Source organism: Spermophilus citellus, assembly GCF_964194105.1.
Source record: "Spermophilus citellus genome assembly, chromosome: 4".
In the NCBI taxonomy this organism is placed as follows: domain Eukaryota; kingdom Metazoa; phylum Chordata; class Mammalia; order Rodentia; family Sciuridae; genus Spermophilus; species Spermophilus citellus.
The window spans coordinates 151490570-151634748 of NC_138185.1; the positions used below are offsets into that span (position 1 = coordinate 151490570).

At 35.9% G+C, this 144179-nt stretch overlaps 1 protein-coding gene across 6 annotated transcripts; it reads left to right on the forward strand.

Moving 5' to 3' along the window:
* Positions 1 to 8685: 8685 nt before the first annotated feature.
* KTN1 (kinectin 1) lies at positions 8686 to 87596 on the forward strand. 6 transcript variants are annotated; one of them, XM_081293097.1, is made up of 43 exons: positions 8686 to 9245; positions 15904 to 16041; positions 17433 to 17603; positions 21782 to 21912; positions 26989 to 27105; positions 28162 to 28302; positions 33098 to 33204; positions 34271 to 34403; positions 35831 to 35918; positions 38225 to 38391; positions 38757 to 38825; positions 40301 to 40338; positions 41023 to 41113; positions 41483 to 41551; positions 41998 to 42035; positions 42187 to 42268; positions 42769 to 42837; positions 47672 to 47706; positions 48141 to 48231; positions 48924 to 48992; positions 49556 to 49593; positions 50262 to 50352; positions 50504 to 50572; positions 51712 to 51749; positions 53105 to 53195; positions 53274 to 53342; positions 53802 to 53839; positions 61098 to 61188; positions 62945 to 63013; positions 64737 to 64774; positions 66670 to 66760; positions 68772 to 68858; positions 72458 to 72547; positions 75567 to 75647; positions 76436 to 76525; positions 77011 to 77103; positions 77899 to 77970; positions 78373 to 78456; positions 78623 to 78706; positions 81146 to 81229; positions 83580 to 83672; positions 84601 to 84721; positions 87086 to 87596. In XM_081293097.1, exons 1-42 carry the CDS (start codon positions 8723 to 8725, stop codon positions 84703 to 84705), a joined length of 4053 nt encoding a protein of 1350 aa, XP_081149223.1. In that variant the 5' UTR covers positions 8686 to 8722; the 3' UTR covers positions 84706 to 84721; positions 87086 to 87596. The 6 variants fall into 6 exon arrangements, with proteins under 6 accessions (XP_081149223.1, XP_081149224.1, XP_081149225.1 ...); XM_081293098.1 differs by having other exon boundaries at positions 48141 to 48204; XM_081293099.1 differs by having other exon boundaries at positions 17511 to 17603.
* Positions 87597 to 144179: the final 56583 nt, after the last annotated feature.

The following is a 144179-nucleotide window of genomic DNA, read 5'->3' on the forward strand; positions in this document are numbered from 1 at the left end:
GTAATATAAGCTCATGGTGGGAAAATGCAAATATTATGAAGGATAAAAGGTTAAAAATTACCAGAAAGAATACTCAGAAATCATCACAGAATTAATGGTTGCTAATTTGTTCTTCCATGAGTTTCCTGTACCTATATGGGCATGACTCTCATGTAAAAGAATTTTGTTTTTTGTATGCTATTATGTAGTTTGATATATGTGTGTGTTTACGTACATACTACACACATACAAACACGTGTGTGTATATATTGTGTCTTATGTGTCATGATATATACACACACATACATACATATAAAATATAAATTTTTTTTTTTTTTTTGAAGCTGAATGTAGTGGTACATTCTTGTAATCTCAGCTACTTGGGAAGCTGAGGCAGGAGGATAGCAAATACAAGGCCAGACTGGGTAACTTAGGAAGAACCTGTCAAAAAATAGAAAGGGCTGGGGACATAGTTAAGTGGTAGAGCACCCTGGTTTCAAAACCCAGTGCTGGAAAAAATATATATTTCAAATATGTACCCATATTATATGTGAAGCTGTATTTCAAGGTTAGTCATTTCCTTAATAGTAGGCCCAAGGATTATAAAGGTGCATTACAAACAGTGAACATAGAGTAAGTAAGTCCCTGTATTTGTGTGATTGTGTCTATGGTATAAACTACCAGGAAAGAAATTTTCTCTGAAGAGGATGCACAGTTTTTGTTTTTATTAAGGCTTTTCCAAATTTCTCTTGTATTGTACTAGTTAATACTCAAACTAAATGATAAAAGCATTATTTTTCATATTCTCTAGCTCATGCTTTTAAATATTTGCCAACCATAGTGAAGAGAGATAAATTTACAAACATGTAATTTTTTATACCTTTATTTTATTTTTATGTGGTGCTAAGGATCATATCCAGTGCCTCATGTGCACCAGGTGTGTGCTCTACCACTGAGCCCCAGCCCTACAAACATGTAATTTTTAAAGATGTCTTTATCGAAGTATAATTGGCATACAACAAACTGTAAATTTTTCATATGTTTGAAGTGTACAGTATGTGTTCTTCTGTGTATACTGGTGAAATGATCATGATCCTCCAGGAACTGAACATATGCATTACCTCCAAAATTTCTGCTTCCTGCCCTTAATAGCTTAAGTGAAAAGAAGGCACATACTGTTTTACTTTGCATATCTTTAATGTTACTGAAGTTGCATTTCTAAAAAAAAAAAAAAAATACAATGAGTATCCTCCCCCCACCAACCTTCTAAATATGTCCTCTCATTCATTTTTCTCAAATTTTAAGTGGTATTTGTAAGTCAAGGCAGCCAGACCTTTACAATTTAAGGAAAAAAAAACTATTTACTTTGTTTACATACTATATATATTAATATTGTTTTACTTTGTAAATATTGTAAAATTACAGGTTTTTTGTGTTTAGTCACTTTATTTTTTTCCCTGTAAGCCTTTATATATCGTTTTCTCATCAGATTTGCCAGTCTTTTTCTTCATGTCTCTGGCTTTTATGTGAAACATAGAAAAGCCTTTTACAAAATAGATTTAAAAAAAATGCCCATGTGTTTTGCTCTGGTTCTTTCATGATTTAACCTTTAAAACCTTGATCCATATATAATTGAGATGTAAGGACTTAATTTCTTTCTAAAATGGCTATCATTTGTGCCACTACTACTAACATTAAATATATATATCTACCTATATTTATTTACCTATTGATTTAAAATGGTATTTTGAAGATATACTGAACTTTTCATACATATTTGGGGTATTTCTGTTGCATTTATTTGGCTGTTCTTGGGCAGTGTTTGTAAACTTTTGTTTCATAAGCAAAGTTTTTTTTTAGTAGCTGCCCTAGGGTCATTTTGGGTTATATTTGACATCCTTGTCTTTGAGGTTGGTAAATTATATTTTAAGTATGATGTCTTTCTGGGGTTTGGCAAGAAAAATAAAACATTTGACTAGTACTTTTCATTGTTAAGTGACCTAAGGTTATGTACCAGTCAAACTTCCTAAGGGACAGTGAATATTTAAATGACAGATTTCAAAGTAGGTATTTTTGTTTTCTAATAAATTTAATTGAGCACAAGTGTCAGTAGTTAGGATGACCTTGTGATAGTAGGATTGAATATAGTTGATAAGATTAGAGAGAAGACCACAGGGAGTCATCTCAGATTTTGGATTAAAAGTATAAAGAACTTGTCTAAAGAGGGTCTTTATGAGATGTTCATCCCTGGTTTTCAAGTATAGGCTGACTGACCATTTATCTGGGTTCAGTCTCTGAGTGTCTAATTGTATTAGATGGTCTTTTCCAACCTAACAATCTTGTAAAAAGAAAAGGTATGTCAAGATCATAGATTTTTAGGGGGAGAAAATATTTCCATACATAGTATAGTAGTTTTATAGTTACATTATTGCTATGAATTTCATGTTCTAATGTTAACTTTTGAATAGTTTTGATGACTTCATGTTTGTCTTTGGAAACCGATTTTGTATATTGATTTGAAAGACTTAAGTATTTAAAAAAATTATTAGAGGCTGGAATGTAGGTTAGTGGTAGAGTGCTTGCCTAGCGGTAGAGTGCTTGCCTAGCATGCTCAAGGCCCTGGGTTCCAACCCCTAGCATTGGGGGTAAAAAAGTTATGAACTGTCCAATTCCTTTTCAGTTTCTTAGAGAAGTTGTTTGAGCTGACTTGCCTATTTTCATATTAAAGGAAAAATGTAAATTCGATTTTAATAGAAATTTCAAGTTTTGTGGCATGAGACCTAATGGAGAAATTAAATTTCATTGTTTACTTCATATGTAGTAGCAGTATTTCAGAATGGATACTGCTGAAATAACTTAGGGGTATATTAATAAGATGTGAGTTATACAAATAACTATGTTACAATTGCACTACATCTTTGAGATTTCATTGTAGTCTGTAAATTTAATTTTAGAAAAGATATTGTAAATGGAGTTCCCATGTATTTGATTTACTAGATTATTTTGTTTTTTGGTTGCTTTGAATCTTTTCTCCTGTTACTTTAAAAGATGATTTTATTGTGCATTCCAGGGAAACTATACTTTTGTCAGAGTAACTGACTTAGGAGGATATGAATTTAGATGAGTTTTTGTATTTTTTTTTTTTTTGGTGATGCTGGGGATTGAACCCAGGGCCTTGTGCATGTGAGGCAAGTACTCTACCAACTGAGCTATGTCCTCAGCCCTGAGTTTTTGTATTTTGATGGCCATTTTAGGAAGTGGTTAGTCTTATTTTTATATTGTGTTGTTCATCTTTTTCTTATTGATTTGTAGGAACAAGTTTGTTTTTTAAAATGCTTACTAAAAATAATATATACTTATAAACATTTAAACATGTAGAACTGTATAAGAGGAATAAATCCGGCTATTTAGCTGTATACTTTTTCATAATTATGTATAGAACTTTATCTGGATGTTTTTATTTGATCTGAATGATTCAAACTTTTCTCTACTGACATGAAATACTCACAATAAATTAAATTTTTGTATGTACTTGCATTTGGTTTCATTTTTGAGTTTTTTTTCTCTTTTATCTTTATCACACTGCAGTATATTGCAGCCTTTCTATTTGTTAAGACGATTTGCTAGCTCATAAAATTCTGCATATGTGCTCTGGAATCATAAAACTAACTGTAGAATGTTACTTGAATTGGAAGAGGAGGGGACCACATCAAAGCTTGTGTTAGTTTTTTTTTTTTTGTTGTTGTTGTTCTGGTTTACAGATAGCAAGTACTTCCCTTCTAAACTAAATCACAAATTTATTTAAGGTAAGCATATGTATTTGTGAACACTGATAAACATTTTGTTCAAATTTTAAAATTTTAAGTGGAGAATACAGATGAAGGACTAGGGATATAGCTCAGTGACAGACTGCATTGATTTGATTTATTCTTTTCAGATATATCTGAACCATTGAAGTCCTTTTAATTGGTCTCTCTGAACCTACTTGTGACCAATTTGTTGGGTTTAAATTTTTTTTTGGTACTGGGGATTGAACTCGGGGACACTCAACCACTGAAACACATCCCCAGTCCTATTTTGTATTTTATTTAGACGGGGTCTCACTGAGTTGCTTAGCCTTGCCATTGCTGAGGCTTTGAACTCACGATCCTCCCGTCTCAGCCTCCAGAGCAGGTGGGATTACAGGCGTGTGCCACCACACCTGGCATATGGATGTTTTAAATTTTAATTGTTTTTTTGTTTGTAGAATCCTAATTCAAATCTACCTAGTCACTTTTTTAAAAAAAATATTTTTTAGTTGTAGATGGACACAATTCCTTTATTTGATTTATTTATTTTTATGTGGTGCTTAGGATCGAACCCAGTGCCTCACACATGCTAGGCAAGTGCTCTACCACTGAGCCACAACTTCATCTCTGCCTAGTCACTTTTAATAGTTTTAGTTCTTTCCTCATTTTTCCAATTCCCTTTTATTTGTGTTGTAACCTGTATTTGTAAATTGCAGTCTCTTAAGTCTTTACAGACTTTAAATCTTTAATTCTTTAGCTTGTTTCTGCTGCCTTTTGCTCATAGTGACTTATCACATGTTCTTTCATTTGAGTCATGGACTCATATCTGCATCATAGTATTTGAAAATCTTGAACTTGGCTTGAGTGAAGATTCCACTAAAGAGGATATGCTTTTGCTTCTCCCTTTTCTTGGGCCCACTTAAATTTTTTGGTTTGGCATTTCCAAGATCATGCAAATAGTTTGGGCTGTAAAGCTATGTAAGAAACCTGTATATTTTAATTTTTAGGGAATGCTGTGGATGAAGGCACAATTGGAACTACAAGCCAAGACTTTTGATGTCCATTTTAGTGTATTGTTATAATGTTATTCACCATTCTTAAAATAATTTACTTTTTTTTAAGGACATATCTGGAGTATATGTAACATGCTTACTTTATTTGATGACTAGTAACTACACAATATTTAATTTTTAAATTTTAGTTTATATTAATAATAAGCAGATTTTTGTGCCTTCAGAGAAGTTTATAAAATTTAACTCGGTGATATCGCTCAGTTTTTGTAAGAGCAAGCATAAGTTATATAGAAGGATGAGTAAATAGAATTTTAAACTTGTTGATTAGCATTCATAGTACATAACTCTGAGATGAGAACTTCAATATTGTTTTGTTGCAGATTAATGCCAGGCTTTGTGCATGCTGGGTAAGTGCTCTACCACTGAGCTACATCTCCAGTCCTTTAATTTAATTTTTTTTTTTTTTGTGTGTGTGTGTGTGTGTGTATGTTTGTTTATTTTTTAATGTGGCGCTGGGGATTGAACTTGGGGCCTAGTGCATGCTGGGCAAGCACTCTACTGTTGAGGTACCCATCCCCAGACCCTCTACATACTATTAATTTATTATCTTTTGAATTCTTTACAGAGAATGCAGTGATGAAAACTCCCATTCTTGTTCTAGAGCAGGGCTTTTAACCTGGGGTTTGTGCATACACTTCTGAGAGTCCAGAAACTTGAAATTAATTATAAATATTAATGAGTACATATGCCTTTCTTTGACAAAGAGGATTGGTATCTTTAAACCATTTCTGGAAGGATTTGTGTCTGAATAAAAAATGAAAAAGACTGATATGAAATGTGGTTTCAGAATAGTTTGGACTTGATTTCTTATGATCCCATGGATATATCAGTCCTGATTGACTTGACAGAGAAATTTTCTTCAACACCATTGGCTGTTTATTACATTCAGATTGGACTCTTTTATGTGTGATTAGGTTAGGGCATCTGATAATATGGGAAAAGCAAATATTGGTGATTTTTGCCAATTCTCAGTTCAAAACATGAACCTCTGCCTGTCTGTGTTATCAACTCAACATACATTTATTGAATAATATACGGTGGACTTAGGGAAAAAAAAAAACTGGGGCCTCTCACCTAGAGCTAAATTAACTTTCTTTTAGCCTCTTTCCCCTTTATTTTTTCATTGCCCTCCACCTTAAATCTTTCCATTTTGCTCCCCACTCACTTCCCGTGTATTTTATTCCTAATCCCCTTTTGCCTCCTCATTGTTGCCTATGGGTATAATGTAAATTTGAAGTATATTAATTGCTTTGTAAAAGCATTTATTCACTTAGCATTCATTTTTATTCACCTTTAGTTATTGAACTTATTATATGTAACATGTTTTGATCATAAAATTTTGAGTTTGGCTTTTTAGTAGAATTGCTTTGAATTGCTTTAGTATTTATAGTTGTAATAGCTGTACTTCGAGTTAATTATGATGCTGGATGTTTTATGTCTCCAGTTTATGTAATGTTGCTATGTATATCTTTATGCTTTTTATTGCAAATACATTTCATTGGATGAAGAATCAGGATTATTGTTTTAAATTAATGGAAACATTGCCTCAATTCTTAATGTTCTGGCATTCTGGTTAGGCTCCTCTAGTTGCAGAATGAAACCCAAGTGAGCTCAAGTGAAAGGGAACTGAATTATATGAAAGGAATCCCATGAAAATCTAAAGACAGGAAACATGATTCCTTGAGTTCTGTGTGGGACCTGGAAAAGGAATCTAGAAAGTCGTCAGAATCTTTGAAGAAAAAATGTTTCAAACTTCTTGGGGTTTTATGTTGTCAGTCTCCCTGAACATTTGCTTCTTTTCCTTTCTATACAGGAAGACATGCTCTGCTTGAACATAAATTCACTTTCTTAAGCCTTAGGTTTGTATAGGACTGTAGCTTGCTTCATCAGGGCTTTCCGATTTTGACTTGACCTCTTCTCTCTCCCCTCCCCGCCACCACCACATCCTAGTCCTATTTCTCTTCTTCCTTCACTACCACCTGCTGTTGCTGCTGCTTCTAAAGCTGTTGCTTCTTCAGGGTTTGTGTCTCCCTTAGCCTCTTTTCATCCCCAAACAAAAATTTTAAATGTGTTCCAACTCATTGGTTTGTCTTCTTTCCCAAACTCTCCCACCAAGTGAACAGGTTTTCTATACTATGGATGCTATGCTTAAAACAAAAGCACCCCCCCCCCCACTCCACCCTAAACCTCTGCTTTTTATAAACAGGCACAGTAAAAGGTGTCTAATAATTTAGAAATAGTTCATGTTAACATGAAGTTATCAGGGAGGAACAATTCTGTGTTAGGTTTCTTTTGCTATGTTGGTGATTCCTTATCCCCTTCAACTTGTTAAAATCTTAGTTGAGGGTTGTATAAATGTTACTTTAAAAATTGCTTAGGAAAATGGGAAATGTTAAATGTCATTTCAGTCATCAAGATTTATAGTGCCTGTTGAACAAACTACTTTATCCTTAGGTTCCATTTTCATCTCTTTGCAGACTTGGGTCATTGCTGGTGAAACTTGAATTAAGCCTTATATTCAATAAACTTAGATTTATTCAACTTAAAAGCATGTTTTCTAGGGTTTAAAATAATTCTTAGGATAAGTGACTCTTCTGCTTAGGTGGAATTGGTTTCTTTTTCTAATCTTGTTTTTAACTTTTAAGACTGATAACTTAAACTTCAAGAATTCTCAGATTTGTACATTAAATATGCAAAAGCTAACTTGCTTTATTCCTAAGCATGTTCTGGGGTTTAATTACATCTGCATTTATACATCTTGACTTTTTCGGTAACATATTTTAGAGGACATAAGAATTCAAGCCACCTTTATGTGGCTTTATATATACTTAAAGGAATATTGAGATTTAGAACCTGAACATTAGTATCATTTTTACGTTGAGATGTAATTTTAGCAAAAACTACTGCTCAGGTCAGGAATATGATATCTATTCAAGGTAGATATGACCAGGTAGTCAGATCATATCTGTTTTCTTTCCTGTAGCTATTTGGTTAATGTAAAATTAGGGCTTATGCACTACCAATGAGGGCCAGCCCTTTTCTTTTTAGCATTTGGGTAGGCTATTGGTGACGAAGTCTTGCTTTTGCAGTATAACTTGTTTTATGCAGTAATGGGTGCCTTGAATTAGGGAAACATTTACTTTGTCATGTATTTTATTGTCAAAGCCACAACCTAACATTTTGATATTATTATAATTCCATATTCTTGATGTATTCCACCACAACATGAGTCTATTAGTAACAGAATAAACAGAATAAAGATGCTAGTAGTTACTGAGTGGTCTTAAATCTACAAATGAAGGTGTGAACTACCTTTATTTTTTTTCCATTAAAAGCAAAATACTTTTAATGAATATCAAGTGTTGGTAATAATTGACACCCTGTCCCCGCTTCACATATACATCATTATACAACAAAAGGAAAAACGATAAATACTAAAACGTATCAAAAGTGGGGCTTACAGTGTAGTACAGTGATAGAGCACATACCTAAGTATAGGAGGCTCTGGGTTGAATCCTTAGTATCACAAACAACCCCTCCCCCAACAAATATAAAATGATATTTGGGAGGAAAAACATTTCAGTTTCCTCCCAGTAGGATCTTTTCACATGGTTAACAAATGCAAGAATGTGCTTTAAATACTCTAAAATTTTTAGGTACCTCACATTTCCTTTTTAGTTTGAATTGTAGTTGGCAGAGTAATCAAGTACATGATTTAAATAACTAACTTGTTTACACTGTTTAGATTTATAGATCAGGTTAGATCTGAAATGCCATTTGAAAGAGCAAGGGTTTTGTAAATTTAATTTTTTATGAGACTGACTGAGGTTGTTTTTGTTTTTGTCCATTTAGGTTTTATAGGTTCACATTAATAAAAGCACCATGGAGTTTTATGAGTCAACATATTTTATTGTCCTTATTCCTTCAATAGTTATTACTGTAATTTTCCTCTTCTTCTGGCTTTTCATGAAAGAAACATTGTATGATGAAGTTCTTGCAAAACAGAAAAGAGAACAAAAGCTTATTCCTACAAAAACAGATAAAAAGAAGGCAGAAAAGAAAAAAAACAAAAAGAAAGAAATCCAGAATGGAAACCTCCATGAATCTGATTCAGAAAGTGTACCTCGAGACTTTAAATTATCTGATGCTTTGGCTGTAGAAGATGAGCAAGTTGTACCTGTTCCATTGAATGTGGTTGAAACTTCAAGTAGTGTTAGGGAAAGAAAAAAGAAGGAAAAGAAACAAAAACCTTTACTTGAAGAGCAAGTCATCAAAGAAAGTGATGTATCAAAGGTGCCTGGCAAAAAAGTAGAACCTGTCCCAGTTACAAAACAACCCACCTTGCCCTCCGAAGCAACTTCCTCAAAGAAGAAACCAGGGCAGAAGAAGTCTAAAAATGGAAGCGGTATTGTAATATATTTAACTTCATTGCATGTTTGTAGTTAGATGAACCCAAGATTATTCTTTTTACTGTGTGTTTGCCTTCATTAACATTAATTGCTATTAGAAATTACTATTGATCATAAAATAACATTTTAAAATTCTTATGGAAAGACCTTTAATGAAAATTTTGTAAATCTGACTTTTTTTTTTTTTTTTTATTAAACCACTAAGGGCTTATAATTATCAGGAGTTAGAAATGTTTACATTTATTTTAACCAACTCTTTGTAATCAGTGTGGTAAGAATTAAGGATGAAAAGATTAGTTTTGATCATATGTTAATTATGTATACATTTATCATATATCTGTTTTATGCTAGGTATTATACTAGGTACTGGGGCTACAGAGGTGAATAGTGCATTTTCCAGGTAGTCACATGCTAGCTGTTAATACAAACATAAATAGGTTATTATAATATAAAAAGTTTATTATGCTAATCTAAGTATGTCTAAACTAATGTAGAAATTCTACGGAAGACAACTTAGAGCAAGTTTTGAAGTTTGAATAAGTGCTAGCTAGGATTTTATTTTATTTTTGGGGCGGGGGGTGGATAGGAAGGGGTAAAATATGGTTATTAATAGGTATGTTCAGTTGTTCATATCCATGGATTCTATATCCTTAGATTCAATCAACTGTGGATTGAAAATATTGGAAAAAAATTGTATCTGTATTGAACACGTACAAACTTTTTTCCTTGCCATAAGAATATTCCCTAAATAATTCAATATTGTAACAATAGTTTATAGCATTTTTATTGTATTAGGTATTCTACATAATCTAGAGAAGATTTAAACTTATATGGGAGAATGTGCATAGGTGATATATTAATACTATGTTGTATTATATAAGGGACTTTAGCTTTTACAGATTTTGGTGTTGGGCAGGGGTTCTTAAACCTATCCCCCAAGGATATCAAGGAATATTGGTTTTATTGGACTTTAAGTATTTGCTTGCTAGCTATGACCAACCATGGTACTAGAGAAATACTATATCTTTTTAGTGAGGGGAGAAGGACATGCAAACCAGTAACAAAATGTGTTTTATAGGGCTGGGGATGTGGCTCAAGCGGTAGCGCGCTCGCCTCGCATGCGTGCTGCCCGGGTTCGATCCTCAGCACCACATACCAACCAAGATGTTGTGTCTGCCGAGAACTAAAAATAAATATTAAAAATTCTCTCTCTCTCTCCTCTCTCACTCTCTCTTTAAAAAAAAAAATGTGTTTTATAAAGGAGATGTATAGAAGAAATACAGAGGCCAAAGCGATTTATGCAGAGGCCAAAGTTACTTATGGGTAGTAGAGGAGGGTTAGTCTTCAGAAAGGAGGCAGTGTTTAGCTGAGTCTTCAGTACTGCAGTCACTTCACTAAGAAATAGTGGGTTTTATATCACATTGGCAGAATTATCATGTGTAAAATCACAGTGTACTGTTGAGCCATGAAATACGAGGTAGGGAACAAAGCTGAAAAGATAGCAGTAACTAGATCATGATGGTTTTTGTATACTGTCCCAGAAGCTGAAACTTTTTAGGGTAGATATTGCTGAAGATTTTTAAGCAGGTTAATTACATGGTCAGATTTATATTTTAGAAAGATCTCTTTGGCAGAGTATGAGGACAGATTTCATGGGGCAGTTATTTGATATGGGCAAACTAATTAAGAGGCTGTACCTTTCCAACATTAATATGTAAGCTGTGATAGAAGAGATAGAAATTAGAGAGGTATACAAAGAAAGAATGATGTGACCAAATACATTATATGTGTTGGCAGATAAAGGAGAAGACAGGATCAAAACTGATATCCAATTCTGAGTTAGCCCAGGGTAGGCAAACTGTAACTGTAGGTTGAATATGGTCCTCTTCCTATTTTGTTGTGGTCTATGAGTCAAGAGTAGTTTTTACATTTTTTTCCTTTTGTGATGCTGGGACTTGAACCCAGGGCCTCATGCGTGTTAGGTAAGTACTCTACCACTGAGCTACCAGTCTTAGGTTTTACATTTTAAATGGTAGGGAAAAAAATCAAAAGAACAGTCAAAAGAGAAATGTAGAAATTATGAGTCAAATACTAGTGTTCAGACAGTTTTGTTTGTTTTTTTGACACAGCCATTCATTCACTTACATACATCTGTGACTAGCTTTCATGCTGTGATGGCAGACTTGAATACTTGTGACAAAATCTGAATGAACTGCTGTAACACCTAAAGTATTTACTATCTGGCCCTTGACAGAAAAAATTTTCCATCCTCTTATGGATACATGGTTATTAGCACTAAGGTAGGGAATATTGGAGACATGGGGTGTGAATGGAAAGGAGAATGCTTTTAGTTTGTGGTTCAAGTGCAAATGTTGGCTAGTAAATGTTGGCGTGTAAGTGAGAGTAAGGCTATACAATACATTCAGAAGGCTTACGCTTGAAGGTAATAGTTGAAGTCATCGCTATAGATAAAATCATCAGGGAAAGTGTTTAAATTGAAGGTATTGAGAAGCAGTTCACAAAGGAGACTGTAAAGGAATATTATGAGTGGAATAATAATTTTGGGTGCTTTAGGAGAGAATTTTTTTTAATTGTAGTAAAATATGTAGAGTATAATGCCTCAGTCTGGCCGGGCACAGAATCACGAGCCACTCAAGCAGGAACAAAACTTTATTTTTGAAAAAGCCGCCAATACTCCTTACGCGCCGGCAAGCCAAAACCGGTCCACCCACACGCCTACCAGAACCGGGGGACCCGGATCTCCCCCGGAATTCCCTCCTACTATCCTTCCCCAACCAATGGGAACTCTCCAGGAGTCCCGTAACATGAGTCCCATAGCAGGCCAAGGTGAACAGCAGGAGTCCAATTTCCATATGAATGTAAATCTTAACATAATCATGTCATCTCAATGGCTAGCTGGCGTCACCTTACAACCGAAAGTGCCATGCATCATATTATTTGCTTGTGGCTCCTAGCATCTGCCCCCTTCTGTTTAATTAAGCAACAGGCAATGTGGCTAGGGACCGTGCCTGTTAGGTATATCCAATTCAACATATGGTTCTTACCAGTCATTGGAAAACTGACCTCTAGGGGTCAGCCTCCTGTCTTAGGTTGATACCACTGCAACTGAATCATACCCGTCACTGACTACTGGTCCAGTATATAGCCATACCTGTGGATAGGCCTATCCACCAGTGGGGGGGTGAGGTTCTTTGCTTCACCTCTGTTGACCCCAAAATTAGACCATCACTAGTAGAAGGGAGGAGGATACAGAAATGCCATGACATCAAGTCAATAGACGGCTCTTTAGGAAAAATTGCATCACTGGTGACACATCAGCAAAGATACGCCAGCACTACCATAATTCGCTGCATCAACAGATAGAGCACAATGCATACAAGTGATACATAGTCCAGGCAAGTTTTGTAAGCAGTTCAAAGTGGAGGAATCTATCAATATATCCATTTCCTCCCAAAATAAATCGACTCAGTGATTGAGCATTACTTGTTGAGTTATTATTCATTGATGTATCAGTTTATACAGTTTGTTGTGATAATTATTGAAGAAGTTGTACTTTGGTTTCATCTTTGTCTTCACCGGCACTGGGATGAAAATAGGGATTGACAATGATGTTAAGAAAAGAGAAAAAAAATGTAACATTTCAACAGGTATTAAGAAAACAATTTTTAGAACAATTTACATTATCCTGAACAGAATTATTAAATATAATGAAAAGGAAAGGTGAAAGTAAACAAACAGATCTGTTAACCTGCTTATTTGTACACATATTAAAACAGTCTTCAACAGCTGTTTACCCAAATTAAATTAAACCATTAAAATCACGTGAATAATAAAAAAAATTTGGGATCCATATTTTATGAGCGCTCCTCATATATGATATAGGGACATACGCACATACAGACATACAACACAACAGAAATGTGCACACGTAACATACAACATATAAGACAATAGTAAAGGCCTTGTAGATTACCTAGGTGAAATCTCCATAGCAATGTTTAAAAACTCCATAGTCAAAAAATAAAACTGATCAGAAAAACATTAATTTATGTCTGTATGAGCTCAAAAATAAAATGGAACTTTATGATGTGGGAAAAGCAATAATAAAATAGATATTGAAAAAAGCATCCTGGTTGATCACTGTCGAAGATGTAAGAATAGCCAAGCTGGAGTTCTGGATATCAGCTGTTATGGATTTGAGTCAAATCATCATCTTTTTCTGTAGAAATTGTTTTGGTTAATCTCTCTGGAATCCAAATCGGCTGCTGTTCCTCCTGTGGAAAAACACAGACAGAGCCCCGACTCCAGACTATCACTGGATCCGGACCTTTCCATTGTCCTATTAGAATATCTTTCCAAAGTACCTTAGGCTTATGTACATTTTTTGGATACAAATGTCTTTCCGCAGCACTAAGTCCTGATGAATCCAAATTTAAAAAGTTTAGAGTAAAAAGGGTTATTTTAAGTTTATCTTTGGGGGATATATACCCCTTTCCAATTCCCTCCTTTTGTTTTAATAAGTACATTTTCATAGTTTGATGAGCTCTTTCAACTATGCCTTGTCCTTGTGGATTGTATGGAATTCCTGTTATGTGAGTAATGCCAAATGATGAGCAAAATTGTTTAAAAGAGGTGGAAGTATAACCAGGACCATTGTCCGTTTTTAACTGTTTTGGAACGCCCACAGTGGCAAAATTTTGTAAGCAATGAGCTATAACATCTTTAGTTTTTTCTCCGGCATGAAGGGAGCCCATCAAAAATCCGGGAGAAGTATCAACTGTAACATGTAAATATTTTAATTTTCCAAATTCTGGCAAGTGTGTGACGTCCATCTGCCAAATATGGTTAGGTATCAGTCCTCTAGGATTGACTCCAAGATTAACTTGTGGTAAAAATGTCACACAATTTTGACATTGTTTTATTATATGTCTGGCTTGTTCTTTAGTTATTTTAAAACGCTTTTGTAAAGTATTAGCATTGACATGGAACCTTTTATGAAAATTTATAGCTTCTTCTATTGTGGAGAAAATATGTATGTCATGTGTAGATTTATCTGCTAGTTCATTGCCCATACTAAGGGCTTCCGGCAATCCTGTATGTGCCCTGATATGTCCTATAAAGAATGGATCTTTTTGGTCCCAGATTAGACTTTGTATAGCGGAAAACAAAGAGAAAACAGTAGAAGAAGGTGAAATCCTACCAGCATCTTCAAGGGATACTATAGCATTAACTACATACTGACTATCAGAAAATAAATTAAATACAGAATCTTTAAACATCATAAAAGCTTGTAATACTGCATTAAGCTCTACCTTTTGAGCTGATTGTTTGGGTACTAAAAATGTAAAAGTTTGATCAGGAGTGACTACTGCTGCTGTACCATTGTTTGACCCATCAGTGAATATATTTGGAGCATTTATGATAGGGGTTTTTCTTGTCATTTTTGGAAAAACTACAGGATGCTTAGACCAAAAAGACAACAAAGGATTAGACCAATTGCCTCAGTCTGGCTGGGCACAGAATCACGAGCCACTCAAGCAGGAACAAAAAGCCGCCAATACTCCTTACGTGCTGGCAAGCCAAAACCGGTCCACCCACGCTCGAGTCTACCGGAACCGGAACTGGGTGACCAGACCTCCCCTGGAATTCCCTCCTACTATCCTTCCCCAACCAATGGGAACTCTCCAGGAGTCCCGTAACATGAGTCCCATAGCAGGCCAAGGTGAACAGCAGGAGTCCAATTTCCATATGAATGTAAATCTTAACATAATTATCTCAATGGTTAGCTGGCATCACCTTACAACCGAAAGTGCCATGCATCATATTATTTGCTTGTGGCTCCTAGCAGTATAAATTCTGCCATTTTAACCATTTTTAAGTTTGCAGTTTTGTAGTGTTAAGTAGATTCACATTTTGTGTAATCACCACCAGTCATCTTCTAGAACTCTTTCTTCTCCATCTGAGGCTCTTTACCCATTTAACACAATTCCTTACTTTGCCCACTCAGGAAGCTACCATTCTACCATCTATGAGTCTTTAGGAAGCTCAGGTTATTGGAAAGTTGTCTTTTTGTGATAGGCTTATTTCACTTAGTATAATGGAAAGGAATTGTAAAAACAGGTGAAGACATTAGAATGAAATGTTAAAGAGTAATCAAAGAAGGACTAACGGTTATTATATGTAGACTATGGCATTTGGGACACTGCGTACTTAAGTTAATCCTTTCATGGAATGGAAGAACTAAAAACCAGGGTGCAATTTGTTGGAAAATGATTGGAAGAAAAAGAAGTATATACTATTTTGTCAATATAAAAGGGAATGGGTGTAGGAGGCTGGAAGTTAGAGTGGTGGTGAAGGATTTTATATTTTAAAATGATAGAGACCTGACTATGCCACAGGCTGTTAGGGAATGGTGATAGAATGGGGTGTACAAGAAGAGGCAAGTACATAAAGAGCTGATGTAGTGTAGTAAAAATGCTGGAATGAAAAAATGGTGAGAGCATTAAAATTGTTATTGCATTTAAGATTTTGGTGGTGAAGCTTTCTAGAAATTATTCATTAATGATTGCATTGTCTGTGACGTGGTCATTGTTTGCTGTGATAAATTTTAAAATTTTTTTCTGTTTGATAAAGATGATCAGGACAAAAAGGTGGAAACTCTCATGGCACCATCAAAAAAGCAAGAAGTATTACCCTTCCATCAAGAGACTAAACAAGAAAGTGGATCAGGAAAGAAGAAGGCTTCATCAAAGAAGCAGAAGATAGACAATGGTAAAAATATGTAGATATATATTTTATAAAGTATGCTAATTCTAGAGAAGTATGTTAGGACAGGGACCCTGAAGACCTCATGCTCTTTATCCCAGTATATCATATGCTATAACAAATGTAATTCTAATACAAGTCTGAAATTCTCTGGCCTCGTGGCTTTGCAATGCTTGGATAGATGGGCCTATTACAAGTTTATGATGAAAAATTTATCTGAAATTTAAAAAGTGAAGTATTTGTAAATGTTCTCATTCTTGGTTTTGAAAAATAATAGCATATAAACTATAGACAAAAAATATTCCTGAAATATTGCTGTTTTTGTACTTTTTAATATCACTTAAGATAATGGTTGAAGACATTTGTTAGTTCTGGCATTACCTTGTGTTGCCTATTTCCTAAACAAAATTTGGTGTATATATGGAAAGCATAAAATTAAAAGTGACAGAGCAATCTTAAGGTTTCTGAAAATTTCAGGGAAAACTTGGCTATTACATGTATATAGATTAAACAACAGGAATGGCCAAATAATATTAGGCTATGGTATCAACTAGTTCTAGAAAATAGTAAATTTGGAATGGAAGAGATGAAATTCTATTTGCATTAGAATTATGACATCTCAAATAACAGGTAAAAGAGAAATTTTACCTAAATATATTGATAAAATTAAACATGATCAATTTTAAATAAAAAAAGGAATTACATGTGCATGAAAGATTTTTTTTTTTCCCCCCAGAGGAAGGAATATAAACATTTCTATCTGGGTGTGGAAATTTGTATCTCTATTAGATGTCAGGCTAAATAATTAAACTCTTATTCCTCACATTAAATAAGAACAAAATAAGGAGGCTTCCTTCCTTCATTTTTAATGTTATTCTGGAAGTTTTGGGCAAGTGTTGTTAAGATGTACTATGGAAATCAGAAATGTAGCTATTAGAATTGAGAAGCTATGTGCAAGGAACAATGACAATGAGTTTTGAACTTAACATGTGAAAGTAATTTAATTAAAATTATCAGTTGGAATAAGAATTCAGTAAATTATTAGCATAAATAAAATTTAGTAGTTTTTCATGAGCACTAATTAAATGAGAATAGGTTCTTATGTTAGAAAAGACAAATGAGAACTAAGAGTGTCTAAGAAATATTAGATACTATTGGAGGTATACTGTCCATTTTAGAATATTTAAGTGGTGTTCTATAAAACAAGACTATTTTATTGTAAGTATATTGATTGATGCAATTAGTGTTTTACTTATGATTTTAAACCAAATTGAGCTAATATTAGAGATTTGAAAACAAATAAGATTTATCATTGGATTTAAGTGTGTTTCCATGTTGTTTAATCATTTTTTTAAAAAACCCAAAATAATTATGATTTTATTGAACTTAAATTACAGTCTTGGTAGATGAACCCCTTATTCATGCAACTACTTATATTCCTTTGATGGATAATGCTAACTCAAATCTTGTGGTAGATAAGAGAGAAGTTATTGATCTGATTAAATCTGACCAAGTAGAAGGAATCCAGAAATCTGGGACAAAAAAGTTGAAGATTGAAACTGACAAAGGTAATATCCACATTGTCAATAATTAGTTACATTGTACTATTATATTTTTGAGTCATCATGGAGTCAAGTTCATATTCTCATAGAATCAGTGCATTGCAAAAGACGAATAGAACTCTTGCAGTAAAAGACCTGTTGGTAGTCTCTAATCTGTCCTTCCCAATGTTGTAGGCCTGGACACTGGAATTTGACTTGCTCAACATTCCACAGCTATTTTGCTATATGGTGACCTATTATTCCTTGCTACTATTACCTTCTGTGAGATATTGAGGCTAATTTATTTATTTCTAAATATTTTGGTTTTAGTTGTGGTTAGACACAATACCTTTATTTTATTTATTTATTTTTATGTGGTGCTGAGGATCAAACTCAGTGCCTCACACATGCTAGTTTAGCGCTCTACCACTGAGCCACAACCCCAGCCCCGAGGCTAATTTATAACTGCCTTTTTTCTTTTTTTCAAATAGATTATTTTTTAGAGCAGTTTTAGGTTCACAGCAAAATTGAGTAGAAAGTAGAGTTTCTATATTCTCCCTTCACTCCACACATGCTCACAACCACTTTTTAAAAGTTGCAGTGTGATTTCAGCAACAGAAAAAGAGGCAACACTTCCAAACTCATTCTATGAGACCAATATCACCCTGATTCCAAAACCAGGCAAAGACACATTAAGAAAAAGAAAACTTCAGACCAGTATCTCTAATGAACATAGGTGCAAAAATTCTGAATAAAATTCTGGCAAGTCAAATACAAAAACATATCAAAAAGATCGTGCACCATGATCAAGTGGGATTCATCCTAGGGATGCAAGGTTGGTTCAACATATGGAAATCAGTAAATGTAATTCATCACATCAGTAGACTCAAAGATAAGAATCATATGATCATCTCAGTAGATGCAGAAAAAGCATTTGACAAAATATAGCACCACTTTATGTTCAAAACACTAGAAAAATTAGGGATAACAGGAACATATATCAACATCATAAAGGCTGTCTATGTTAAGCCTCAGGCCAACATCTGTTTTTCTAAATGGAGAAAAATTGAAGGTATTCCCTCTAAAAACTGGAACAAGACAGGGATGCCCTCTTTCATCACTTCTGTTTAACATTTCTTGAAACACTGGCCAGAGCAATTGAAGAAAGAAATTAAAGGAATACCCATAGGAAAAGAAGAACTCAAATTGGCATTATTTGCTGATGATATGATTCTATAGCTAAAAGACCCTAAAAGTTCGCCAGAAAACTTCTAGAACTAGTAAATGAATTTAGCAAATTAGCAGGATATAAAATCAACACCCATAAATCAAAGGCATTTCTGTATGTCAGTGACAGATCCTCAGAAAGGGAACAAGAAAAACTACCCCATTTACAGTATCTTCCAAAAAAAAAAAAAAAAAAACTTGGGAATCAACGAAAAAGGTGAAAGATCTAGATAATGAAAATTACAGAACTCTCAAGAAAGAAGTCAAAGAAGACCTTAGAAGATGGAAAGGTCTACCTTGCTCTTGGATAGGTAGAATTAAAATTATCAAAATGACCATACTTCAAAAACACTATAGAGATTTAATGCAATTTCGATCAAAATCCCGATGACATTCCTCATAGAAATAAAAAAAGCAATCATGAAATTCATCTGGAAAAATAAGAGACCCAGAATAGCTAAAGCAATCCTTAGCAGGAAGAGTGACGTAGGTGGCATCACTCTACCAGACCTTAAACTGTACTACAGAGCAATAGTAACAAAAACAGCATGGTATTGGCACCAAAACAGACTGATAGACCAATGGTACAGAATAGAGGACACAGAAACCAACCCACAAAATTACAATTATCTTATATTAGACAAAGGTGCCAAGAACATGCATTGGAGAAAAGATAGCCTCTTCAACAAATGGTGCTGGGAAAACTGGAAATCCATATGCAACAAAATAAAATTAATCCCCTCTCTCCCACCATGCACAAAACTCAAAATGGATCAAGGACTTAGGAATAAAACCAGAGACTCTGAGTCTAATAGAAGAAAAAGTAGGTCCTAATCTCGATCATGTGGGGTGAGGCCCCAACTTCCTTAATAAGACTCCTTGGCGTAAGAATTAAAATCAAGAATCAATAAATGGGATAGACTCAAACTAAAAAGTTTCTTCTCAGCAAAAGAAACAATCTGTGAGGTGAATGAGTGCATCCTGGGAGCAGATCTTTACCCCTCACACATCAGATAGAGCACTAATCTTTAGGGTATATAAAGAACTCAAACAGCTAAACACCAAAAAAACAACCCAATCAACAAATGGGCCAAGGACCTGAAGAGAGACTTCTCAGAAGATGATGTACAATCAATCAACAGATACACGAAAAATTGTTCATCATCACTAGCAATTAGAGAAATGCAAATCAAAACCACTCTTAAGATTTCATCTCACTCCAGTCAGAATGGCAGGTATTATGAAGACATACAACAATAAGTGTTGGCGAGGATGTGGGGGAAAAGGTACACTCCTACACTGCTGGTGGGACTGCAAATTGGTGCAGCTAATCTGAAAAGCAATATGGAGATTTCTTGGAAAATTGGGAATGGAACCACCATTTGACCCAGCTATCCCTTTCCTCAGTCTGTACCCAAAAGACTTAAAAACAGCATACTACAAGGACACACCCACATCAATGTTTATAGCAGCACAATTCACAATAGCTAAATTGTGGAACCAACCTAGATGCCCTTCAGTAGATGAATGGATAAAAAAAAAGTGGCATATATACACTGGATGCCCTTCAGTAGATGAATGGATAAAAAATAGTGGCATATATACACAATGGAATATTACTCAGCAATAAAAGAGAATAAAATTATGGCATTTGCAGGTTAATGGATGGGGTTAGAGAAGATAATGCTAATCCATATATTAGCCAATCCCATATAACCAAATGTTGAATGTGTTCCTTGATATCAGGAGGCTGATTCATAGTGGGATAGGGAGAGGGAGCATGGGAGGAATAGACGAACTCTAGATAGGGCAGAGAGGTTGGAGGGGAAGGGAGGGGGCATGGGGTTATAAATGATGGTGGAATGTGATGATCATTGTTATCCAAAGTACATGTATGAAGACATGAATTGGTGTGAATATACTTTGTATGTAACCAGAGATATGAAAAATTGAGCTCTCTGTGTGTAATAAGAATTGTAATTGAAAAAAGATAAAATTATCAAGGAAAGAATAAATTTTACCCTGGAGAACAGAGACAAAACAAGAATTTTGAGGAGTGAGGGTAGAAGTGGAGAACTGGAAAAAAGAAATAAGCATAATTAAAAAGAGTTGCAACCTCCAAGTGAAAAAAAACCAACATAATAGGAGACTAAGGCTAAGGTTTTGTACCATTCTATTGACCCTGATTTATGTTCATCATCTATGTTTAAATACTTAACTGGATAAGAAGAATAATGAATTCAAGTTGCAGATAAACTCTGGAAGTAATCTCTAAAGTATTTTTTTGGGGTAGTACTACAATTGGGTTTAAGAAGATATAGTCAGTTTTCTACATTGTAGGTCATGAAACCATAGTTTTCATTTACCTGAAAAATGAAATTGTTATATAAACATAATTCTGTCACTCAGAAAAGTGATCTTTAATGGTGTTATTAAAAAAAAAAAGAAAAGAAAAAAAGTTGCAGTGTGACTGACATGTTAAAAGCCATTACTCCTTTGGGAGTAATGGGTGGTAGTTTCTTCAAGAAGGGGAAGTTGGTGCCTAACATGGGAGCCCTGGGAGAATTGGGATGGTCAAATAAAGGAGGCATGGATTGTTCTTATGTCAGGATTCCATGTATATATTTGATCTTTGTTGAATCAGATTTTACTTTTATAATTTGGAATTTATTTTCTTAGTATTTTTAATGTTAAATGAAGATATTATGAATATATGTAATATAGATACTAGCGTCTAGTAGATGCTTTAATGATTTTTTAAAAAGGTATGCTATCATTTTAGAGTAAATTCTTAGTTAATGTAATCATTCCATAGTATAGATGATAAAACAACCACTCCACCCCTCTTTTAAGAATTTACTGTTATTTAACGTATAAATTACTTTCTGGGTCAGGAATTTTTGATATTTACCTTTGTTGAAGTTATTACTTTGTCTTCTAAATGCCGATTCCTTGTGTTTTTTTTTTTTTTAATTAAGAAAATGCTGAAGTGAAATTTAAAGATTTTCTTCTGTCATTGAAGACTATGATGTTTTCTGAAGATGAGGCCCTTTGTGTTGTAGACTTGCTGAAAGAAAAGTCTGGTGTGTTACAGGATGCTTTAAAGAAGGTAAGTGTGTTTTTAATTATGGGCACATTTATGAGCAGTAATTTGAAGTTCACTCAGCAATACTTCATCCAGAGCAATTAATTATTTTCTACTTCCATTCTTTTTTTTTTTTTCCATCCACATTTTTTTTTTGTGGTCATGGCGATTGAACCAAGGGCCTGTGCATATGAGGCAAGCACTCTACAAATTGAGCTATATCCCCTGCCCCTCTACTTCCATTCTTAATACCTTAAGCCACATGGTCACATCTAAAACTTTTGGAATATCTTCAGAAATTATTTCATAGATTCATGCTAATCAGTCCACTTATTTAGTAGTATCATCTGATGCTTTGACAAAAAGTCAGTTGCTTAAAATAAGTAAGGTGATTTTAATGGCTTTAAAGTCCTTTGGCACTTGTCTAAGCTTTGCAGTGCTTTGCTCTGTCTAGACATATTAAAGTTAGGGTTAAATGATTTTTGGACAGCATGTATGGAGGGTTTTTGTGATTGAAGAGTGCATTGAAAGAAATCTAGGGGCTTTTGTTATTTGCAGTATGCATGTTTGTGTGTAGGTAATATTTCCCTTCAAAAATAAGTTATTTGCAGTGTAGAATTACTGCTATGGCTGATAATTAAAACCTTATGGAGTTAACATTATTTTTTATAGGTTACACTTATCATAATATTATGGTAAAAATTTTCAAGTGTTAACGTATATGAGATAAGATGATATTAAGATGATAAGTGTCTGGTATTCAATTAAATGATTGACTAAACTCTCTCTGTTCTGAAAACATGTGTTCACACACATGTACACCTTCCCTGCCAGTTTACCTGCTTTAAAACCTTGGTTTAATTTTTTTCTTAAAATAAGGACCACATTTCTTAAAATGTAATCTGAGTCATCACCTCTCTCCTGATTACCTACAGTAGTATACAAATGATGTTTCTGTTTTTCCTTTTAGCCCTCTATTTTTCCCATATAACTGCAAGGTCACCTTTAAGAGGTAAATCAGGTTACTTACTGCTGTAAAAACCCTTTGGTGCTTTTCTCTTTGCACTTAGAGCATAGTCCTACTTACTTAACTACTTTTCTCTGAAGCCTCATCTAATGACATTTTCCCTGTCCCCTCACTGCTCAGTCCATTTTATCTACACAAGATCTTTTTTGCTTCTTCTAGCATACCACATTTTTTGTTTATTCTGTCTTTCCCCCTTCCCCAGTTTCTTCTTGTGCTTAATTCCTCTTTCAAGTCTCCACCTTAATATCATTTTCTCATATAAGCATAACCAGTCTTTGCAGTGTAAATTGTTCTCTCTGTTCTTTGCTCTGATAATTATCTGGATGTTTTTTGTCATAGCTTTAGCAGTCTCTTCATTCTTTCAAGTATCTATTAACAGTGCTTTTTGTAAGTCTCTGGCAATTACAGTATAGCATGCTGGTTAGACCCTCTGCATGTAGTGATAGCAATGGTTCAGAGTAAGCAGGTGTTTGAGGGCAGTCAGTAAATGTGGTAACTCTAGGTGACTTTGACTACAAAAGCCAGATTTTTTTTTTTTTTTTAATGAAGAACTTTCTTGATATTCTTGACTGAAGAATTTGTTCTTTGATATACTGTATTATAATTGGTAAGTACCTATCTGAAGAGTTCTTAGTTATTTGTGGGGATTTGGAAAAGCTTTTAGCAGTAGAAAGCTTCCAGGTTAAGTTATTACATTATTCTCTAGCTGTTTAAAATTAAAAACAGTGCTTTAAGAGTTTCTCTTTTGATTAATGATGTTGCTTGTGACTTATGGGCATAAGAGTAGTTATTTTATTGTCTGAGACAGCTTTGAACTCTAAAGATTGAATGATAAATCAGTCTACCCTTGATTTATATTTTTGGTAGGTCTAGAAAGAAGTTTGTGAAAGTCAGCATTTAATATAGGGAAGGTGTTTTGAAGTGTTCACATTATCTCTCCTTCTTTGGAGCTGTTTGGCCTTAGATTAAAATCTTGCTTGGTTTCTTAGAAGGTGGTTTTGTTCTCTACTGTTCTCTGCTCTTACAGGCCTTCTATATTTGAGAAAGTCTAGGTAAGTTTAATTTCTCCCTTTTCCTATCATGGAAGCTAAGTTGGGTCAGAATTTTTAAGATTTCAGAGTCCTAGAGGTAGATGGATCTTTACACGTAATTGAGAGCAGTTCAGAGCAAAGGGAATGGTAAGGCATAGAACAGACGGAAGTTAGAGGACTTGCAGTGATGAATGTAGAGGCACAGGCATATAACAGATGGAAGTTAGATGTCTTGCAGTGATGAATGTAGGGTTGATGACTGTTTTCTTATTTGGTAATGGAATACATGTGGCAACAGTGGCGTTTGTGAGTAGTTTATAGAGGAAGAGAGAGTTAAGGATTGTGGAATTTTAGAAAGTTGTTAGGCATTCCGTGTGCCATTTAGGTGGACACAATTATTTCATAACTAAGTATCTATTTTTCTGAAGTTGAAGAAAGATTGCAGTGGGAGTGATTTGAAACAATTCACTACTACTAGTTGTACACATGGATGGCGGAAGTGATGAAAGCTGAAGAAGGAACCCTGAGAAACACTGGTGTTTAAAGGGCAAGGGAAGTCACAACAAAGAATACTGAAGAGGAGGAGTGGGAGAAACACTTCTGAGATGGTGGAATCTCAGAAGCTTAGGGAGAATAAGAGAGTTCAGGGTGAGAGTGACAAGCTTTAGAGAAACCAAAGAAGATAAAGATTGAAAAACTGGGTTTGATATCCTTAGGGAAAGTGTTTTCATCTTAGTATTAGACTATGTAACTGACAAATGAATGGGAAAGATGACAGTGTGTCTACTCTTGGTAGCCTTAGATGAGAAGGGAAAAGCAGAGTAAAAACTAGATAGAAGGGTTGCAGAATTGGAGAGAAGATAATATTTATGTGTGACATATGTCCTTGTGTTTATGTTGCAGTACACTTAAATTTTACATGTACAGTGTAGGTTAAGATCCTGGGCTATGGAGTCAAGTTTTCTTGAATTCAAATCTGGACTCTGTCACTTTGGACTTTATGATTTTGGATAAGTTAATGCCTCTATTTCCTCATCTCTAAAATGGTAATGATAATCAGGCTTTTGGAATTAAATGAGGTAATGCACATTAGGTGCTTGTTTCTAGCATATAGTAACTGCTCAAAAATTGTTAATGTGATTACTAGTAAGAAAAATTTGATTATTATTTTCAGCATTGATATTTAATTATACTTGCTTCAATTATATGAATTTTTAACTTTAAACTATTAACAGAGATTTGGCCCCATGCTGTATAACAGAAGGTACTTCTGTATACTAATTTTTCCCTAAAATTCTCTTGTCTTTCCTTCTCAATTTTTGTTAATTATTATAGCATTTCCATTTGTTGGATACTTAATAATGTTTAACATCTACTCTGTGATTATAATTTCCATGCTTTTTTTAGTCTTAATTCTGTAGATAAATGATAGCTAAAAATACCAGTTATTTTGTTATACCTTCTTTGTTCTTCTCTAGATTGGCTAAAATTGTTTTTTCTGGAGTTTCTTTAAAAAGGACTCATGGCAACTGCATATCCCAAATTTTATCAAGTTAAGATGCTTCTTTGTTGTCTTTGTGTTTGAATGATAGTTTGGGTGGGGTATAACATTCCTGGATTTCACTCTTTTGAAAATTTTTAATGGATTTGTTATTTTACTGTTTTCTATATTCATATTTCCAGGTATAGATCTGAGGCTGCCCTGAATTTTGGGATCTTTTCATGTATTTTTGTCAAACTGCACTTGTAAAATAAAAACATTCTTTGGGTAATAAACAGCATTTGTTTATTGGACTTCCTCACTGCTGTGCTGTATAAACATCAGAGGATTCAGTTTCTTTGAATCAGTAATTTTACTATAATATGTATTGGCATGGACCCATCTGTCATTTTTCTCTCCAGTCCAGCTTACCTTTCCAGTCATTAAATTCAAGCCAGCCATTATTACTAGGAAGATTTCTATGTTACTGAAATAACTGAAATCATTTGTGTCAGTTAAGCACATGGTCTCCTTTGCTTGTTTTAGTCCTTTAAAAAAATAAAACACCATATTATCTTTGACCATTAATATTTTCAATGGAATGTCCATTTCTGTTTGTTGTTTTAATTTAATGATTGCTTGGATGTTGTTACTTCCACTGTAAGTTTTACCAGCTTTGTTCCATCTCATTTTGTGATTTTATTCTTTTCTCTGAGCTCCTTTTTGTGAGCTCTGCTCACTAGTACTCCTTTTCCAAGAGAGATGCTCTCCATGGATCTTCTCTCTGTTGGATATTGATAGTTGTGAATAGTAAAAACTAGTTGGTGTTCTCCTTTGAGCTGTATGTACAAATAAGTCCCACTTTCTTCCTAGACACAGACTTTGGGTCTTACTGTAGAGTCACTTTCCATTCTTCCTCACTGGCTGTCAGCTGTCTTTAGTAAAGTTTGTGTGATTTCTTCTTCATTTTTCCTTCTTGAGACTGCCTTATAAGAAAGTTCCTGCCTTGAAACTTTTCGCTTGTTTCTCATGTCAAATGCCCGATTATTGTTTTTAACCTTTCTGGATATGCCTGTTAAATTGAGAGAACTAGGTACCTCAGTAGCCTTGGGCGTATTTAGACTGGGTTGTTAAGCATCTGTGTTTGACCTTCACTATTTTTGTCAGTCTTTCCTGGTGTTATGTTTTGAGATTACAGATGACTGTTTCATTGGTAGTAGATAGCATTTTGTTTTCCTAATCTCTTTTGATCTTCTAGAAAGAAAACGATGGGATATTGCTATTTTTGACTCGAGGTTTAAAACTAGAAGCTCTGTAATTCTTTGTAAAAATTTGTTTCTTCATTGGTACATACCTGCTGAAATGTTGAGGATATATAATGTTACGGTGACTTTTCTGAATTTTATTTTATTACATATATATGTAAATTTTATTTACATATATATGTAATATATAGAGCTCTTTATTGGCTGAAGAACTCTTGATATCACATACTTCATTTTCACATACTTCATCAGTCCATGTTCACTATTACTCATTTTGTATTGATTTCTCAATTGTAGTCAAGTAAAGGAGAATTGGCTGTACTTCTGCATCAGCTCCAGGAAAAGGACAAGTTGCTTGCTGCTATAAAAGAAGATGCTGCTGCTACAAAGGATCGGTGTAAGCAGTTAACCCAGGTGAAGACATTCTTATGTTCAAGGGATATACTTCTTGAATCAGAAGCAATGGAAGGTTTAAAAATTGTCTATACTTCCTGATTTAATTATTTGTGTAATAAATGTATCCCCCCCCCCCCCCAATCTTCTTTTAGAGTTTTGGAAAAGAGGTATCTTCACTCTTTTATGATAAAACCTATAGTTGAATTATTAATTTAAAATAACAGTATTGGATATTCTAGTTTTAGAATAGCAGCAGTATTCTGTTCAGAAGAATGGGAATTTGTTTTAATTCGATCTGACCTAGGTCTATTCTCTGTAAAGGCAAGAAACTTTATCTTTATAAAAATCCAATTTGTGGGGGTAAATATGAAGCTTTTATATAGGTGATTTACTTATGGAGGTGGTTGTGATAAATTTCTATAATTTTTAATCATGTTCTTCAAATTTTAATCTGAGAGGAAAAAGAAAGCAAAACAAACCTTTAAAATTAAATGTAGACTGAGAACAGAATTTAAACTCTAGAGAAAAGTAGATCCTTATCCTTCTGAAGTGCTTGTATCTCCTTCCTAAATGCAAAAGAGTAAATGAGCTTGTTTATGACCCTGTTAACCTAGCTACTTGACAACATCAAAGGAAAGAATGGCCTTATTTGAATGTAAATCCTTAATGTGATTTTTGAAGTAAATAAAAACATGGGTGGGAACACCTGCTTAAATACCAATTTTATAAACAGTGAAATCACCTTTTTAAAATTTGATTTGGAAGGATGATAAAATTCCTGACTCCTATTTCACATTTCTGTTCTACCATATAGACATGCCCTTCTTTCCTCCTCTGGGAGAGAGACTTCTTTTTTAACTGTTGTAGAGCTTGCCCCCCCCCCCCCCCCCCGCCCCGCCCAACTTGGCCTTTTCCTGTATCCTAAAAGAGAACTGGTACTTGCAAATAACTGTTTTTCCTTGTAATCAGATTAGAGTGCAGGAATTATTTTAGATTCATGGTCTTTAAACTTGTTTTCTTTTTGTTATAGTCTTATAATTCCTTTTTAACAATTTCTTTTTTGATTTATTCTAGGAAATGATGACAGAGAAAGAAAGAAGCAACGTAGTTATAGCAAGGATGAAAGATCGGATTGGAACATTAGAAAAGGAACATAATGTATTTCAGAACAAAATGCATGTCAGTTATCAAGAGACTCAACAGATGCAGATGAAGGTATAGTTTCATTCTTTGAAAATAAGATGAGGGGCTGGAGTTGTGACTCAGTAATAGAGCACTTGCCTGGCATATGTGAGGCCCTGGATTTGATCCTCAGCACTGCATATAAATAAGTAAATGAAAAGATCCATTTATAACAACAACAGATGTCTAAAAAAAAAAAATGAGATGAATTGTATGCATTCATTTATTTAGCAAGTTTTTAAGTGCCTTCTATATAAATATGTTGGGCCATCTACGTACAGTGGTTAAACCCACAGTGGTTAAACCCACTGCTTGTCCTTAATTTTCTGAGTGGGACTGGGGAAGGGAGGCTGGAAAAGTAAGCAAATAAATTCACCATGACTAGAGGTAAGCATTATGTACTTTGGAATAATGGAGATGGGAAGTACGAAAGAGGACTGACAGGGTAGGGTTGTTATGTGTGAATCCAGAGTTCCATTACTTGCCAACCCCCAATTCCTGAGGATTGAACTTGGGGCCCTGTGCATGCTAGGCAAAGATTCTACCACTGAGCTATATCCCTAACCCTGTGTTGAATGTTTTGAATCAGTAGGCATCAAAACTGAAACAGGAGTTTTGAGATGGGACTAGATTCCTCACTTGGCCAGTTTCCTTCTGTGTTCTTCTCTTGCAAATTTGAAGAATAAAATCCACAGACAATCATGGAAAGAAAGTAAATGGAGCAGTACTTATTTAAATGAGTAAGAAGAAAGAACTCCCGCCATGGAGGGGGGGGTCTGATAGCAGAAAACCCCATTTTGGGGTGCTAGCATTTATGTAGACTGGGTAGAGTATGGAGCAGAATTTATGCTAAACAGGCATTGCAAACAGCCCCCAAATCATTGATCAAAATCTATGTAAAACAAGCATTGAAAATAGCATCAAGACCTTTGAGTATTGATCCTTCCTATTCTTTCTAGGTTTACCCTCACCTCCCATTTTCCCACCTTTGTTTCCACCTCAGGGACAAAGGAGTTGTTCCTAGTGAGCCTCAAGGTCTGTTACACTTGAAATAGGTCTTGATAGCACCCATTAATATTTCTATGGGTTAGATGTGGTTTCTGCATTTGAACAAGACCTCAGTTGGGGCCAATCATTTCTGATTGCTGACCATTGACTATTCTTATTCTATAGGAGAGTGAAGAAATGAGCACTAGGTACAAGAATTACTGGGTGATATTCTTTGTTCCCATCTCTAGTGGGCTCAGTGGGTCTATTTTGGGGCAGAGAATTGAGCTTTTCAATGAGTGCACTCCAGTGTTTCTAATGCAGATTGTCTAGCCCTAACACTTTGTGAGAAATGTAGTAAGAGTTGTAATTGGGAATGAGGGTTGCAATGAAGAAGCAAAGATCTAAAGATATTAGGCAGGGACACCATCTAAAAGGGCCTCATGTGTCTGAAAGCTGGGGAGCCAGTAGAGGAGTTTAAGCAAGCCAGCAGTATGATCTGTCAGTATTTCTAACATGACTTGGGCAGCATCATGCAGAATAGAACAAGAGGTAGTTAGAAAACTTTTCCTGAAACTCAAGTCAGTGAAAACAAGGCCTGAAATCAGATGTTGACAGTGAGGAGATGAGTTTGAGTAAAACAGAAGTTTGTTAGATGGGGTTTAGTGTTGGAGTGGAGGAGAGAGAGGATAATGAATGATGACTCCCAAAGTTCTGGCATAAGTGACCTTTTGTCTCTTGTGTTAGTCCATACTCTTTGACCTATCTTTTGTCATTTTTCATGAAAGTTTAGTTTTTACCATGTTTTCTTTTCCATATATCATTCATTAGCCTGATTCTAGTTAGGTCTTGATGAGTGAATTAGTCTGTCTTCTACTCTCACCCAACTTACTGATAGACATTGAAGAGCATGATTGGCTCTGCTTGTGAGGTGGCTTAGTTGAATGCTCTGAGCCAGTGACTTTCTGAAATTGTTATTTCCATTTGCTGACTGAGGCTTCAATTCAGAGGGTCTATCTGTTATTAGGAACTGCTTCAGAAAATACTCTAAGTCTGAATTCAAAAGAGAGCTTTATTTCCTGGCCAAGGACTGTCACCTACCCATAGGAGACTGAAGCTCTGTGGGAGAAGAGCAATTTCCTGGCCTGTGTCATGGCAATTTAAGGACAAAAACCACAGCTTAGGGGCTTTTCTCAGTGTCATGCAAGTAAGCCAATCACAGAAACTAAAAAAAGCAGTTAGCTTAACTGTATCTCAGGTCCTAACAAGTGTTAGACAACCATATTGTGAGTTTCAGCTGTTGGGGTGAGTTGGATAATCTATTTCAAAGTCATGTAGACCCATAAATGTACTCAAACCCAGGATGTAGCCCACCACAACCACCACCATATCCTGAGTTGGGTACATTCTGTGGGGTACAAAGTACAGAAAAAACAATTTTTTTTTTTTTAAAAAAAGAAAGCTTTTGTTTCTGTTTCTCAGAAATGGGTCATGCAACAGTTTATATTATTATTTTTTTTATAGAAGGCAGCAAAATGGAGTCTTAGGCCTGTCACAGATCTTGCTTTATAATTGTCTTATGTCACTTAACAAAATCTTATATCTATAATTTATATTTTTTACTAATCTATAATCTATAACTTACACTCTTACTGATTTTATTGATTATTTTACACCACAACATATTCATCCCAGATTTAATATGTCTGAAGTCAAATTCTTGTTTATCAATCAGGTTGGTTTTGTTTTCCAGTTTAAAGCATTATTTTCTTTATGTTTGAATCCTTTGGCTTCTTTTTTCCAGTCTACAAAATTGTCTGAATCTTTTTTCTTTAATATTTATTTTTTAGTTGTAGTTGGACACAATATCTTTATTTTACTTATTTATTTTTATGTGGTGCTGAGGACCGAACCCAGGGCCTCACACATGCTAGGCAAGCACTCTACTGCTGAGCCAGAACCCCAGCCCAATTGTCTGAATCTTAAAGAGACTTTATTTGTGGTACTCTTGTTTTATAAGAACTAAAATCAGCATTCTATAGTGATGTAGATGTACTGGTGTTTATAGCTGTGCAACTCAAAATAGCAAAGTTATGGAACCAGCCCAGGTGCTGGTAAACAGATGAATGGATGAAGAGAATGTGGTTTATATACACAATGGAGTTTTAATCAAGCATAAAAAAGAATGACATAATGGCATTTGCTGGTAAATGGATAGAAGTGGAGAAGATCACACTATGTGAAATAAGCCAGACTCACTATGTCAAGGGCCAAATATTCTCTCTCATTTGTGGAAGCTAGAACAAAATAAGGAGAGGAGGGGAAAAAAAAAGAGGGTTGGGTAAGGGAATCAAATGTGAAAGCATTTGAGGGGGAGGATGGAGGGATGGGAAAAGTGAGAAATGGTGGAATGAAATTGACAAAACTGCTGCATACATATATGAATAAATCACAGTGAATTTTGCTTATACATATATCTATAAAGCACTAATATTAAAAAAATAAATAAATAGAAGGACGACCAGTAGAGCAAGACAATGGAGAAGGGAAGGGAAAGGGGAAGTACTGCGGACAGAAGTGGAACAAATTATATTCAGTGCTTGTATGATTATGTCAGAATGAACTCCAGTAATATGTATAACTATAATAGGCTAATTAAAAAATATTCTTCACTGCTGTCAAAGTTAAAACTGTTTCCCACCAAAATGTCACTGAAAACAAAAATGAGTGAGACTATTGTGAGATTGTTATTGTCTACTGTGTCTAGCTTTTATTTGGTCCACTCTTTTAACTTCCTGTTCCCTATCAGTGAGGTTATCAAAGAACTAATTTTCCTAACCTTAGGTGATCTTTTCTTAATTCCTATTTACTATTTGTTTGAAAGTTAACCAGATATTTGAAGCAGTGTCTTTTATTGAAGGTGGAAGATGTGTAAGCGGTTCATCATTTTTTACTTAATTACTTCTAGAGGTCAGGATATAGATTCCATATAGGTTCTGAAATATATAAATACATACATTAGTTTCTTTTAACCGAATTACTAATAAAATTATCAGCAACTGTTTTTATTAAAGAATATTTTCACACTAAATTAAGACATTCTTATGGGAATATTTGAGTCAATGTTCTTTATCTCCTTACTCTAAAATTCTGAAATTGAAAAATTAGATACCAGAAAAAAGGTACAGTAATGGTTGCCATGGAGAGGGATTATGAGGAGTTATTGGTTAATGGGCATAGAGCTTTGTTTTTAAAGAGTTACAAAGATGAATGGTAGTGATGGTTGCCTGATAGAATGGATATATTTAATACCATTGAACTTTGCATTTGAAATGGTTAAGATATAGTACATTTTATATTTACCACAATAAAAATAAGTAGGGATCAGAATATTTTAGCAAGTAGATTTTTGTGTTATCCAATTATGGCTCAGTTTGTAACAATATTTTTGAATATTCCAGTTTTAAACTTTAGGTTATTAAATATTTAAAAAATATAGCAAATGTAAAATTGACATATTCTAAGAGAGGGCAGGCTTATTTCTATATGAATCCATTGGGTAGGAAAGAATTTTTAAGTCAGTTATTAGTTTTGAACTATGTTTTATTTTGTATTTCAAATATATTAACTAACATCTGCTTGTATTCTTAAATACTATAGCAGCTTCTGCTTTGCATATATCAGTAAGAAATAATAGTTTTTCCTTTAAATATGTTCATTTGAAAAGAATGATTTTGATTTCATTATTGATACATTTTATATTATCATCACAATAGAATATCTTTAAAAAGGAAGCTCTTTTGATGTTTTAAAAAAATCTTAATATGTTTAAAATAATTAGTTTCAGCAAGTTCGTGAGCAGATGGAAGCAGAGATAGCACACTTGAAGCAGGAAAATGGTATACTGAGAGATGCTGTCAGCAACACTACAAACCAACTGGAAAGCAAGTATGTTTCCAAAGGTTTATTTTTAATTAAGTGGTAGAGTGTTTTCTTGGATTGTCAAAAATGTGTGTTTGATAGTAATCAGTTAGACTTTTGTTTTTTACATTTGCTTCTAAAACTGTGTTACTTTTTAAAAAACAATATTCTGCTGTTTGAAGAACTTCAGCTATGTATAAACTTTATGTATTAGATACAGCATAATATGCATTTATGTATATCATGTAAATATATTAATTAAAGTTGTATGTATGATAATTACTACTATCATCAGTGGAATAGCTTACAAATTTATGAGACTGAATTTGTTTTAAATTATCTATTCCATAATACAGTAGTTCTTAAATTTTATTATTCTGAATAGCATCTGGCATGCTAATGAAAAAAGCATATTCTTGAGTTCTACCTCCAAAAGATTTTGATCCAGTGACCCTAAGGTGGAGCTAAAGAATGTGTATGTGAAGGCATATTCTTTATGATAGGATATAGTTGGTTCCAGAGCCATTCTAGCACAATTAGTAGTATGTTTGCACAGATAAGTACTCTGATTGGTTGATTTTTTTTTTTTTTTTTTTTTTTTTTTGGTACCAGGGATTGAACTCAGGGGCACTCAACCACTGAGCCACACCCCCAGACCTATTTTGTATTGTATTTAGAGACAGGGTTTCACTGAGTTGCTAAGTGGCTGAGGCTGGCTTTGAACTTGCAATCCTCCTATCTCAGCCTCCTGAGCCTCTGGGATTACAGGTGTGTGCCACCATGCCTGGCCAGCTGGTTGGTTTTAATAGATTTTCAGAAGACCAGTTTGAGGTGACATTGTCTACTCATGCTCATGGGTTTGTGATTATCCATTTCTCATGATACTTTATAGTGATTTTAGAGTTTGTGTAATTGTTGTTAGAAATATTTAGCTATTCTGTTCAACCAAATTTCATTGTAAGTAGTTACTTGTGTTCCTTGTCATTTGTTTACAAGTAGACTTACTAGTTCAGTAAAACTAATGTAAAATATGTTGTATATTCTTCATGAGTTTATAATAATGGAAGATTCCTAATCCAGTTACTGTTTTCAGGCAGTCTGCAGAACTTAATAAACTGCGCCAGGATTATGCTAGGTTGGTGAATGAGCTGGCTGAGAAGACAGGAAAGCTACAGCAAGAGGAAGTCCAAAAAAAGAACGCAGAGCAAGCCGTTACTCAGTTGAAGGTGATTGATTACCGATTTTATTTATCATTTCATGAATAGTGTGAGTATTTGTTGACCTAAATATGTATATAGGTTTGAAAAATATAGTTTGAGCCTTTATGGGACACATTGTCTAAGTGTTCTGCCTGTACAGAAGCATGTGCCTTCATGAAAGAATTGAATATAGGCTTGAATTTGAAACTAAAGACTGAAGATATAAAAAAGGAAATGAGCTAATTCAGAGGTATTAAAAAGTAAAAATTTATTTTATATTTGGAGTTTAGGGTCTAGATGTGTAAGGAAAAATCAAGTAGTTAAAATTATCTCTAACAGTACTTTTATTTTCTGTTACTTGAATTTCATCAGTAAGTCTAATAAAACCTGTTTTTCTTCCAGCATTGGAATAGATGGTGTTTTTTTTTTTTTTTTGAGCAGAAGATGAAATACTGCTCCAATGGCTTATACCTGAGCTTTCATGTACAGAAATTATGTACTGTGTCTGCAGACATCAGAATGACACTTGGTATCGTGAGGTGCTTTTACTGTGAAGAGATGGCTGGGGTAGCTCAGGTTGACTGAGGAAGTGGCAGATTCTTTTCTCATTTGCACTCCAGAGCCTATACCCATTGAGTGGAAAGATGAGACTTGTCTATTCCTCCTCTTATCGAGAGAAGGGATTTGTTGAAAGTATAGTTCAGTTTGTGCATGTTCAGTGTAATCTACTCTATTAGACAGATTTTCACCTAGATCAGTGACACAATCATACCTTGAGGTCATTTCCAGAGTAGTAGGGGTTTCATAGATTTTGAGAATAGTAATTGAGTGTAGAAAATAGTATAACTTGTTTTTCTTGAAATTTTGTTGGAACTTGCATGAGGTGGATATAAATGTCTTTTTATTTAAGACTAGTTTTGCTGGGAGATTTGCTTCAGGCATTTATAGATATGGAAATCTGTTCTCTACAGTTATGGATAAATAGATAAATGACATTAGTGATTATTGTCATAATTGGAGTTTTGTACAATAAATATTATATCTCAAAATATGAATTTTAGGGTTTCACTGAAATTTAACAATAAATATACCATTTTCTCTTTTGGGAAGCTTATCAGCTGAAGAAAGATTAATGGAAAGTAGGTCATAGCTAAGTGGATCAGATATGTTCATAGTAGTAGTTATCTTGATCCAACAGTACAAATATTGAGTTTCTGAAATAACCTTCACTCTTAATCCTCTGTATTGGAGGATAGGATGTCTGTGGCTGATAAGTAAACGGCTGTCATACTGTACTTATCTGCCTACTTTGTTCAAATGTTGTTAAAATGTAGTAAACAGTTTTGAGATACAACACTAAAGGTAGAAGATGCTTTTTTTTTTTTTTGTATTTTTAAAGTTGAATTCTTTTGTTGATTGTGATTTTTTTCCTTTGTCTATTCTGAAATATCAAGGTTCAACTACAAGAAGCTGAGAGAAGGTGGGAAGAAGTTCAAAGCTACATCAGGAAGAGAACAGCAGAACATGAGGCAGCCCAGCAAGGTAAGGGGAAGGAACGAGGCATACATGTGAACTGAGTGTATAATTTTGGGTAAATTTCCTTTGTTCTCCATCTGTGAAGAAAGTATAATTTGGCATTTTGGTTATGGCTCAAAAAGTAGTGTTTGTCCTTTCAGATTGTCTTTATTTCTTTGACATATGTTAGGGTTTTTAAAAATAAGCACCCTCCTAGCTTTGCCAAAACATTAAATTGTAGGCAAAATTATTGAACATAATAGGGTAATGGGAGCATAGCTGCTGGGTTGTTTTCTGAAGTTCTCATTGATGAACTCTTCATTTTATTTTTATTTCTAAGAAAAGGCTTATTTCCTATGTTGTGAAGAGAAAAACAGCAAGAGCGCTACTGTTGCAGTTAGTGCTGTCTACTTAGTAAAGGCTAACTTTTACTATTTCTTTATTCATAATTTGATGAATCCATTTGGGAGATAGTAGAGCTTATACTATGTGTGTTATTTGTCTCCATTACTCCTTTCTCCCATGGAGGAGGGAGCTAGCTAGAATATAAGTTCCAAACAATAGTATAGATAGAACGTTATGTCATAAGACCTTTGTGTGATACTCCATATTTCTAAACAAACATAATATTGATACTCATTCCTCCCATTTATCTCTCATTGTCTTGATGTGGTTATGTATACTTTTTGATGAAAGCAGTATTCATTGTTTATATCATTATCACTGTATCATGAAATGTTAAGCCAAGATGCATGTTAAAATGTGATTCTTGAGCTAGGTGCCGTGGTGCATACCTATCATCCTAGTGACTTTGGAGGTTGAGGCTAAAGGTTTGCAAGTTTGGGGCCAGCCTCAGCTACTTAGGGAGACCTCACTAAGGTCTCTTAGTGAGACCCTGTCTCAAAATAAAAAGGACTGGGGATTCAGTTCAGTGGTAAAGCACTGCTGGGTTCAGTTCCCAGTACCGAAACAATCAAACCTGTGCTTGTTTTCTTGAACATTATTTCCTGGAGCTAATTGTTGCTTTGTTTTCACCTGCTTAATCTTTTCATTGTTTAAAAATTTACCTTCATTTATAGTTAAGTTTTCTGTAACCCTGTCTTGCTATCTGCTGCCTTTCAATAGGATTAGATAGTAGACAGAGAGTCTTACCAGTTTTTCCTGGTGACATTCCTCCTGGAGTCTTCAATCTTTCTATTCTAGTACTTGTTGATTTCTTGGTTGCCTCCACAGATGTCTTCCTGAGACTTGGTTTTGTCTTTCTACCCTTCTTTCTGGATCCTATGTCATTGACATCTTTCTTGCTGTTCTTCTTTAGTAAATCTTTGAAAGCTCTGTGAGAATCCCTTGAATTGTGGAGGTCCTGTGTATCTGAAAATGTCTTTATTATCTACCTTCATACTTGATTGATGGTTTGACTAGTTATCAAGTTTTAGGTTGGTAAATATTGCCTCCACAGAATTTTGAAGGCATTAATTCAATGATTTAACTTTTGTTGTTGATATGAAGAAATATGCTCTTTTGAGATCTAATCCTAGAAGTGACTATTACACATTTAATATCCACGAGTTCTCTTTTGAGTTGTATTGTTCTTTTTATAGAAGTGGCATCTTGCCTTTCTTAAAACAGTTGCGCGCACATGCACACACAAATACATACACACACACACCCCACACAAACTCACATGTGCATTTTCCTTTCCTTGTATTATTTTTATATATATGATGGTTTCCTCTCTCCCCATTTTGGACTCATCTATAGTATAGGGCAGGGAGGCAGCTCTCAGGATACTTGGCATCTCCTGTCATTATCCTCTCTTGGTTCTGGAGCACTTGCCCTTCTGCCAAGTTATGATCATATTTTGCCTTCACTTTGTTTAAAGAGAAGCAGAGAACTTATAAATCAGGGCATTTATTAGCCCTCAGATGATAAATTTCTTCAGCATTTTTGTGTGTAGCCGAGTATAGAGTATTTTCAGATATCAGACTTCATTGAATTTATGAGAAATTCACTAAAATAACCTTATTAAAGTAAATTGGGGAAATAAGGAATGCTTTCAAGAAATGATATAAAAATTTTTAAAAATCTACTGTTTACTTAGTATATTTATTGAGTATTTTACTGTGTGCCAAACATTGGGTACAGCTATGGGAGTAGAGAAAAGACAATCTTTGATTTTCAACAAGTTCACCCTAAGCAGTGTGGCACCTGCAGGAGTATTATGAGGGGAAACGGGAGGGATTTGAGAAAGTTTTTTAGGGGAAATAATGCCTATACTAAACATGAACTTGGCAAAGGTCTCTTCCTTCATGAGATGTAATGTTTTATTACAGATTTACAGAGTAAATTTGTGGCCAAAGAAAATGAAGTACAGAGTCTGCATAGTAAGCTTACAGATACGTTGGTATCAAAACAACAGTTGGAACAAAGACTAATGCAGTTAATGGAATCAGAACAAAAAAGGGTAAACAAAGAAGAGTCTCTGCAAATGCAAGTTCAGGTATCTGTTTTTACTTAAAAAAAAAAAAGGATATGTGTGTTTAGACAAGAAATCAAGGAAGATAATACATCGATATAATTCTGAAGGGGTGGTGGATATAACTTAATCTTTGAGTGCATATGTTGTGTCAAAGATTTGCTCATCCTACAAGTCTTATGTTACTTGTAGTAGATAAGGAATAGAAAACATCCTTAAGCTCTATCTTACAAATTAACTCAGGATAGTAAATCCTTGTTTTAAATATGAAGAATCTAAGAATGCCTTTTTAAAGATGAACAGAGAACCTGTAAAAATCATTGTATTCATTTATGTTGGGATATTTATTAATAGCACACTTTTTCCTTTCTGTTTGCTATTTATGAAAGGATATTTTGGAGCAGAATGAGGCTTTGAAAGCTCAAATTCAACAGTTCCATTCCCAGATGGCAGCCCAGGTAATGATGTATTATTTTTGCTTATGGCTTTCTTGTGGCTTCCTACCCATTTTAGCAATCATCTGAGCATGTTTTGAGGGCTGAGCACTGGATTAATAGTTGGGAGACTCCTCAGTGAGTCAACAAATGGTGATACTGAGTGCCAAACACTGATGATTACATACATTAAGAAGTCCAAATTCAAATTGGAAAGAAGGGGGTTAAAGAGCTCTTACCATATGGGGAAAATATGCCCTCAGTCCAATCACAAAATAGGAAGAATTGGCTAAATGGTTTTTAGTAGAGTTGCTTATGTGTAAAAGGTCTTCACAAAATACTAATCATGAAAAACCTTGTATTCCCATTGGAAGTATCAGTGTGTTAACCATAACTCTGAGATTATATTTCAAAAGAATCAGTTTAAGGGCTGTAGCTAAGCTCAGTGGCTTAGCACTTGCCTGGCATGTGTGAGGCACTGGGTTGGATCCATAGCACTACGTAAAAATAAATAATAAAGTAAAGGCATTCTGTCCATCTTACAAGAACCCCCGCCCCCCAAAAAAATAAAGTTTAAAATTGATATTTCAGTTTAGTTATAAACTTATTAAACTTTTAAGAAATGATATTGTTGAGACCTGTTTTTCTTTGGTAACATTGTTTTATTGACATAACTGATTGGTAGGTAGACTTCATAGTATATATGATATGACAGAAAAAAAAGTAAAAATTCCTAAGTACTTATTTCTGTAATATACACACTGGTAATTACAATTTCAGTTGAACTTTAAAAGTATTAGGATTTTATAGCCAAAAGTACTAGCTTTTAAATCTTTTTCTATTTTAAAAAAAATGTTTTTTATATTAAAAACTTGTTTTTAGGGTATAGGCAAGTTCAAGTTCAAACTTCCAAAACTTGGAGCAAATAAACATTTTCCCCCCCTGAATTCTTTATTGGTAGAAATCATAAACAATAATTAATTGGGCAAGAGATATTTAATATAGGAAAGAGAATGTGGTTATGTATGTATGTGACTTATCAAACTCGAATTGAGATCTTTATCAGTTGAGAGGTAGATATAGAAAATTTATCAGGGATTAAATATAGAAAGCTATAGAGCAGAGACAATCAATCTACTCAATTATCATGATCATGAAGTGGCTCATTAAAAGTTAATGCTAAGAAAAGAAGCACAGGATAAAAAATGGCCCCTGTGGCAGTTTTTCTTATGTATTTGTTGTTTGTCAATTATGTAGTTCCAGGCCTGCCAGTTTGCTTTTTTCTAAATGTCTTATGTAAGTCCCTAATACTGGCTGATCAAACTTGCTTTCAGAATGATAGCTACTCTTTATTGAATACTTAATGTGGTCCAGATACTTCTTTAACAACTTTGTATACATTAATTTCCCACAGTTTTTTAAACTGTGTTGTGATTATTTTACAGCTTTTAAACTTTCTCTTAAGTGCTTTTATGTTGATGATGTTTTTTCTTTCTTAGACCTCCGCTTCAGTTCTAGCAGAAGAATTACATAAAGTGTAAGCCTGCCTTTCTGCATTTCTCTTATAATTGTATATTTATCACTAACCGTTACTTGTTAGATATGGCACTTATGATTAACATTATACTTTGACCTATTTGGAAAATACTCTGAACTGGATTTAGAGCAACTTTTGCCCTTATTTTCTTTTCCCAACTTAAGTTTGTGTTGGGTGGCTAAACATTGTACTGATTTTATAGGTTCATCATTAAAAGAGTTGGGGAAACTTTCCTTCATTTGGTATGTGTTGGAAATTATGTGGAAGAAGTAATTGTGTTGAGAGAGTGGTGGAAGAAAACTAGGAAGTAATTGTAGCTACTCTGGGTGTACCTATTGGTAGAATACACAAAACAAAGTTCTGTATTATTTTGTTCTGTATAATTTTACATAGACATGGATAAGTTGGTTTCAGTAGACCTAAAATCTGGTTTGACATTGCTAGACTTATGTGCTTAAACTACTTAATTTTTTGACCTTTAATTTTAAAATAGGGGTATGTATTTTAAGGAGTTATAGTAATACATGAGTCAGTTATTAGTAAACTGAAAAGGAATTATAGAAATAGAAGGTATAATTATATGGGAAAATAAGTATGACCCTTTTTAAAAAGCTTTTCATCCTCTGATTTGTGATGTGACTTCTAAATATTTATTGAAATGTACAAATGTGTTTTCTCTTAAAGGATTGCAGAAAAGGATAAGCAGATAAAACAGACTGAAGACTCTTTAGCAAATGAACATGATCATTTAGCAAGTAAAGAGGAGGAACTTAAGGTACAATAATTCTTATAAATGATTGCAATATTTTGCAGAACTCTAAATTAAATTACCCTGATTCTTCTCAGTATGAATTTATATGAAATATGGAAAATATTCTCCACTTCTTTTGAAAAGTAACCCCTTTTTAAACTATAAAATACTCTTTAGTTCTCTAAGAGAAAAAATTCAAATGGCTTTTCTCACATGATATAATTCGCAGCAAGTTGGGAAATATGCTAACAGCTATTGATGTTTTTTCTTTCTGATTTAGGATACTTATAATTTGAGACCTTTGCTTAATTCTTAAAAAGAATAGATATCTTCAAGCCATAAATTTAATTATATTAAATATATTTAATATGGCATTCTTTTTCTTTTTTTTAGGATATACAGAATATGAATTTCTTATTAAAAGCTGAAGTACAGAAATTACAGGCCCTGGCAAATGAGCAGGTAGATCTTTATTGCTTTTGAACATTTATCTCAAATTTTTGTCTATTATTTTCATTGGTACTGTGAACTTAAGTTTTATTTGTGTAAATAATTAATGGTTGTGTTTGGCTGTGTGATTTGTTTGTGAAAGCCTCCTCTTCACAACCTACCTAGATGTTACTATTTCATGTTGAAATTAATGTTAGATCTGATGAATTGATCATATCTGAGATATTATAGTAGTGAGTTTTAGCTACCTTGTTTTAGCCTTTTTCCATTTAAAGAGGACAACTCCTTTATTAGGGTAAAGATAGATCAGGGAGAAGTAAAAAATATTGGACTGTAAAACATATTATAGAAATGTGTGATATTGCCATTACTTTACATTAAATATAGAAAATAAAACTTAAGTAAGTAGTTTTGAGTGTTTCCTGAGAAATAAAATTCTTATTTTATTCCAAACACAGGCTGCTGCAGCACATGAATTAGAGAAGATCCAAAAAAGGTGATTAAGTTGTTATTGTATGTATTCATACATTAATGTTGAAGTATAGTTGTTATAGAAAATGTTGCTACTTAACAACTGATAGTTGTGTACTTAGGTTATGTAAATTTTTGAATGTGAAGTGTTTTTAATTGATGCTTTTTTCCTATAGTGTTCATATTAAGGATGATAAAATAAGATTGCTGGAAGAGCAGCTACAGTGTGAAATTTCAAACAAAATTGAAGAATTTAAGGTGTGTGATTAAACTTTTACACTGTTTTCTTAGAATAGCCTTGTGTAATTTTCAGTTGTAGTGAATCTAGAAATACTACTGTTTATATGAACTTACTCTCTACAGTATTTTTTTTCCTACAGTATTTCTATAGTTTATTTCTTCTTTATGGAACTAAATTATATCAGATTAGATTTTTTTTTAAAATTTGTGCTAGATTTATTTTGCCCCAATCTTTCCTGGGCAGTTTTCAGCAGGTGTTTTATATTTGTGACTGTTCTGTCTATCTCCACTGTTGCTGTAGTGCTAGTTTTTGGTCATGGCCAATCCATTTGAATATCTGATTGCTAGACTATAATCAGTGAGATCTGAATTTTTACATCAGCATGCAGTTCATCTGTCTCTTTGTGAGTACTTAAGAGTATATATAATATGAGTGATTGTTTAAAAAAAGATTGAAATGATTCCTTTGTTACTTTTTTTCCTTGAAAAACTTGGTAAATTGAGATTCTTTGTTCCAGATTCTAAATGACCAAAACAAAGCATTACAATTAGAAGTTCAGAAACTACAGACTCTTCTTTCTGAACAGGTAAGACTTTTCATGAATTATAAGGTAGAATTATTCAAAACATAATAAGATCTGATTCTTCTTAGTTAGTAACCAGCTCACTAATTGAGAAATTTTGCTTAAACTTGTTTTTTAGTTGCATTTCTATTTATCTTGTGTTTATCATGTTTCTAAATTAAACTTTTTCTTCTGTGAGATGAAGCTAATTCTAATCTGCTCATAAATTTTATATAAAAATAGAGAAAAAGTCCTGTCTTACAGTTTTGGAGCCTCAACTTTTTCTTCTAGGCAGCATGGTTCATTGAAAAGAGAATGGATGTGAAACCTACTACCATCGCTTAAAAGCGGAGTAATATTGGTCAAGTTGCTTAGTATTTCAGATACCTCTTGTTCCAAGTCTTTCACACTAAGATCACGCTTACATCATAAATTTGTTAATTTTAAAATGCTTAGTCTAATGCTTTGCATGTGGCAGGTATCTAAACCTTTATTCCTTTCTATTAGAATATTTATTTTTTCATCTCTTTCCCACCCCCAGAAACCATCACTCTTCTTTCTATATTTATAGCAAGCCATGAAAACTATAGCAACTTTGCAGGGCCTGGTTATATATGTCTAATCCCAGTGGCTGAGGCAGGAGGATTCTAAATCAAGGCCAGCCTGGTCAATTTAGTGAGACACTGACTGAAAATAAATATAAAGGGCTGGGAATGTAGCTCAGTGGTAGAGTGCCCCTGGATTCAGTTCCCAGTCCTGCAAAAAAAAAGGAAAAATGAACAACAACAAAAAAAAAACCATAGCAGTTTTGAATAAACACTGTTCTATAAACTAGGGCTCAATGTTATCTGTTCTCTGGCTTTTTATGTTTTTCTCCCATGTGACTAACTCTTTAAAATTAGGGGTTTTTAAAGAAAATTTTGATATTTAATATCAAAAGTTAGACGACAGGGGGCTGGAGATGTGGCTTAGCGGTAGCGCGCTCGCCTGGCATGTGTGTGGCCTGGGTTCCATCCTCAGCACCACATTACAAACAAAGATGTTGTGTCTGCCGAAAAAAAACTAAAAAATAAATATTAAAATTCTCTCTCTCAAAAGATGACACATTAGAATAGAAACTTTGCATAAGTTTTTGGAATGGACTTTTATTAGAAGCTGAAATTTAAGCTACTGTAAATGATAGCTCTACTTTTGGCAGATGCATGTGTCCTTTTCTATTTTAAAATCCACATTTATGCAAGTATTGAATTGACGTAAGTAGCTGTGCCACTGGAATTATTTTTAACATGTTTGCTTGTCAAATAATTCACGTATTCCCCTCTCTTTGTATATTCTTTATTTCTTTTATATGCTTGATCCTTGCAAACTAGAAGTAACAGAGGAAAAAATGTTTAAGGAGCATTTAAATTTAGTTTAAATGCTATTTTAAGTCTTCTTATTTCCCTTTGTTGTGGTGTAGCTTAGGAAAGATATAATACTCTGTCAATTTGTAAGACTTCCCCTCACCCATTACCATCTCTGAAATCTGGGTATATCCTGTAGTCTCTGATTACAGTTTGGAACTATTTTTAATTTGTAGTATAAAATACCAGCTAAAAGATGCAACATTAGTGGTTCAGATTAGACAAAATATGATTGGTAACATTTTGGGATGTTAATTCTTACCTAGAACAGCAGAATTTAGTTTCTCTCTATTATCTGAGATTTTTGTGATATCTACTTCAACTTATAAACTTTTAGACTTTCTAAAATTAACTTTATGGAGGTGAAACAAATGCTTCAAAACTTCTGAAACTGACCTAGAATTCCGGTATTCTAACTATCCAAATGCTGGCAACTCTTACCTGTGTTTAAATAGGTAAATCTTCAAAAAACAGTAAACATCTATCATTACTAAAACTAGTGTTTTCCATCATCAGATAAGATTGAAATCATAAGCCTTAAATTTTCCTTTTCTTTTAGGGGAATTACCATTCTGATATAAAATTTCATATCATTTGTGGAAATTAATATTAAAAATTTTTTTTCCATATTAATTCAGTCAGACTTTTATCTATTATAATGTTTCTGTACACTCTTAGATGTTCTGTGAAAAGACAACTTTTAATATGAGATGAAGTTCTTTTACATTCTTATGACAAAATTTTATAGTTGCATTTTTTTGATTTATTTAAAAGAATTATTGATGAGACAAAATCTTTTTGTGATGCTAATTTAAGATCTTCTCGTACTAATTTATGATCTGATATTGGGTAATTCTTAGAATTGTGTGTTTTTCTAGTTTTTCATTTCTACCTTTCTTAAACCCCTTTCTACCCATTAGTCAGAATTCCAAGTGACAGTTGAAAGATGAACAGTTTGGTTATGTAAAAAATTTCAGTCTTCTTGCCACATGGATTTTTATCCTAGAGTTAAAGATTGTGCTAATTAAAGCAGAAACCAATAATGGTGCCAAGTTGTTGTTTCCTCAGGTGTAGGAAGAAGAAAGACAAGGTAACCTGTTCATATAGGAAAGAAAAGAAGGCTTCATTTGGTATAGGCCTGCAAATGGTTAGTAATGCAGATCAATCAGTTATTAATCTCATTTACTCAGAACAAAGTAATTTGGAGGGGGATACATCCTTGTGTTATCTTTTTTTCCCCCTCATTTGCAGTACTGGGATTGAACTCAGGGCCTTAAACATTTGATGCAAGTGCTCTTTGAGCTACATCATTCCCCATTCCTCACCTCACCCCCATCTTTTTGAGACAAAGTATCTTTAGGCTGCTCATGCTGTCCTCTCACATGACAATCCTCCTGCCTCAGCCTTTTAAGTAGCCCAAGTTTCAGGTGTGTATCCTGACTTGTGTAGGACCAGCCTAACTTTTAAAATTCTTATTCCAATGAATTTTTAAGATTAAGTAGTCAAAAACATTAAGTGAAAAGTATGAGAATTTTTTTTCTTTTCCTGAATGCTTAGTTGTATTGAATTGCAGAAGAGTTTCTTATTGTATAAGATACAGATTTGAAAATCTTCTAGGGAGGAAATAATAGGATTGAATTAGATCAAAATAGTATGAAGTCAAGTAGAAATGTTGGATAGCTGCTAAGCTCTGTTTTATACAATGGAATATTGATGAGCTGAAGACCAGGAGTACTTATGAAGTTATATCTTCATTAAAGGAAATTGAATTCATCAAATATTTATTTAATAGTTGAGTATATATGCTAGGTTCTTATCTCCATGGTAAGGCTATGGAGATGAATGAGAATTGATTCTTGTCCTCAGAATATGGCTGAATGTGTAGGCAGAGGCATAAACCAGTAAGTATGATGAATAAAATTCCTTAACTGTGTGTCCAGGTTTAGGGGAAGGGATAATGCATTCTGTTTGAAGGAGGGTTGGAGAGGTAATCCATGGGACAATTAAACCTGATTTTGAAAAATGGCCATGAATTTGCCAAACTTCCAGGCTGGGGGAACACTGTTCAAAGCCATCGCAGCATGTAGCAAAATTGGCATATTTAGAGCATATTGGTATATTGCAGAAGGACAATGTACCAGGTATGGGGAATAGAGAAAGATTTGCTGGGGCATAATTTTGAAAGACTATTCTCTGTGTAAGGTTCACAAATGTGATTTTGTACTGTGATCTTGTACCAAAGGGTGATTGCGAGGATGAATGAGTCCTTAGTCAAACATTTTAGGAAGATTACTCTAGGTAATCTTCCTAAACTCTAGGTGTTTGGATTTATGAGAGGGAGAAGCAGAGAGGACTAAAAGTACAATACAACCAAATAATTAAGGTATAGGTAATTTGGACTTCATAGTGTAGTCTTTTTGTGAGATGGCATTCATAAAAAATAAAAGTAAGCAAAATCCATCTTTGTGGAAGATTGTAAACTTACTACTGCATGATTTTTTTAAAAATCTAATTTAATTGACATTTCCTGTCTCCTTTTTAAGGATAGGACAGTTTTTTTCTTAGTACATTCTTTCTTCTTGTGCCCTGCACAAATCAATCCATATAAACAGGGATAAGAATGAGGATCTTGTGATATTTGAAATGAGTAAAGGTTTAGACCTAAACTTACTCATTAAAGAGAAGGGGTTGATTTTAGAAATATATAAGAAGTGAAACCTTAGGACTTGGATTTGGCAATGGAAAAATTATTTTTATTTGTGAGAAATGGTTGTAATAAGATTGGTAAAAAGTAAGAACTACCAAGATTCTAGAAAAGTAGATGGGGAGAAAGAGTGAGTTACAAAGGTTGAAGGATCTGTCAGACAATGAAGAGAATGTTTATGTTGCTTCTGTAGTTGATGAGCTTTTTTAAAGCATTCTCTATTTTTGGTCTAACTGGTGTTTACATAATATTTACATATTAAAAATCCATTGAGCTGTAAACAGGGTGTGTTCACTTGCTGATAAGTATTATAACTTATTGTGTGTGGGGGGGAAATCTGTGTCAAAAAAAAAAAAAGAAAGAAAGAAAACCTTTCTTTGACTTGTAATGCTTTAGAGGCTTGGATTTTTTATATTTGAAGAATTTAATTAATATAAGGGAAGTGAAGCGGATTTTCCCTGAACCTCAAGGTTATCCTTCATAGTAATAAAAAATTATTCATAAGTTACTAGTTTATTTTGCCAGCCCCATATACTTCTTATCTGTGTCCTTTGTGTAGATAACCTCTCTTTTGTCATCTTGTGTCTTTTAAATTTAAAAATTATAATAGCAGTTTTCAAATAATGGTCATTTCCTTAAATTTTGGATGTATTTAGAATTCTAAATAATTTCCACAGAGTTCTGTTTCTAATCTAGTTTTATTTCATGCAAACTTGGTAGAATTAAACTTTTCGGTGATTTTTATTTTCAGCCTAATAAAGATGTTGTGGAACAAATGGAAAAATGGTAAGAGTTTAAATTTGTCCTTTTTGAAAAAAAATTTTCAGTGACTCATTTCTACCAAATTTGTGATAACAGGATTATGTTCTTAAAATTCTCTTTGTCCTTTGTGGTAGAAGGGAGTGTGATATGCTATTGCTTATTTGGGATTTTATAATATGGTCTATGTCAGTGTAGTGGTGATTGACCTTTTAGACTGGTATATAAGCCTGCAGTGCTTGAGCACAGTTTCCTTTATGGTAATGAAGAAGTACCCTAAAACCAAGAAGTACCCTAAATCCAAGAACGGTTTCTTGAGGGTGGAGATCCTCAAGAAGCCGTTCTTGGATTAAAGTTTGTAAGGAGTGATGGACAGAGGGGTTGATTCATGTAAAATATTTAGGAATGATATTATTTACCTTAAGAATAGTTTATAATAAGTTTTTAATTTATAATTGCAGCATTCAAGAAAAAGATGAAAAGTTAAAGACTGTAGAAGAATTACTTGAAACTGGACTTATTCAGGTGGCCACTAAAGAGGAGGAACTGAATGTAAAGCATTTTGTAGATTTGTTTTCCTTGTGCTTACTCCGTGAACACGAAGGAGTTTCACTATAATTGTAAAAGGTTTTCTCTTAGCTCTTAAACTTAATATTAGTTAATGACATTTTGTAAATTTATAACTTTAATTTTAAATGATTTTTGAGAAATAGAAAAATGCATAGTTGATTGTAGCATTCACTACCTTAAAGAGGTTGATACTGTTGCTGTAATTAGTAGTATATGCTTCTCTACTTGCACCCATGTCCAAATTATAAACAAGTGATTACTAGCAGACTTCATAAGTCTCTGGAATAGTATTGGAGGTCTATGTTGTTATTGTTATCAATAACTGTTATCATCAGTCTTAACTAACTTGATAAGGATGCAGTTGCTGGGTAAAGTAAAGTAAAAGATATATTTGAATTTAGAAAGGATCATGTCAAAATTGACAAGTGGGTATAGTATACTCTGTTTTTGAATTTGTGGAAATATAAATAGATATAGTTCTGGGACAATTGAATTAAAAAACCTATTTCACTAAAAGAAGTTACAAAATTGTAGACATATGCAACAAGTGGGATTTTGGGACTTTACAGAGAAGAAAAGCAGCAGCTAAAGGAAAATGAGAAGTGAGTGTATTTTGAAGTTATCTAATTCTTCAGAAGATAAAAGTATGTTGTACTTATGTGTCTTTGAAAAAGGCAATAAGAACAGAAAATTCATCTCTGATGAAAGAAGTTCAAGACTTAAAGGCTAAGCAAAATGATCAGGTAATGCATATAGTAGATTCTACAAATGTTCTTTTTTAAACAGTGGAAATTTACATAAAAACATATCAAGTTTGTTTCTCTTCCAAGGTGGAATTTATCAAGTATAGTTTTTAAATCAATGACTATTTATTTGATTATCAGTAATATTGCTATAGTTTGTTGAATTTATAGCATGCCAGTCACTATTAGAGTCATTGCAGTTTTGAGTATACAAATAAAAATTGAATATAAATAATGTTTAAAAGAGGCTACTAAAATTTAGACAGTTTCCTAGTTGTATTTTTTCTTTGTCTAGTTAGAATGACTAAATGATTTAAACCTTTAATGATTTTTCTTTTGGCCTACACAAGTAATTTTCTTTTGGCCTACAGAAGTAATTTTAAAACTCTTTACTTTTAGTATGTTGTTATTTTCATCATTATGACATTTGAAACATCTAGAAAGAATTCCTGGGTTTACTTTTCCCATTTGGTATAGTGAAAAATTTAAGGATAAATTGTACTTTTCTACTTCTGATGCATTAATAGAGCAATTTACTAAATAAGATATTTTCGTATTTCTAGGTTTCTTTTGCATCTTTAGTTGAAGAACTTAAGAAAGTGTAAGTGATAACCTTACTTCAACCTGGTCTTTGTTTTTTGGCCTATTTTCTTAGTACTCACAAATCTAGTTTTACTTTTTGGAGAGATACCTGATGTATGTTAGTTAACTTATACTACAAATTTTTTCATTAATGTACTAAGGAAAGTCATTCTTTCCCAAGTGTAATTTTAAAAAAAGTTTTCATAATTGATTAGATTTATTTTTATATGCCATCAAACTGCTAATTTTTTGCCTTTCATAAACCAGGTAATATTATAAGACATTTATGTCCTTGCATGTATCCTCTTCTTAAGGTGTCTGTAAAGTTTGGTGTAATTGTGTACAAGTTCTGCCAGAGCTCCAAAATCCTGGAAAATTCCATTGTTGAGAGGAACTTGCTTATCTCTAATGTTCTTCTTGGTACAGATCTTATATTCCTTATGAACTGTTGAAGCACATTACCAAATTCTTGTCTGCATAGGCTTTAATGATCTGGTAGTTACTGATTCTATTTTAGGAGTAGGTTTAAGTCCCTCCCCTCACTTTTTTTTCTCCCTGCAAAGATAGGTTGCTGTTTTACTTAACATAGGAGTTGAAAAGCCTTTTCATGATCAGTGTTGTTTTTGTGTCTTAGTTGGTGGATCCTGGTGATTTCTATTCAAACTAATATTGTGTATGTTTATTAAGGATCCATGAGAAAGATGGAAAGATCAAGTCTGTGGAAGAGCTTCTGGAAGCTGAAGTTCTCAAAGTTGCTAATAAGGAGAAAACTGTTCAGGTATTGGAAGAGATTTAGAAAACAGCGTGTTTGGTTTTCTGTTTATCAACTTTAGTTAACATCATTTAATTTCATGTGTTTGTCTGTACATTGCATTTATGTCAATTTCTGTGTTCCATTGTCCAATCTTGTCTGTTTTGTCATTGTCAAGGATTTGAAACAGGAAATAGAGACTCTAAAAGAAGAAATAGGAAATATCCAGCTTGAAAAGGCTCAACAGGTAAAAATCTAAGAGCCATAGCATGACAGATTTATAGTGTATATGATATTTATGAGCTACTTTTTTTTCTTTTTTAACTCAGGAAAAAAACCTTCTAGTAGTATGCTTAAGTATGTTGGGTTATATGCTTTTGGGGGGGGGGCTGATTTGAGAAAGTGTCTGATATTATAATCCATATATCTTTTGGAATTTCCATCAAAGGTCTTTTTCTGGAAAGTTTTTCTTTTTCTTTTCTTCTTTTTTTTTTTTTTTTTTTTTTTTTTTTTTTGGATTAGTGTTTCATTTGTTTACAACTTAAAATGCAAAACACTTTGGTAAATCTTTCATTACCAAAACCTCCCATTTATAAAAACTAGCCAACTAACCAACTACATGGAACAGAATTTTTTTGGTAGAATACATATATTGCTCAGACTTCTGCCTATAGAACAAAACACAAATTTTACTGGGACATTCTAGAAGTGGATGGGATTACTGGAAATAGATGGAGTTTATTGAATTTAATGTGATAAGGCTTCATTGAATAAAGATGGTGAAATTGCATGAAGAGATGATTTATTCATTGAAAAGATTCATTCAATAATATCTCTTTGAGTTCCTCCCACTTGTGAAAAGATCATACTTCTCAAATATAGATTGAGGATTCAGGAGAGGCTCCTTTGAGGAAATGAAGTCAAGATCTGAAGGGACTGTGAGAATGGGAATAAAAGGTAGTATTAGAAGATGTATGATTTTTTTTTTTTTTTAAAAAAAGGAAACATAATGAAAGGATAATATAGAATACTATTGAAGAGTTACCTTTTAAAACTGGGCCGGAGAAAAGCTCTGATATTAATTATAAGGAGGTATGTGGAGAGTTAGTTAATACTCTAATTTTCACAATTATAGAAATATCATATTTAGACTTACCATTTTTAACCATCTCCTTTGTCTTTCCCCCTCCCTGTTCTATTTTTAGTTTGTTAACTTTTATTGTCATTGGAGTCAAGGGAAGGTGAAATTAAAACACATCTTGTTTTGGCATGAAAAATTCAGCTGGGATCTTTGTAATTTGAAGTGTATGAATTATAAATATGTCATAAAGCTTATTGGTGTTGTTGAATGGATTATAAGTTACTTTTTTTCTCCTTATATTTCAGTTATCTATCACTTCTCAAGTTCAGGAGCTTCAGAAGTTGTAAGTACTCTTTTGTCTTTTATTCCTACAAGTATCTCTTTTTCCACAAGTTAAATGTAATGAAAGTCATGGCTTCTTTTTATTTGCTTCAAATAATATTTTTAGAAAATATCAAAAATTACTTTACAGGCCCTTAAAGTCTTCAGTTTTTCATTACACCTTAATCTCTTTAAGTTTTTTTGGGGGGAAGAAGAAAAGATGGGAAGTCTTATTTTATCTTGACTTATAGTCTGAGTATGACTTAAGCTGAGATATTGCTCTTTGACTATTTAATAGCCACCTGAAACTGAATATATATTGTTGAAGTGACTTTCCCGATTCAACCATCTAATTTATTTTTTATTGGGATGTTATAATTACACATAGCTGTGGGATTCATTGTGCCATATTTGTACTTATAAACAACATAATTTGATCAGTCTCATTCCCCAGTACTTTGTCATTTCCCTCTCCTCCTTTCTCAGCTGTCTAAATTGAACAAGGGTCATATAGAAGAGAATGAGTTGAACTTCTAATTCCTCTGGCTGTACATGGGCTGAGTCACACCAGTAGTGTAATCATACATGTGTGTAGGGTAATAATGCCTGTCTTATTCCTCCATCTTTCCCATCCCCACCCCTCATTCCCCTATACACAATTTAAAGTTACTTCATCCCCCCCCCGACCCCCGTTATGAATTAGCATCCACTTATCAAAGAAAACATTTGGCCTTTGGTTTGGGGGTTTTGCTTAGCATGATATTCTGCAGCTCCATTCATTTCCTTGCAAATGCTATAATTTCATTCTTCTTTAAGGCTTAGTAATATTTCATTGTGTATATGTGCCACATTTTCTTTTTTTAAAATTTTAATTTGTTATATATGATAGCAGAATGCATTACAATTCATACTACACATATAGAGCACAATTTTTCATATCTCTAGTTGTATGCAAATTAGAGTCACTCCATTCATGTCTTTATACATGTACTTAGGGTAATGATATCCATCTTATCCCATCGTCTTTCATGTCCCCTCCCTCCTCTTCCCTCCCCTGTACCACATTTTCTTTATACATTCATCTGTTTCAGGGCATCTAGGTTGGTTTCATAGTTTAGCTATTGTGAATTGGAGCTACCCTATTTTGTATTCAGTATCTGCATATTCATTGATTAGAATTTTCTTTAATCAGTCCTATACTTCTTAATTGGATTATGCCTTCAAAATCTTAATGTGCCTTTATACATTAACATAAGTTTTAGTTTATTTTAGTCACTTTCTTTCTGTGAGTACTACCTGAAATATGATTTTTCAGTCTAAAGTATTTTTGCTTTTAATGGTCATGTTCATTTATAGTTCTTACTAATTTATTGTCAGATTAAAAGCAAAGGAGGAACAGGTGAATACCATGAAGGTTCTTATAGAAGAGAAGGAGAAAGATCTAGCCAATAGAGAGAAATGGTTACAGGTGAGACTTTACAAACAAAAGTTAAAAAATACCTTTTTTTTTATATTTGAATATCAGTTCACATCTATTCTTTTTAAGGATCTGCAAGAAGAAAACGAATCTTTGAAGTCTTATATGCAGGAAGCAGCACAACATAACTTGCAGGAGGTATAGTATAGACAAACTACCAACTTGTTACATAGCAATGAGAAATCTTTATTGTATTTGGAAGTAAAGAAGTTAAAGTGTTCTTAGTTTCTTTACCAGGAAAATCATGTTTTCCATTGTTATTATTAAAATATCTTAACTTGTATTCCAGTCAAGTCATATTTAACAGCTTGATTTCTCAGCCTAAGCTTATAAGCGTTTCCTTCTTCCTTTTTCAACTGCACAGCAGGCTCATTTTTAACTGTGTTTAGTTTGTATATTAATCTGTAGTCTTTGAAAAATAAATAATAAAAGTTAAATTTGATCAAGAAAAAACTCATTCTTTGTTTTACAAAAGCGCTAGTCTTAAATTTACCACATAATTATGTTTTTATTTTACTTGTCTGTGATTCTGTATTTTTATTGTAATACCTGGTTTATTTTGATGTTGGTGTTAAAAAATGTGAATCTGTTTCTTAGGCGTATTCTACATCACAATTTGAAGAGCTTGAAATTGTGTAAGTATACATTTAGCCAGCTTCCCCTAGCCCCTGCTGTATTTTTTTTATTAATGCATTATAGTTGTACATAATGGTTGGATTTGTTCTTATGTATCTGTACATACACACAATATAGCAGTATAATTTGGCCAAATTATTCCCTAGTATTTCCCCTTTCCCCCTCCTACTCCTCTACCCTTTACTTATCTCCCTTCTATTTTCATGAGATTCCTCACCCCTCCTACCTTTCTTCACCTTTCTCCCTCTCTAGCTTCCACACGAGTAAATATGATCCTTGATCTTCTGAGTGTGCCTTGTTTTGCTTGACATAATGGTCTCTAGTTTCATCCATTTTCCTGCAGATGACATAATTTCATTTTTTATAACTGAATAAAACTCCATGTACACACACACACACACACTCTCTCTACATTTTCCTCATTCATTTATCCATTGATGGACACCACACAGGTTAGTTCCATAGTTTTAACTATTGTGAAATGTGCTACTTTAAACATGGTTATTCATGTCTCGGCTATTGTATGATGACTCATTCTTCAGATTAAATACCAAGGAGTGGTATAGCTGGGTCATATGGTGGGTCCATTCCTATCTTTTGAGGAGCCTTCATGCTGATTTCCACAGTGACTATACTAGTTTACAGTTCCACCAATAAATTTAAAAGTTTTCATTTTTATCCACATGACTGCCATTTTAACTGAAGTTAGATGAAATCTCAGTCTAGTTTTGAGTTGCATTTCTCTTTTGCTAATGATGCTAAATGTTTTTTCATATATTTGTTGGCCATTGTATTTCTTCTTTTGAGAAGTGTCTGTTTAATTCATTTGCTCATTATTAATTGGGTCATTTGCTTTTTTGGTGTCAAGTTCTTTGACTTCTTTATAGATTCTGGACATTAATCCTTAGTCAGAAGAGTAGCTAGCAAAGATTTTCTCCCATTCTGTAAATTCTCTCTCTTCACATTCTCTGTTTCCTTTGCTGAACAGAAAAATTTTAATTTGATGCCATTCCTTTTATTTCTCTTTGGCATTATTTAGGGGTCCTATTGAGAAACTTGTTGCCTGTGCCTATAGGTTGGAGTGTTGGCTTTTTTCTTCTAGGAGTTGCATAGTTTCTGGTCAAATTCCTAATTCTTAAATCCATTTTGAGTTGATATCTGGTTCTTTTATTCTTCCAAATAAGTTTTAGGAGTTTTTTCTAGTTCTGTGGAGAATGTCATTGGTATTTTGATGGGGATTGCTTTGTATATTGCTTTTGGTAATATGTTCATTGTAACAATATTAACACTGCCTGTCCATGAACACAGGAGGTCTTTCCATCTTCTTGTATCATTGTCTTTTTATTTCTTCAGTGTTCTATACTTTTATTATAGAGTTCTTTCACTTCCTCAGTTAGATTTATTCCTAGGTATTTTATTTTTCTTGAGGCTATTGTTAATGGGATTGTTTTCCTGATTTCTTTCTCAGTAGATTCATGTTGGTATATAGAAAACTATTGGTTTTTGTATGTTTATTTTGTAACCTGCTGCTTTGCTGCATTTGTTTCTTAGCTTTGTGGTCGTCTTGTGGAGCTTTTTGGGTCTTCTAGGTACAAATAGGATCATATCTTTTGCAAACAGTAATAATTTGACTTCTTTCCTTTTTTTTTTTTTTTAATTTCTTATTTCCCTCTCTGGCCTAATTGCTCTGGCTAGAATTTCTAGAACTGTATTAAATAGGTGTGGTGAGAGTGGACATCCTTGTCTTGTTCCAAATTTTAAAGAATATGTTTTTATTTTTTTTCCCCATTCACTCTGATGTTGGCTTTGGGTTCTATGTTTATAACCTTTATAATGTTGAGATAGGTTCCTTTTATTCCTAGTTTCTTCAGTGGTGTATTTTTTAAATCACAAATGGGTGCTGAGTTTTGTTAAAAGCTTTCTCTGCATCTATTAAGATGACTAAGTGATTTTTGTCCTTAATCCTATTGATTGATGAATTACATTTATTGATTTGTGTATGTTAGACCATCCTTGCTTTCCTGGGATAAAATGGATTTGGTCATGATGTACAATCTTCTTATCATATTGTTGAATACAATATTTGCTAATATTAAGTATTTTTGCATCTAAGTTCATCAGGGATATTGATCTATAGTTTTCTTTCCTTGGTGTGTCCTTATCTGGTGTTGATATGAGTATGATACCTGCCTTCTAGAATGAATTTTGAAGTATTCCGTAACTTTCTATTTCATGGAATAATTTGAGGACCATTGGCATTAGTTCTTCTGTGTAAAAGTCTAAGAATTTAAGAATTTAGCTGAGAATCCTGGGTTTTTCTTTGTTAAAAGACTTTTTCTTACTGCTTCTTTCTCATTGCTAGTTATTGATCTGTTCAGGTTTTCAATCCTCTTGATTGAATTTGGACAGATTGTATGTGTCTAGATATATATCCATTTCTTCTAGGTTTCCAATTTATTGGAGTATTAGTTTTCAAAATAGTCTCGAATGATCCTCTGGATTTCTGTGATGTCTCTGGTGATTTCTATATTTTCATGTCTTATTTCATTAATTTGGGTCTTCTGTCTTTTTCTTTTGGTTAGTTTGTCAAAAGGCTTATCAATCTTGTTTATCTTTTCAAAGAGCCATTTCTTTCATTGGTCCTTTGTATTGTTTTTTTTTATTCAAAATTTCATTGATTTGTTTTGGCTTTGATCTCAATTATTTCCTTTTACTGGTTTTGAGGTTGGTTTGTTTTTCTTTTTCAAAGGCTTTGAGATGAATTATTAGGTTGTTTATTGGGCTCTTTTCTGATTTTCTTATGTAGCATTCATAGCTATAAACTTTCCTCTTAGAACTGCCCTCATAGTATCCCTGAGGTTCTGATGTGTTTTATCACTATTCTGATTTGATTCTAAGAATTTTTAAATTTCTCCTCTGATTTCTTGTATTACCCATTCACCATTCAAATGTGTATTGTTCAGTTCCCATGTTTTTATATAGCTTCTGTAGGATTTTTTTTGTTTTTGGTGTTAATTTCTAATTTCATCCCAATATGGTTTGATAAGATCCAAGGAATTTTTTTCAGTTGTTTTGTATTTGCTAAGAATTGCTCTGTGGTCTAAAATATGTTATTTTTTAGAGAATATTCATGAGGTGCTGAGAACAAAGTGTAGTTAGCTGTTGTTGGATGAAGTATTCTATAGATGTCTGTTAAGTCAATTTGATTTGAAATATTTTTCAGGTTCAAAGAGTCTACTGAGTTTGTCTGGACGACCTATCTAATGGTGAGAGAGATGTGTTGAAATCACCCAGTATTATTGAACTGGGGTCTGTTTGAGGCTTTAATTTGAGTAGTGTGTCTTGTGTAATTAGGTATATTAACATTTGGGTCATAAGTATTTACTATTGCTATATCTTCTTATTGGATTGTTCACTTTACCAGTATGTCTATTTGGGGTTCTGAATGCCTCTTGTATCTGGATATCAATCTCATTTTGAAGTTTGGAAAATTTCTCTGAAGAAGTTATCATTTCTGTTAGCCTGTACCTCACAGCTCTCTTCAATTCCAATGAATCTTAAATTTGAACTCTTAATATTCAGAGTTTTTGTATATTCTGATCATGGTTACTTATCTTCCTTTCTTTAAAACTGTCTGAATGTTCAAGGCTGGCCACTTTGTCTTCCAGATGCAATTCTATTCTCAGCATGGTCTACTATATTAGACTTGATTGGGTCTTTCATTTGTATATTGGTTCTTTTTCAATATGTCTATTTCCTTATTGAATTTCTCATTCATAACCTATATTGACTTTCTAAATTTATTCTGTTTTTGAAATTCATTGATCATTTTTATAATCATTCTGTTGAATTCTTATCTGATAATTTCCTCCACTTGAATATCTTTGGAATCAGTTGCTGGTGAATTATGAACTTTAGGAAGCTTCATTTTTTTTTTTAAAGGAATTTCTCATTCCTGTGTTGGGTTTTATGCATCTATCAGGATGAATTTCTCTTTCACTCTTATGTGGGTCTTTTTAGAGCACAGCCTTCTCTTGTGAGAATGTCCTTAAGTGAACTAGATTGAGACCCCCTCCTGAGTGTGATATCCACAGCCTTTGTGTTAATTCTGTTTTTGTTGTAGGTGTGGCTGTCTGTGATCCGGACCTGAATGCCCACTCTTAGCCCTTCCTATTTGGGGCCTTGTCTTAAGTTTTTGTCCCTTCTATTCTTCGTATTCAAGTATAGCTGAAGTTTGAGTATTGTTAATTTGTCTGTGGAGCAAGGTGTACCATCTTTTGGCTGAGTTTAGTTCTGCAGCAGAGTCTCTACTCTGTGAACTCTGTGAAGTGCCAGTAGATTCCTGGCACTTCACAAAAAAGGGGGAAATAATAGCAACACTTTATGCAAATAATATACAGCATTCAAATAAATACCAGGTGCCTACTGTAACCTTTACAACACTAATTATCACAAATACAGAAATGGTGGAGTCTGCAGTTGACAACAGCAAACACAATAAATAACTGTAAACTAGATATGGCATTAAAACAAACAGCAAGTGTCAACTGTGGCATCCACAGCAGTAATAATTACAACATGAATGGTAGGGACAGGAGTTATGTAAAACAAATAGTTCTAAAAGATGATAAAAATACAGTTCATTAAGAGAAAAGATTATGTGATAGGAAGTAGAAGAAAGTTTAGAATGTTTTGCCATCTCCATAGCCAGGCCACTGGGTCTGTATCCTGATCTCCAAGCTCCCAAGGGCCCACAGACAAATGATTATCTAGAGCTGAGGGGCTCTGGGCTTCCCCAAGGTTGAGCAGCCAGAGAGCAAGGTTTCCTGGTCAAAGGGATGCCTGAGGTACCATCAACAGCATAGCTGCCATGGTCTTTTGGATAATGTGACTGATGAACCCTGGCTTTCTAGCTCCTACTTGGTGTGATCCCTGAACCACATTCACAGTTGTAGAATATGAATATACTGGGTAATTAATTAATAAAGGGGATATGTGCTGGTGAAAAAAAATGTGAACAAATAGAATGCAACAAATGATGGTTATAAAGAAGGAAAAAATATGAACACAAAAGGAGGGAGAAAAAAATAGGAGAATTCAGCTATTAGAAGAAGAAAGGAGAAAAAGGAATAAGAAAAAGAAACAAAAACAAAACAAAAAAATAAAAACCCCAAACTTTAGAAGATAAGGCAAGGAAAAGTTAACTGTGTTAAAAACATACTAAAAATGAGAAGAAAATAAATATGCATATATGTATGTCCACAGCTTAAAATTAGTATTTGAGGAATAACAATTCTAATTAGAAAATAATTATAGTCATAATATTGGTAAAATAGAACTTGTCACATTTGTTATTCTGTGCTGAATAGTAAAAATATTGACTGCAGTCAGTATAGGAGGTGTCAGATTTTGTAGATGCTCATCCTGAAACCAATTTTATATACTGTGAAATCTGTTTTCTTAAGCTAAATGAGGCTGCACTGGTGAGGAATGGTATCAGGACCTTAGCTTTTTGGTTCTCTCCTGAGTCACTTCAAAGGGATTTTTCTTTAATGTGGTGCCCAGCAATATTTATCAGTGTTTGTTTTTAAGAAGTTTCCTCTTGAAAGTAGTCTTTGAAATTAAGATAATGTGAATATTTATTAAGTCATTTATGAATACAAGGAAGATGACTTCTTGACAACAAGATGGCTCATTTGTGCAACTAATTTATCTCTTGGGCATTATATAACTGTCAAGGTGCTTTTCTCATCTTCTAAGAGAAAGCTTAGGACACTTGTGGCATTTTTGTAGTTGGTATATAAATTACGAAAGTGTATATTTTAGGTTTATTTTTGCCTTACCTTTTACTTGTATTTTATTTTTAAATTAATAGACTTTATGGGGGCATATTTAGGTTTACAGAAAAATGAGAGAAATTAGGTATACAGAAAATATGAAAAAGAAAAACGAGAGTTCCCATATCCCCCTTTCATTTCCCCTGTTATTAACATTTTTCATTAGTAATATATATATTTAAAGCAGTTTATAGCCAATAGCAATAAGTTTTTTTAAACTGAACATCAGGTTTTTGTTGGGATTCACTCTGTAGATTTTAACAAACATATAATGACAGTATATTCATTATAGTATCATACAGAATAGTTTTGCTGACCTAAAAATCTTCTGTGCTTCACCTGTTCATTTATCCATCCTCCTTTCATTTATTCCTCCCTCCTATCCCCCTCACCCTGAATTCTGGCAACCATGGATCATCTTACTATCTCCATAGTTATGCTTTTTCCAGAATGTCATAGTTGGAACCATATAGTATGTAACTTTTTCAGATTGGTTTCTTTCACTTTAGCAATATGTACTTAAGGTTTGTCTTTTCATTCTTTTATCCCACATTTATTATGTGTGCGGCTGTATTTTTCATATTGACCTATAAGCATCTTGATATTCTTTTTGGATTTAAATGGAATAAAAATAGTGTTCCATTCAGCAAATACCTGAGAACCTTCAGACACTGGAGATACTGAGTTCCTGCTTGGATAAGATGGATAAACTGAACATTTAGCAGTATAGTTGGATGTTGGGGCACACACCTATAATCCCAGCTACTTAGGAGTTGGAGGCAAGAAGATATGCAAATTCAAACCCAGCCTCAGTAACTTAGACCCTGTCTCAAAATAAAAGATAAAAGGCCTGGGACTGTATCTCAGTGGTAAAGCGCCCCTGGTTTTAATCCCCAGTGGCTTGCTTGCTCCTCACAAAAAAGGTCGTAAGTGTTGCTTAGATGACAAAGTCAGGTGGAATTCACTTGGGCTAGATTGACTAAGACTATAAGGGTGTACCTGACTAAATTATATGTAACACCTTTTTTAGCACATTAGTTGGGTATATTGTAACTTCCAGGGCCAGTGAATTATGGCTAACATTCTTGGGAGCAATACTCATTTCTTTTTAAGTGATACATTTTCTAACAGTTTCATGAAATACAGTTTTGCTCATACCTTTTGTTTTTAGAGTTTTCTCTAGATAAAATCATAAAATGTTATATACAAAATAAGCTGTAGCAATTTTAGGATGTTCTTAATTTTGAGTAGAATGATGTGGAAATACTTTCTTTTGAACAAATTCAAAAGTTTGTAGTATGAAGAGAAAAAGATTGTAGGCATTGTTTATGCTATCATTTTTCTTAGGGGTAATATTGGAGTCGGGGGGCTTTCCTTTTCAATGCACATTAGTAAGATAAGTTGTTTGTAAAAATTCTAGGTTGAAAGAGAAAGAAAATGAAATGAAGAGAATAGAAGCTGTGCTAAAAGAGAGGGAGAGCGATCTTTCTAGCAAAACAAAGCTGTTACAGGTGAATATGATAACTTAAAATTAATTATTGGGTGAGTTATTATCTTTGCGTATTTTTAAAATGCTTTTACTGCTATGAAAAGGGACAAGAATACTGAGCAAGCCTTCCTAAACAAATATTGTGTCTCATTCCTTAGAGATAACTACTGTCATTTTTGGTTAATATCTTTTGAGAAATCACCAATACATAAAATATATAAATGTATTTTTACTTGTATTACTTATATAGTTTTTTTTGTTGTTGTTTTTGTTTTCTTCCCTAATTACCAATGTTTTTGAGGTCTCTCCAGGGAAGTACATTTCTGGCTTTAACTTTGAATAGCCTTTTGTATTATTTATATAATCAATCCCAGTTGGTGGAATCCTAGACTGTTCAGTGTTGTTTTTTGTGTTACAAACAATTCTGTAGTGAATACATTTTGAATAATTTTGCTCCTGTCTCTGTGTTATAAATTTATGGGTCAAAGGTTTATGCAGATGTTTTATTTTGAAAGAGCTTAAATAGGAAGTCAGTATCTCCTCACCTTCATGTAGTTAATGTTTAGATACTTACAGAACAGTGATTTGAAGTCATTACATGTTTGTATATGTCTTCAGTGTCTTGAACTAGTTTTGCTCACGTTTCATACTGTAAGGGTTGGTTCTGTCACATGCCTGTCCCTCCCAGGTAAGCTTATTTTAAATTTTGTTAGGTAATGTTAAATTGCCCTCCAAAAATGTTCCTACTAATTTAGTCTTGCTAATAGAGGCCCACTTCCCAGTGTTCCAACACTGACAAAAGATGATAACATTTGATATTATTCTTGAAAGCTGTTAAGATTGTTTTAAATTTGTGTTTGATTGTGAGAGAAGTTAAGCATTCTTCATGTGTTAAATTGATTTATAATTAAATTTTTATTTATTTTTTTCTATACTTTTTCTTCTGGAATGACTTACTATTCTTACTAATTTATTATGCTTTTTACATAATAATGGAAATTGGCCTTTTCTTTTTTGTAGTTGTAGATGAACAGCATGCCTTTATTTTATTTGCTTATTTTTATGTGGTGCTGAGGATTGAACCCAGTGCCTCATACATGCGAGGCAAGCCTGGAAATAAGCCTTTTGTTATTATTAGTAAGATACTTTTTATATAATAACCTGGAAATTAGCCTTTGTTACTATGAGTTGATTTGTTTGCCTGAGTTTTTCTTTTGACTTTTTTGTGTATGTGTGTGTTTTTCCCTCTCTTTTGGAAGTTTAATACTTTATCAAGAAAGGCTAGGTCCATTATTAAATAATCCATCTTTTCTGAAGTGGTTTTGCTCCCCAGGGCACATTTAGCAATATCTAGAAATAAAACTTTGGTTGTCAAAGCTGGAAGAAAGGTGTTATTGCATCTACTAGATGAAGGCTATGAATTGCCAAATGTTCTACTATATATAGGGCAACCTACCTACATCAAAGAAATATCCAGTCCAAAATGCCACTAGTGCTAATTGAGAAACCTATTTCTACTAATGTGAAATGTCACTCCATACTAAATTCCTATAAATATTTGGGCCTATTCTGTCTTCTATTTTGTTTCATGGAGATGTGTCATTGCCAGACTAGTACTAAGTATAATTACTGTAATTACATATTTAAAATAAGGCCTATCACATCCTTTTAAGATTGTTACTATTTTGGAATTTTTCTAGATTGTATGATGTATTTCAAAAACTTATGGAAAATAAAAGTCTCTGGTGGGTATTCATGTCTTATTTTTGTTGAAATAGGAGGTACAAGATGAAAACAAATTGTTTCAATCCCAGATTGAACAGCTTAAGCAACAAAATTACCAACAGGTAGGTATTATTAAATGTCCTGCCTTTTGCCTTTGTGGTAAAAATTATACAACCAACAAAATTATAATATATAAAAATATAAGAAATATATATTGTAAAAATTATACAATTGTAAAAATTATACAATTGCAGTTTTTTATATTTTCCTTGAGATTAAAGAGTTCTATTATTTATACAAACATTTATCAAATTTCCTGTAAGACAAAGCAATTTGCTATGCCATAGCCAAGATAAAATAATCTACAATATATAAAAATATACCCAAATAATATTATTATCTGAATTTAGCTCTTTTTTTTTATATCTGTGTGTATTCTGATCCTCTAGATTGCTTTTCTTATGAAGTTACTTAAAATCTTACAGAGGTCATTTTAAACATGTATACGCTATTGTTGCTTTCTCAAAAAAAATCAATAATTGGAGAAAAACAAGTATGTTGTAAGTAATGGTCTATCTACCATTATTTAAAATATATATTCAAGGTGGTAACTCTGCTTGATAAAAATAAAATTTTAAATGGCATATTCCCCACAATTTTATTTACAAATGTGTGGATACAATAGTATTTATTTTGAAAGGCAAAGAATTAGAATCCTGAGCTGAGATTGTGGCTCAGTGGTAGAGTGCTTGCCTAGCAAGAGTGAGGCTCTGGGTTTGATCCTCAGCACCACATATAAATAAATAAATGAAGGTTATTTAAAAAAAAAAAAAAAAAGGAAGTAGAATCCTGGTTGACAAGAAGTTTCTAATATTTAGGTTGGGAGATTGAAGTCATCAAGGAATAAATATGTGAAGGCTGTGTGCCTTTGCATATTATGTAAAAGTGAACTTTTTGTTACATATTAGGAAAATTTCCAAACTTTCCTTTTGATTTCATTTTCATTTAAGGGTTTTTTAAAGTTACTTTTGAAAGATTAAATTTTTTACATAGTGAAATATGGATTATAAAGTATGGAAATTCAAGCTATTTCTATTACTGGAGTCCTAGGCTGGAAGACTGGCTCCAGGGATCCAAATAAATAAAATGTGGCTAGTTGCCCACAAAACAGAAAAAGTAATGGTGAAAATCAGGAAAGGAACCTAAATCTTGGTGGGACACCAGGAAGTAAAAGGGAAATCAGTGTTTCTAGCCTTGTCTTTGGGGGTACTGGCATGAGCTTACAGATTATGTAGACAAGAGGAACCAGAAATATGCATAGTTTAGCAATTTTGGTCAGATTGTGGCCTGGTTTTTTATTATTTCAGAATTGGTCAGGATGGCATTGTTGGGATGATGAAAAAGTTATTGTTGCCTGGGGAGTAGTTTTGACTCATTATATGATGTTTATCGATTATACCTCTTGTACCTGGAATCCAAGGTGATTTAGAACAAAACAGTCAGATGTAAACTGGAGACAGAGATGTCAAGTTTTTCCTTTTGCAAGCCCAAGTGAAAAGTCAGTGTTTTTAGTTAAATATTACCTCAGTGCTTTGCCCATAGGAAATTAATAAGTATTTGTTAAATGAAAAGTTTAAGTATATAGTGACAATGAAGATTAGAGTTAGTACTCAGTACATCTTACAAATTTGTACATGATTTTATTAAAATCACAAAGTTAAGGTGCTAACACGGGGAACAACGGTATTTTCTCTTGGTATTGTCTTAATTTATATGTGAGAAGATTTTTTTTTTCTTCTTCTAGAAAGTTTTGTTTTGAAATAACATTTAATTCTTTTTAAATAGGTATCTTCTTTCCCCCCTCATGAGGAATTATTGAAAGTGTAAGTAATAAGTTTGATTCATAGTTTGGGAAGTGATAACATTTTATGTGCTAAAGAGTTATCAGAAATAATTTAATGGGACTGCAAATGATCACCTATTTTTTACAGTTCTGTTTACATATTTTGAACTGCTCATCAGTGGAGTTTAGCTGTGTCTTTGGCTGGTGGATGCTCCTTCTAATTGTATTTCGATTTCTTTGAATATCTTGCTAAGGGAGATATTATTTTTTTCTCTTTTTTTAGGCATTAGGAAAATATTCAATCAAACTACACTTTAACAACTTTACTAGATCACCTTTAGTTACCTCAGTTTTCCTACTGAGTCTTCTTTATTCTAGATCTCATTGTGCAATATAATGGTTCACATTTTGGGTTAACTCTTGGATTTTAAAGAAAACTTATAATCTTTCCACTTGCTCTCTTTTAAGTAGAACTTGAAAAAAAAAAACTGAAAGTTCTTTTTGACCTATAACTTTTGCTAGAAGGCTACATTTGAGGTAATTTCAGATAAGTTATAGCATGTGTCAAGTGTTAAATCTCAGCCACATTAAGAATATTAATAGGTGATATTGGTAATCTAAATGGTTAGATTTAATCTAAATAATAATTTTCCTTTTGGCTTCTTTATAAAGTTGGTCACTTATTAGGTTAGAATTATTTACTATTTTTTAATCTTGATCCTGGATCTGTAAAGATTTTCTATTAAAGGGTCTAATAATGAATATTTTAGATTTTGGGATCTACGTAGGTCTTTGTTTCATACTACTTTTTATTTTTCAACCTTTAAAAACAAAACAGGAGACTAGACATGATGGTGCTTTTCTGTAGTTCCAGCTACTTGGGAGGCTGAGGTGGGTGGATTACTGGAGGCCGTGAGTCTGAGACTATAGCCTGAGCAATATATACTTAAAATAAATTTACATGCATAAACTTAAAATAAGTTTAAAATGTTATATGAGCAACATAGTGAGACCTTATCTTAAAAAAAAAAAAAAAGTTGAAACAGCGCTTATTTCAAGGCCATACTAAAACAGACTCTGGGCATGGCACCCCTTATTTAGAGCCTTATTCTTAAGAAGGAGCTATCTGTAATTTAACTTTATACTCAAGCCACTCTTAACTATGAATCTTTGCCATGGCTTTCTGCATTTATGGGAAATAATTCGTTCATTGGATAGGACCATGGGGAAAAAATAAATAAATCCTAAGATGTGAAAATGGCAAAATTAGGGCTGGGGATGTGGCTCAAGCGGTAGTGCGCTCGCCTCGCATGCGTGCGGCCCGGGTTCGATCCTCAGCACCACATATGAACAAAGATGTTGTGTCCGCTGAGAACTAAAAAATAAATATTAAAAATTCTCTCTCTCACTCTCTCTCCTCTCTCTTTCTCTCTTTAAAAAAAAAAAAGAAAATGGCAAAATTACTCCTTGCTCATTTTAATATCATGCTTTTATTGTGGTTTAGTTACTTAAAGCCATAAGTGTTTCATTGCCTTCTGGGGAAAAAAAAATTAATGTAGGGGACTGCCTTTGTATCAGTTTTTACTCCTCTGAAAATAGCTGATCCAGGTAAAAAAGGAAAATAACTGTGATGACAGTGGTTCATGTATTCATGAACTATTTCTTAACAGTTGTTTTCTTTTTAGAACAAACCTCAGCATTTCATGTGTGTAAACTTCTTTGAAAAATCATTTCTGAAATTAAGAATTCGTATGATGGACTTTCTGTGTTAAATAGTAGCTAAGTTAATACAGTTTTCAGAACATCTATTTTGTGATAACAAATATTCATACATAGGTATCTAAATTACATTATTGTTTACCTAATATCGAAATTGTGTTACTGTTCATCTAAAATCACTGTTTGCCTAAAATATGTACTAATATTCTGGTTTAGAATTTCAGACAGAGAGAAGGAAATAACTGGTCTCCAGAATGAGTTAGATTCTTTGAAAGATGCTGTTGAACACCAAAGGAAGAAAAACAATGTAAGTAAATCTAAATAAAAATAAAACTTCTTTTTATTCAACATTGAAAAGTTGCTTCAGAAATATTTTTCTTAATCTTTGTAAGAAAGTACTATTGCTTTCTATGTTTTAACTTTTTTGATAAGAGGTGCATGATTAGAGTAATCATTTTATTGAGGAGTATATTTTTTTTAATAGGTAAAAGACAATTTTTACACATAGAAATATTTTAACTATTAAAGCTTTGGATTTTTTAACTAAAAATGTAATTGACTTTTTATTGAACTTTTATTTGGAAAAATAATCTTTCAAACTCAGTATTTTAAAATCAAAGATATTTACTCCTATTTAGATCAGGCTAGCCTTTTTATAGACTAAAAGTAATGCCAGTATTGATCAATAATTAAGTTTTCAGAGCCATCTGGAGCTTTCCTTTTTTTTTTTTTTTAACTTGAGATGCAGTGCGTGTTTTGGTAATTAAGTTTGTTAGAAGCCCTAGAACCTGAATGCATTTATACTAAAATGGGAAGGAACAGTTCTTTAGGAGCTCTTAGTCTGGTATTCTTTCTGAGCAGACAAATGGTGAATTTAGGTGAATGTCACACATTTTCTCTTACCAGAAGGTGATCCCTATAAATAGAGTCCAAAAATTCTTGCTCTAGGATGCATTTTTGTACATAAAAATATGATTAATAAGACCAAATTATTATTGAAATCGAAGGAGATGTTGATAATAAATATATATGTTATCTAGTATAAGTTAAACTTTTAAAAATTTGGGTCAAATTCTTAATTTAACAAGTTGGCATTTTCCTGCACCCCCGAGTTTGTCAAAATTAGGTACGTGAGTTGCCCTTCGTATGTCATGTAACATTACTAACAGCATTGCTTAGCAACAGAACTTGAGGTGAACTTGCCAATATCCTGCTAACATTTTAACTGTGTTTTATTGGGATTTTGAGATAAGGAGGACATGGTAATGCCAGTTTAATACAGGAGCAGCAGCAATGGCAACGGCACTGGAGGCCTTGAAGCGTGGAAAGAGGCAGGACACTGGAGGCCGGCAGAGTGCAGCGTCAGTCCATTCTAGTTCTGCCACTTCATTTACTTTGTATTGGTGGCCAGATTTCCTAACATTCAGTTATGGTTCCCTCTCTATAAAATGGGAATAAATATTATAAATTGTTGTAAGCATTAGCGAGAATTTGTGATATGCCAAATACAGTATTTGGCACCTAAGTATTCAATACATGGTGAATATTGGCTTTTTACTTTTGGGTTATATTTAGATTTCTGATTCTGAAGTAAGACTGAAAGTTAGCAGATTGTCTTTACTTATATTTGCTATTGAAATGCTGTTAAAATCAAGATCTTTTGGAGCTCAGTTTTTCGATGACCTTTGTTTCTCCTGTATGAGAACATGTTTTACAGTTTTCCAGCTGCCTATTTGCCTCACGCAACTAGTTTGTACAGTTTGTGTCAGGTTGGTTTTGTGGCATACACATTTGACCATGCCATGAAAGAAAGGGAACACAGTAAATTACTGTGTCATTTTTAGGTATACTGGAAATATGTTAACTTTATTAAAACATTAAAGGAAAAAATGTGATACAGTGGAAAGTCCCATGACAATATTGGGCCCTTTTAAAAATCACATGAGAAGCTTTTTGCAATACTTGTGTATTTGCTCTGTCCTTAATCTTCTAATGTTCAGTGTACCCGAAATCATACTTGTGATCTTGGTTTGTGTGTTTACTTTTGAATGCTTTCTTCTTTTTCACGTGTGCACAGTAATTACTTTTAAAGCTGGCATATTCGGTGTGTGTACTAAAACATGGAAGGCGGGCATCTTTATTTTCTCATTCAAACTTCTAAACATTGCTTTTTATTTTTTTGCTAATATACATACTTTCCCATTGAAATGATTTTGCAGTAACCAGCATTTAAATGCAGTGCAAAATACTGATGAAGTGAAAAGCAAAATTTTTTTAATAATGGATAAACTGAAATCATTCTTTCTAAAAATGATTAGGACCTTCGGGAGAAAAACTGGGAAGCAATGGAAGCATTGGCATCAACTGAAAAAATGCTGCAGGACAAAGTGAACAAGACTTCCAAGGTTGTAATGCTAACTCTTAGAAACAATCCACTGAACAGAGAAAATCTGCAGTTTGTCTTAAAATCAGACTAAAGCATTTAATTTTACTGCAATTTAAATATAAAATCTTACCATCCACATTTATCATTTCTTGTCATTTCTGCTTTTTTCGTATACTCCTTCAGGCTTTAGTTTTGGGCATGCTTATTTGTTGGGATGATCTCTGTTGGAGCTTTTGCTGAAGAGTCTCAGAAGGCCTGTGCTAGGCACATAGGTTTTTTTCAGAGATTGTGCCTATTGGGGGTAGTTAAGAGAACTTCAGTGAAAACCCCAAACCAAAGAAATCTAACTGTTTTAGCAGACACGTACCTAACATGTATCTGTGATGCACAGCAAACAAGATTTTGGGGGAAGGGGGCTACACCAGGAAGACTCTAAGTAATGATAAGTCTTAAGAAATATAGGAAAGATATCAGTTCTCAGTATGTTATTGAAGATGGTTCTTTAGGAGAAGGGGACTTAAACTTTTTACATTTTGAGGCAGATGGATAGTAATGACACATGAGTCATGTTTAAAATGGAATATTCGTATCAAGCATTAATTATTTTGACCAGAGTTTGGAAAGTACTCCTGAAACACATAATCCTCATTGTCTTCAGAACAATGAAGGACATTCTCCTTGAGCTTAACTTGTTTATTGGGTGTGAAGATTTATAATGGATTATAACGAAGGAGTAGTTTTTAAAGATTGAGAGAATTGAATCAATGTGGAACAGGAGTATTGAATTTTGTAGATGGGTTGAATGAAAGAACCCATATAATTTAATTCAGCATTCTTAAAGTGGTTTATGTGCCAAGGTAATCTGCTGAATTTTAAATACAAATCTTAAGATATTTGAAGGCTTTTCTTAGCAGAATATAGTTTTACATTTCCTTTATTTGTTATTTACTTATATGCCTATTGACCTGATTGTAATTTTTACTAAAACTTAAATTTGAAATAGTTGAGTAGGTATTAGGAGTGGAGAAATTTAGGCCACAGAGTAGAAAAATCTAGAATAGTCAAGGCATTATTGTTTAATTGTGAATGGTTGCAGTTGTATAGTCACAGTTCTGCCTGTTTCTATACTTTTGTTTTTCACTGTTAAGAGCTACCCTTTACCATTTATTTTGCTAGTAATACTGGATGTCTAGAAAGTGCTGATCTTGCCATTCCTGTAAGAAGCTACCTGCCACCTGCGAGAGCATGTTTGCATATTATGTTTCTAAAAGAGAACTAGATTTTGTATGCATGATGGCTTTTTGCACAGCTAATGATCTACAGAGAATAAAATTCAGTCTTCTCCATTTTAACAAAATTTAGACAGTCCTTAAATAGCATAGGTGTCAAGTGATATTGATTGACCCAGCCACAAATTGTATTGCAAGAAGTAACCATGTAACACATTTTAGTGATTTAGGTATTAGAAATAAGTAACAGTTACCAAAGATGTTAAGAGAGGGTGGCATACTGCCTTTCCAGGACTATTTTTAAAGTAAAAAATACTTTTGAGGAGCTACTATAAATGACAGGTTTACATGAAAGATATATACATACACACACACACATACATACATACATATATGTACCACTTAAAGATGGTAAGGAAATTATAATGCAATATCCAACATTAGATCTTTTCCTGGTGTTGAAGTAGAATAATGGATTATAATCAAACCATTATGTCAAATGAAAACTTTTTAGCTAAAATTGTTAATACAGAATAAAAGTAACTTCTTGTTGGGGTGTGTGGTTCAATGGTAAAGCTTCCTAGGCTTGCCCTGGAAGTGTGATAACCCTGGGTTTGATGCTCATCCCTGAGGGTTGGGGGTGGGCAATAAAAATAACTTCTCATCTTTGTAGCCCTTGTTAGAAGTTAGACACTACTGCCCTGGTCAGAGACCCTGAAGGCTTAGGCAGGAGGATTTCAAGTTCCATCCAGCTGTAGCAACTTAGCAAGACCTTATCTCCACACAAAAAGGATTGGGGATGTAGATGAGTGGTAGAATGCTTCTAGGTTTCCATCTTGCTACCACACAAAATAAAACAAAAAGAAGTTAAACATTCACTTTAGTACTTTTTTTTTTAAATAAGTTTTCAAAAAGCTTCTGTTCCACAGTCTTTTCCTAACTAATTTTCTTTAAAGATTGCCTGTGATAATCACTGATCAAATGGTAAAAATTACCTCAAAATTGGGCAGGGCATATAGTCAGTTGGTAGACTGCTTGCCTTGCATGCACAAGGCCCGGGGTCGATCTCCAGCACCACACACACAAAAACACCCTCAAAATAGCCTCTGAAGTTGTTGTTGTTGAATGACTACACTTTATTTTATGCTGGTGGGTGTATTTCTGCAATTTAGTGAACTTTGTTGAATTATTGAAAATGCCCCAGTAAAACAACTATTTGAAAATACTGCCAAAAGTCCTTAATAAAGTAATAGCAATATGATGAAATCTCTAGCTTTTTGTTATACAAATTTAGATTTTCACGTAATTAGATTTTCTTAAATTGAAATGTGTATACCTTAAGTCAGTAATTGATTTCAAAGATCCATCTTAAATTATTAGAGAAAGATATAATTGAGATGTTGCTAGTATGTTTGCTTTCTTATCATTTGTTGAAACTCAAGAGTGTTGTTTTGTGATGATTTTCTTGGCTTGGTATAGATGTACATTTTTATAGTTTGTTTTTCCTTTTAAGGAGATAGTTTGATTATTAGATTTTGGGGGACAGGTGTGATCAAATCATCACCCTAATTTTGACAAACAATGGTTTTGAGTTTATTATCCATTGAAGTTGGATTTAGAATCAGCAACTTTAGATTTATACATTTGTAATACTTTAAATTTACAGCTGATGGAGTCCATGTACAAGTTTCAGAATTAGTCTTCTTTATGCTCAGCATTAGTGAAATAATGTCATTAGTTTTTCCTTGTTCTCTTCTTTTCCCCATTTTTTTCCACCCATGAATTTTTGGTGGTTCTTTTGTTTAGCATAAATAGCTTCACCTGACATCGAAGATGGAAATATGAAATTTTCCATTTTATTTTTAATTAATTACCATGGCATTATAGTCCTATGATTGATTTTTTTTTAATCGAGATTTAGTAGCTAGTTAATGTCATTTATGTTGCCCAGATACATGTTTCTTGGTAAGGTAGTTTATAAAGTTTTAACTCTACAGAAGTGGTTTCCGCCCTGCCCCCCTTCTTTCTGGTTGGGGTGTGTGTGTGTGTGTGTGTGTGTGTGTGTGTGTGTGTTTGGAATTGTTCCTGGAGAGGCAAATCATTTGATTTCTAATGCCAAGGAAAATGTCCATATTATCAGATATTGTTTTGGCTTGATTAATATAAAACATTATTTGCTACTTAGGATGCTTTAGAGATTTTGCAGATTTTTTCTAATTTTGAAAGCATTTTAATATTTTAAAATGAAAAATCCTGACATTTGCCAGTATTAAAGTAATTTTTGTTTTACATTGACTTTTTCCTCCTTTAGTGCTTAAAAGACCATAGTTTTTTCTCTTTTAAAAAATTGTTATTTTTTAAGTTTGATTTGGTCTGTTTTCTGCTTTAGGAAAGACAGCAACATGTAGAAGCTGTTGAGTTGAAGGCTAAAGAAGTTCTCAAAAAATTATTTCCAAAAGTGTCTGTCCCTTCTAATTTGGTAAGAATAATTTATTACTTTTTTAACATGACATTATTCAAGAAAGTTGAATGCACAGTATTTGCTGTCAACACTTGGTTTTGATAGTGTGTCGATACCTTAATCTGTCCCTTCATTAATCCAGGGTGCTTTTGAGTAGTTATAAAAGATACCTTGTTTCACAACTCATGTATATATTCATCTGAAACTGTTGTTGTATTCTATAAAATTTAGAGAATTATAAACATATCTGGGAAAGAATTGTTTCTGAGTGGTCAATAAAACCAATAATATTCTTAATGGTTTTGCTCAAAGTAGAACTTAATTTTAAGTGATTACTTCTTAGTTGTAGCAACATTTTATTTCTTTATGTACTCAATACTATGAACCCAACCTCTACATTGTAAAACTCAAGATTTTGGTCATCTTATTAACTTCTTCAAGCAAAAATCTTAAAGATAATAGAAAACAACTTGATTTATGTAAGGATGTACATGTTTTAAGTAGGAAAGAAAAGTTAATTTGGTTCAGAAAATTACACAGAAAGTATTTGAGAGCAGAGAAGTCCAGTGAATATGCACGTGTTTCTTAAAGTGGTGGGGTGCATATTTTTTATTTTAATGGAAAATAGTTTATGTGTTCAGAAGAAGAGATACTGGAATAGTGAGCCCAATATCCTTCTTGAGCAATTATCAATATATGCCATGTATCAATATATAAACAGTCTTGTTTTACCTCCCATCTTGCACTGCATGGGTTATTTTGAAGGCAAACAACAGTGATTCTTTTAAAAAAAAGAATTCCTTTAAATATAGTATTACATTAAGAAATATATTCTTCATTTTGTATATTTAGTCATTACTTGCATTTCTCCAGTTGTGATATAAAATTGTTTCAATTAAATAAACTGATGAAATATCTAGCCCTGGGTAAACATAGAAACACACTGTCAATTCAAGTGCTATTATTACATTGAATCTAGAAGGAGGGCTTACTGTGAATATATTTTATAATTTTCTTTTGTGGCCATATCTATTTTTGTTTCTACTTTATTAATGGAAATACAATTTAAAGATTTATTTATTTGGCAGTATTAACCAAGAGAGTTAATGACTGGTAGTTGCTGTTTTTCAAAGATTGTGAAAGACTACCAACAGCAAAAATTTTCTTCTAACTGTGGCATATTCATTTTGATTTCTTTTAAATTTTGGTGCTGAGGATTGAATCCAAGGCCTTGCATGTGCTAGGCAAATGCTCTACCACTGAGCTACACACCCAGCCTTTTTTGTTTTGAGACATTGCCCAGACTGGCCTTGAAATGTATGATCCTCTTGCCTCAGTCTCCCGACTATCTAGGATTACAGGCATGTGCCACTGTGCCCAGCACAATTTCATTTTTTTTTTCAGTTTTGAGTAGTGTACTATAGTTATACATAATAGCAGGGTTTATTTTGACATATTCATAGATGCATATAACATAATTTGGTCCATTTCAGTGAATTCATTGTTAATAGTAGTAACCCCTTGACAATAACCAAATGACTAAAAATTTATAAATCACCAATAAAACATGGAAGATATTCTTTGGCTTTTGTTCATGTAAATACTTCTGCATATTGTCTGTATCTGAAAAATACATTAAACTAAACATTAATAGACTTTTATACATTAGATTTTTTTTTTTAATTTGCTGTTTGCTGTTGCTGTTTTGCTGAGCAGATTAACATGGAGAGATTAAACTATATGACCTTGGTGAGGGAGATTTATAAATGTTAAGTGATTAAATCAGTTTTTCATCTAATTTTAAATCTCAATATTTGAAGCTGTTAAGTAGAAGTTAAATCATATACTTGGAGTTGTGGTTCAAATTTATAATGTGAAAATGTCATTCTTTTATAAAATGGAAAAGCTATGTAAACAATGTGATGTTGAAGGTATTATACTATGGGGTGATCTCAGCATCTTATTTTTATTCTTATTTGATTGTTGATAGACCATCTCAAATTCAGCCACAGAAGTAAAATGCTTTATAAGAGTTAATAGAAACATAGTGTTCCTTTTTGAGTTAAACTAAACTGAAGACTTAAGAGAGGTATAAGAAGAAATTTTGATTTGTAATGTTGAACAAATACTCTTTTCATCAAAGTTTAAAATTCACAAAGGAAGCTTGAAAGATTTAGAATAATTTACTCTGAAATTTAGAATAATGTCTAAAACTAGAATATGTGTTATTCATGTCAGTTAACCTCCCACACCTCAATGTCTTTATAGTTTAATCTCTCCATGGGGATCTACTTATCAAAATAGCAATAGGAAGCAATAAAGTATTTATTTCATGTATAAAACCCTTTTTAAAGCCAATGATTTTATTAAATTATGCTAATAACAAAGAAGCTTATTTCTTGATGTTTCAAGATAAATATTTTCTTATCCTTCATATCTTACAAGTTGAGGTTTTTGTTGGATTTGAGGAATTGTTTGCACATGCATGTCATTTCTCATTATGACTTTAAAAATAATTTATAATATACAGTTTTTAATTTGATGTAGCATTTTCAGGAACCCCTAAATGCTATCAAAGAATTTGAAATCCTCTGGGCAAAACTTAACTTACAGTTTTTTAATTCAGAGTACTTAGTTTTTAAGCACTGTTGTATTTGAAAAGAAGTTTTTAAAAATTAATTATTCTTGATTTCCAGTGATTTAAAGATTGAGTTCATTGGTCCTGGTGCTAGTAAGTGGTGGAAGCCAGGTTTGAGCCTTGGTCTTCTATCTTTGAGTTCAGAATTGAGTTGCAAATATTGTTTGTCAGGATAAATAGGAATTTTATTTTGATGGTGGTGCATAGGTATATTTTTAGTGTTTAATTTCAAGACTACGCTATTTTCAACTTATGAAAGTTACATTGCCTCTTTAATATTTCTAATGAGATGTTATCTGTGGAGTTTTATATTTGTCTACTTTAGTTACTTTAAATGTTTGATTTATTTCTTTTAGATTTTTTTTGGAAATCGATGACTTTGTCTTTTTCCCCCTACAGAATTACAGTGAATGGTTGTGTGGATTTGAACAGAAGGCCAAAGAATGTATAGCTGGAACTTCAGGTTCAGAGGAGGTTAAGGTTGGTACAAAAAGTGAATTGTCCATATTTGAACATGGAAAAAGGAGTAAATCAGAACTTGTTTTCATAAACTCTGGAAAGATATAAAAGATGTATTTTTAGTAGGATCATGATTTTTTGAGGAAAGTATAAGAAGGTGATTTCATTTTGTATAGAGTTTAGTGAAAATACTATTAAGTTTTCCTTACATCTGATTATGTACAAAGCTAATGTCTTCCCTTTCTCTAACTCTGTGTCATAATCATTTCTAAAACAATATGTGATTATCTCTTTTTTTTTAGTTTGAGTTTAAAAAGTAATGATCAGTTGAGATAGGTAGGTAGAGTCTTCATGGTTTTCTGCAGTGCCTCCATATGTTCCACTAGTAGTATTAAAAACCTGAATTGGAGTTTATCTTTGACCACTGAAAGTGAGGGGATTTAATATTAATATTTCTCTTGAATCTCAAGTGGCATGAATAAAATTCCTTTTCCTGTCTGTAAGATGAACATTGTAACCTTTACATGTGTGTCTACTTTGATTTTACCATCTAACTAAAAAGCAACAAACTCATTGACCATAAAATTATGTAATCTATTTTGAGTGAGTAGACTTCAAAAGTTTTACTAGTAAACACTGAATGACCAAAAAGTCGTTGAACTTCATTGCTGCTTGGAAGGTTGAAATTTAGTGCTTCACTGTGAACAGTCTGAAACCGTTTATTGTAATGTAACATTAAATACTAAAACAAATTTGAAGAACAAATCTTGTAAAATTATAATTTTTTTAAAAAATTTCATTCTTTGCAGGCTCTAGAGCACAAGTTGAAAGAAGCTGATGAAATGCACACACTTTTACAGCTGGAGTGTGAAAAATATAAATCTGTCCTTGCAGAAACAGTACGAAATGACTTTTTATTTATTTATTTATTTATTTTTTATTGGTTGTTCACAACATTACAAAGCTCTTGACATATCATATTTCATACATTAGATTGAAGTGGGTTATGAACTCCCAGTTTTACCCCAAATACAGATTGCAGAATCATGTGGGTTACACATCCAGATTTTTACATACTGCCATATTAGTGACTGTTGTATTCTGCTACCTTTCCTATCCCCTACTATCCCCCCTCCCCTTCCCTCACATCTTCTCTCTCTACCCCATCTACTGTAATTCATTTCTCTCCTTGTTAATTTTCCCATTCCCCTCACAACCTCTTACATGTAATTTTGTATAGCAATGAGGGTCTCCCTTCATTTCCATGCAATTTCCCTTTTCTCTCTCTTTCCTTTTTATTTTATTTTTAAATCATTAACTTATTCATTTATAGCCTAAATAGTTTAACATGAATTTTTCCAAACAACTGTACCTTTGTCTGTAGGAAGGAATTTTACAGAAGCTTCAGAGAAGTGTGGAGCAAGAAGAAAATAAATGGAAAGTTAAGGTTGATGAATCACAAAAGACTATTAAGCAGGTATTGAAAATAGAAAAACGTAAGCATTAGTTTGAGAGTGTGTGGTCTAGACTAGCAGCAGCAGCAGCAGCATCACCTAGGAATATGTGAGAAGTGCATGGTCTTTGCCCTTCCCCAGACTTTAGAATCTGAAATGTGTAGGAGTGGCAGCAGTTTAATCTAATGAGCCCTCTGGGTTTCTGAGGCCCACTCATGTTTCAAAGTCACTTGTAGAGTATGACTGAAGGGTGATAAAATAGAATGTAAAGTGCTTTGGAAGTTACTCTGTGATACCATATGGTGAAGAGTTTTGGGTTCAAAACTAGTTTTAAAACATTGATATTAATCCATGATATATAATATTCAAGAAAAGATTAATAATTCATTTTTATGTTCATGGGACCCCAGTGTTATTATATAGTCTTAATTCTACCATTTGCTTGGATTTGGAAGGATTGCCATCTGTTACTTAACTTTCTTGGGCCAAAATATGCAGACTTTTGGGTCACTGGTAGTACTCTGTTAATGCATTTAGGGATTAAATACAGCTGATTGTCAGTTACTTGTTAATTTAAAAATTAGTCACTTTTAATTGGGCCTAATATATTGTCATACAAATGAAATGGGTTTTAACCAACATTTAAATCAAGTTACATATGACTCTTATGTTTTAAATTCTTTAAAAACTCAGTATGACTTTAAATGAGACACATTTCAAAACCTCTGTAATGTCTTTTAAATGATTCAGAATTGTACAAGGTATAAGATGTGTATCCTTGGTGGTTTTCTTGGTCTTATAATTGTTTCACATTTCAGATGCAGTCATCATTTACGTCTTCAGAGCAAGAGCTAGAGCGATTAAGAAGAGAAAACAAAGATATTGAAAATGTATGTTGATTATTTGACTTGTAACTTATAAACTAATATTTGACATTGTGGATGGTCCAAAGATCTGTATTTTTAAATTTTTTTTCTTAAATACTTTTTTAGTTGTAGATGAACACAATATTTTTATATATTCATTTGTTTTTATGTGGTGCTGAGGATCGAACCTAGTGCCTCACACATGTGATATAAGCACTCTGCCACTGATCTACAGAGCCAGCCCCAAAGATCTGTGTTTCAAGATAATTTTTATCTAAAAATGATCGAGTTATGTTCTTAATATCTCAGGCAGTGTTTGAGTTGATATAATTTCATATTCCTAAAAGTCCTAACTTTTCATTGTGGAGAAACGTCATAAAAGGAAATCTTTAGTGTGTTAACTTTTCCTTCTTTGTTTATTGCTAGCTGAGGAGAGAACGAGAACATTTGGAAATGGAACTAGAGAAGGCAGAAATTGAACGATCTACCTATGTTACAGAAGTCAGAGAGGTACTTTAAATAGAATTTTTTCATCCTTGCTTCTCAATTCAAATTAAGCTTATAACAGAGTGATAAAATATTTCAGTATGAGTTTTTTGTGGAAGAGCTTCCGAGTAGTATACAAAACATGGGATATCATAAGGAGATCAATCTTAAACTCTAAACTTCATTGCAGCTGAAAGATCTGTTGACTGAATTGCAGAAAAAACTTGATGATTCATATTCTGAAGCAGTAAGACAGAATGAAGAGCTAAATTTGGTAAGAAGCTTGTTCTCCACTGGGTATCAAGGAGGCTCTGAAAACACTTGTATTGACATGTGGAGAAACCATCCAAACTTATTCTTTGCTAACCATCTTTAGCTTGGCATTTTTTGTAAGTTTAAGATAATCTTTATATTCTGATGATTCCTAAGATGATTCTTCTTTTCTTAGCTCCTAACAATGGCATGTTTGGCTTCCAGCTCTTTTTCAAAGTTTCCTTCATTTTATAAAGCCTCATTTCTCCAACCACAATATTTTCAGTGAATAAAGAAACGAAAGTTTGACCGAGTTTTGAAGATTCTCTTCTTATTTTTTTAATATTATTTTTATTTGTAGTTGAACACAACACATTTATTTATTTATTTATATTTATTTTTATGTAGTGCTGAGGATCAAACCCAAGGCCTCACACATGCTAGGCGAGTGCTATACTGCTGAGCCACAACCCCAGCCCGAAGATTCTCTTCTTTAACTACAATAGTTAATTGAACGTCTTATTTTCTAATCTGGGAGAAGATACATGCTCTTTATTCAAGGACAGAAACCTAGTTTCTTGTTTTAACTAGTCTTTCTATAAACTACAAATAACAAAAGATTATAAAATTCCTTATCAACAAATTACTTAACACATAGTAGTCCACACAATACAGGTTTACGGATGACTACAATTAGCTAAATGTCTTAAAACATACAGTTACCTGCATTCCCATTTTTCAGTTTCTAGAAATTTATACTTGTTATTGACAGGCTTAGTTTTTATATGAAGTTGGCCATCTTACTTTGTTTCAAACAATAATCATTCTATTTTCCTGTGACTTAAAAGTTGTTACAGTATGGAGTTAGATTTTTTTTTTTTTTTAAAGTACCTGAACATATTTTAGGAAGATTTCAGTAAGTTTCTCATCAGTACTACTATATAAACCAAGTTAAAACTTATTAATTCATTTGTGATTGTTCTTCTATGTTATGACAGTGATTTATGAGAATCAGTTTTTTGAGCTGGGCTATATGAGAAATTATTTCTCAAAACACACACATCCCTATTTTTTAAATAAAATATCTTTTTATTTACCCATGCTTTATTTTAATTGAACTCATTCCCACTGCTGTGTAAAACTGGATCTGTTCATATGTTTTATCAGGATTATGATGTGCCACAGTTGTAAGTCTTTACCCCATAATAATGGGGTGGTTTTTTTTTTTTTTTTTTATCACTTCTAATTAGCTGTGAAGTGATTTTTGCCTTTTAACTTTAGTGGTCAGTGGCTGATTCAGCCTCTATCTTGTAACGAGCATAGAGGATTACAACTACATCTCCATTTAGCCTGGTGTTCTCTTTTGTAATATTTTTTTTGCCCCTTTACAGTTCTGTCAAAAAACCATTTCAAGTGGTACTTGCTTTCATTTTTTTTCCCCTTAGGCTTGAGTTTGAAATCTTATTTTAGTCTTGGTTTGCTCAGGTTAACTATTGCCACATTTTAAGGTAGAATAATTTTTGTTTGCCTGTACATACTTTGTATTCTTGGACCAAAAGATTAACCTCTCTGACATAAGTATTAAACACAAAGTTTAGTAAAGAAGCAAACACTACTTTGGTATTTAAGTTGTACCCCAAATACAATTTCCAAATGGAATGCTCCCCCCACCTGCCCAGTAATTCTCCCTCCAATTTTAAATGACAGTATCTTATATTTTTCCCTTTTTAAGTCTCCAGAACTGTTTGGACAGTTATGCCTATGGGTGCAAGACAAAAACAGTTAACTTGATTAAGTTTGAAAAGAAAGTTATTGTTGGGCAGCATAGTTCATTCCCCTCATATTTTATTCAAACAGTTGTCAGGGAAGAGGCATTCTATATTGGCACTAGAGTTTATAGATTTTTATAACTCGAAAAGTTGGTTATTAAGAAGTATGATCTTGCATTGCTTTTTTTAGTCAAGTCTTTACTGGATGATCAACATTTAAGTTCTTCATTTTACTGGATTTGTAATCTTCTATTCAATGTCTTTAAAAACATCATACAATTGACTCTTTAATTGAACTATGTAGATTAAGAAAGTCTTTAAAAACTAATTGGTAACATTTTTATTTGCCTTTAATTTGGAATGATTTCAATAACTTTGAATAGTGACTCCTTTAAAAAAGGCGCTTTACAGGAATTTGATTTGTTTTTTGCATTTGTAGTTTTCTATTTCAAACTCTAGTTCATTTCTATAGTTTTTCTTACGTGTAGCTCTACAGATGGAAACCTCCACTGCTTAGCTTTTCTGTACATCTGGTGTAGCATATTGGCTAATCCACTGTGCATAATAACTGTTAGTGATCCTGTTCTTTCATACTCTATTTCTAAAGTCCTAGAGGTATCGGTATAATCAAAGAAGTGTGCAAATTAAGTTAATTGTGGTGTTCCTTTATTTTTATTTTTTTTTTTTTACAGTTGAAGACCCAGTTAAATGAAACAGTCATAAAACTTAAAACTGAACAAAGTGAAAGACAGAAGGTAGCTGGTGATTTACATAAGGTAAGGCTGCTTGACATGGAGACACAATATTGTGAGCCTGTGTTGTGCCTTGTATCTTAAGAAAACACAGTTAATTTTGGAGTTTTTCTTTTGTATCCTTATAAATTGAAGCTGGCTCTTTTTATAGTTTTGACTTATTTTCCATTATTTTTAATTCAGCTCATTTCATCACATTTTATAGTTATAAAACAGTAAAAATTTAAATTTAATTATATAATCAGATTACATCCATATTTTTAAAATTGGGACTTCACATGTGTAGTCATTTACAAAGTACACATCTATTGATCTTTATGGGTAAAACTGAAAGATGTCTATATTTCTGTTGTTTCAGAAATTGCTTTCATTTATTTCTTTGTACAAATACATATTTCTTAATCTCATAATAAATGGATGATTTTTTAGGGTTGCATATTTTATTATTTTTATTAGATTTACCGTTTATTTGTATTTCTGATGTGTGTGTGTGTGTGTGTGTGTGTGTGTGTGTGTGTGTACTGAGGGCTGAACCCAGGAGTGCTTTACAACACTCAACTACCTCCCTACATCTGCAGCCCTTTTTAATTTTGAGATCAGGCTATGTTAAGTTGCTGTCTGGCCTCAAATTGGGGATCCTCCTGCCTTAGTCTCCTAAGTTACTGGTTTATAGGCTTGTGCCACAGCGTCCATCATGAGACACTTTTAGTAGTAAAGTTCATATGTGCTTTAAAACTGTGGTAGTGTTTATGGGAGATACAGTCATTAACAAAGCAAGTATGTCACTTTCTTGGAACTGCAACATCAAGGGGTATGCACATCTTTAATTCCCACCCTTCCAGAATTGAGGTTTGAACCAGGGATGTTCTACCACTAAGCTATATCTCCAGACTTCTTACTTTTTTATTTTGAGATGGGGGTCTCCCTAAATTGCTAAGGCAATTTAAATTTGTGATCATTTTGCTTCAACCTCTTAAGTCATGGGATTACAGGTGTGCTCTGCCACACTCAGCTTAAATTTTCATAGTTACTATAAATTGATACCCCCCAATCCTATAGTGATTTATATTCCTCCCTGCAAGTTCTTGTTGCCTTATACCCTCACCAGTATTATAAACTGTCAAACATTTAAATATTTGATATTCTAATAGATTTTTTATAAATATTTTATTTTTAAAAATATTACCTTTTAAAGTAAGAAAGGAGTATTTTTGATGGTTCTATATGCTTATAGCGTATAATTATTGTTATGTAAAAGTTTAGGAATCCAGAATTGCTTCACATTATTTTAATGTAGGGAAAAAAATGTGAATTTAGAGAGTTTTAAAGTACAAACCTTGATACGTGGTACACTGTCAGGGTTGAGCTGTGAATTTTTTTGATGTGTTGTTCTAATTTTTGACCCCTGAATCAAAATTAAAAATATGCAGTTTTAATCTAGCAGCATAGTTTCTTAGAAAGTACTTTAAAGATATTAAACAGATGCTCAAAGATTTGGATAGGCCATGTTATTTATGATGGCTAAAATGGCATTGATAGGTTTATCAGTTACCTGTCTTGATTTACACAATAGATAATGTATTTCTGTGCAACACTCAATTGAAAATGCATATATATATTGACTGAAAAATGTTAATAAAACACTTTGTAAAACAGAAAAGTAAAACAGCATGTATGTTAAAATCCATTTATATTAAAATTTCTGCCAGTTTCCTGTAAGCACAGATTATGCACAGAGAGGGATCTAGATTAGGAGTCAGAATATTGTAGGATGTGTGGGCCATATGTGGTTTCTCTCAGATGTTCTCTGTTTCTTTTTAAAAAATGTTTAAAGATTTAAAACATTTTCAGATGTGAGCTGTACAAAAAGTCGACTAGAATTGACTGACCCCAAATCTAATTCTAACCTAAGTATCGATCATGTTTCTTTCTATTTTTAATTTCTTCATACAGTTTCTGGATTTGAACTTTTTGAAACAGTGAGCATGTATTCTTATAATCTGGTGGGGGAATGTAGCTATTTTCATTTTGATGCCAAAATTCTACATTTCTTGAGAAGAGTGGTTTTTGTGTGTGTGTGTGTGTGTGGTATCCAAGATTGAACTCAGGGACACTCCCCCCCTGGGCCACATCTCCAGCTCTGTTTTGTATTTTAGGTAGAGACAGGGTCTCACTGAGTTGCTTAGCACCTTGTCATTGCTGAGGCAGGCTTTGAACCCTTGATCCTCCTGTCTGAACCTCCTGAGCCCCTGGGATCACAGGCATGTGTCACTGCCCCTGGCTTGAGAGGAGGTTTAATGTTGTATAAAGCATGTAACAGATCACTCATTTTGTATAAATTTATTTATTGGCTACTATATTGCTTTCCTTGCAGGCCCAACAGTCACTGGATCTTATCCAGTCCAAAATAGTAAAAGCTGCTGGAGACACTATTGTTATAGAGAATAGTGAAGTTTCCTCAGAAACGGTACATATTTTCTTTAACCCAAAATCTCTGTGCTAATATCTTGTAAACTATGTGGAGATTAAATATTTGCAAGATCTGTCTCTGACCAGAAAACTGTTTCCATCAGATATTTTGTGTTCTTCTTCGTGTTGTTATTTTGATTACAGAACTGAGGATTGAACCCCAGGTTTTGTGCATGCTAGGCAAGTGCTCTACTACTATTTTGCTTTTAGTTAAAAGTCTTTTCTTCAAAATATCACCTCTCAAATGCACTGATTTGATTGATGTTTGTTTTTACTATTGCCTAGTGACATATTATGTTAGTTTTCAAGGTTTGAGTGGAGAAAGAGAATGGTATAATGCTCATGGGTAAAGCCTCTGGAGTGCGACTGCTTGTGAATCCTGGCCTTGTGACTTCATACCTTCATGTGTAATTTTGGGCATATTGTTTCATTACTCTGTGCTTTAGTTGCCCATGTAAAAAAGGCAATGTAAATAATACCCTGTAATAATAACTCTATCTTGTAAGGTTGTTGAAGGAATAAATGGGTTAATACTTAATATATCTAAGATAGTGAGTAGCAATGCCTGGCATCCAATAATTCAATATATGTTAACTGTGACTTGTTCGACTCTGCTCTTTTTTTTTCCTGAAAGAAAAAAATGGATTTATTTCTGATATTCATAGATTACAGATTTCTTTGTAGGTGGCTAAGTGAGAACATATTTTGCAGCATAGGTTTTTTTTTTTTTTTTTTTTTTTTTTTTGTCAAATAGTTGGCACTAATAGTTAGCAACCAACTTTTCTCTGTTTTTTGCTGTTGCTGATTTTCATGTATGTTTTCGGATTTTCATGTTTGTATTTGAAACAACAATAAAATATTTTCTGATTTTGGTTGTACATTCCTTTTCCTTGTGTTGGAGTTCATCACTTATATCTTCTTTTCAGGAGTCTTCTGAAAAGGAGAAAATGTTTATAAGTCTAAATCAGACTCTCACACAGTTACAGCAGTTGCTACAGTCAGCAAACCAACAGCTCACAAAGGAGAAATAACAGTACCAGGCCTTGGGTAAGGAGAATTGAAGTTCCGCTGTCTATTTAAGCATAACAGACATAGTGAAGGGAGGGTGATGTGTATTTACCACAAATAAAGGAAACTCATCATTTCACTAAAGGGAATATTCATTCTTTATCTGTCTTGGAAGTTTCAGATTACAGCCTGTTTTTTTTCTTGGAGTTTTGTTTCCCTCTTGTGTGTATTTTAAAGGTCTTTCATCTTGGAGGGGGGGAAATTTTTTATTTTTTGCCTACTTTGACCTTTTTTCAACTCTCTTGTCACTTGGCTATCAGGGTATGGGCATTGCCATAATGCTTATAACTGCTTCATTAATTTCTTATGATCTTAGTTCAGATAAACTATTTGGGTGATATTTTCTTATTTCCCCTCTGTTTATGACTTGGTAAAATGAAGTGACCATAACATTTTTATTAATGTAAGATTGCTGATCTGAGAATCAAGTCATTACAATTAATTAATTTTTACATGAAAAAAGAACACACAAAATTGATTATGCCTAAGGCATGTATTAGACTTCCATTCTTTTTTGTAGTTGGGCACAATATCTTTATTTATTTTTATGTGGTGCTGAGGATCAGACCCAGGGCCTCGTCGTACATGCTAGGCGAGCGCTCTACCACTGAGTCATAACCCCAGCCTTACTTCCATTCTTTTTTTTTATTATTAGTTATTGGTGGATCTTTATTCATTTATTTGTTTATATGCAGTGCTGAGAATCAAACCCAGTGCCTCACACATGCCAGGCAAGCGCACTACCATTGAGCCACCACCCCAGCCCCTAGACTTCCATTCTTCAGGTTGGAAGCTATTTTACTGAAGTTGGTCTTGGGGATAATCTAAGAAATCTATTTTTTAACACCTGAAGTGAGAATTTTAATTGAGGATAAATAAATCCAAATGAGCTTTTATTGTCTATATTACCTTAGAAAGCTCCAGTTGATTAGCACTTAAAAATGACTTGTGTTCTAGCTGGTGAGTATACAGGTTTTGTTGTTCTTGTTATTTGGATTTTATTGCTTTATAAATGATTCAGGTCACACTGCCTAGGGTAGAGTATTCACATATGAACTAAGTATCCTTCTTTTGAGGCGGGCATACTGTTTCACTTTTAAAGACTTCTCATCCTATGACCAAACTGAGCATATGCTGTCTTTAAAATGCTAATTCAAGTCAGTTAACTCTCAGAAGACTTTCCTCATTCTTTAACCTATCAGCAAAAGTAATGACTCTTCCTTTCCATCTTTCATCCTTGTAAAATGACCTCTTCAGTTTCTGGAAGTCACCCTTCTGCTGCATTCTCCTGTTTTCAAATTGTGAAACAACCTGGCTTCATGGGAAACTCTTCTGTCTCACCTTCCCATGATTGCTACCTTACTCTCTCTTTATGGTCCCTTTGTTCAGTATTGAAAACATGCTCAGCGTTTTATTTTAATCATATTTTTCCTTCTAGTCAGCACCCTAATTTTTCACTTCACCTTTAACAAGGGATTCTTAAAATAAGAAACTCTCCTCGCAGTATATGTGCAACTTCTTTCCTTGCTGTTAGTTCTTATATCTGTTCTAGAATGGCTTCTCCTAGTCCAGTCCAAAGAAACCACTTTTGCTAGCATTGTTAGTAATATCCTAAACCTGGATCTAATATTAATGTAGAGCCCTTCTTTGCATTTAATAATACCAAAAGTTTATTAAATATGCTCAATGTTCTAAAGTTAGCCAACAGGCCTTTGTGTTGTAAGGGAAGGGTTTTATTTGAGGAGCGCTTTTATAATGTTGTCTTTTATCCCATGCCTTTAGACCTTATCATTATTTATTTGAGGCGGGGATAGTTGTAAATTTCAATCTCTCCTTTCCGTGCTACTTACTTGCTTTAGGTTTATGTTCTCTTGAATAGGGCTAATAAAAATGGTTCCCAATGTTGTTCTCTTAAATATTTTCTAATAGGATTTGGCTTACATTATTAATTTTTTTACCTGAAAACTTTTGAATCCTGACAATTGTCTTTTTTGGAGGGGTGGGTACTGGGGATTGAATTCAAGGGCACTTGACTACTGAGCCACATCCCCAGCCCTATTTTGTATTTTATTTAGAGACAGGGTCTCACTGAGTTGCTTAGCGCCTCACTTTTTTGGAGGCTGGCTCTGAACTTGCAATCCTCCTACCTCAACCTCCTGAGCTGCTGGGATTTCATGTGTGTGTCACTGGCTCGTCTTTTATTTTGATTATCATTAGTGTGTGTTTCTTTGAGCCTACTTGAAAGGACTGAGCTAGATCAAATGGAATTTGTATACAATGAATGTATTCAGATTGCCTTTCGTTGCTTTGTTTTAAAATGAATTTCTTTCTGATCTTTTACAGAGTGAAGTGACTGGGAAACCATTCTGGGAAACCATTCCTTTGAGGATAACAGAAGGCATTGTATTATATTTTGCCAAATTAAAGCCTTATTTATGTTTTCACCCTTTCTACTTTGTCAGAAACACTGAACAGAGTTTTGTCTTTTCTAATCCTTGTTAGACTACTGATTTAAAGAAAAACATTTAAAAAAAAAGCCAACTCTGTAGACACCTTCAGAGTTTAGTTTTATAATAAAAACTGTTTGAATAATTAGACCTTTACATTCCTGAAGATGAAATAAACATGTAATCTTTTACCTTATTTTGCTCAATTAAATTGTTCAGAAGATCAAAGTGATAAAGACAATGTAAAATTTAACATTTTAATACTGATGTTGTACACTGTTTTACTTAACATTTTGGGGAGTAACTGCCTCTGACATCAACTCAAGAAAACACTTTTTTGTTGCTAATGTAATCAGTTTTTGTAATGGCAGTCAGCAAATAAAGGGTTGCTTATTATTCAAACTTGACTTATTCTAATTTTCATTGAGCTTTAACAGATTGCATTAGCACTACAGATCAACATAATATAGAACACAATAATTAATTGTAATCATGGAACAAGATAAGATAGGTCTTGACCTTCATGTGACCTTTCTAATTGGAGCTCTGGGTCCTCTCTGCTCTGCTATCAGCTGTGGCCCAGCATAGTGGGGGCTACAGAAAGGATGGGGCAGGCATTTAGGGTTTCAGACTTAGTATTTCACTTCTGATAGAGAAGATCTAGTTTATTTTTATTATTACTACTATTTTTTAAAGTAATACTAATTAACTTTTTAATTTCCCTTTTTAGGCAGTATATTATATAGTTTACGTGTTACCTTTTTTACGGAAAGTTTTTCTTCATTATTGGATGAAAATGCTGCTCTCTTCAGATGTTAATAACCATTGAGAAATACCTCATTTAGAATTGAAGTGTCTCTTAGGCTATATTATGGCATCATTGTTATTTATTCAACATAACAGCCACACTTCTACCATAGGGTCTTTGCATTTTTCTGTTTCTCTCTTTAAAACTTTTTTCTTTTTTATCATCTTTGGTTTGCTCCTTTACCATTTTGAAATCTGCTTAAATGTCACTTTTATTCATGAGGTCTTTGCTGACTAACCTGTATTCCCCCTACCCTCCCTATTCTGCTTTATTTTTATCTATGATATCTGTAGTCTTATAATATATACTTGGTTCCTCCTTATCCCTCTGTGAGGGCCAGACTTGGTCTCTTTGGCTCTGTGCTCTATTTTTTGTTTTGTTTTGTTTTGTTTTTAGTATTTATTTTTTAGTTGTAGTTGGACACAATACCTTTATTTATTTATTTTTATGTGGTGCTGAGGATTGAACCCAGGGCCTCGCACATGCTAGGCGAGCACTCTACCGCTGAGCCACAACCCCAGCCCCTCTGTGCTGTATTTCTAGCCCTAAGAAAGTGCTAACACTTAATTGTGCTCAAATGTTAAATTAGTGGATGAAATTCATTTTTTTGATTTGAGGATTAACTGAAATAGGGCCTGGTAACTTTTCTCCTCTTAGCACACATACCAAATAACATTTCTAAAGTAGGCAGAGATGAACTGAAGAGGCTGTTCATGGCCAGTGCTTAGCCCTTGGCTGAGTGCTTGCAGCACACCACTGGGAAATTGATCTGCAGGCCAGATAGTACATCATCAGCCTCTGTGTTTTCTTTTATCATTGCCAATAAAGGTGCTCATGCTTCTGCTATCTGAAACAAACAGCTCTTGCTGTCTACTGTACAACCTCTTCTTATTACTTTTGTTTTCCCTTCAGAATTAAGCTTTCAGAAGAATTGGATAATTGTATTATTTTTCAATCTGTTTTGAATTTTTTTAAAACTTAAAGGGACACTGGAGTCACTATCTAATCTCCTGAATTCTGACCCCTCCCTCAACATCACAACATCACAAGTCATGCATCTTTTGGCTGTGAAGAAGCAGGAAGTTCACAACATTATCTACTCCAATTTGGGACAACTGTAATTCTTAATGGTTCTTTTTTGAAATTATATTAATACTTTCATCAGTCTGTCCTGTTTCTTCACTCCAGAATCACATAGGAAAAGCTTGCCATACTCCCACTCAGTGATTGTTCAGGTATACAAAGGTAGCTCTGTCCATTCCTCTTTGACTTAAATATTCCTAGTGCTTTAGTTTGAGTGAATTATGAAAGACCAGACTAGACACTTTATCTGTGTCCAACTGTCTGCCTTTTCTTACTGTCTTATAAGGAGTATGGTTGGGAGCAGACTAATTGATAACCCCTAAAGAAAATGGAGAGAGAGGGGCTGGGGCTATATCTCAGTGGTAGAACACCTGCCTCACAGGTGTGAGGCCCTGGGTTCAATCCTCAGCACCACATAGAAATAAAATTAAGATTAAAAAATCAGATTCTAAGTCACCTCCTAGAATTACCTTAACATTTAAAAAAAGAAAGAAAATGGAAAGATAGCCATACCTGTAAGGCAGGCTGTACCCTTTGGTTTGTTATGGCAAAACTAGTCAGTTTTTTGGAGGTCATTGATGCTGTGTTGTAAAGCATCCAAGCCTGAGCTGCCTTGAGATGTTGTATTCCAACAGCAAGAAGTTATGGGGTATACAGCCGCAGGCCATAACTGTGCTTCCTATAGAATTTAAGCTAGGGCCAGATTTTCCCCATGTCTTATATCCTGGAACAGTGATTGTGTAAGGGCACTGCCACTTGTGGAATCTCCCTACATGTATGGGAGAAGCCAAGACCACCAGAATCTGCAGTAGCAACCTCAGTTAAGGGATGTTTGTACTTGACTCCATTCATCATATGGGTCCCTAGAGAAGCGATGATAATGGAGGATTAACATGATTCCTTGATGTTACCTATCTGAACTGAGTGGGACTGCACTAATAACCCGGTGTACTGGGTTATTAGACTGAAGTTACAGGTAGCTATGGGATCTGTTCAGGGTGTGTATAAGAGGCACAGGAGGCTCCACAGAACAATGTTGAAACCACAGTTGCAAAAAGAGACCAAGTTTAGGCTGTTATCCAAACTGGTTGGTAGATTATTCTCATTCACTTAGTTTTTGTAATTTATGTTTTCCTAGAAAAATCAAGCCATTTCATATTCATTGGCAAAGTTCTATTATATAACAGCCACCATCACTTATGCAACATGCCAGACATTTTATGAAGTATTTAACATTAGTGCTTTTCAGTATCACCAGGTTATATTGGGACAGAGGAAGAGTGTTACATCATCCTCTTCAGTTTACATCTATGGAAACTTAGTATAATTTCCCAGGGTTTTAAGCTACTAAGTAGAGAATGCAGGATCCTAATCTTCAACCTAAGCTATCTGGTTCGATTGCCTTTTGTAGATAACGTGTATGTGTGTGTACACACATATATACACTATACATATGTGTGTGTAATAGAATATTGAATATAATTTAAGTTACTAGAGTATCTTTAAAATTAAGTACATAGAAAAATTTTCATATACATTTCTGATGTTAATGTACCTTTTCTTATTTTCTCTTGATTGTACTTTCTAAGGAATTATCTACCTTGGTTGTTCTCAAAAGTGTAGTCTCTAGTCCACTGGGCATCCCCTAGACCATTTCTAGGGATTTGTAAGGTCAAAATTATTTTCATAAGACATTATTTGCCTTTTCACTGTATTGACATCTGCATTGATGGCCCCTCAGCAAATATCAAATCAATGGCTCTGAAATGCGCTAGTAGTTATTGTATTTTCATGACCCCTCAGTCCCGGTAAAAATAGTATCAGTCACTGAAGAATGCATTTTCTGTTGAAATCCATAGCAATAAGAATGTGATTTTGTCTGTGTGTATGATGAAATATGTCAGTATTTGGAAGATCTGTAAAATTCAGTTAACCAATATTTTCCAAATAACTAAAGCTCAGTTTCACAAAGTCATACAGGAATAAAAGACTCCTGCAAAGAGTCAATACACCATTGAATTTCAGTGTAACACTGCATAAAGTTCACTGATAAGTTTCACGCTCCAAACTGATTAATCTTCAAGAAATTGCTATTTGTGGGCCATTGTTTTGGTCAGCTTTTTCTCTTCTTCGACTAAAAGACCCAACCAGAACAACTGTAGAGAAGGAAAGGTTTATTTGAAGGCTCACAGTTTCAGAGGTCTTAGTCCATAGAACACCGGCTCCATTTTCCTCAGGCAGGCCTTGAGGTGAGGCTGAATATCATGGTGGAAGAACATTGCAGCAGAGGGAAGCAACTCACATGGCAATCAGAAAAAAGGGAGAGGGGTCTCCACTTTTCCATATACAAAATGTATGCCCCATAGTCACACCCACTTCTTTCAGCCACACCCCACCTGCCTTCAATTATCACCCAGTTAATCCCATTAGGAATAAATTAACTGAGTGGGTTAAGGCTATAACCCAATCATTTCTTTTCCAAACCTTGCATTGTCTCACGTGAGCTTTTGGGGGACACCTCACTTCCAAACCATAACAGCCATAGTAGTGCAGGTCTATAATTTCAGCTATTCTGGAGGTTGAGGCAAGAGGATTGCAAGTTTGAGGCCAGCATGGGCAGCTGAGACTGTCTCAAAATATTAAAAAGTTAAATATAGCTCAGCAATAGAGCACTTGCCTACCATGTGTAAGGCCCTTGGCTGGGAGGGAGTTCGGGGTGGGTAGGGGAGAAGCCACTTGTTGAATTTGGCTGTGAAATAAAGGATATCCATAATCATCTGAAATGGATTCCCTTATTCCAAGGACATAAACTGTGTGAGGCTAGATTTTCTTTTTCTCATTTTTTTTCAACCAAAACAACATATCAGATTGAATGTAGAAGTGGTTGTCTTTTAATAAGCCAGATATTAAAGAGACTTGTAAATTTGTAAAACAATATCACCCATCTCACTGGATCTTTTTGTTTAGGAAAATGAAGTCATCTTGTTATATTAAAATAAATGAACATTTTAAATTTTCCTGGTTTTAATTTCTAGTACATTGAATATTGATAGAAATGTCAAATGAAAAACTTAAAAGTCTAAAATAGCCTGGCACAGTGGTGCACACCTGTAATCCCAGTGACTCCAGAGGCTGAGGCAAGAAGATCACAAGTTCAAAGCCAGCCTCAGCAACTTAGTGAGACCCTGTCTCAAAATTTAAAAATACAAAGTAAAAAGGGTTGGGGATGTGACTCAGTGGTTAAGCACCCTGGGTTCAATCCCCAGTACCAAAAAATAAATTATTAATAAAGCCTAAAGTAGTACTAAGACCAAAAATTTAAGAGCCCCTGGTCTGGCTTCCTCCCCCCCCCCCCCAATAGATGTAATTATTGGGTAACATGTTAGCACTTTTGTTTGGATGTATTTTGTTTTATAATAAATTTATGTTTTCGAAATTTATTCTTTTGTTCTGCTTTTTGCTAACCTGTCTGTCAAATTTATTTTCAATTCTTATTTCTAATACACTTTTTAAAATTTCTTTTAGTTGTAATTGGACACAATACCCTTATTTTATTTATTTGTTTTTATGTGGTGCTGAGGATTGAACCCAGGCCCTTGCACGTGTCAGGCAAGCACTGTACCACTGAGCCACAACTCCAGGCCCTGTTTCTAATACATTTTATGCTGTATGTATTTCTTTGGACTTTTTTGTGTCTTTGTATTTTTTAAAAATAATGACTATTTCAAGCATATAGAAAAGTACAGAAAAATAAGACAAAACAATATATACCCTCTATCAAATATTAACATTTTGTCATATTTACTTGAGTTTTTGTTTTTTATTTTTTAATAAAAATAGGTATAGTTGAAGCATCTTATACCTTTCCCTGACACCAGTTTGAAACCTCCCTCTTCAGATGCACCTGCTGCACTCAGGTTGAGGTTTAACATTTACTCTTTGTTGTTGTACAGTTAAATACCTATGCATGGACCCATAGACAACATAAATTTGTAAATATTTCAAAAATTTGCCTCATTTGCTCATTATTAGCTTTAAAAATTATGCATATAGATTTTATTTGTTCATTTTATACTATGAATATGCCATAATTTATTCATAAATTCTTCTGCAGAGTCAGCAGTTTATAAAAATTTTATGTAACTTTCTTTTTGGTTTCCTTTAAGCTCAGAGCTTTGTGGATGTGTTTTATGGTTTTCACATGCATAGATTTTCCTAGGATTGTTTGCTGATATTGCATTTGGTCAGTGAACATGACCTGAATGACATCAATTTCCTGGATTTGTGTTGACTTCAGAAAAAAGAGCAATTATCAACCAAAAAAGAAGGGGAGGGGCAGGCTTGGTTTTAAGTAAAAGAAGCAAGAAAGCAAAGCTTTGGTAGGAAGGGATTTTGCTATCTGAAGTAGTTTGCGTTTTTAATTACTATACTAGGCTGGTTATTATTCTTTACAGTTAGAAAATGAGAAAGGAGTTAAAGGATATCTTCTGGTGGTCTTAGAAACATGGGAAACAAAAACAGGTGGAGAAAGGTTGTATTTACATTTAATTTCTGTGTTGTCTCTTGCTGTTACTTTGAAGAATCTGAGAGAAGTTTGTGAGTTAAGAGTAAGTTCTGCCTGAGCTATTCAATACAAAGTTCTTGGGATTTCATTTAATGCCAAGTACAAAGTTCCTGAAGACAGTATTCATTTCACAATGTAAAATGGGGTGTTGATTTAATCCACAGACTAAAGTTGTACGAAATGGAAATTTGCTTACTTAACTCATATGATTGTGTTGATAAATCATATAGGTTCTTCGGACCCATGCATTTACTCCTTGCCAGCTGTGCAAGTAAAAATGTGGCCCTACTATTCTAACCCACATGTGATGAGTTTTCTTCAGCGATCCCTTTGTTGCCAAGTATATAGTCAATATTTTCAAGATGTTTTGAACAGTTTAAAAGAATGTATATTTTCTACTTGTTAATTTAAATTTGTTAATTGATGCATTCCCAGTTCTCAAGCTGTATTTTTGGTTTAGGAAGTCTAGGATGGGGCTCAAGATTTTTCACTTTGAACATATTTTCCCAGTGATGCTGATGCTGATGCTGCTGGTCTGGAGACCACACTTTAAAAATCATGCATTATGTTTTTCAATTTGCTTTTCTTCTTTAAAATGATTTTTTTTGCAGTTTCTTGTGAAATGAATCCTTCCTATTTCCAAGCATTGCTAAATGTTTACTAATTATTTTTATATCATTTCTATAAATTCTATGAATTTAGAGAGTGAAGGAGTGCAGCATGTGCTCAACCTACTATGAATATTGAATGCTCCCAAAACAAACCTAAAAAAGATAAAATGCCAGTTGGTTTTCATGTTGTTTCATTTTGTTTTTTCCCCTCCTCCTCCACCTCCCTCCCTTTCCCCTTTTCTTTCTTGGTATTGGGAATTGAACCCAAAGGTGCTTTACCACTGAACTACATCCTCAAACTCTTATTTTTCATTTTGAAACAGGGTCTCACTAAGTTGCCGAGGCCAGTCTTGAACTTTTCATCTTCCTGCCTCAGCCTCCAGAGTTGTTGGAATTATAGATGTGAGCCACCACACCCAGTTTGGTGTTTCTTGATATTTCCTCTTTATGCTACTCCAAGGGTGTATTTATTTATTTACTAATTTTATTTGGGACTGGGGATTGAACTCAGGGGCGCTCAACCACTGAGCTGCATCCCCAGTCCTTTTATATTTTGAGACAGGATCTCTCTAAGTAACTAAAAAGTTTAACACAATATAAAACTCACTGTTTTTGGGCACTAGACGATAGACCACAGGGCTGTGGTGATTGAGAGAAGACAAGATGAGGTCTCCCACTGCCTAGAACCTCTGCCTGGAAGGGATGTCCAAAATATGATGTAGAGAAGGGGACATTAAATAGCAATGCAGTTCTACTGAGTTGAAGAGACAGAGATCAGGGCTTGGGATAGCCAAAGCAGCAAAGGTCTGGGAAGAAGAATACTCAAGAGGAGGGAGCTTTAGGGAATACCAGAAATATGAATGGGAATCCCTTAAGTCCTTGGCTGAGTACAAATCTGCTTGTGCACTTTAGTGAAACCCCACAAAGTAGCTGAAACAACTTCCAGAGAAAGAAAAAAAATATTGCTCATGAGCAATTCAACCAGTTACAAAACAATTTTGCTTATGAACAAATGATTTGATAACTTTGAATTGGTTCCTTAGGGCCTGTTCAACCTCATGTAAAAAATTAAGCCTATCCTAATCCTGCAGAAAAAAAATAAGCATGTGATTCTGAGCCAGGAGAGAGAACATCAGAATACACATCACTATCCTAAATACCTCTTCCACTTCCTCCTCTGTGAGCCTTTATTTCTAATGATGGTAGTAGAATTCCAGCAGCAGTCTCTTGACCTTGGCAAATCATAGGCTTTACTGGACTCTTCTAATCTTAGTATGAAACCAAGACAAAGCCAGGCTGTATCTTGTTACAGATGATGTGAAGTGTGGGGAGTTAGCTGGCAGCAGGACTGATGACCAAGGTTCTCTGTCCCACTCCCCTGAGCCCTGAGGGTTTGTCAAGTGCTGACCACAGGCTTAAGAGGGGACAATGTCTGATCATGCAATTCATCCCAACGAAAATATTAGAAGCATGGATAATTGCCAGGAAAAATTCAATGAATTGTGCATTCTTGCCCTTGGCAAAATCATGTGCCAAACATAACTTTGAATTATTAGAATGAGTTACAATGTGGGATCATTTGTCTTTATGCTGGAAAAGAAACAAATCGCAAATTCAGTTACTACCATGTTAAGTACAGCCATATTCTTTCCTTTTACCTGAACTGTTCTGTCCTAAGCTTAGATGACCCTGACCATGATAGAGCAAATAGGCATATGTTAGTGATATTCAGGTTTCCTGCAATTTCAACAATAGCCAGGCCTGAGGAGTGCGTGAGGTCAGAGTTTTAAAAACTTCATTAAACACAGAGAAGAATGAATTTGCAATTCATAGGAGTTTAGATTTGATGTCTCTACTTCCTTGAGAGTATATTTTTGATTAATTCGGCTTGTTCCCTGACCTGTCTGATAAGATCATATTTTACACGCCTTCATCTTTATGGAGGTGGCTGAGGGATTCAAGGTTGAGGCATTCCAAATGAAACCTGGGAGGGAACTCACCAGTTGTTGAATTATAAAGTGAGAGATGGGATTTGGCATGAGGCTGTTTTGTATACCAGGACCAAAAGAAAATGATTCATTTCTCAGTGGTTATAGATTGAGGGGTGACCTAACTGGGCCCTGGTGGACAGTAAGCTGAATGAGATAAAAGTGTATTTGATGTCTTAGACATTTTAAATGTTGAAGAGAAATCTTTGGCAGTTTGTAGTGAATTTTTAGGTGTTAAACATAAGCCTGGACTTTGGCTCTCCCCAGGACCCAGTCTACACAGGACAAGGGGCCTGCAGGCTCAGCTGGGGGTAGATGCTTGTGTTTGTCATGAGCCATGGCTGGACACTGTAACTATCTTCTAGAATTTTTCTGGAAATCAAGGACAGTAAAATCACCAGCCTTCATATACTGTCATCCTTGGTCACCACCCCAAATTTAAGGCCCCTCTGTGTCAGTCTCATTGCTTGTTAGCTCCTCACCTGCCTTTTATTGTCTGCTCTAAAACAGAGCTGGGGCCTTTGGATGTTTCTCCTTTTTGCTGGTGCACTATTAAGTTTCCTCAGTCGAATGTGTTGGAGAGACATGGCAGGGGCAGCTTCTCTTTCTTGTTCTGATGTTTTCCATCTACTTGCTCCCATGGTACAGCTGCCAGTAGTGTATGTGGTGGTACACATGGTGCTGCTTGCCCCTGTAAAGGTCAGCAGCCCCAAGCGAAGATCCTCCAGAGCTTTGTAGGCACCCTCATGGTCAACTTCCTCACCTTGTTGTGCCAGCCTAAAGGTGTTTCCTAGTTTCCAGTGCAGTAGGCAGAGTAGTGGCCCCAAAATGTTCATGTCGTAGTCTCCAGAACCTGTAACTGTGTTATGATACATGGAGGACGTAAGGTTTCAGATGGACTTAAGGTAACAAATTATTCTGGATTATCTAGGTAGGCCCAAATATAATTATAAGAGTCCTTTAAATGTGGAAGAGAGAAACAGAAAATTCAGTCAGTTGATGAGAAATGTTAATGGAAGTGCTTTTGGAGTGTTGTGATGTGAAGACTCAACCCACCATTGCTGATTTTGAAGATAGAAGTGGGCCCACAGTAGCTGAAGATGTAGCAGCCATCTTGTGACCATGAAGCAGAGACCAAACAAAAATTGCAGAATAGGCCTTGAAACTTGATCCCACCCCTGTAACCTCTCATCTCGAGACTTCTGGGTATATAAAACAAAAACAACAAAAAAACCCTCTAAAACCAAATACCATTGATCTTGTTTAAACCACTATAATGATTTGCAGCCAAAATCATTCCTGGTGTATTATACCAGGAAGAATCTAGCAGTCATTCCTTTGAGTTCCCATCTCGTGTGAAGCCCAGTTTTCCAGTCCATTGTCATCAAATTATTATTACTTTTGGTTTGCCTGTCTGACTTTCCCAATTCTGCAAGCTCCTTGGAGTCAAGGACCATTTTAACCAATTTGATGACCTTGAAATCTACATCCTGGGCTGGCACATAATAGTAACTTAGTAATACTCTGTTAAATAAGCGAGTGCCTGGTTCAGTGTGGGCGGGTAGAGGATGATGAGGAGGGGGAGGCATTAGTGGCAGTGAGACTAGTGAAGAGGCTGTAGCGAATGAGAATCTAGGCAAGAGGCAGTGAGAGGCTGTTCCACAGCAGGACCAGCTCTTATGAGACAAAGGGACAGATTCAGAAGGGATGGCACCTGGTAAGGGGTAGGTAAAAGGATGAAGGAACAGAAGGATCCAAGATACGTGGTAGGTTTGGGCATCCACTAGCTGTGGTGTGTGGCAAGCTTTTCAAACATGTCAGTGGCCCTGACATGTTGAAACTTGATCCCACCCCTGAGAAATGTGAAATGTGAAAAGTAGGAATGGCAGTGATATACACTTCATGGGCTTTTTGTGGGAAGTAAATAACTTAGCATGTGAAAATTGGTCATGGTAGTGTCTGGCATAGAGCAGGTGTTCAATATGTTATCAGTTCTCACGATCACCATCAATACTGGGGCAGGAAAGCTGGAATGGGAGGCTATTGAGAGAGGAGGGTGAGATGAGCAGAAGGGGAGCCCAGGAGGAAGGAAGTAGGACAGTCAGATTGCTAGTAGAGTGAATTCAGGATGTGCACCTCCTTCCATCCCTGGAAAGAAAGATTTCATTTAAAGTGGGACTGAAGGTCATTTAATGAGCTCAAGAGAAATGGGGATTAGAGACAGTCTGCTTTTAGTCAAGACTTGTGTCTACTAGTTATACTACTTTGATTATTGTTTTAAACATGTCCCAGGGGGTTGGGGTATGAAAAGAAGAGTTAGGATGCTCATTTTTATTGTGAATAGTTGGAAGCTATTCTGGGGCACAGAAGGAGTCTCAGGAGGTTTGTTCCTAACAGATTTCTGCAACAGTTAATGAAGTCTAACAGCAAGAATAATGGAAGAGGCACAATGGAGAGTCATCAGCCTGCAGGTGGTGGAGGATGCTGCCTTACTAGCAGGTGAAAAGGGGAGCAGAGACCCTCTCACACTGCTGCAAGCAGGGTCCTTGCATAAGGTGACACGGGGACAATGATAAACACTCCCTCTTACTGGGGGAGGGTCAAGTGTTTTGCACATGCAACTTTCATCCTCAAAAGTTCTCTTCAAGAAGGAGATATTCTTCTGCTCACTTTAAGGATGAGAAAACTTGAGAATTGATGAGATTAAGTGACATTTCCACCAACCAGGAGGAGGTAGAACTAGGAATTCTGGCTATTTCCAGAATTGGCCATGTTCTTACCAGGGTACAGACCATGACACTGCTGCTCTGAACATTTCATTTGGGGAGAGCTTGGGTCTGCATTACAGGAGGTGTTTTTCAGCTCATACTCAGTCTGAACATGTACTTACCACCAGGAAGAGCAGCGTAAAGTTCTTCATTATGCCTATCACAGGCTGAAGATGGAGGAGCCAAAAGGACACAGCTATAGCTCAGGGCGCGAGGTGGGTGGGTGGGGGGAACTTCACACTGCATGTGATGGCTACTTTTATGTCAATTTAACTGGGCCCTGGGGTGCCCAGATATTTGGGGTGCTCAAACATTATACTAGATGTTTCTGTGAGGTTGTTTCAGGATATGATTAACATTTAATCTGCTAGATTTAGTCAAGCAGATTGCCCTTCCTAATGTGGTGGGCCCCATCCAGTCAGTTGAAGACCCCATAGAACCAAAAGGCTGATCTCTCATGAGCAAGAAGGAATTCCTTCTACTTGGCTGCTTTCAAACAGGGACACTGGCTTTTTCTGCCCTCAAGACTTGAAACATTAACCCTTCCTCAGTCTCTAGCTTGCAGATTCACCCTGCAGACCTTGGGACTGTCAGCCTCCTTTATCACATAAGCCAACACACACACACACACACACACACACACACACCTAATTCTCTGGGGATCCCTGATAACTATGCTATAGTGCCTTCTGTGTCCATGCCAACAATGATTGGTTAAGAGCTTTCTCCTTCAAAATGCAATGGATGGAGACCATATTTATAGCAATCTGTGGGCTTGGAGCAGATATTAGTTATTCCTTGCATTTAGTATTATGGACTGTAATTCAAGGAAAGGGACCAGTCAAGGTAGCCAGCATTCCATGTGCAGTGCAATTGACATGGTCTTGCATCAAACACAGGCACTAGCACCAGACTGCCATCCCAGCCCCTGTAAAGACTCCATGGATCACACTAATGTTTGTACCAGGCTGGATGCTCTGCCCTCCCCCAGCACAGTGGAGAGGGAAAGGGGAGAGTGTGTATCATACAGAACATAATTGGCATGAGATGCAAACCCAAAGCAAAAGAGAACCTTAAAGCTGTTCATAATTCCTAGCAAGGAGAGTTTGGAAATTACCAACTGAGTTCACCCCTCCATAGATTATATTTATCTTTTGTTGTATATAATTACGAATGGATGGTATTAATAATAAGGGTGAACCTTAATTGAATGATTGCTATGTTCTAGCTGCCAGGCTGAGTACTTGAAGTGTGTCATTTAATTTAACCTTCACACTAAATTAAGTTACTTCTCATGTAATCCCATTCTATGAATGAAAAAACTGAGGTTCAGAGAGACTCATTGACTTGCCCAAGTGTTCCCAGCTCCTCGGGTGGGATTTGCACAGTGGGTCCTTGATTTGTTCCTGTTCTGTCCATCCTTGGTGTAGACTTGCAGGGCAGACCAGAAGCTCTGAAGGAACTGAGAGCTGGATGGATTTTCCCATTAGGCCTTGACAACCTATTTAACCTCACTGCAGAGATGCATCTAACAGTCTTTCTGGGTGGCTGGTGGCTCATATCCTAGAGCATGAGTTTTGGAAAGAATCCTCCTAGTGATTAATAAAAAGAATTCCAGTCTTCTGCAACTTGAGGTGATGAGGGTGGCATTTTCTTCAGCACTAGGAAGGAGGTATTTGGATAAAGAGGTTTCTGGGCTTCCTGATTATCTTTTCCACCTTTTCTCTTGTTTATTATCTCAGAAGACCCCAAAGGGACATGGAAGACTCTTGACTCCTCCAGGAAGAAGAGACAAGCCAGCACCTGTTCTGAGGGCTGCCTGGGTGACTTCTGGTTATGTCAAAGGTGTTTGCTCAAGAACAAGCTGTTTGCTCAAGAACAAGCTGTTTGCTCTTCATCCTGACATCTGCTAAGTCCAGGTGCTTGAGCTATTTTTGGTAGCTGACTTCAGGAATTACTTCCCACCCTCCCTAAGCCTATAATTGCTCTGAACCTGTGTGTGTGTGTGTGTGTGTGTGTGTGTGTGTGTGTGTGTGTGCTTCATAAGTTGTGTGCTGCAAAAGCTTGCTCAGTGATAATAAGCTTGATTTGAAGTCTTAAAGCACTCCCTGCCTGATTGTCTGCCCTTTCTTATGTCTGCCTGCTCTTCTTTAACCACCAGAGGATAAAGTCTTTGAGGAAGTCAATTGCTTTGAGGAAAGCCTGGTCTGAACGTGCCCTTCTGGTTGTTCTTGGCTCTCTGGGTGCCCCAGGGTGACAGGCGGACTCTCACAGGATCTGAAGAAGCATCAGGAAAAAGCAGCCTGTGTTTTTGCACTTCTTGTAATGCCAATGTTCTTCTTCTTTTGAAATAAACTGTAAGAAAGGTCAGAAGCCAGACCAAGAAGAGAAAAATAACTGGAAAATAAGGAAAACTGAGCAAGAGACCAAAGATTTAAGTAGTTATAGCAACACATTTTCTTTTTTCAGTTAGATACAAGAAAGAATTGCCTCCCCGCAGGATAAGAGACCATAAATGGGGCTGAATTCTAAGGAAGAAAGATGTCATTCAGGGCAGCAGCAGCAGTAGCAGCAACCACACAATGTCTTAGAAGGTCTGACCTCACAGCAAATACATCCTCACTTAGGTGTTATCACATATGTAGGACATATGCAGCCTCAGCCCCCTTGTACCTGCTGGAAATGAAGGCTCAGAGTTTAAGCTGCTGACCAGAAATCACCAAGGTGTCCAGCAGTGCCAGGCTTCAAGTCCAGAGTTCCATGGCTTCCCTGGGAACTCTGGAACCCTGGGTTGTTCTGTTCTCCCGTTGTGATTAATAGGCTCTGGAGCAATGTCAAAATTATATGATTTGGGGGTAGAATATATGCTGCTTATTTTCCAGAGTTGTCTAGATACTTGGGGTTTCCTGTGTGGAAGCTCTGCACTTCGAGCAACATGCAAGACAGTACAAGTCTAAGCCGCGTCATCCTCTTCATTGTCACCGGGTCACTGAATTTTTCCAGCTCTGGAGATGGATCCTTGGGGTATCTCACATATCCTGTCACTAGAGGGAGGCAGTGGACAATGCAAGTAAGCAAACTTGGTCTTGGAAGGAAAGTATATTTTTCTTGTAAATCATGCTTAGTGATTTAAGATGGATAAGCAAAGGTTTGTATTGGGGACTGGCTACTGTAGCCATCAGGGCTTTTGAACAGTAGCTATGGCCCCCCCAAATGAGCACAACAAACTAAGGGCCACACATGAACTCTCTCCTTGACTCTGCCTTCTATCCCTGCACGGTTCTACCTGTAGCTATTTCTGTTTTTGCTGAGGAGCAATTTCCCCTTCGTTCTCCCCTTTCCATTTCATGGGTCATCTGAGCTAGTGCCAGGAGGGATTTCCTGCACCCCCATGCCATGAGAGCTGCTGCCTGGGGCACCTTCACATCCCTTGCTCAGTCACAGCCACCTGTTTGTCTTCTGTGTATGCAGACCACTCTGGCTATTTCTAAGGCTTTTTTTAATCCTAATTTTGAGAAAAGAGATTTGTTCTCTTTGCATTCTTCTAAAATTCCACATCTACCTTAGAATATCTTCTTCCATGGAGAAAGAATGCAGGCCAGGATTTCCCACCCAGTGAATATCAACCCATTAGTGAATAGTTAGTAGCTAGTTGGCCTCAAGTTCCTACAGACCCCTCTGAATCTTTGAGGGCTAATAAAAACCACCATGTTCACCTCCCAGGTAAAGACTCTAGCTGGTTGTCCTGGAGAAGCCACATAGTCCATTTCCCCCCCCCCCCCCCACTCAAGCATTCCTGGAGTTAGTCCAAAGGCAGTCAGGTGCATCAGCTCTCTGTGTGCTGGCTGCTCTTTCCCACCAGGTGCAAGGGATTCTCCAGCTCAAGGGGATTCTTCCGTAGCCGTAGCTTCCCTGGGAAGCTACATGGGCTCTGCCTTAGTCTGTTTTGGCTGCCTTAACAAAGTGCCACAGACTGGGCAGTTTACAAACCATCTAAACTTATTTCTAGTAATTCTGGATGCCAGACGTCCTAGATCAGGGTACCCGCATGGTCAGGTTGGGGTGAGGGCAAACCTGGGCTACAGATGGCCCACTGTTTATATCCATGAATACGGATATCTTAGCTCCCTTCTCTACATGGTGGAGGAGTGAGACAGCTCTTTGAGTCCCTTTTACAAGGACACTAATCCCATTCAGGAGGACTCAACTATCATGACCTAATGACCTCCCCAAATCAACACTACCATGTCACATGGTGGGCAGAATCTTAACACATGAATCCCGGGAGACACAGATACTTAGTCTATAACAGGCTCCACTTAACAGGAAGGATGGTTCTCTTTGTCTTTATGTTCCCTCTGGTAAAAGTGGCCCAGTGTTGCTTGAGCCTTCCTGAGCTGTGGGGCTCACCTTCCTCTCAGTTGCCTCCCTCACCTTCAGGGCTGATTGGAGGTGGATTCACATCACATGATGGTCCAAACACTTTCATCTTGAGAATCTCTGCTCTGCTATAACAACCAAAGACCAAACAGCTGTGCTTGATTCCCTTTGCCTTAGGTTGAGTCCTACTATCCTTTAGCCCTCTGAAAATGGACTGTGTGCTAGGCATATCTAAATATTTTAAAGTCCATCAGGAGATACACAGCAAGTTCTTCCCAGGACACACTCTGTGCATGTAGATCACCGTCAGCCTTGTCCCATGACTCCTGAACATGTCTGAGCCCCAGGGGTGGACAGTGGAAAATTCTGGCTGAGATGAGATCTGTTTTAGTTGAAAAGAATTGTCATTGTCCCTATATCTTTCTCTCGCTCTGTCCTTCATGGTTCTTCTTTCTTCTTCTGTATTTCCCTCAATCTCTTTCTTTCATTCTAAATACTACCATGTGCTCAGAACTGACGGAGCACCAAAAGGTCCCAGGGTTTTCTTAAAGGGTCTCTCCCAGCCAAATGTGGGGCAACCTGATCATCAAAATTAACAGGAACCATATTATAGTTAGGATGTAAGTTGTCTCCCAAAAGCTCATGTGTGAGACAATGCAAGAAGGTTCAGAGAAGAAACAATTGGGTTATGAGAGCCTTAACCCAATTAGTGAATTAATCACCTGTTGGGATTAATTGAGTGGTAACTGAAAGCAGGTAAGGTGTGGCTGGAGGAGGTGGGTCTCTGGGGGCGTGGCTTTGGGCTGTAACTTTTGTATCTGGCAAGTGGAGCCTCTCTCTCTCTGCTTTCTGATCATCATGTGGGCTGCTTCCCTCTGTCACATTCTTCTGTCATGATGCCCTCCCTGCCTCACCTTGAACCCCTAGGAATGAAGCCTGCCGTCTATGGATTGAGACCTCTGAAACCATGAGCCCTCAAATGAACTTTTCCTCCCCTAAAATTGTTCAGTTTGGGTCTTTTAGTCACAGCAGTGAAAAACCTGACTAAAATAAATAGTTATGGCTAATAACTCATTGCATTAAATAAGAACATATCAGGCTACATTTATACTAAATACAAGGGGAATGGGAAAAGAGAAGGCCCTTCTTTGTAGAAGAAAGCCAATTTAAAAACACGGAGGAATGATAGAATTACAAAGCAGAATTTCAACCACCATAGTAATAACTCTGGCAAGAATTTTTTAAAAGAATTTTTAATAGGTACTGTGCAACCACTGGGTGAAAAGTTGGGGAAGAGAATATTTGCAGATTCAAAGTATCTTCCCATAGATTACTTTCTTATTGCAAAGGAAAAAGTGACTTTTTGTGGTAGAAAAAATCTGGCAGATGTCACCTTAATTAAGTGATCAAACTTAATATAAGTAATAGATCAATCGACACCAATCATCTGGTGTGATTTATGAGGACACAACACCTCCTATATAAACTTTCTGCCCAAACTGCTGAATACAAATCTAATCAAGAAGAAACAAATACGTTGAAATTGAGGGACATAATGAAAAACAACTGATCTGGATTCTTTTATTTTTCTTCTTCAGTACTGGGGATTGAACCAAGGGATACTCTATCACTGAGCTACACCTCCAGATCTTTTTAATTTTTATTTGGAGACAGTTTCTAATTGTTCACTAACTTCAAATTTGTGATCCTCCTGACTCAGACTCCTGAGTAGCTGGGATTACAGGTGTGCACCACCTCACCTGGCTGACCTGGGTTCTTTAAAAAGTTAATATCAAGCGAGGCATGGTGGCACACACCTGAAATCTCAGCAGCTCGGAAGGCTGAGGCAGGAGAATTGTGAGTTCAAAGCCAGCCTCAGCAAAAGCAAGGTGCTAAGCAACTCAGGGAGACCCTATCTCTAAATAAAATACAAAATAGGACTGGGAATGTGGCTCAGTGGTTGAGTGCCCTTGAGTTCAATCCCTGGCACCTTCCCCTGCCAAAAAAAGTCAATATCATAAACTACAAAAAATTTGAACTATCCCAGATTAAAAGAGATTAGAAAGACATTCAACCAAAGGCAGTGTGATCCTTGATCAGCTGGTAAATACTGGGGGGAAAGTATTAGGACAGTTGAGGACATTTGAATGTGGACTACAATAGTGGTATATAAATGTTAAAATCATAATTTAGTTAATAAGAAAAATATTAAAGTGAAATAAAATATTATTCATTATTTATGTCACAGAACAACATCTGTGTTGTTCTAAACTTCTCCATGTGTTATGGCATGGTAAATAGTCCTGGGTCCTTACTCCTTGTCTGATGTTCTTTCAGTTTATTTCCTTGACTTCTCTGTTAAAGTAACTCAGAAAGAAATGAAGAAAAATAGTCAAGAAATGGCAGTTGGAAGGCACCATAATGTTTCCCTTTGGGACAATTGAGGAAGACCTACAGACCTGGATGGCAAGGGCCATTTCTGTTTTGACTGGCAGGAGCCTATATGGCACTGGTTTGGGTTAAGCCATTTGTACTTCCTTTGTGTTCTGAAAGTTTGCTTATTTGAAAAGTGTAGAATTTCCTTTCTTTGCTCATTCTACCTCTGTGCCCAGAGCAGGAGCCCAGATCCAGGGGGCTCCATAACGGTTTATGAAGATTGTGTTGCACCTTGGGCTACACCACAGGCAGAGAGGCCTGTGGTCCTTTGCCAAAAGGAGAAAAATTGTTACTGACTTTAAATTATTCTTAGTATTCAAGTTCCAACAGTCAATAGACCTGAAGGAGTGTAGCTGATTTCATAAATAACAGAATTGGAAAGAATTAATAATTATGTAAGAAAGTTTTTTTTTCTTCTGCCAAATGCAAACCTTTTCTTGGCTTTGGAGGGTTTTTTTTTTGTTGTTGTTGTTGTTGTTTTTTGTTTTTTTGGTTTGGTTTTGAGTTAGGAGAGTAGATAAATTGAATTTGATGTCAGGAGTATTTCAGAGAAAGTATCACTCTATCAGAGACAAGCCCCGGGTTTGGGAGGATGTTGACAGAGCCTCTAGAAAAGTCTGGGTGACCCCTGAGCACAGGAACCTGGGCTTGCCTACCTGTGGTGTAGTTCAAGGACAACATGGCTTCTCAGAGCTCTGCATGGGCAGCCTGGCCCAAGAAATGAAGTCACAGCTGACAGTGGGACAACCAGAGGGCTCTGGGGCAGCCTCATGCAGCCCTGGCATCCCTCTCAGCACAAAGGTCCCTGCACCTCATGGAGGGGGCAGGGTGAGGCTGAGAGAGGCTGGCAGTGGGCATGGGGAGGGCAAATGTGCATGTACTTTTATTTAAATTTAACAAGATTAAATTCCCTAGTAGTGCAGAATGGGGGCTCAGATTCAGAAATTAATTGCATCTATGTAGAATTAATGTTACACTTTGACAGTCTGAACCTGAAAGTTGAATGGCTATGGCATGAACAAATGAGCAGGCATTGTTCTGGTGTTACCCACAGCAGATAGTATGTGGCGTGGCGACCCTGGGATTGTTTTGGATTATACAATGTCTCAGGACATTGGTCCCTGTGAGACCGACCCTTTATTTCAGCCTGGTTCTCCTGGTTCCCCTGGGATTCCTGACACAGACAAAGGCTGTGGTGGATCCTCCTACCCTTTCCAGTTCAGTCTGCACCTGCTACCCTGAGCTGCAAAACAATGGTGGTGATGGTGAGACCCTGGGGTCACAGGGACCTGAGAATGCCCACAGGGAAAGCCAAACACAGTACTTAAGAAACTGGAGGTGCTCTTCCATCCCGGATGTCAGAAGCACCTGCGGTACATTTTCTTTCAGTCTCAAAAACCCTGAATAGCCTTCCTGGCTAGTAGGGAGGAGGAGCCGCAGTGAGCGTGGAGCATCCAGGGGTAAGAGGCACTGACTGCAGCTGCAAGCTCGCTCCCCCCTCCCCTGCACTTTGCAGGATTTCTTTAGAGTACAAAAGACTGTGCTGGAAGGCTCCCCGCTTGGAAAAGTCACCAGCTGAGCTGTGGGGGCCCTTTGGAAGTTATAAAGAAATCACACAGGTGAATGTGACCTTTGAAGACACAAGGAGGTTACCTGGGAGTCTGTAGCTTTAGGAGTCTTAGGAAGACTGCAATTCAGTCTGTATCCTGTGGCTTTGAGTTTTAAATCCTAAATAATAATCCATCCATTACCTGAAAGAGTATCTGTTCCAGGAAATAGAATGTACCATTTGAGGGAGGAATAGGGGTTGGGAGGGTGCCCCCTTCATTTCCAGAAGTTTTATCTGAATGGCTTAAGGATGGTAAGGATGGGGAACTGGCTTTTAGGGGTTTCAATGGTCAGATGACTGCTTTATTTTTAGGGACTTTTACTCCCTCTACTCCTTGGTACTCTTCTGCCCTCAGGGCATGCCCCACATGGTGACAGGTCGTTCTGCCTGGCTGACCTCATCTCTTAAAGGAGGGGGCAGCCCTCTCCAGTGACACAAAAGAGAGTGTCAGGCTCCTATCCTAGAGAGGGTGTTGGCTATGGACACAGGCCAGCAGCCAGCTCATGTGGAAAAATGGGAATGGACATGGGGCTGGTGGAAAGCATGAGGGGAAATGGGGTAAAAGATTTATCTCATTATAAAGGACATACCCATGACATGCAAGTACAATAGAGCAGGACAAATAGAACAATATGTAGGGATAAGAAGAGCAAGTGCAGATGCAGTTTACCTCCCAAATTTTGGGCAATTAGGACAAAAAAAATCATGTATAATAATGGTCAAAGTTATTTCTATGTGTTAATAAGAAAAGCTAATTTCTCATGTCATGTAGGCAAAAGGCACTGTGTAGGCACTTCACAGGAATGGTTTTATTTCATCCTCACAAGAGCTCTGTGAGGAGGTACTGACTTACACCCATTTTCCATATGAGAGGACAGGGAGTGATTCAGTGGTAAGTGGGGACTTGGTTATAACAACTGACTTCACATCCCAAAACTTTAAACCCTCAACCTAATGCCATATTGCCTCAGTATAGGGAAAAGTGAATGCACAGCTCTTTTTGCCCTCAGCATCAAGTCAAAATCTAGACAGGAGTTCTCCAGTGGACCAGCAAATCAACCCTGATTCCCTTCAGTCCACCTGTACATGCAGAGTGGATAGCCTGTCTCAGGGAGCATGAGGAATCTCTATTTCAGCAGGTTACTTAGAGAAGCAGGGAATACTTGCTATCTAACCTTCATATTTTGCTAATCCTAGTAATGGGTCCAGAATTAAAGACAGTTATGTTGAAAAACTAGGTGCAAGGGGGAAATGGTTTCCTTTAACCAGATATTGTGTCATTTTATCTGATGCATCTCAGGTGCCCTCCTTCTCTTGGCCTTTCCTGCCTCCAAGTCAAGGCTTATGCCACTGTCGCTGCTGTAATAATGCATGATTTTGGCAAGGCTATGATGTGGGGCTGATGCCCAGTCTCTCTCTCCTTCTAGCACTTCTGGGCATGAATGAGCATCAAGCTATAGGGTGTGGGAATCTGACTTCCTCATGGGCAATCAGCAATTTGATGCAACTCAGAAATTGGTCAATGAGACTCAAGATGGGTAGATAAATCCCCTCTCCATTCTTGTCTTTGATGAACAGTCTGGTGGTACATTATGTTCCTTTGTGTGGCTTGGCTAGAGGTGACCTGTGTGGCTAAGCAGGTACATTTGTCAAGAAATAGCTGCATCTGGGCTGGGGGTGTGGCTCGGGCAGTGGCGCGCTTGACTGGCATGCGTGCGGCCCGGGTTCGATCCTCAGCACCACATACCAACAAAGATGTTGTGTCCGCCGAGAACTAAAAAATAAATATTAAAAATTCTCTCTCTCTCTCTCCCCTCTCTCACTCTCTCTTAAAAAAAAGAAAAGAAAAAAAAAGAAATAAGTGCATCTCATTGAAACTTGTTGGGAAGCAGCAGATAGCATTATAAGGCATCAAATTGCAATGACTCCCCATCCTTCCCTGAGTTTCTTTCCTTTTTCCTTCCTTTCAGTGCACTTAGCTCTTAGTCCTTTCGAGGAATTCAGACTGGGAGTCATTGAACATGGGTGTTAGAGTTCAAAATGAATTTGCTTCTGAACTTTTCCTCTAGGTTACTGTCCTATACCATTCAGTTTTAAAGTAAAATTTCTTTGTCTATGGACCTGACTGTCCAAGAAGCAGAGCCCAGTGGTTCTAACTTGGAAGGTGTATACTCTGCTCATGGGGCCTGCTTACCATTCTCTATGACAAGTTTGATTGGGCTGGGTAACCCAGAACCAAAGGAGCATGATTTTGGCTACCATCTTTCTTTTCTTACTCTATCCTGCCTTGATGGCCCCATCTTTTCTCTTTTGTCTGTGCACTAGTAGGCATGCCCTCAGCCTTCACATATTATTGTACTGAGATGATCCAAATTCCTCTGGCTGAGCCTTATGTCTCTATTTCCTTATAAGCTAAACGGTGACTCAGTCCCCCAGGACTGCAAATCTCTGTTGTGAATTGGTGGTATTAGAAAGTTATGGCCATAACTTTCCATTCTAATCACTCTGAATGAGTTCCCTTGCTCTGATGTAGCTGCCAAATTCCTGTGGGACTTTTTCACAGATGAATTCCAGACAGCTGAGCATCTTGTCAACAAACAGAGAAATAAGATCTGGAACCTCACTAGATTAAGACAATGGTAAGATAATGCCCCCTCCTTAGCTAGTCACTTGGTCATCAGTTGATCCCTGGTGATAGAAAACTCTCACTGTGAAAAGCCATGGCATCTCTAGAGGCATATATTTCAGTCCCTTTCCATTGGCTCAGATACAACAATGACATAACCCAAGATTTCATGAGCTCATGAATCTCTAAAAACTCAATGTAAATCTTCAGGGTTTAAAAAATGTCCCTGAGTTCTTCTTCTATGGCTACCACAGTAAAAATACCAGAGCCAAGCCATCCCATAGAGAAGTGTTGAATCTCTTTATTCTAAGCCTAACCATGAGGGGTGGCCTTGGTAATATCAGTATGAAAGAAGTGGCTTTATTTGGGCTTCAGAGTCCCCTAGACTGGGTTACAATGGTGGAAAGATGTAAAAACATCTTTGAGGGTCATAACATGCAACCTATCAGTACAGAATCTACCTTAATATCTTCAGGTAGACAGCTCTGAGGCAGAGAAATACATTTAGGGGCCATGGCCTCTTGAGCTGACATTGGAGCTTCTGCTGGAGCCATGCTTAGGGGAAAAGGCACCTAAGCTGACCCTCCCTGGGGATCTTCCAAGAAGCTCCATTTTAGCATATGATGTCTTGGGGCCACAGCTTCAGAACAATGATCACCCTGCCCACTCCGAATGGAGCTCATCAGTAGAATAGCAGGAGTGATCAAAGGTAGGCATCCTGGTAGGTGGAAGGTAGGGGGATGTCCGGGATGCCCAAAGTAGAAGTATTAGTTTCTGCATGGAAGGGCTGCTCTGGCTCAGGAGCCAGAAGCAGGCAGAAAGTTCTGAGACCCCGTTTTCTAAAAATTGTGTCTCTTTCTCCATCCAGTCAACTCCAGCTCCCATTACCTTCCCTGGCTTATGTCACTCCTTATCCTTGTCCGGTCTCTGGAAGACAGGATAGATTTGGGGACCTTATAGACAAAAGAACCCCAACCTAAGAGCATCTAGAATCAACAGTATTACTTTAGATTCTTCATCCTTTTGGGAAGAGCTTCCTGCTTTTCCATCATGGATAGCAATTTCTTGCTTCAAAGGATGAACATCAGAAAAGCATAGGTCCATTTCCTTCCAGACAGGCAAGGGCTGTGTTGTTGCAGGGACAACCAGCATGAAAACAGACTGATGCATTTGGAGTCAAAGGCTTCTTGCTAAAGGATTCTTTGGGGATCACAGGCTTGTAAACAGAGGTGTGTTCTCAGTGTTCTCTTGGTCATATATTTGGTGCCAGAGTGTCTGCTCTTTCGTCAGGATCTCTGTACAGAATTGACTCCTGACTATTCAGCCTGGGCTCTAGTTTTTGTCCCTTTCTCTGTAGGGCAATGAGTCAACAGGGTATATGGCCACAGGCATTCTGAATGCAGACATTGCCTGTACTCAGCTTCAGTCTCCCTAACTTTCAGTCTGCATGGACCTTTTAATAGCTGGGCTGGATTCTTATTATAGAGAAGGCTGAGTAAATGCCCATGAAGCATGGTCATAAGACAGCATTTCCACGGTGTGGTATTTCTGAAGTTTTTCTTTCTTGTTTTGTTGTTTGTGGCTGTTTTGTTTCATTTGGAGTGGGTTACATGTGTAAGGACATTGTCAAGCTGTTGAGGCACCAAAGATTGCTGGAATGCTGAGGGGTAACTAATATTCAATGTCAAGAAAGGAAAATATTATAGAAGACATAAAGGAGGAGATGAAAAAATTCTTAGAATCAAATGATAACACAGACACAACATACCGGAATCTATGGGACACAATGAAAGCAGTTTTAAGAGGGAAATTCATTTCTTGGAGTTCTTACCTCAAAAAAAGAAAAAACCAACAAATAAATGAACTCACGCAACACCTCAAAAACCTAGAAAAGGAAGAGCAAAACAACAGCAAATGTAGTAGAAGACAAGAAATAATTAAAATCAGAGCAGAAATCAACGAAATTGAAACAAAAGAAACCACTGAAAAAATTGATAAAACTAAAAGTTGGTTCTTTGAAAAAATAAATAAGATAGACAAGCCCTTAGCCATGCTAACGAAAAGAAGAAGAGAGAGAACTCAAATTACTAACATACGGGATGAAAAAGGCAATATCACAACAGACACTACAGAAATACAGAAGATAATTAGAAAGTATTTTGAAACCCTATATTCCAATAAAATAGAAGATAATGAAGATATCGATAAATTTCTTAAGGCATATGATTTGCCCAGATTGAGACAGGAAGACACACAATTTAAACAGACCAATAACAAAAGAGGAAATAGAAGAAGCCATCAAAAGACTACCAACCAAGAAAAGCCTTGGACTGGATGGGTATACAGCGGAGTTCTACAAAACCTTCAAAGAAGAATTAATACCAATACTTTTCAAGCTATTTCAAGAAATAGAAAAAAGAAGGAGCTCTTCCAAATTCATTCTATGAGGCCAACATCACTTTGATCCCAAAACCAGACAAAGATACTTCAAAGAAAGAAAACTACAGACCAATATCTCTAATGAACTTGGATGCAAAAATTCTCAATAAAATTCTGGCGAATCGAATACAAAAACATATCAGAAAACTTGTGCACCATGATCAAGTAGGATTCATTCCTGGGATGCAAGGATGGTTCAATATACGGAAATCAATAAATGCTATTCACCACATCAATAGACTTAAAGACAAGAACCACATGATCATCTTGATGGATGCAGAAAAAGCATTTGACAAAGTACAGCATCCCTTTATGTTCAAAACACTAGAAAAACTAGGGATAACAGGAACTTACCTCAACATTGTAAAAGCTATATATGCTAAACCTCAGGCAAGCATCATCCTAAATGGAGAAAAACTGAAGGCATTTCCTCTAAAATCTGGAACAAGACAGGGATGCCCTCTATCACCACTTCTATTCAATTTAGTTCTCGAAGTACTAGCCAGAGCAATTAGACAAAAGAAAGTAAAGGCATAAAAATAGGAAAAGAAGAAATTAAACTATCGCTATTTGTGGATAACATGATAATATACTTAACAGACCCAAAAGAGTCTACAAAGAAGCTGCTAGAGTTAATAAATGAATTCAGCAAAGTGGCAGGTTATAAAATCAACACGCATAAATCAAAGGCATTCCTGTATATCAGCAACAAAACCTCTGAAATGGAAATAAGGAAAACCACTCCATTCACAATATCCTCAAAGAAAATAAGATACTTGGGAATCAACCTAACAAAAGAGGTGAAAGATTTATACAATGAAAACTACAGAACCCTAAAGAGAGAGATAGAAGAAGATCTCAGAAGATGGAAAAATGTACCCTGTTCATGGATAGGCAGAACTAACATCATCAAAATGGCGATATTACCCAAAGTTCTCTACAGGTTTAATGCGATGCCAATCAAAATCCCAACGGCATTTCTTGTAGAAATAGACAAAGCAATCATGAAATTCATATGGAAAAACAAAAGACCCAGAATAGCAAAAGCAATTCTAAGCAGGAAGTGTGAATCTGGAGGTATAGCGATACCAGAGGTCAAACTGTACTACAAAGCAATAGTAACAAAAACAGCATGGTACTGGTACCAAAACAGGCGGGTGGACCAATGGTACAGAATAGAAGACACAGAGTCTAATCCACAAAGTTACAACTATCTTATATTTGATAAAGGGGCTAAAAGCATGCAATGGAGGAAGGATAGCATCTTCAACAAATGGTGCTGGGAAAATTGGAAATCCATATGCAACAAAATGAAATTGAATCCCTTTCTCTCGCCATCCACAAAAATTAACTCCAAATGGATCAGGGAGCTAGATATCAAATCAGAGACACTGCGTCTGATAGAAGAAAAAGTTGGCTACGATCTACATATTGTGGGGTCGGGCTCCAAATTCCTTAATAGGACACCCATAGCCCAAGAGTTAACAACAAGAATAAACAAATGGGACTTACTTAAACTAAAAAGTTTTTTCTCAGCAAGAGAAACAATAAAAGAGGTAAATAGAGAGCCTACATCCTGGGAACAAATCTTTACCCCCCACACCTCCGATAGAGCCCTAATATCCAGAATGTACAAAGAACTCAAAAAATTAAACAATAAGATAACAAATAACCCAATTAACAAATGGGCCAGGGACCTGAACAGACACTTCTCAGAGGAGGACATACAATCAATCAACAAGTACATGAAAAAATGCTCACCATCTCTAGCAATCAGAGAAATGCAAATCAAAACCACCCTAAGATACCATCTCACTCCAGTAAGATTGGCAGCCATTAGGAAGTCAAACAACAATAAGTGTTGGCGGGGATGTGGGGAAAAGGGTACACTTGTACACTGCTGGTGGGGCTGCAAAATGGTGAGGCCAATTTGGAAAGCAGTATGGAGATTCCTGGGAAAGCTGGGAATGGATCCACCATTTGACCCAGCTATCGCACTTCTCAGACTATTCCCTGAGGACCTTAAAAAAGCGCTCTATAGGGATACGGCTGCATCAATGATTATAGCGGCACAATTCACAACAGCTAGACTGTGGAACCAATCTAGATGCCCCTCAATAGATGAATGGATAAAAAAATGTGGCATCTATACACAATGGAGTATTATGCAGCACTAAGAAATGACAAAATCATAGAATTTGCAGGGAAATGGATGGCATTAGAGCAGATTATGCTAAGCGAAGCTAGCCAAGCCCTAAAAAACAAATGCCAAATGTCTGCTTTGATATAAAGAGAACAACTAAGAACAGAACAGGAAGGAAGAGCATGAGGAAAAGACTACAGTAAACAAAGACGAATGGGGGGAGAGAAACGGAGAGAGAAGGGAAAGCACATGGAAATAGTAGGAGACCTTCAATGATACATAAAATTATAAGAGGTTATGAGGGGCAAGGGGGAGGGGAAAAAAGGGAGAGAATTGAACAACAGCAGGGGAGGTAGAGAGGGAAGATGAGAGGGGAGGGGAGGGGGGATAGTAGGGGATAGGAAAGGTAGCAGAATACAACAGTCACTAATATGGCATTATGTAAAAATGTGAATATGTAACAGATGTGATTCTGCAATCTGTATTTGGGGTGAAAATGGGAGTTCAAAACACAATTTGAGTCAAATGTATGAAAGATGATATATCATGAGCTATGTAATGCTTTAAATAATCAATAAAAAAAGGAAAAAAAAAGAATCTTAAAAAAAAAAAAAGAAAGGAAAATACCTTACTCTGGAAGGGCATTTCCAAGGCCCACTAAATATAAATCTTATTTTTCTAATAATCTGGGTACTTCCTAGAACAGTGGTTGTCTGCTCAAGTGAAAAACCATAGCCTTGTTGTATTTAAGTCATGATGAGGAAGTCCTGGTTGTAGAGGTGGGTTAGATGCTCCACCCTTTCTTCTTTGATCCTTTCCCTTGTGGTCCACAAGCTCCTCCATGAATTCTGACATTTTGCAGAAAAGTGGAAAACTATGCTAGCTGGAAATGTGATAGTTACTGTCCAGATCATGATATTGTTTAAACTACATACATGTCACTTGTTTGACAAAAACATGTTTAGAGATCAGAGGAACATGTGCTACAGCCTCTGTACAAAGCATCGGATGGTCAGTGTTAGTTCCTGCCTGGAGGGAAGTAACAACTTATTCCACTATAATGGCCATAATCTGCATGGTGGTGGTGCCAGGTACCATTTCCACCATGACCTCTGTGACCTAGCTCAGACAAAACACAAAAGTGTGAGGAAGACTTCTTGGGAGCTATAAGTGTGCTCAGAGCTCCAGCAGAAGAGGTTCTTCCGTTATTTTCTGAATCAAGGCTCCTTGACAGTCCAAGAAGTCTCCCTTTTGGTTACCTTGACCCTTTGTTGGTCTATTCCAGTTGACTTGAAGGACATTGATAGCAAATTGATAACTTTGTTGACTATCACGTAATTGTGCATATGAGCTTGGATTTACGTCCACCTCCCCCATGAATTCTGGGTACCTGTATGTTTCTGATCTCCATTGCTAATGAATCCCGTGGACCACTCTCCAGCAGTGCTGGCTCTGTGTCTTTCTCTGCAAGCACTACTAAGGAGCTGTGGATAGTGGGTGGAATACGTGTGTGATCTGAAGGTTGTTGACTGACAAAAATCCTACGTATGGTTTATTGTGGTTTGAGAATATCCTCCAAAGGTTAATGGACTGGCGGCATAGACCCTAATGTGGCAATGTGAAAAGCATTTAAAATCTGAGGCTCGTATGAGTGCATGAATGATTTGACTCTGCCACATGTGCAGCCAGATAAAGAAGTTGTGCTCCATTTGTGTACAGGGAGTTGAAATGCATTCTGCTGTCACTTACAACTAATTAGAACAAGTTCCAAAAAATCCTAAAAAGCAAAACAAAAAAACAAAAAAAGAAAAAGGTGAGTCTTGGTAGAAGATGATTTGTTTATTGCAGAAGCTACCCTCAGAAGGGATGCATTAGTTTTAGTGAGAGGATTTGCTGTGAAAGAGCAAGAGTAGACCCTCCCAGGGATCCTGGCTTCCTGTTTCAACATGTGGTCTCTTCCTCTTGTGCAGGCTTTCAACATAATTCCATCTGCCACGATATGATGCAGTCAAGGGAATCCTCACAAAGGGTCAAACAGAGGCAGATGCCTGATTTTGGACTTTCATCCTCCAAAACTGAGCTAAATAGATTTATTTTCTTCATAAAGTATTCAGTCTCAGGTATTTTGTCATAGCAACAGAAAATGGATGATACACTAACCTACCCTGATCAACTGCTATTACCTTTACAGCCTCTATTCAGCAATGTGATCACGGAAATTGTTAGCTGCAGTCCACTTTGTCATGTGAAAGTCAAAAGAACGAGGGCTTGGAAATGGCTTATGAGCTTAGTATCAAAATCATATCCTGTCAATTCCAAATATTTCTGAGAAATCAGGAAGGGGAATCCAGTAAGTTCTGTTAATTTATGGCTGAGTGATTGTTGATTGGTTGTGCATTTAGAACACACAGTATTACATGAAATGCTGTCTTCATCTGGAGAGAGATTTGTTTTGTCTGACAGAATTTTAGTTGTGATATCTTGGGGTTAATATAAGCCACTTGGCCCTACCTGAAAGTTCATATGGAATTTTTTTTTTAATTTATTTTTTGGTGGGGTGTACTAGGGATTGAACTCAGAGGCACTCGACCACTGAGCCATATCCCTAGCCCTATTTTGCATTTTCTTTAGAGACAGGGTCTCACTGAGTTACTTAGCACATTGTTGTTGCTGAGGTAGACTTTGAACTCGCCACACTCCTGCCTCAGCCTTCCAAGGCACTGGGATTACAGGTGTGTGCTGCCGAGCCTGGCTCACCTGGAATTTTAAAATTTCCCTTAAGTATGTATTAGAATAATAATTACTAAATCCTCTCTCTAATTTATTGTTCCCATAACACTTAGAGTACCTGTCAGGCCCAAGGGAGTCCACTGCTTCATCTGTGGGGTCTCCTTCCATAAAACTCTTTTCCAAACTGTCTTCCCTGGTGTATAATAAAGCAGCGGTGCAGTGAGGCTCAACATGGCAGAATCTGAATATCTTGTGTTAAGGGTCCACCAAGTTGAACTAATGAATTTCACTTATGAAGGAGGTGTCATTGACTACCATTTTCCATTAGTGCAGTGAATTTGTCAGTCACTCATTCAGTAAATATCCAATCAAATTCCTAACGTTAGAATCTTCCCTGTTCTTCTGATCTTTATTTACATGCTGAAGGACTTGATTGTTTGGTGCTAGGGAAATGCTGAGTGTAACCATGGACAAGAATAAAACAGTATGTTTGAATGAACCTACACGTTTTAGCATAGTCTTTTTAACCATAGAGAAATTGTGTCAGCCCCCATCCTCTTTTTTCTGGTAAGTAGGATTTCAAAACAATGACTATACATCATATCCATAATTCTAAGTACAGGGGATCCAAAATAAAATCCTGGGTCAAGTCCTGATTCTGCCACTCACTGTATAGGAGAACTAAGCAAGATTCTATACCTCATGGTGCTCTGATTCTCTGACCTGAAAATGGAATAATAATGTTACCTACTTTCAGAGTTAGTGTAAGGATTAAATGACATGATCCTTGGAAAGTATATGTGGCACAGGCTAGGTTTTCAGTAAGTGTTGGCTGTTATTACAGTTATCGTAATTGTAAGCCATTACCTCATCTTTTCTATTTTCCTTTGTTAATACAGAGAATGTAGAGAAACATTGTATAGAGTAATCACTGCATATAGAAAATGACAAAAAACTCTTAAATTGCCTGATCCTTGTCTGAAAGCTTGCTGCCCAAGATGCTATCCTGAGATGCAACATATGGTCCTTTCTTCTCCCCAACATGGGCAAAAGGAAGGGCCTAGCAGTGACATGGAGCATTGTCATAGGTGTTGTGGGATGCAAAGTTGGGTGTGTTCTACCTTCTTGACTGTGGAACAATTTTGTGTTAATTCTTCAATCACTTTCAGATGGCATTCTCCAGGCACAAAATGGAACTGTTAGAAACCACAGTATGTGGCACACCGAGAGCCTCGAGGCATGTACTTGTACTGTGCCTGAATACACACGTTCAAGAATTTTTGTGTATGATGTGGTACCAGTGAGAAAAAAATATGTATGCCCACTGGGCTTCATGGAAGTCTTGTCTTTTAACATGGCAATAAGTCAAAATCCTATTGTTTACAGCATGTGTTAGGGTCTCTGTATTTATCAACTCATTTATTCTTCAGAGCAACGTGATGAGGAAGTGGTATTATTCCCATTTTATAAGTAAGAATCTGAGCCTCCAGGAGTTTTAGTGAACTCTTCAAGTTCACATGGTTGGTGAGAAGCAGAGAAGGCATTGAAAGCAAGACCTATGGTCAACATAGGCTGTGTGGCAGTTTCCGGTGCAATTTCCAGGTCAGAACATTTCCTTGAGGATATAAAATTCTTCAGAGCACTCTTTGCCCCCCTGAAGTGGCTTCCGTATCGGCCTTCATCCCTGACTGATAATGATGAGTAGGATGCCCAGCCAGCCTGAGGTGGATCTGTGGTGTGGAGCCTGAAAGAAACCTTTGTGGTTTTCAGTTATTAGGATTTTGGAGTCTTTGTTATTGTGGTCTAACCTGGATCCTGAACCTCAACTCTTAATGCTCTTTAGACAGATTAAATGCCTGGTACACAGTAGCACTCAAATATTTTTTGAAATAGGAAGAAAAATCCAAAATCCAGGAAAGCAAAGTGTTGGGTTCTAAATTCTCTTCTCTTTGTTATCAATTTGGTAAAATACACTCCCCACCCCGGAAATGATGTTTAAGGAGGGGTTGTCCTTTAACCAAATAAATAGTATGAAACCCAGTGTCTTAGTTTTCACATCTCTTTAAAGGGCTTTTTTCCCCAATTTCTTTAGGTTCAATATCTTTGTGGCCAAGGATGAATCTTGGCTAGGATGTGGTTTGGGACTGAGCAAGCAGATTGAATTTATTTCTGGCGGAGCCCATTCCTATCTGTCACCCAATTATCATCAATAAATATTTAAATATGAGCCAGCAGCCCCCAAATGGAGCCCTGGGTATTAGGCCTTTGCGAGTCCCAGCTGATCGTTATTAATTCAATGAATGTAATTGTAAATTGGCTAAGCACACACAGTGGAAGTGATTACAAGCGTTCTTGTCAGCGTGGGCTCACTCCATTGAAAGATGTTTTAGATTTGCTTTTGCTCCATTCCAAGAAAGTACGAGATGCAATTTGCTTTAAACTAAATACTCCTTTAGTTTTTGGCCCAAATATTAAACAAGAATAAGACAGGTTGGAAGAGTATCTCTGGAACACATTGTTCTGAACGATTTGGAGGTTTGTAGGGTCACTCTTTGAACTAATGTGAATTGGCAGGCAAAATGCTTTCCACTGAGATGAATTATGTGCTCAGGGTTACCTGGTATTTTTTTTTTTATCTGAGTTAGACAGAGAAGTCGGAGTAGATAAAAATGAGATGACCCATTATCAAATAATCAATGAAAAAGCTACACTTCTACAAGGTTTCTGGATCAATATACAAGTTACTTTTGAGGTAGATGAATTATTCTTGTGTAGTTCCGAGCAGAACAAAGCCAGAATCCTCAAATGCACTGTGTGCAAAAGCAGAGAAAGAGGTCATTAGCCCACCAGCGACAACAAAAAGAGGGTACTTTGTGTAGCAGCCTTGCCAAAACAGTGCCAAAGGGAACCAGTTTGGTAAACACTGATCCAAGGCACAAGCCACTTAAGGCTATGGGGCTGGTGTAGATGAAGTTCTGGGGAAAGGGGATGTTTATACCCCAAGGGCAGGAGTATGAATCAGCAAAGACTTTCTGAAAGGCAAATTTCATAGTACCCATCAGAATTTAAATTGCTGTGTTCTTTGACCTAGCAATCCAATTCTAACAATTTATCCTACAAATGCAGTTATACTTTATAATGTACAATGATGTTTGCACAAGGATGTTTCTTGTTTGTGATGGTCAAACCATAAATGCAACTTGAAAATGTCCATCAGAAAGGGAATGGTTCAGAAAATTATAATATATCAATACTTTTGAATATTATCAATCACTAAAAGTAAGGAGGTAGGCATATATGTGTTAAAATATGACCTTGGGTTGTTATTCAATCTCTCACTGCTTATTCCATTTGTAAATCAGGGATAGAAATAACATTTAATATGTTTTGTTGAATGACAGACTAAATGAATGGGTATGTTATTGTATGTGTGAGTAACTATAATTTTTTATTTTGGAAAGACTAAATTTTAGACAAGTAACCAAGAAACACACTAGATAGAGCTAAACTTAGAATCCTAACTCTCATGGGAGCTGGGGAGATGGAGGAAGAGGAAAAGTAGCCTTTTTTGGGGGGTACAGCACTATGTCAGACTCTCTGCTACCTCTTTTACATAATCATCTCACTAAATTCCCCCAAATGATCTGAAGTAGGTATATTATGGTTTGGGTATGAAGCATCTCCCACTCCTGTGTTAAAGGCTTGGTCCCCAGTGCAGCAGTGCCCAGAGGTGGGGATCTAGGGAAGGGATTGCATCACAAAGAGCTTCCGACTTCATCAGTGGACTAATCCATTGATGGACTCATATTTGATGGCCTTATTAGAAGGGGGTGGAAACTATAGGTGGTCTGCCAGGTTGGAGGAAGTAGGCCATTGGGGACATGCCTTGGAAGGATACATATTGTCCCCAATCTCTTCCTCACTCTCTCTTTCTGCTTCCTGGCTGTCATGAGGTGAGCAGCTTTCCTCTGCCATACCCTCCCGCCATGATGTTCTGCATCTCAGGTTCAAAGGAATGGAGCTACCAACCATGAACTGAAATCTCTAAAATCTTGAGCCAAAATAAATCTTTCCTTCTCTAAGTTGTTTATCTCAGGTATTTTGTCTTGGCAATGAAAAACTGACTTAATAGTAAGGTATTTCTAGCCCCATTTTATAGATGAGAATAATAAAGTTTTGAGAAACATAATCAAGATCGTACAATTGTAAGCAGCAGAAGTAGACTTCTAATCTAGGTCTAATGTCAAAGCCCAGGCTTTCCACCACTTGCTTCCATGCTGAAACCATGTCTTCTTCATTCTTGAATATTTGATGCATTGAGAGCTCACAGTCTGAATCCACAGTACTTGTTACATTTAATTAAACATTTGCTAAAAAAATATTGAGGACACTGACATAGATTACCACTTTATTTGGTTTTTTAATACATGGGAATAATTATTACTATATTTTCTTTAGTGTTTAAGGGTTTTTTTTCTCATATTTATTTTATCCTACTTGTGTCTACAAACATAGGCTAAGTTATACTGCAGTGAAAAATAGCTCCAAGATCTCAGTGAAATACTACTTTGTTACATGTATTTCATGTTACATGTTCAGACTACTACTTCTCTCCTGTTTCATGGGAGAGAAGAAAAATGCAGGAAATCTGCAGTGGCTCTTAAAGCTTCTGCAAAAAGTAGCACATGTTACTTCCACTTCCATTTCATTGACCACACTGGGCCAGATGGTCAAAACAATGGGGTGGGAAGAGCTTAACCTTCCATAGGGAGTGTCTTTGTAGACAGAGCCCAGTAAAAAGAAACTGGTAAGAGAGGCAGTGACTATTTTGAGCTATAATGCAATATGTCTCGCTCTGTTACTACGAAAGAGTAAACTCCTTAGAATACACACTGTATTTTCTATTACTGCTTAGCTTACTATATAGAATGGAACTCTTATTTTTCTAATTCACCAGTGCTTTCTTCTCTAGATAATAAACTTAATTTTCCTTTTTCGGCAGTTCATCTTATTAAAAATCAGCAGATCTCAGAGTGTATTGGGGGAATCCCAGTGTTCCCTGGGACATTCTCTGTGGAAATGTAAGGTCAAAACTCTCTTAATAATAACACTAAGATGCTATTTACCTGTTTCACTCCAGTTCTCCCCCGAGTATGCAATGGGATCATCTAGAGTCTGCATTTCGTGGGATATCAGAACAGGTAGTACAGAAGCCGATAGGAGAGCCCAGCAATCTTCTAGGAAGCCAGGCACAAAGGAGATATACAAAAATGTAAAAATTCTACTTTTCTCACTAGTGTTTTTGTTTTGGAATAATGTGTTGTTGTTGTTGTTTTTATAACAAAAATGTTAACACGTAAGAGTTTTTTAAAATTTAAAATTTAAATGTTTTATTTTTTGCAGTATTGGCGATTGAACCCAGGGCCTTGTACATGCTAGGGAAGTACTCTGCCACTGAGCTACATCACCAGTCTGTTTTTTAAAAAGATAAGATTAACAAATACATATCTTTTTTAAACAGAATTTTTAAAAAACTTTATTTATTTATTCATTTATTTTTATGTGGTGCTGAGGATTGAACCCAGGGCCTCACTTGTGCTAGGCAAACATTCTACAACTGAGTCACAATCCCACATATGCATATTTATTTTTTCATTTCTAATATGGCAAGTATTAATTCTTATACTGTTCCACAAAGACTGTTTCAGGTCACTTATAATCTTTCAAAAATATGAAGGGTTTCTGAGAACACAGTGTTTGAGAACTTACATTGTAAAGTGGTTGTGACCCTGCCTGTGTCAATGAGAATGTTGGTTGGAAAGATCATTAAATACAGTTGAAGTTTCCTTAGCTATACCAAAGTGAGCATGGAGTCCAATGGGTTCTTATAAATGCTGTTATTTTTCATGATCATCCCCAGTGTTCTGTACCTTGTACTTCCTAAAGGGGAGAGATGATCAGTTTATTAAAGAAGATTGGTTGCATGAATTATTTCCAGCCTTGCAGAAGTTCACAGTTTGATGTTGCATCAGTATTGAATAAGAAAGATGGTGGTTGTAGCCCCCCAAAGAAAAATTCTGCTTTCTAATAAGAGGTACTAGTAATTTAATGTTGTCTTGGAACTTTCCTATCATATCTCACTAGCTCCAACACAGAAGAGATGAGAACAAGCCACTTATTTACACAGAGGAACAATAATGAGGAGCACTTTGAACAGAGCCTGTGTTCAAGATCTATAGTGCTTTTCACTTAGAAACGAAGGAAGCCTCCTTTCACATTGTCCAAGTGCAGCTAGTTTTTATCTTCTCACTGCTCTTGTCTTCATGCTATGCCAGTTCCCACCTCCCCAAATAGGTATCACCCAATAAAAGCATTGGAAGGATTTGAATGTATGGGCAGAGTAATTTACTCTGTTGCAGTCTTCTTTTCTCTATTTTGCATCACTGGGGATCAAACCCAGGGCTGGTGCATGCTGGGTAAGTGGTCTGCCACTGAGCTATATCCCTAGTCCCTGTTGCAGCCTTCTTTTCAAGTAACTTTGCATGGGACAATTCTGAAGGAGCACTTGGAGGTTGATTGTGATGTGTGTATACATGTGTATGTGTACATTGGAATTTAAGTCTAGGGAAGTCTTTGCTTCTTGGGAGAAGCCATCAGTGCTGTTCACCAAGCAGAGAGCTATCTAGTGTGCTGCATTTTGTATTCTGCCTTCCCTACCAGGAATCTCAGTGCTCCCATGATATTTAATTTCAGGGATTTTTATTGCTAGTTACTTCCATTTTGGATGCAGGCACAGGATGTCATTAATAAATGAACAGCAATATCCCAGTCAGATAGAAGACAGACTTTAAACATAGGTAGTGGTGGTAGCTATCGCATTTGAAGGGCCCAGGGAGTGCACAAATTGCTTCCCTAGCATAGTGTTTTAGTCAGCTTTTTTTTGCTGCTATGACCAAAAGACCTGACAATAATAATTTTAAGGAGGAAAAGTTTATTTGGGACTCAAGGTTTCAGAGGTCTCAGTCAACAGACAGCTGGCTCTATTTCTTATGGCTCCAGGTGAGGCTGAACACCATGGTGGAGGGGTGTGGTGGAAGAAAGCAGTGGGGAACATTGCATTAGGAAGCAAAGAAAGACTGCACTTGCCAGAGCAAAATATATACCCCAAAGGCATGCCCCCAGTGACCTACCTCCTCCAGCCAGACCCTACCTGCCTTCAGTTACCACTCAGTTAATCCCTATTAGGGAATTAATTCACTGATTGGGTTAAGGCTATCATAACCCAATCATTCCACCTCAAAACCTTCTTGCATTGTCTCACATGTGAGATTTTGGGAGACACCTCATAGCTAAACCATAACACATACTATGTATCTGCCACTATTCGCTGAAATACCCTCTGTCAGTGTCATATCTATCTGGTAAGATTAGTTTGTCTTCAGAAAGGTGGTATGTCATAAAGCAAACATGCTGCTGGTGTGGGACTTGCATCAACCCATTGGTCCTTACCAAGGCCCTGGTAGGGGTGTGTTTATCTACCTGCCTGGACAGACTGAGATGTTAGTCCTGAGGGCTCAACTCTTATGTGGGGACATCTGACGTCCTAGGGAAACATGGATAAACTGGTATTGGGGCATATGGGCTAAAGGAAGGTTGGGCAAACAGCGTGGAGAGATAATGAAATCAACATTCTTCATTTCATTGTTGTACCAATTTTGAGGCTATGGTAGGTGTAGGCGGAAGAGGAGAATCTGGAGGAGGAAGATTTGGTAATTTAAGACTTATAAGTTTCATGTTGGTTCTGTAGAGGTATCTACTAGAACAATAGCCGACACTTGTAGCGAACTTTGTGTGTGCTAAAACTTGTATTTGTCATCTTGTCTAACTTCATAAACACCACAATATCACTAGATAATAGCAGGGACAGTGGACAACTTTCCTTCTTTCTAATTTTAGAAGAAATATTTATATAGTAATTCACCCTTAAGGTGTTAAACTGGCTCTTCTGAGATCTTCATGTTTATCTATTTTTCTTTCCTCTCTAAATATTATTTTATAGATATAACTACATATTCCTATACCCATATCATACTATTTCATTAAGAGTCTTTATGAGGGATGAGTATTAAATTTTATTGACTTCCTTTTTAAGCCTCTATTTATGTGATCACATGGCTTTTGGCCTATTAATGTGGGGATTTATATGAACAGATTTCTCGATATTGAATTATTTTATATTTTTGGAATAATACATGCCTAATATATTTGTCTTTTAATGTATTGATAGATTCTCTTTCTTAAAAGTCAATGGTATGGGCTTGGGATGTGGCTCAAGAGGTAATGTGCTCGTCTGGCATGCGCGGGGTGCTAGGTTAGATCCTCAGCACCACATAAAAAATAAAAAGTAAAGATGTGTCCACCGAAAACTGAAAAATAAATATTAAAAAAATTCTTTCTATCTCTCTCTCTCTCTTTAAAAAAAATCAGTGGTATTCAGATATTCTAAAATGGATTGGAAAGCTTTACTTCTTTCTCTATGCTCTGGAACAGAAAACTAACAATATTGGAATTGTTAGTACCTTGACAATTTAAAAGAATTCATCCATAGATCTATCTAGATCAGGAGCTTTTTTCCTGAGGGCACAATTTGCAACTTTTATAATTTATGTCAAAGGTACTGGTCATTTTTTTCTCTACTACTTGTTTGAATTTTGATAAAATATTTTCCTAGAAAATTTTTCACTTTATGCAGACCTTTAAATTTATTATCACTGAACTATATATTATATTCTTTTATTATTGTTTTTATACAGCTAATTTTAATTCTGCATAATATGATTCATATAACCAATTTTACATTTGACTAGGAGTCTTAAGTAGCTGTTGACTGATAAGTGAAGTCAGATTTTTCTCCTTAAGCTCTACTTCCAGCTCTGCAGTATGTAATCTTGTTGAGAAGAGGCTGGCCTTTGGCTTCAAATCTTGGCTCTGCTACTTCATATCTTGGGTCCTTGTAGACATAAATTAGTCTCTCTATACCTTGGATTTCTTTTCTGGAGAGTGGGGGTGATGATAGCAATTCCTGTCTCAACCAGGGTTCAGTATAAGAAACAGAAACTCCGAAAAAGCAATCATGAAATTCATTTGGAAAAATAAGAGACACAGAATAGTCAAAGCAATACTTCGCAAGAAGAGTGAATCAGGAGGCATCACAATACCAGCCCTTAAACTATATTACAAAGCTATAGTAATAAAAACGGCATGCTTTTGGCATCAAAATAGATATGTAGACGAATGGTTTAGAATAGATGACACAGAGACAAAACCACATAAATACAGTTATCTCATACTAGACAAAGGCGCCAAAACATACATTGAAGAAAAGATAGCCTTTTCAATAAATGGTACTGGGAGAATTGGAAATCCATATGCAGCAAAATGAAACTAAACCCCTATCTCTCATCATGCACAAAACTCAACTCAAAGTGGATCAAGGACCTAGAAATTATACCAGAGACCCTGTACCTAATAGATAAAAGTAGACCCAAATCTTCATCTTGTCAGATTAGGCTCCAACTTCTTCAACAAGACTCTTAAAGCACAAGAAATAAAATCAAGAATTAATAAATGGGATGGATTCAAATTTAAAAGCTTCTTCTTAGAAAAAGAAACAATCAATGAAGTGAAAAGAGAGCTCCATTTTGGGAGCAAATTTTTGCCACATGCATGTCAGATAGAGCACTAATCTCCAGGATACATCAAGAACTCAAAAAACTTAAACTAGCTAAGGAGCTAAACAGACACTTCTCAGAAGAAGATAAATAATCGATCAACAAATATATTTAAAAAATGTTCAACATCTCTAAGTAATTAGAGAAATGCAAATCAAAACTATTCTAAGATTTCATCTCATCCCAGTCAGAATGGCAGTTATCAAGAATACAAATAACAATAAATGTTGGCAAGGATGTGGGGGAAAAGGCACACTTATACATTGCTGGTGGGACGCAAATTGGTGCAACCACTATGGAAAGCAGTATTGAGATTCCTTAGAAAATCTGGAATGGAACCACAATTTGACCCAGCTATCCCACTCCTCAGTCTATACCCAAAGGACTTAAAATCAGCATACTATAGTAATGCAGCCACTTCAATGTTTATAGCAGCTCTTCTCACAATAGCTAAACTGTGGAAGCAACCTAGATGCCTTCAATAGATGAATGGATAAAGAAACTGGTATATATACACAATGGAATATTACTCAGCATTAAAAGAGAATAAAATTATGGCATTTGCAGGTAAATGGATGGAATTAGAGAATATCATGCTAAGCAAAGTAAGCCAATCCCCCCAAACCAAAGGCAAAATGTTTTCTCTGATTAGTGGATGCTGATCCATAATGGGTAGGGGCCATGGGAAAAATGGAGGAACTTTGATTGGGCAAAGAAGAGGGAAGGGTGGAGCTGGGGTAAGGGGGGAGGAAAGATGGTGGAATGAGATGGACATCATTACCCTAGGTACATGTATGACTGCCCATATGGTGTGATGCTACATCAAGTACAATCAGAGAAATGAAAAGCCATGCTGCAGTTGTGTACAATGACTCTAAATTCAACCTGCTGTAATATATACCTAATTAAAATAAATAAATAAATTACAAAAATCTCTTAGGAAGAACTGCTCCTGATATAAATAGTAAGTTTTGTAGAATAAGGAATATTCAGGAGAGAAACTCAGAATGGTGGGGGGGCAGTGTTTGGGAGGGTGGAGGAGAATTGTTTGTCAATTGTTAAGTGTTTATCATTAAAGTTAAGTGATATCTATACATCTATATCTATATCTACATCTATATCTCAAAACCCTTCTAGGTGTGTTATCAGAAAGGGATTTAATATAGGGATTAATGTTCTTGTGCAATTGCTGGAAGGGCTGGAGGAGTAATCACTGGTGCAGACCTCCTGGAATGACTCCCCTGCACAGAACTGACCAACCAGGGGAGGTATTGCCTCTGCAGCCACCACCAGGGAAATTGTTGGGATTTAGAAGCACAACTGAAATGTCATGTTGCCACAACTTCTGCTTCTCCAGGAAGCTGGAGAAGATTGCAGTTCTGCTGCAGAAAAACCTGAGCTACCCCATCCTCACTTGCTAGAACAGAACTTCCAAAAGGGTCAAGAAGCCTCAATTCCACCTTCTTGAACTCATTTAAAAATTTTTTGTTTTAATTAGTTATACATGACAGTAGAATGCATTTATGCACTATAAGCAGGACATAACAATTATAAATATTTATGCCCCAAACAATGGAGCATCTATGTACATCAAACAAACCCTTTTCAATTTCAAGAGTCAAATAGACCACAGTACAATAAATATTGGATGACACACCTCTGTCACTACTGGACAGATCTTCCAAACAAAAACTAAAAAAAGGAAACTATAGAACTAAATAATACAATCAATAATTTAGACTTAACAGACAAATTGAGAACATTTCATCCTTCAATGAGCAAATATACTTTCTTCTCAGCAGCACATGGCTCCTTCTCTAAAGTAGACCATATCTTTGCCACAAAGCAATTCTTAGTAAATACAAACAGAGATAATACCCTGTATTCTATCAGACCGCATGGAATGAAATTAGAAATCAACAATAAAATAAAAAATAACAAATGGAGACTAAATAATACACAATTGAATGATGAATGCATAGATAGTAGAAGAAATCAAGGATGAAATAAAAAATTCTTAGAGGTAAATGAGAACACTGATTTGACATATCAAAATCTCTGGGACACTATAAAGACAGTACAAGGAGGCAAGTCTATTGCATTGAGTACATTCATTAAAAGAATGAATGTTGGAGCTGGGGTTGTGGCTCTGTGGTAGAATGCTCACCTTGCATGCATGAGGCACCGAGTTCAATCCTCAGCAACACATAAAAATAAAGATTGTATCCACCTAAAAAAGAATAAAATTCAACAAATAAATGACCTAACACTACATCTCAAAGCCCTAGAAAAAGAAGAACAAATCAACACCAAAAGCAATAGAAGACAAGATATAGTTAAAATCAGAACTGAAATTAATAAGATAAAAACAAAAGGAAACAATTGAAAAAATTGACAAAACAAAAAGTTCTTTCTTTGAAAAAAATAAATAATATAGATAACCCTCTGGCCATGCTAACGAAGAGAAAAAGAAAACTCAAATTACTAAAATACAAGATGAAGAAGGAAATATCACAACAGACATGTATGAAATACAGAAGATAATTAGAAACTATTTTGAAAATTCGTACTCTAATAAAAGAGAAAATATTGGAGACATTGACAAATTTTTAGAGACATATGACCCACCCAAACTGAATGAGGAGGTTACGCATGCTTTCAACAGATCAATTTCAAGAAATGAAATAGAAGACACTATCAAAAGCCTATCAACTAAGAAAAGCCCAGGACCAGATGGATTCCCAGCCGAGTTCTACAAAACCTTCAAAGAAGAATTAACACCAATACTCCTCAAAGTATTCCTTGAAATAGAAAAGGAGGGAACACTTCCAAACTCATTATATGAGGTTAATATCACAATGATGCTGAAACCAGACAAAGACACATCAAGGAAAGAAAACTTCGGACCACTATCCCTGATGAACATAGATGCAAAAATTCTCAATAAAATTCTGGTAAATCACATACTAAAATCATATTAAAAAGATAGTGCACCATGATCAACTGGGATTCATCCCAGTGATGCAGGGTTGGTCCAAATATGGAAATCAATAAATGTAATTCATCACATCAATAGACTTAAAGACAAGGATCATATGATTATCTCAATAAATGCTGAAAAAGCATTTGATAAAATATAGCACCTCTTCATGTTCAAAACACTAGAAAAATTAGGAATAGTAGGATCATACCTCAATATGGTAAAAGCTAAGCCCAAGGCCACCATCATTCTAAATGGAGAAAAATTGAAATCATTCCCACTAAAAGCTGGAACAAGACAAGGATGTTCTCTTTCACCACTTCTATTCAACATCATCCTTGAAACTCTAGCCAGAGCAGCTAAACAAAAGAAAGAAATTAAAGGAATACAAATAAGTAAAGAAGAACTCAAACTATTACTATTAGCTGATGACATGATTCTATATCTAGAAGATCCAAAAAATTCCAACAGAAAACTTTTAGAACTAATCAATGAATTCAGCAGGGTAGCAGGATATAAAATCAGTGGCCATAAATTAAACACATTCCTATACATCAGCGATGAATCCACTGAAAGAGAAATTAGGAAAACTACTCCATTCACAATAGCCTCAAAAAGCAAAACAAAATAAAACAAAAACCCTGGGAATCAACCCAACAAAAGAGATGAAAGTCCTCTACAATCAAAACTACAGAACACTAAAGAAAGAAATTGAAGAAAACCTCAGAAGATGGAAAGATCTCCCATGCTTCTGGATAGGCAGAATTAATATTGTCAAAATGGCCATACTACCCAAAGTGCTATACGGATTTATTGCAATTCCTATTAAAATCCCAATGACATTCTTCATAGAAATAGAAAAAGCAGTCATGAAATTTATTTGAACTAATTCTTATATAATTATGACCTTGACAGCTGTGACTGGTGAAACCCAACTTCTCTGCAAAATCTGGGTTCCAAAGGCATCTGCAAAACACAGCTTTCAGGTCTCCAGTGGGAAGGTTGTGCAAGTCAATCCACAGTATCTACTGCAATACGCTTTAGGAGAATTGTTGCAGAGATCAAATTAAGTGATTCATGTGAGTGGATATAGAGTACAATGTAACAAATGTGATTTATTGTTTACAAAGAGAAAATCATGTGCCAGAGACTGTTTTTATTTATTAGGTATGGAAATATTAATAATTTCGTTGCTGTCTTCAAAATATTCCCAATATAAATTGGTAGTAACTATGGAAGAAATAATTATGTCTTGACAATAAAAGTGTGCTGGTGAGTCAGGGGACAGGGTAAGTGCCTTGGCAGTCCGTGTTCATTCTCTTATTTATTTATAAAATAGATTTACTGACATGTCTGAGATGGGCCAGGCCCAGTGCTCAGTGCTAGGATGTAGAAGTGTTGACCCTGCTCTGAGCTGCATGTGGTTGGGGATAGGAAGGGATGTGAGGAGAAGTTGGAAGGGAAGGCCTCACAAAAGAGGGAACATTTGGGCTGGATCTTTTAGGATGAAAGGAAAACTTCTCTGATGTAATATCTATTAGCATAGACCACACTATGCAAAACACAGTCCCAAGAGGATCAACACTGCATTCTATGAAGTGAAAATGAAGCAAGAGGTTAAGGATCACACAGCCACAAGATAAGCTCTGAGAAGTCTGGGAACATGTTTTTCTCCCCCAGCAATGAACCTGATACTGGGTCTATAGTAAATGTGCAAAGAAAATTGGGAAGAAAACTTGATGAAGCAATAAGCAAGTGGTCTAGAAGAGAACTGAATTATCTCAATTCTCAGATTTATGGTTTTATTAGTATATATATACCTCATTTCCATGAAGATAAATTCTCCTCATGAGAATTATGGAAAGTGTTTTTGTTCAGAGGTAGGGTTGCAGGGTGCATGCAGTATTTGGGACATACTTACACCAAAAAATTATTACTTGTATATCTGAAATTCACATCTAACTGGGTACCCTATATTTTTATTTGCTAAATCTGGCAACCCTTTTGCCAGGGGAATAAAACAGAAACTTTTCTACTTCTTAATGTTATTTGTTAATAACCTGTAGACTTGTATTTTACTTTCCAATATATCACAGGGCCAATCCTTTTAAGTGGATCTGAGAAAATAAACCGATTATGGACAACTTAGTTTCTTTCAGGTTCCTGCTGAGAGAGAAAGCTTTTGTGTAAACAGGCAGGTGACAATACCTTTATTTCACCAGCCCAGGCCCTACCACATGTAAGGGAGTGCCCGGTGAATTCTCCTCTCCAGGGTGGCCTGTTATAACTCACCAGTGGAGATGCTCAGACACAGACCAAGATGCATTTGAAGGAACAGGGAATATAAAGTAAGAAATGAGGCAGTATGCACTCCACAAAGGAGGACACTTGCTGTTACACACCCCAAGCCAGGCCCATTCATCCAAAAGGCGATATTTACGACCACGAAATTTCTGGAGCTTAGACCAGTGAATTCTTCATTTTGTGCAGTGTAGACCTGGATATAGATGACAAATTGTACTGCTCTTGAAAGCTCTCCTGTTCTGCATCCATCCTTGTCCCACCCCACAAAGACGCACTGAGACCTCACACAAACCATCCATTGTTACTTTGCTAAGAGGATCCTGACCTTAAGACAATTAAACAATTAAAAAAGGTCAGTAAGAGAAAAAAAAAAATCCTCCTCCTCCTTCTCTTCGTTATTTAGGCTGTGCACTTAGCTCTCATTCTCAGCTTGGGTGGGAATTAGACATGTTTTTGTAAACCCAAAAGTCAAACCTCGTGTGCCTTTGGGTAGCTTTTTGCATTGCATTCTTTTGCACAGGTGATTTCTGATGATGCATTAAGGTGATTCTGCTTCTGCAGAAAAGGGCAATGACTTGCTTAAAGTATTGATTAACTGTACTTTCATTCATTGGTTTGCTCATTTTACAAACATTAAAAAATACATATGATTCTCCAGTAACCATGTGCCAAGCACAGGAGAAGCAGAGATAAATAAGGTACAGTCCATGTGTTTAAGGAGTCATCAGGTTAAGCAAATATTTGCAATTAATTGTGATAAGTCAATAGCAGTAACAGTACAGAGATGCTGCAAAGGAGAGGGGGTGCAGGGATCAACTCCACCTGTGGGAGGTAGGTGGGAGAAGAACTGTACAGAGAAAATCATGAGCTGAATCCTGAGAATAAATAGCCTTTTTTTCTGAGTGTAGAGAGGGAGGGTGGGAACAGCATGAAAGGGCAGGTAAAATTTGTTGTTCAGTTAGAGGCCTCCCTAGGCTAAGATAATCCATTGGGATCTAGAAAGAAAACAGCATAATTTCTTCTTTTTTTTTTAGGTAAAAATAAACTTTACTAATATTCAGCATATAACTTAGAGTTGATCACATATAATTTATCAATAAAACAGTCCTTGACTTTTGATGGTTTGACTTACAATATTTGGTCTTTACAATGGTGCAAAAGTGGTATGTGTTCAACAGAAATGGTACTTCAGATTTTGAATTAGCTCTTTCCCCAGGATAGTGATGTGTAGGACCATATTCTCTGGTGATGCTGGGCAGTGGCAATGAGCTGCAGCTCCTAGTTGGCCCCATGATCTCCAGGGGACACAACAGACACACTCCAGAGCACTCTGTTGATAAGCTCTGGTGTTTGGTAAATTAGGAATATGAAAGTGCATCATAAGTCATATAAGGGGCATTTGCATACTGTACCTGTTTGGGAGATTGCATGCTCAAAAATGCTTTACCAAAAGGGGGCACTCATGATTAACCTAATTGACAGCCACTGGTGGAGTGGCAGAACTAGGGGTTCACTTCATGACTCCCAGCTTAGGCTGCAACAGACCTAACAGGAGTTGAGATAATTATGTTGCTTTAGGGTATCTCAAGGTATGGTCCATGGATATAGAATCTAGAATGCTTATTTTAAAATAAGCCAAGTCCTGGCCTATCCAAGATTGAGGTAGGGTAGAAGAAATAAAAAAAAAAAAATAGGTAGAAAGAAGACAAAAGAAAGGAAGAGAAACTACCATTTTAATTTAGAGTTCCATAGACTTTTCCAGGCCTGTCATTCCCTGAGTTAGTTCTTCTCGCAGGACTATTACTCCCAAATTTCTGGGAATTTATAAATCTGAAATTCACCCAATTATGAAAATTACCTTGTGCACTGTTAATTTGCCCATATAATAAATAGATTAAGATATATATTATATCTTATAGGATATAAGAATCCTATAATTTAGGAAACTTTTCAATATTATCTACCAGATCAGATAATGGAGACCATGTTGAGGATCCTGACCAGACTGCCATAGACTGTCTTGTGTCATTTCTATATATCTTCCCATGTTCACCCCTCACCAAATTTCCTTTAAAGATGAGCTGGGAACTCACTCTTGAGATGAACTGCATTATTCCTTTAATGTGTATTCCTTGGTTTCCTAAATAATCTCTGTGCCTCTACGGGCACATGCTGCAATCTTTTCTGTCACATCCAGGACCCTACTTATCCTGAGTTCTTCCCTTCTCTGAGAATTTCTTGGGACCTTTTCTTCTCCGGCAATGAGACCCATAGAATCAGCATCTTTCAGGAATTGGTCCAGGCATGTGTGTGTCCCAAGTGATGTTTACTCTCAGTCTATTTGGGCTGCTGTAACCAAATATTATAGACTGGGTGGCTTAAACAACAGACATTTGTTTTCTCTAATTCTGGAGGCTGGAAGTCTAATGTCAAGGTTCCTGTAGGGTCTGGTTCCTGGCGAGGGCTGTCCTCCTGGCTGGCAGATGCCCATCCTCTACTATGTCCTTGAATGTCCAGGAGCGAGAGCTCTGCTGTATCTCTCACTTCTCACAGGGCCTCTCTTCTTTTAGATCAGGATTCCATCCTTAAAGCCTCATCTAACTGAAGTCACCTCCTTAAAGGCCCTATCTCTTAGTCAAAAAAAATTTTTTTACAGTGATGGAGATGGAATTCAGGGCCTCTTACATGCTAAGCAAGTTGTTCTACCATTGAACTCTATCAGAAAAGATTATTAATTGGATCTTTTATAATTTCTTGTGTGAAATCTTTGAAATTCTGTGTGCTTTATTTGACACTTATAGCATGTGCCAGCTTGAACTAGCCAGATTTCCAGCACTTGTGACCACGGGAGGCCACCGGCTGCTGTGTGGGACAGGCAATGCTAGACTATTTCAGCCCTCAGCTCACAGCCTGAACAGGCAAAGCAGACAAGGTGTGTTGTATAACGTGCTGTACAAATAGCATCATTTCTAAGAAAAGCTTTATGCTTATGATTAGTCCTGAAATGTTTTGTTACTATGACTCTCCTCCTACCAGCAGCTTCTTTTTTTTTTTAAAGCCAGAAGACATGTTTCTGGCCTCTTTTTTTTTTTTTTTTTAAGAGAGAGTGAGAGAGGAGGGAGAGAGAGAGAGACAGAGAGAGAATTTTTAATATTTATCTTTTAGTTCTCGGCGGACACAACATCTTTGTTGGTATGTGGTGCTGAGGATCGAACCCGGGCCGCACGCATGCCAGGCGAGCGTGCTACCGCTTGAGCCGCAGTTTCTGAAGTCAAGTTCAAGCAGCCGAGAGAAGTTGATGGCTCATTCTCACAGTTGAAGAAATTGTCCCCATTCACTGTTCTGTTTACCATTTACATAAGAAATCACAGGCTGCCAGAGCTGGCTGACGACTGAGCCATGCTGACTTGATGATAGCTTCCTCTTAAATTAAAACTGAGCTGCATTTGATCTATCACCCTCAGCTGTCACTTCTCACCTCCACAGAACCTTTCCTGAGACCACAATAAATGTCACTTCAAAGGTTCAGAACTGGATTTCAACTGCCAGGAACATATTAATCCTAAAACAGGCTCCCTCGAAACTGCATTTGCTATCAGTTTGGGGGATGGAGAGAAGATATGGAGAACGTTCCTTGAATTTTATACAATGAAGAAAGCATTAGTCTCAACAGGAGTTTAACTTTATCCATATCATACAACCAAACTTGGGATCCTCTGGAGCCTTAACTCTGCTGTTGGTTCTGGGCATCTCAGGACATACTAGAGCCCAGAGCTTAGTTACTTTGGAGATGAAACATTCTAGTCTTGTTAGAGGAATTTGGACTATTTGGTCTTGTGGGGAGGGCACTGGAGGTCACTCTCATATATTTGAGGGCTTTCTGGAAAAGAAATTAGACTCATTCTATTACAAGGGCCCCGAAAGAGCAGAACCAGCAAACATCTTTAGCTCAATATAAAGAAGACTTTAAAAATGAGATTGTGATATCATTAATAAGACACAGAAATAAGATAGTATTTCCCTAAGGAAATATTATTTATTTATTAATTTTGGTATTGGGGATTGAACTCAGGTGTTCTCTACCTCTGAGTACATCCCCAGTTCTTTTTTACTTTTTAAAATTTGAGACAGGGTCTCGCTAAGTTGTTGAGGGTCTTGCTAAGTTGCTGAGACTGGCTTTGAATTTGCAATCCTCCTGCCTCAGCCTCCCGAGTTGCTAGGATTACAGGTGTGCACCACTGTGCCTGCTCCTAAGGAAATATGACATACCTACTTTAGGCCTAGCACAGTCACTTGTTTTATTTAATCAAATAAGTGTTCCTATAAGATAAGGGGCTGGAGTTGTGGCCCAGCAGTAGAGCGCTCGCCTCACACGTGTGAGACCTTGGATTCGATCCTCAGCACCACATAAAAATAAATAAACAAAATAAAGATATTGTGTCCATGTATAAGTAAAAAAATATTTTAAAAAATGTTACTATAAGATAAGCGTTATTGTCTTACTTTTGTAGATGATGAAATTAAAGCTCAAAGAGATTCAGCACTTTCAGAATAGGTCCCAGCCCCGAGGAGTGTTGCAGTAGAGAGCCCAGGGCTATCTGCATGAACAGAGAATGCATTGCTCACAAGCTAATAATTATGCTCTTTAATTGTGCTTGTTTTATGATAAAATGGTGGGGTTTTGGGGAATTTTTGGATCACGAGTGTTCTAACTTGATCAATGGATTAATTCATTGAGGGATTTGTAGCTGATGGACCATTGGGAGGTAGTAGAAATTCTAGGAGGTGGGACCAAGGTGAGGAGAGTGGGTCTGTGAAGGTGTACCCTTGAGGACTAGATCTTGTCCCTGACCTCTATCTATCTACTATCTCTCTTTCTCTCCCTTTCCCTCATTGCTGGCTGCCATGAGATAAGGAGCTTTGTTCCAACACACAATGCCACACACAGGCCCAGAATCAATGGATGTAAGTGACCATGGACTAAAACCTTTGAATCTGTGAAGCAAAATAAGTCTTTCCTCCTTTAAGTTGTTTTTCTCAAAAGCTGGCTAACACAAAGATAAATTATTTTTCCTCCCTTCAGATGGGAAGCTTCTGCTGCAAAAGCCTGCCCTACCTCGTCCCCAGTTGGTCTGTGGTATCTGCCATCCACATCCCTTGAAGGTGGCACCTGAAGTCTTCTCAGTAGCCCAAGGGCTCTGGAAAGTTCAGTTTTAAAACAGTGAGCTAGAGTTCATGCTTTAGCTATATTGCAAGTACATGACTATATACCTGGTTAATTGCTTATCATTATTTTTAAAAAATTGATAATAAGAACAATAATAATGATCGTTGGGTACTGCGCCAAGTTCTTTGCATATTTTATCTTCATTTAATCCCCACAACAGCCCTAGGATGTAGGTATTATTATTTCCACATTATAAAATGAAGACACTAAGGTTTTGAGAGCTCAATAACATGCCCAAAGTTGTACAGAAAGAAGGTGAAATTTGATCCTGACTTTTCTTGTTGCAAATTCTACTGTCTCCAAGTAGAAGTGAATCTTTCATCTGGGCAGTTGCTACCTGTAGCTATTGCTTCTGTTTTCCTGAGTATTTTCACATTCAATTGCTATGCATCTAGGAAAGGACAGAAAACATTCAGGACAGTGTGAATGGTGCTAAGATTGGTGGGGAAAGGAAGCAGCAAGAATTATCTATTCCTAACCTAGTTTATTAACAATTAGCCTAGTTCATTGTATTTCCTGTTCACATTTGGCGGAGGGGGGATAATAAAAAACCTACTTAAACAATAAAGGGAACATTTCATAATAATAGTCCTCTGCTACCTTTGAAGAAGCTAACTTGCTAGAAAGCACTTTCAAAGTTCCCCATTCCATCCTCATTTCATTGGATATTTGGAATGCAGAGATCTGAGTTTCATTTCTAGGAAACCACAGGCTCAGGTTAAATCCTTTGCATCTATCCTCCATGATGCAGATTCAAAAATAAGAATCTTCTGGGTTGGTGTTCATGGTGACTGATTGTCTGAAGCCTTTCTATGGTTTGGATCTAGAATGTCCCCCAAAGGCTCATGTGTTGAAAGTTTTTTTTTTTTTTTTTCCCAATGTTGCTGTGTTCAGAGCTAAGGATTTGGGGAAGTAATTGGATCCTAAGGGCTCTGATCTCATCAATAGGTTAATCCATTGATGAACTCTTAATTTTATGGCGTTATTAGGAGGTGGTAGAAACTGTAGTCAGAGGAAGTGGGTCACGTGAGCATGTTCTGGAAGGGTTTGTCTTGTCACCAGCCCCTTACTGGTGTGCGCGCTCTCTCCCTCTCTCTCTCTGCTTCTTGGTTGCTATGAGGTGAAAGCTCAGCTCCACCACAGCCTCTCCACCATGATGTTCTGCCTTGCAGGCCCACAGCAATGGAGCTGGCTGAAAAACAACCATGTAACCCAGAACGAGATGATTTGGGATTAGAATTTTCCTCCTTTAAGTTGTTTTTCTTTCCTCCTTTAAGTTGTTTTTCTCCAGTATTTTGTCTCAGGGATGAAAAGCTGACTAATAATAATTTTCACCATAGCTGCATCTTCTATGTAGAAGTAGATGGAGTGTGGGGGTTGTAGGGCCAAGCTTTTTGGTTTAAAGACAGTACTGAATTCAAGTCCCATAAGGCAGAAGACTATGAAATTTATCTGCTATAGGACACGGGCTAATAGGAGTGGAAATTCTCCCTGGAAAGGAAATTATTATCCCAAAGCATTATTCCCCTCCTGTTGTATATTTGATTCTTGGTAGGTGGTAGACCATAGGATCAACCTCAAACACGATCCTCTTTAATACTTTTAGAAAGCCACCTATAAGGTGATGATCTGAGGGATGCTTATCACAAGGCACATGGAAATTTGAGTGCAAAAAGAGATATGAAAGAAAGGTTGATGCAATACCTCAAGACCACTTAGTTTCTCACTGACTCCCCATACATATTCAAGTGTTTCAGTTGGACACCTGAATGATGAGGGCCCAAATTCTAATCTCCAGACAAAGGAGTATTCCATGTTTCCATCAGCTTCAGCCTCCTGTGGAGGCTTATCTCAGAAAATTCTAGCTTTGTTTAGTGTGTGTTTTTAGGATATGTGTGAACTCAGCACTTGCCCTTAATCTTCCTCTACCAGGCTGGATGGTGACTTCTTGCAAGATAACAAATTGAGCTGCTCAAGGAAATCTCCTTGTCCTACCTTAAATCTGAATATATCAGATAAAGTATATTGAAAAAATTGATTACTTAGATGAGTTTTCAAGTAACAAATCTCTAAGTGACAAAAGTAAAGAGAAGGAATACCTAGCAGGGATAGAAAAGAAAGAGGAGGAGAAGGAGGAGGAGGAGGAGGGGGAGGGGAAGGGAGAGGGGGAGGAGGAGGGGGGAGGGGAGAGGAGGAGAAGGGGGAGGGAGAAGGGGAAGAGGAGGAGGAGGAGGAGAAGGAGGAGAAGAAGAAGGAAAAACAACCATGTAACCCAGAACCAGATGATTTGGGATTAGAATTTTTATGCTCATATGAGATCAGGAATTGAGGTCACAAGCTTAATAGGTAGAGGTAAACTGGAAATAAGCTTGCAAAAACAAACAAAAACTTAGGAGTTGGAAAAGAATTGTCTCCACTATAAATGGTCCATTAACATTTTATTTCAACATGGCATGAAAGGGAAAACAGTTGTTCAGGGAAATGGGACAGGAATCAAAATCCTGAGTCCTTATATTATCTAATTGGTATGGAAAACCTAAGTAAGATCATCCCTAAAGCTTCCCAAAACAATATCTTTACACACAGTACATATGTAGACACTCTTGAGAATCTTCCTACTAAAGATGAGCTCACAGACAAAAATTACAATGCACTGGAGTCAGCAGAAGCCATAAAAAAAAAAAAAATGGTAGATTGTACTCTGAAGGAATCCTAGATGAGGGAGTGATGTGAAAAGAATGTAAAAGTAAGTATGTTTTAAAAAAATCAAATAAATAAAGGGAAAAATTAGAATCCATATGGAAAAGAACAGGCAGACTTGAAAAAGAAAAAGAAATAACAGAAACAATTATTAAAATAAAATCAGTGGGCTGGGTTAAATAATGAGCTAGGCCAGGGATTAACAACTTATGATCTCTGGAGCTGCTGCCCATTTTTGTAAATAAAGTTTTATTGGAACACAGCCATATTCATTCATTAATGTTTTGTTTTAGGATGCTGTTGAGTTACAACATGGAGTTGGATGATTGCTGCAGAGACTGTGTGGTCCAGAAACTAAAGTATTTATTATCTGGTTCTTACAAAAACATTTGACAACCCATGGTCTAGACTGAACTTAAGAGAGCATTAGTGTTTTGGAAGATAGAGCTAGATCACCCAGGATACAGCACCAAAAGACAGACAAATGGAATTTGAGATGGAGAGATTAAGACACGAAGTACAAAATGAGAAGCATCATGTGCCCATGTTGCCAGTATCTGCATCCCCCACTTCTGCCAGGGCACATTTCTAGACCACATAAATAGGCTGGTTGTGGTTAGGTGGCCTGTTGATTGTGTTCTGGCCAGTGGGATGTGGGCAGGAAGGAGTTCCAGTTTGTCTTAAAGATCTTTCTTATAATCTCCCACATACTCTTTTGGATTTCAGCGAGACCAAATATCCCTTCTCTCTGTTGACCTGCATCCAACTGTGATATGAACTATAAAGAAACCACTTTTAAACCACTGACATCTTGAGGTTGTTTCTTATGGCAGTCAGCCACCCTGTCTGGTACATTTTTGATAGAATTGCAGAAACAACCAGTACTTTTCAAACTTTAATGTGCATATGGTCCACTTGGGCATCTTACTGAAATGCTGCCTCTGATGCTGAAGGTCTGGGAAGGTGCCAGACACAGTGCATTTCTAACAAGTTCCTGGATAGTGAAGATGCTCGGATCCCTAGGCCATATTTTGAGTAGTGAAGATATGGAGAACAAGGGAAAGCCAACATTCAGAGAGGATGGCAGACGAAGTTCCCAGAGTCTTAATATGCCAGAGACTACTCTGTTTTCTTCTGTGTTCATATTTCCCAAGTGAATGGATACTTACCTTGGAATATTAGGGAAACTGGTGAGTACATTTCAGCAGATGGAGGACTTTGGCTCATTTTTATCTCTCTGCAAGCCACTGTGGCCATCTTGGTCACTCATGTTTGCACATAAACAGGAGTGCTTCAAGGAGCCCCATGCCCATGTTTATTTTTTGGATCTTTTCCATATTTTATAATTGTTTCTCAAAGAGGCCTGTCTGAGCATGACACATCATCTCGCCCTTTGTGTCCACTCCATTTCAGGCCCACATTTAGGGACTCAGACTCGCTGACTCTGTGGCCCTCTTAGGTCTGCCTTGGTGTGTGCTGACCCTGAGGCTCTGCCTGGACTGACATGGATTTTGAATGGGACAGAGCTGCACTGGCTTGTAGGGGATGCCCTGAAACCGAGGAGGCCCACTGCTGCCCCAGTCAACAATGCTGCACCTACTGGTGCTCTTCCCCAAATGTGGTGGTAGGGCCATGATGCCGAGAGCCCAGCTTCCGTGAGTAGGCTTGATGCCCCAGGCAGAAGATCCAATGTAAGTGTCGGTTGCTGTATACATTGGCTTGGAAAAGAGACAACTTGCGTATCTCGTACTGTGGAACTTGAATTTCACAAACAAGAGATGCATGAAAACAATCTGTACAGAGTTGTAAATGGTTTTATTTAAAGTACTACTTCCCATTCTCATGAATGATAATATGTTCCATTGGCAAAAGTCTCCATTCTCATCTCTATATACATCTGAAAGTTCTTGGTAGCCTGTTCAATTTGTATGTTCAAAATAAATCATCTTGGCTGAAATATAACTTGCAATGTCCATGAATGAATATGTTACTTCAGTTCTAAAACAGATATTGGTTTTTCTTTTGTTCTATCAGAAGAATGTCTGGCTGCTCAGGCTGGCTTTGATCAGTGAAATGCATTAGAATTAAAGCTACGTCCAATCTCTTGGGGTAGGAGGTAGAACATAAAATATCTGTATGTGATATAAATATATAAATATATTAATGGGTGGTATCATTGAAAAGTTATACCATAGGCACTATTTTAAGAACTTTATGGGTTTTAACTCATTTGCTTCTCATACAATCTCACATAATGTATATATTGCTATCATCTCTACCTTGCAGAAAAGAAACCTAAGGAATGAATTTTCATACTTTGCTCAAGTTGCATAAGTGGTAAATGTTAGCGTTAGGCAGTCTAGCTCAGCTGACCATCAGATTAGCACAGTGGCTAATCTGTCTCTTGGTATGGAACTGCATAAATTTTCTCCTTCCTTACCAGAAACCAAGCGCACCAGGAAGGCCCTACTGGACTTGCGTTGTCCACTCTGGCAACCACATGTAGCCCTTGAGCACTTGAAATGTGATCAAACCAAATTGAGATATGCTATCAGAGTAAAATACATACTGTGTTTTGAAGACTTAGTTTGAGAAAATGAATGTCAAAAGTCTTATTTTTTTGTGTGTAATTACAGTATTTCATATTAAGTGTTGAAATGATATTTTTAGATATAAGCTGTCCCGGACTTAAAGTGATTCAACTTTACAACTTTGCAAAAGGAATATGCATTCAGTAGAAACTGTACTTGGAATTTTGAATTTGGACCTTTTCCTGGATTGGTGATACGTGGTGTGATCCTCTCTTTTAATGCTGGGCCACAGCTGTGAGACACAGCACACAGTCAGCCCTATGATCACCAGGGGAAATGACCAACACTTTGCTGTGTGCTGTTGTTTGGTAGTTTGAAGAGAGTCAATGCATTTTTTTTTGAAGGGGGGTACCAGGGATTGAACTCAGAGGCCCTCAACCACTGAGCCACATGCCCAGTCCTGTTTCCTGTTTTGTGTTTTATTTAGAGACAGGGTCTCATGGAGTTGCTTAGTACCTCACTTTTTCTGAGGCTGGCTTGGAACTCGTGATCCTCCTGCCTCAGCCTCCTGAGCTGCTGGGATTACAGGCATGTGCCACCACACCTGGTAAAAGGTTGTTTTTTGTTTGTTTGTTTGTTTTTAATCTTATCATTAGTAGGGTTTTGTTTTTGTTTTTGCCTTTTTTGGAACTGGGGGTCAAACCCAGGGTTTTGCAAATGCGAGGCAAACGCTTTGCCGCTGAGCTACCTCCCAGCCCAAGTCAACATATTTTTTTTTTGTTTGAACTCAGAGCCAATCAACCACTGAGTCACATCCCCAGCCCTTGTTTTTGTATTTTATTTAGAGACAGGATTTCACTGAGTTGCTTAGGGCCTTGCTAAATTGCTGAGGCTAGCTTTGGACTCGTGATCCTCCTGCCTCAGCCTCCTGAGCTGCTAGGATTACAGACATGTGCCACCGTGCCTGGGCTCAATGCATTTTTTTTGAGTTGTTGATGGACCTGTATTTTATTTGATTATTTATATGTGGTGCTGGGAATCAAACACAGTGCCTCACACGTACAAGGTAAGTGCTCTACAGCTGAGCTACAACTCTAGCCCTCAATGCATTTTTGACTTAACAAAATTTTCAGTTTACAATGAGTTTGTTGGATGTAACCATATCATAAGCTGGGGAGCATCTCTACAAAGGAACAAATAAAATGCATCTTTACAATTAATTCCACTCCTTTCTTTTCACTTTTTTAAAAAACTGACTTCTGAAAAATTTAAAGTTCCGTTTATGGCTTGTCTTCCTGGCTGGCATTTCTGTTGGATGTGCTGACCAAGTTT

What these genes read in the sequence shown, in the direction of transcription:
- KTN1 (XM_081293097.1), top strand. Translation starts at nt 8,723, where the DNA reads ATGGAGTTTTATGAGTCAACATATTTTATTGTCCTTATTCCTTCAATA. An exon ending in GAAGATTGAAACTGACAAAG is followed by an intron (nt 17,604 to 21,781) that starts GTAATATCCACA and finishes TTTTTAATTAAG; the next exon opens with AAAATGCTGAAGTGAAATTT. An exon ending in AGCAACAAAATTACCAACAG is followed by an intron (nt 63,014 to 64,736) that starts GTAGGTATTATT and finishes CTTTTTAAATAG; the next exon opens with GTATCTTCTTTCCCCCCTCA.